This window comes from Emydura macquarii, unplaced genomic scaffold (assembly GCF_026122565.2).
Source record: "Emydura macquarii macquarii isolate MOO-44397 ecotype Brisbane River unplaced genomic scaffold, CSIRO-AGI_Emac_v2 contig_1254, whole genome shotgun sequence".
Taxonomy (NCBI): Eukaryota; Metazoa; Chordata; order Testudines; family Chelidae; genus Emydura; species Emydura macquarii.
In genome coordinates, this window is record NW_027131391.1 from 10,171,458 (window position 1) to 10,312,043 (window position 140,586).

The 140,586-nt window shown below is 54.5% G+C and overlaps 3 protein-coding genes across 6 annotated transcripts; 1 reads left to right on the plus strand and 2 right to left on the minus strand.

Annotated features, from left to right (window-relative positions):
- Nucleotides 1-1,295: 1,295 nt before the first annotated feature.
- On the minus strand, nt 1,296-30,778 carry EWSR1 (EWS RNA binding protein 1). 3 transcript variants are annotated; one of them, XM_067550259.1, is made up of 17 exons: nt 30,620-30,716; nt 23,679-23,715; nt 23,349-23,400; nt 20,836-20,959; nt 13,908-14,094; nt 12,584-12,751; nt 11,360-11,571; nt 10,822-11,002; nt 7,973-8,007; nt 7,403-7,435; nt 6,265-6,383; nt 5,586-5,715; nt 4,975-5,097; nt 4,669-4,828; nt 3,775-3,872; nt 2,730-2,982; nt 1,296-2,059 (listed from the first exon to the last, which is right to left on the minus strand). In XM_067550259.1, exons 1-17 carry the CDS (start codon nt 30,630-30,632, stop codon nt 2,020-2,022), a joined length of 1,965 nt encoding a protein of 654 aa, XP_067406360.1. In that variant the 5' UTR covers nt 30,633-30,716; the 3' UTR covers nt 1,296-2,019. The 3 variants fall into 3 exon arrangements, with proteins under 3 accessions (XP_067406360.1, XP_067406359.1, XP_067406361.1); XM_067550258.1 differs by having other exon boundaries at nt 7,973-8,010; XM_067550260.1 differs by lacking the exons at nt 1,296-2,059; nt 2,730-2,982; nt 3,775-3,872; ... (2 more) ...; nt 5,586-5,715; nt 6,265-6,383 and having other exon boundaries at nt 7,430-9,201; nt 30,620-30,778.
- Nucleotides 30,779-33,095: 2,317 nt separating this feature from the next.
- RHBDD3 (rhomboid domain containing 3) lies at nt 33,096-40,174 on the plus strand. 2 transcript variants are annotated; one of them, XM_067550261.1, is made up of 6 exons: nt 33,096-33,288; nt 34,305-34,580; nt 35,007-35,396; nt 37,330-37,480; nt 38,009-38,353; nt 38,874-40,174. In XM_067550261.1, the coding sequence occupies exons 2-6, from the start codon at nt 34,427-34,429 to the stop codon at nt 39,079-39,081; spliced, it is 1,248 nt and encodes a 415-aa protein (XP_067406362.1). In that variant the 5' UTR covers nt 33,096-33,288; nt 34,305-34,426; the 3' UTR covers nt 39,082-40,174. The 2 variants fall into 2 exon arrangements, with proteins under 2 accessions (XP_067406362.1, XP_067406363.1); XM_067550262.1 differs by lacking the exon at nt 33,096-33,288 and having other exon boundaries at nt 34,202-34,580.
- A 998-nt stretch (nt 40,175-41,172) lies between these two features.
- EMID1 (EMI domain containing 1) lies at nt 41,173-105,013 on the minus strand. Its single transcript, XM_067550263.1, has 16 exons — nt 104,950-105,013; nt 104,366-104,777; nt 86,804-86,917; nt 85,627-85,730; nt 72,020-72,106; nt 70,506-70,567; nt 67,251-67,395; nt 61,633-61,740; nt 57,147-57,293; nt 54,366-54,446; nt 53,371-53,423; nt 53,027-53,089; nt 52,194-52,238; nt 51,528-51,572; nt 46,164-46,254; nt 41,173-41,988 (listed from the first exon to the last, which is right to left on the minus strand). The coding sequence occupies exons 2-16, from the start codon at nt 104,482-104,484 to the stop codon at nt 41,852-41,854; spliced, it is 1,401 nt and encodes a 466-aa protein (XP_067406364.1). The 5' UTR covers nt 104,485-104,777; nt 104,950-105,013; the 3' UTR covers nt 41,173-41,851.
- Between the last annotated feature and the right edge of the window lie 35,573 nt (nt 105,014-140,586).

Below are 140,586 nucleotides of genomic sequence, written 5' to 3' on the forward strand. Positions count from 1 at the left end.
TGCTGTGCAGTAAGTGCTCATGGAGACACCCTAGAAATTATTTATCCCAGTGGAGTTTTGAATGTCCCAGAACCAGTGCATGTTCCCTTCCCCAAAGAACACTGCTCACAATCTCAAGCAGGGAGATTACATGGGTACACTACTGCACTTTCACAGCCACATGCATTAGCTGACTTAGTCATGGTGTAACAGCAAGGCCATTTCTGCTACTTTATCAAAGTTACATGGTTTATGTAGCGATCACTTCACACACATGCAGTCACCTCTTCCACAAAGGAGAAGAGCCGCTACCATTAACAGCCTGATACAAGGAAATCTCTCAGTTGACAAGACAGTTGGTAAATCCTGAGTTGAATTAAATCACCTGAATTAAAACTCCCACTCTGTAAACGGAGATGGAATTTCTAATCACCATAAATGGTTGTAGTCATAGTTCTAGCTCTAATACAAATGGCTCTATCCAGCAACAAAGCACCCTACTATCCCCAGGCTGGGCACTGGAGGAGTTAGAAGAGAGTATGTCACTCACACCAACTTGTTATAGCATCTGTATTCTCCCTTGGATGCTTGCCAGGTATAGGAACACACAGGGCTGATGTAACTAACCTGGTGCTTATGGCTAGTGCTATGTGACATGCTCTCCGATTCTCCACCAGTGCTGACTCCTATTTCCTGCTAGGCACACACAGTCTTGCTTTTATATACGCCCCATCTCTGCAAGATCAGAAATAACTAAGTCTGAAGAACACTGCATTACACATCAGAAACTGCATTCTGGCAATGACTAGTGTGTACACTGAAAAATCCCTACAAGTACAATAAGCTGGTCTTTGTTTTGCTCCTAGCCTTTTTGTTACCTTTGAGTCTGCATGTTTTGTCTTATTGATATGTTACATGCACATGGTATGGAAGATGAGACACCAACACTTGAGCTTATTCTATTGGTTGTGTTATAAATTAGTTACAATGCAGACTGAACCGTGTTTCCTGTTCAGATCCTGTATACATAGGACAACTGCTGTTTCAGTGTGATAACATTGCTTGAACATTCAAACCACACTGCCTGTATTACTTTCAGATGAAGGTTTATTACTCAAGGTGATTTCATTTGCTCTTCAAGCTCATACAGTCCTGCATTTCTGCTCACTGAACTGCCTTGTCCTGAATGTTTTCAGCAGGGCACTAAGCCACACTCAGATACCAAGATGGTGGGCATGGCATACATCAAATAAAACCATCACCACAGAGAACTTAAGATGTTCATCTGCTATTTACAAAAAGTCTAGTCACTGAAATACCCAGCAATATGTCTTTATTTACAGTCAGGATGCAATTCTGAGGTCCAATGGATCATTTGAAATGGTGTGGTCAATTCCATCCCCTGAATGCAATAAGCCACACTTTACAGTATAAGGTTAAGGTGCTTGCTCTGCCTTGCCAAATACACTTCAGGATTAGTTCAATCTTTCCATGGTAGATTTCAATCCCTGCTCCCCCCCTACAATGCAACATTCAATATCAAAGGATTACAAGCCATATAGTACATACAACTCATTGGTGCAACCCACTGCCTCTTCTGCAGAGCCCACAGAGCTGGAGTTTGCGATGCTGACTCCAGGAGGAGATGTTCAGAGTGCTGTTGAATAGAGGCTGAGAAGTGTTAAGTTTATAAACATTTGGAATTTTATTTTAAAAAAACATCACAACCATTAACATTGTTACAGTTAGCTCTCCTCCTGGTTTTGCACACAATGATACTGAGCATGCTCACAACAATGGTTTCTCATTGGTTTAGTTTTAGTTAAACAACCATTTTGTTTAAAAGGAAAAAAAACTCAGCACACTACCATTTAACTTGGTTTTAATGTTTCCTCACAAATGGTGAAAAATACTAAAGTACAGACAAGGAATAATCATAATGTTGTGGTCAACATTATAAATATGGAATTATAAATTTAAAACATTTTCTGGTTTAAAAAATAAATCTGGTAGTAAATGCAACTCTGCAGGTTTCGGCTTCTAGTAGGGCCGGTCTCTCCGCTCCTGGCGATGTTCACCCCTGCAAAGAAAAAGCCTCATTTGGTTAGAGCTCATGGGACAATTGCTACCTCATCCACACCCTGCTGTTCCATTAGACAGAGGAGGAAAATGATAAATTTGACTTAAGAGGAAGGGTTAAAAACTGGGCATGTTTAGTCTTTGAAAAAGAAGGCTGAGGGGACAGTCTTCAAATATGTTAAGGGCTGTTATAAAGAGGACCGTGATCAACTGTTCTCCTTGTCCACTGAAGGCAGAAGACAATAATGGGCTTAATCTGCAGCATGGGAGATTTAGGTTAGATATTAAGAAAAACTTTCTAACTCAAGTACTAGAATAGGCTTCCAAGGGGGAGGGTGGTGTACAATCCCCACCACTGGAGGTTTTTAAGAACAGGTTAGGCAAACACCTGCCAGGGAAGGTCTAGATGACCTCTGGAGGTCCCTTCCAGTCCAACATTTCTATGTTTCTATGCACACTCCTAGTACAAGAAAAGTCAGTAAGAGGCTATCATAATTTTTATTATTCAGTGTTTATTTGTTCCTATCACCATTAACTTTCTGACCTTTATTCCTTCATTTGCCTTTGCTCACATCAGATCCTGTTTCATTCTCCGCCCCAACCCCAAACCCTATTTGAAGTTGTTAAATCATCCTAGCCTATTGCCAGGTTCCTCGGCTTGTTCTACATACTTGTCCATTTTTCCTGGTCCTCCACGCCTGCCACCTCTGCCTCCCATTTGCTCCATAAGAGGTCCAGGTGGGCCCCCAGGTCCTCCTCGTCTTCCTCCTCCAAATCCACCTCGATCCATACCCCGGCCTCCTCTGAATCCACCTCTATCTCCACCACGTCCACCTCTGAACATTCCACCAGGGCCACCTCGATCCATGAGGCCTCCTCTTCCTCCTCTCATGCCACCAGGGCCACCTCTGCCACGATCTCCACCTGGCACAGAAAAATGTCACCATACATATTTGAAACCAGGGCTCTATAGGGTGAAAACATGTCTGCTCTAGACAGACTTCCAGGACTGAAAACTTAATCTTTTCACATTAAAACACCAAACTCAGATGGAAGCGGTAAAAGATGTGTGCATGCAACTTTGAGGCAGTGGGTGGCTTAAGGCCTGGCATAGGAACCATGATGAGGGGAGCCACCCAATTACAGGGACCAAAACCTACTTTTCACTCTGCCCGAAACTGCTGGCCCTTGTCAAAAAACAAATGCTGGCAACATTGCACAGGCTGGGGAACAAAGCACGGGTGCCCTGGAAGCAAAATCAGGCCGCTCACTGGGCTGGAGGCAGCCACAGGTGGCTAATACCACACCGCATGAACTGCATGTTCCCAGAAGTCCCACTGAACATTTTGTGCTCCCCTGAGATCCATTGGGGAAGCTTGAGAGGCAGATGGCTTATTTAGAGGATATTTTGGTTGGGAACAATGTAAAGTGGCAGCGCCTTAAGAAACTGGATTGCTGCCGATAGATGCAAGGCAAGAAGAGTCACAGAAGCAGCAGGAAAATGAGGGCAAGTTATCTCAGGCAGAGCAGTACCACAAACTGCTGCCTCTACAGCTCCACGAGGGCATTATTTATCCAATAATTGTCTAGGAATAGCAAACAGACAGTCCTTGAGAACATTGCATAAGCAAAGTCAATCACATTTGCAAAGTACTAATTTTCCATGCTCTGGGAATAACCTTGAACTCATCTATAAAAGCTGTGCCACGTACATACCTGGAGGTGGGAAGGGGGGTGGAAGAAAGCCTTCTGGTTTAGGAGCCTTGCATTGATTACACTCTGTTCTCCAAGCAAAGTTCTGGTTTCCACATCCCCTAAACAGAACCTTCAGTTAGTGAAGACTTAAAAAAAAAAAAAAAAAAAGTTAATTTAATGTCCCTATGACTGATCTAGGAGAGGATGGTCCTAGCACAGAACAGGAGACAAATGTAAGTATTTTATTCTCAACTCTGATACTGAGCCTGTAAGTGAGCAAATCAACCAACGCATATTGCTCCATCTTCATGGTTTGTGAGGACTGACTAGTTAATATCTGCACCCCACTTCTGGATAACACAGTTCTTTTCACTGCCTGATCTGCCATGCCAGAACAAAAGAATGGCAACATATCAGTTATGCTGAATGATGTGGCTCCTCCAAGTAAGCTCTTCTTTGGGACAGGGACTGTCTTTTTGTTGTGTTCATACAGCACCTAGCACAACGGCACTACTGCAGTACAAATAAATAATGTTGCTATCTCTAATATGGGCAGAGGTGCAATATAGGCAAGAGAAGTATGGAATCACTGATGCAGCTGTGCTCAGTTCAGACTCTTTTGGAGACCCCCCAAGCAGCTCTTCATTACAGTCCATTCAACAGCTTATTTTTCAAAATCTGAACCATACTTTGTTACCAGAAGTTCTGGCCCCAAATGAGCCACTTCCTAACTGAACAGTACCCAGGCAGTTTGGATACATGATCGGGCTGTGACATTCTGCAGGAGATGAAAGCTGAGTGGACTGCAATGCCAGGTACGCGGTAGACCATGTAAAAAGAGACGGCATCGGGGTTTAAATGCAGGACTACAGGGGACCAAGATGCTAACAGATCAGCAAACTTGCAAACACTTACGGGTTGGGGCACTGCCAGTCTCCAGCTCGGTGCTGGACGTTTCCTCCAGAAGGGTTTCCTCTAGAACCCCGTGGTCCTCTTGGGGCAAAGCCTCCCCTGTCTCCACCTCTGCCTCCCATCCGGCCCATTGGACCGCCAGAACCACCAGGACCCCCCGGGCCTAAAAGTAAGAAGTCAATTAATTCCAGTACAGACCCTTGTCACCTCCACACCATAGGGTATTGCTCAGTGTACACTACTCTCTTGGGTCTGCACACTAAGGTTCCAGGGGAATTCAGCTCATTCATACAGACTGGCCAACATTACCTCCTCTCAGTGGGGGAGGCAATCCACGCGATTCACGTGGGGTCATCCCGCCCCTCATGCTATTCATTGGTGCCTTCTTCCGAGCGAGAGAAACTTTGAGTTTGTTCCCCTGGAAATCTTTTCCTGGAATAAACAGAAAAGCGTGGCTTGTTTACATGTTCACAAACTTCCACTATTAGAGGGGGAATAGGGTTTGGGTACCATATACAAGCATCCTACAGGATGTACCTCTCCTTAGTCACTGTTCAAAGGGAAAGGTGACCATATATCAAGTGTTGGGGGTGGGGGAATTCCACCTCTGACCTGTAGAACCAAAGAAACTCTACACAGAGGAGAGAGTGTTGCTATTTAGCAGTTACCCAGACTAGTTTGGAAGTTAGCACACTAGGGAGCTGGTTTATCTAATCTGGTTTGACTAAAACCAGAGAGTTTCCCAAGTAAAGTCTTTCCAAGTAAGATCTGCTTTACCAGGTATGTATCTATTACCTACTTGTGCTGAGGACAGACACACCCACTTTTCTAGCCTCCGAATTAGCCAAATACTTATCTATGAAATAAATCCCAGCAAAAACTATGCTAATCAGAAGCTTTAGTTAATTCCAGTCACTTACCATCAAACCACTCTACAGCTGCTTTGGCAGTTGATGGGTCGTCATAGAACACTGTGGCATCTCCTTTTGGCTTTCCAGTTTCTTTGTCAAGATAGAAGTTTATCATAGGTTGCCCAGTCCTCTTGTTCATCTAGCAGGAGAATAAAACCACACTTCAAACTGCAGTGGACTAAGTTGAATGAATTGTAAACAAAGATCCCAAATACATCATTCTCCACTACTCTTAAAATCATCCCCAGTTCCTGTGAGCTAGAGGGCTCATCCTCTGCTCCACTGACACAGAGTTAGATGGCTCAGGAAGGAGCACATCCACAGTGCCCCCATCCCACTCAGAGGATGTGACTAACCCACCATAAACACCCCTCATCCCAGCTAGCGGGCACAACTACAGAAGCATTCAGAAGCCTGATATGGACACTGAAGGACACTTCCTAAAAGGCTCTTTGGGAATGCAACGCTGCTGGTTATTTCAGGGGTTCTCAGCCTGCCTGGTTGGGACCATATTGCTAAGTGGGAGGGAGTCCTTCCTAGACCATGGATACACTGGGTGGGGTGAGTGGGTTGTCCTGCTATGGAAAAGGCTGGAAATCACAGTTTTATTTCCATCCCACTCTAATAGCTGGTGAGATAGTTGCTGCACCACACTCCAGTGGTCCTGCATACACACACTGTTACCCACCTTGACTACACCACATTGTTTGAAGAAGTCTGCCAGCTCCTCCAGGGTCACACTGTCATTCAGTCCCTGTACATAAACTGAACTGTTGTCTGAGTCATCATCTGGGTCTACAGGTGGGCCTAAGGAGATCAAATTCACAAAAGTGTCATTACACCAGGTAATCACAATAGATTATGAAGGACAGAGAGAAATTTTGTCTGGTCAGCTTCAGTGATAATCTCCCTAAACGGATTGCTCCCTCTCTTTCAATGAGAGCAAACATGTATATTTATGGAAGTGCCAGCTGAAAATCCAGCTATTCAATGGCACCTCCTCTAATACATAAGGAAGAACCATACTGCATGTTGATCACTGTATGATATGATACACTGTACAAATCAGCTGATTTATTTCCCACTGATCTTCACAAGAAGGGAATTTTGATCTGGTCTCTTGCCATAGCTGGGTGTATGCTATTCATATGCCATGAGAAACCGTAGCCAAAATTGAGTGGCTGATGTATGGAAGCCATTTTGGGGAACAACTTGAGAAGAACATCTGTGCAAAACCAGATACCCAATTGCAGGTGCACATTAGATTTTACATCTTGTATGCAATTATACAGGCATTAACCTACACAGCCCATCCTTATTGCGCCAGAGCCTTTGTGACCAGTCACAGCAATAAGCTGATCCCGGGAAACAGCTACAAAGAGATAAAATGCACATTTGTACAGGACTACAAATGAAAAAACGACAAATTCACAGGTGGTGGAGTGGTGGATGTGCCTGTGTGATAGTTATTTCAATACTGCTTGAAGTTAGATGCCTGGTATATCTGAATAGCCATGGACAATGCTGTTTAAACAACATCCTTCCCTTCAGGAAACTAGAAAAGCATCTAAATGAATGTTTGCGAATTTAAGTCAGCCAGCCCAACTTTATGATTAATCAAGAATGCAGAATGAATGAATGGCCATCAAGACACTGAAATACAGAGGGTGAATGCCCCTGCACATTTTACATAGGCAGGGAAGAAAAGGCAGAGAATCCTTTGCGGACAAGCAATGTGAATGACTGCCTTCCCTTGTGGAGGAAGAACAAATGGGAAATTCTTTACAGCATGCTCAAGTGATATTGTGAACAGTATTCAAAATTACCTAAATCAAGATCTGGTCCTTCTTCCATGGGGCCTGCCAGTCAGGGAAAAAAATCATATAAAGTTGTGTTAGTGCACGTCTTGCAGGCTGAAAACCGACACACACAAATCTATCTACTTACAATCACCATATGATGGCGTTGGTTAAACTCAAATTGACCTGCATTGCAAAAATGTTAGCAATGCACCTTTTTAACGTTTTTGTGTGTGATCATTTTGCTACTTTTAGCAGCCTTTTAAACCATTAACCATTATTACGCCTTTTTAGCTTTATTGGGCCAATCAGTGTATATTTATAAGAAAAGTTACTTTTTTATTTATTAAATCCAAACAAAATTAAATTTATTCTCCCCAAATTACAGAAGTAGTTTCTCAATACTTCAAGTTACCCTTTGTTCTGTAACCATAGGTTAACCGTATACCCCTAGGCATTGCCGGCAGTACCCATTAAAGTCTTGTTGTATATGTCATTTTTAACCACTTATGAAACTAATAAAAAATTATATTTTTTTTTTCTAAAAACTGACTGATTTTTTTTTAACACTATCCATTGTAATGCTCAAAAACTTACCACCAGGCTTATTGAAGCCACCTCGCTCTCCAGCGCTGCTGGGGGGATAAACGAAGAAATGAAGGCCTTTCCCTTTAAAAAGCCAGTACCGCTCTGAGCCTCTGGGGCTCACTGGGAAGAATGGCACTGGCTAAACATCTCCAAACAATGCATCTGTCTGTCTCTCTCTCATCTTGTCACTATGCCTTTCTTCAGGGCAGCTTGATCAAATTTCCTTTACACACAACCTTGCTTGTCTGGTTTCAGACACCACTTTTGCTGCTGTACCCTTTCATTACCTGTATTGGTATTAACAGTACAATACTTGGCGAAAACATTTAGAGCTTTTCAAATTGTATTTTATCTTTTTTTTTAAAAAAAAAATCAAGTCACCTTCAGGTCAACTCCCTCCCCTTCTGTGTACATAAAGGTGCACCCTCAGCCTCTTGCAGTAGGAGAGCAAACTGAGCCCTTGGGTCCCTAACATTAACAGTTAAAAAGGCAGGAGACAACCATATGCAATACCAAGAACACAGTTCAGATGACATTTCCACTAAAACCTCAGTATAAAGCGATACATTCAGGTCACTACTGGATTTAACAGTCTCTGTGGAAGGAGAACTTACAGAATATATCAGGGCTCAAAGGCCTGGGGGTGCAGCTTTGTGGACACAAACCCTGAAATGAAGATTTTAATGTGTGCCAATGCAAAAATCACAGCCTTTAGCTTTTAATACAAAAGTACAGGCTAGGCAATTAGTTTGCTATTGCTTCCAAGTGCTGGTTAATTAGGAAAATGCCACCTGAAAAGGGTTTTATAGGGTGGGAGGAGATGTTTTGAGGGAGGGAAGAGAGGAGGGAGAGAGCCATCTATTTGCAAGCAAGTATTGCACCTTTAATACCGAAAAAGGTTTTAAATACACAATTCCAAGCTGTTGCATGCAGCTTTGCTTCCTTTTTTTTTTTTAAAAAGTACACACCATATATGTAATGTCTCTCTTTTTAAACACATAAGTTTACACTTTTTAATGTTACACAATTCTAAAGTATTATACCAGTATGCAGTTACCAAAGTTACAGAAGGATTCCATTTATACAATGAATACATTTGGTTAAAAATATTCTATGTATATTTTTCCTCTCCATATGGACACCGTGTCTAGTCCCACTTTTCATTATGCTGCCGGCTGAGTACTGAGTACGGGTACTTTTTAAGTATTGAAGTGTATACAAGGCTCTCACTTTGTAACCTGTAGCATATAAATGCGACAAAGCATGTTAAAAAGTTTCCATGTTTAACAGCCAATGAAAATATAAAATAATTGAGTCAATGAAAAAGGGCATGTTAATAACATTGGGCTCCTTACCTGCAGGAGACACTGAAATCCATCACCACACCATGATAAAAGGGCCGAGTTCCCCTACACTGCCCCCTTGGTGTTCAACCTACTGCTTCATGGAAAGGCCACCTTTTCTATGGACAGTAGAAAAACTACATCCAAAAAGCAGGCGGCCCCTTTAATAGACTAGTCAGCTGGAAATCACTACAGAAGTAATTTATTCTTTGATTACAGGTGTGAAATTAGAGAAAAAAATTATGAATCTTTTGCAGTAAACAGCACCAAAATGACTAGAAGTTTTAAGACGTGATGATAGTAATTTCAAGTGTCTACATCTACTTTAAAAACATTAGAAATAAATACATTATGGGTGAAATCTTTATATAGAACAATGGAACCCTGTTCCATTCAAGCCAATTTAGAAAATCAGTAGTTTCCATATGAATAAGTGTTTAATTTGTATTTTAAAGTACTAGGTAGTTGTATTTCTCCAATAAAGATTTCAGGCCATTTGGATTCATTTTAGCTAAGCTATGCAGAATGACAGAGTAACTTCTCCAATGTCTAGGTGCAGTGGGGTTGTAAAACAAGTAGTTAACAAATGCTGCACATTTATTTAAGGCTGTTGACTCACTTGCCCAGCCACACAATAGGTAACATTTTACTGAAGTTGTCCTGATATTTTCCACTCCCATCTCCACATTTCTAAACTGTATCAATGAAACACTCTGCATAGCTTTAAACTAAATTTCATAGGGACGGAACACACACAAAGCTAAACCTTCCTTTTATTAGCCTTGATATTAGTCCATCATCCTCACCTTTATTAAACAGACACCAGATAGAGGGAACTATAAACTACTGATCTGAACAAATAGGTTTACTAAACCAGATTATGCCATCAGTTAAAATGACCAAACTGATTTAGACCACCTGAAAGCTCCAATGGGGAGCAGTCCTGGAAGTCAAGTCAGATCTTTGGGTGTTCTTGGGGCTTTTCTTCACACTCCAACCAAGCCACTCTAGAGTCGTGGCTTCAACAGCAATAAACTGACCCATATATTCACTTATGATAGTAGCTCCAAGTGCTACTTCTAGTGCAAACAGAGGCTGAGGGGAAACATTGTATAAAAGCATCTGACATTAGGCTACTGCCATGTACATACCTGAAGTGTCAAGACCCCCAACAGCGAGGCAAAGAAAGTGAAACCTGGATCTCCTGGAAGGTTTGTGTGTGTTCCATCCAAAGTTATTGTTAAATCCCACAGAGGATTTCACCTCTGGATAACCACGAAGGGAGCTGAAAGTTCTGTATTTCATAACACCCTTAATTCCCCCAGGCCCAACAAACTGCAGGAAAAAAAATAGATCCTGCCCCTACTTCCCCTAGGAGAATATTTCCATGGACTAGAAACAATCTTGCTATTAAATAAATATTCTCCATGGAATTTCATCTTTCAGCCCATCCTTCCATTTCAAATCCTATGGATAAAACAGAATTATGTAAAAGGAGAAAAGATTTACTCTTACCCCATTCCACCGCGTCCTCCTCCCCGCCCACCTCTGCTCATGCCTCCACGATCAAATCCTCCTCTTCCCCTGCCCCGGTTATCAGGGCCACTCATGCTCCGGCTTTCTCCTGGGCCAGAAAAGCCTCCAGATTCCTGTCCATATCCACCCATGCTGCTGGAATGGTCCTGACGAAATGAACCTGAGGAGAGTTTATATAGGAGACATTAATGCAGAAGCAGACAAAGTCAGAATCATTCTGAAGTGCCTGTTCCCATGATCACTCTACACCTGCCTTTAGTACCACAAACTTTACCAGTACTGTGAAGTAACTGTTTGATATGGGTGTTAATACAATGGCTTTATTCAAATCAGGGTGCACAGCACTGCACTTGCAGTCAAACATAAAACTATACCGAGCCAATAAAAAAGTCTACAGAACTATCAGCTGGGCAGAATGCCTGCTGCTTGGAAAATATTCAAATGCTAAACAAGTGCATAGCTTCCGTCAGAGATTTACTAGTATGTCTTATCTGACACACTATTGAGCTAAACTCACTCTGCTGGCCGTAACTGCTGCTCTGCTGGCTGTATTGGCTTGGGGCCTGGCTGTAGGATCCAGTCGGGGGAGGATAACTAGTAGGTGGCTGCTGGCCATAGCTGCTTTGCTGGCCATAGCTAGTCTGTTGTCCATAGGTGCTCGGCTGCCCATAGGTGCTTTGCTGAGAGTAACTGGTCTGATCGTAACTACTTGGCTGCGTAGAGGAATAGCTGAAAGACAAGAATTAAAAAGTGTTTCTAGATGGAAGATAAATCAAGCCATCTGGAAACGTGCATAAAGCTGCAGTGGTATCCAACAAGACAGTAATGTAAGTCAAACAACCTGTATTAACACAAGTCATTTAAAATGTGAGGTTATCCTATGGAGGCAGATTTGCAGGCATAGGAAAAAAAATAAGAAGCCAGATGGGTTGCTAAAAACAAAAACAGTGTGATCCAGTTCTTCATAGCTCTAAAAAGAGAGATAATTATGCCATGGAAATCATCGCTAGTTTCCAGTGGGAAATTTGCATCCCTTAGGACCTTGCACTGAAATACTTTAAAACTAACAGACTCACTGAATGATTGATATCCGTCAGTCTAGAATTTCAAAGCCATTGAAGACTATGAAATACCAGTTGGTAATATGGTTTGTATGTAACTTGTTTCCCTGGCTTCTTATAAATCAAGAGCAATCTAACTCACTTTATTTCCAACAAAATTAAGCATCTCTGCTTGGCATGTGTCAGCTTTTCAGACGTGCTTGAGAATTTCAAAAGTAACACCTGTCTGTTCTACATTTCAGGATCAACAACTCACCTGAGATTCATGACATGTGCGGAAGCAGCATTTTAAAAAGTAAACACTGAAGAGGAATACAGGGATGTGAGCCTCTCTTTAGAACCCAAAGTTTAAAGAAGCAATGACACTTGATTAAAGGGCAGCTTTCACATTTAAGATTTAAAAGAGAATATTTTTATATAAAACAGGAACTTATTTATGCACAACCCTTTATTCTTTCCTCTTTGACCCTGCAGTGAAGAGAAGACTGGTTAGAAGCAAGTAAGCTTGTTTATGAAAATATCTGTGATTACCTGCAAGCATGGCAAGAAAGAACAAAGTCTAATATATTTAAAGTTTTCACACAGTAGAAAAGTCCCTTTAAAAAAAAGTAACAGCACTTTCATCCAAGCAAACAAATTTTAATACTTCATCACCAAGCCTAATTTTCTGAAAGAATTACCTGGTGGGAGGATAGGATGGAGGAGCGGTGACAGGCTGCATAGGGTAACTTCCAGGCACCTGAGGATAACTGTAGTTACTTTGTCCATATCCTAAGCTGGGCTGGCTGTAGCCTGTGGTACTCGACTGAGGCTGGCTAGTCTCCGCTGGCTTGCTGCTATCCTGGGGTCTAAAAGCAAAGTTCACCAATGAGTTGTCATCTTCTATCAAATGCCCCTTTGCCCCAATTCTCCTTGCAACAGGCAATGATATTTCTCCAGTAGAAGATGAGGTTATATTTGTTTATGGAATTTATGACCTAAAGTTGCCATTAGGTAGTCCAATGTATTTTAATTTCAAATCAAATGATTTAGTTTCATCTATGAAAGTAGGTAGAATTAACTAGTTAAATGCAGGACTTTTTACTTTCTGATTGACAATTTCTACTTTCCCTCACTATTAGAGAAATCAAAGGCTACCTATTAACAGTAATTAAAAATACAATTCTTCTTCAGCTCCCCTTTACCTTATTAATCAGGTGCAATCTCAAATCTAAAGCACATAACTTAGAATTAAACCGACTCCAGCATGGCCCCAGACAGATAACATTCTAGAACCAATTAACTCAGCCATTTCACTCTAGGTTTTCTTGCATTATCTTGTAAATGCTAGTAAAAAACTGGTGATCAGCTTTTCCACTTGGTGGCAATGTGTTGCTTGGTGTGTTCCACTTGGTGGCTTGTGTTGCTTAAAATTCAATGTGATTTAGATACAACTGTTCTAAACCCTCTTTTTAGAAAATCTTATATTTGCTGAACATACAATTGAACTAAGAGGCCTGTTAACAGGGGCCAAACATGTTGAAGACATTTTGTATCTCAAGTCATACATGTACACCCATTCCCAAAAGACATACTAGGCAACACTATTGTTTTAAGTAACCCCATAACTGGAAGATCATACAAGTGTTAATTTTCCACTAGTTTTCCTTCTCACAGTTTGATAGCTAACACTGCATCAACACTGTTCTGTTAGTCATTAGAATTTCCTGTCTTAGGCAACAGCTTAGTAACACTGCTGGAGACCTGTCCTGGGGGTGGTTGGAGAGGGAGGGGGTAGAGAAAGGAAGTCATGTACACACTTTACCTCATAGCTTTTTGCAGTGCCTGGGAAGAACTGCAGCAAAGCTGAAACCAAATATGCAGAGGACAGGCACATGCACAGAGAAGAAAAGGAGTGGGCCCAAGAATGTTTGGTGTTGCTCTTGTACCTGTCAAGGGCCAACTGTTCTCATCAAAAGAGAAAGCCTTATTTAAAAAGAAAAAATAAATGAAAATATGTATTACCTTGCAGGTGCAGACGTTGCTGGCTGCTGCCCATAGGTTGGGTAGGCAGGCTGGGTGCCATACGCGGACTGTGCTGCATAAGAAGCCTGGGTGGTAGTAACTGTGGGTGTAGTAGTATCGTAGGCAGCTGTGCCATATCCCTGAACGGGCTGACTATAAGCTGGGGGGGCAGTTGGGGTGGTATAACCTAGAACAAATAAAAGCTTGGTCAGATTGACTTTCAACTCAGATTTAATATATTATAGTATATTTTATTCTTCTTCAGAGATTCTTACCCAGAGGTTACAAATGTTACTGATTTTACTTTTACTATGTAATACAGGTAACCTGAAAATGAAAATTGACTCATAGCATATGAAGGCCTGGGAATTTTTTCCCCACAAACAGCATTTTTGCTTTAACATTAGAAATTCCAGTCTAATTTTCCAGGTCCAGCTAATGACTAGGGAAATAATGACATCACTGGAGTTATGAGAACAAAAGCTAAGTGACCGAGGGGAATGTCTTCTCAGTCAGACTCTAAAGACTGTTTGTTTACAACTATTTAACTTCAATAACTAATTTTAAAAAAACATATATAATACAGGTGGAGACATACAGAAAGTACTCCAAAAAAAGGGAAGTCAGAGAACATTCTTGTTATTTTTAAAGTAAAAAAACCAATTACAGAAACTTTTAGCAAAGTCTCAGCCATTTTAGGCCTTAATACAGCAAAAAGAAAAGGCATAAGGCTAACTTTTAAGAATTCTTTACAGGTTACCTTCAAAGCAATATGTACTTGCAATCATTAGTAATTCTTGAAATGTAAAGAATGAACTTTAGTTTTGCACTTACATAAGAACGGCCATACTGGGTCAGACCAATGGTCCATCTAGCCCAGTATCCTGTCTTCCAACAGTGGCCAATGCCAGATGCTTCAGAGAGAATGAACAGAACAGGGCAATTATCGAGTGATCCATACCCTGTCATCCAGTCCCAGCATCTGACAGTCAGAGGCTCAGGGACACCCAGAGCATGAAGCTGCATCTCTGACCATCTTGGCTAATAGCCATTGATGATGGACCTATTCTACATGAACTTATCCAATTCTTTTTTTAATTCAGTTACATTTTTGACCTTCACAACATCCCCTGGCAATTAGTTCCACAGGTTGACTGTGCATTCTGTGAAGAAGTACTTCCTTTTGTATGTTTTAAACCTGCTGCCTGGTTCTTACGTTATGTGAAGGGGTAAATAACACTTCCTTATTCATGTTCTCTATGCCATTCATGATTTTATAAACCTTTATCATAGCCCCTCTTGGTCGTCTCTTTTCCAAATTGAACAATCCCAGTCTTTTTAATTTATCTTCATATGGAAGCTGTTCCATGCCCATAATAATTTGTTGCCCTTCTCTGTAACTTTTCCAATTTTAATGCATCTTTTTTTGAGATGGGGTGACGAGAATTGCATGCAGTATTCAAGGTGTAGGCATACTATGGATTTATATAATGTCATTATATTTACTGTCTTATCTCTCTCTTTTCTAATGGCTCCTAACGTTCATTCTGTTAGCTTTTTTGACTGCCGCTGCACACTGAGTGAATGTTTTCAAAGAACTATCCACAATGACTCCAAGATCTCTCTTGAGTGGTTACAGGTAATTCTGATGCCATCATTTTGTATGTATAGTTGAGTTGGGCTTACGTCTTCCAATGTGCATTATCTCATTTATTAACAATGAATTTCGTATCTGCCATTTTGTTGTCCAGTCACTCAGTCTTGTGAGATCCTTCTGTAACTCTTCGCAGTCTGCTTTGTACTTGGAACTATCTTGAGCAATTTAGTATCATCTGCAAACCTTGTCGTCTCACTGTTTACCTTTTCCAAATCATTTAGGAATATGCTGAACAGCATACTTTACTAATTCAAAAAGAGGTATTTCGATAAAGAAACATGCCAAGAAATCGAATGGTTTCTGCTGCTTTAACATGCTATTGTCTTTGGCTAAAGGAAGACCTCAGCAATTTAATATACCTCAAGTAAAAATATTCAGTAGTTAATACAAACAAATCTTTTAAATGTCTTTTTAGAAATATCTATCATTGTTTCTATTTCCATTTAGTGAGTGGGAGATGCTCTTTATTGATAATGTCCAGCAAATATTTTGCAAAATAGAACTGATACTTTGTTTCCCAAGGCTAGCTAACAGGAAAACATTATCTCACTCATACTTTACATCAATTAAGATAACATCTTTCTTTTTATTTGTTTAATTTTATTATACTTAAGACACTTGTAATTACAAATAAGAGTACTTCACATGTAGTGTTCAGACTAACTACACTGGAGTTTTCTTTTTGACTGCCTGATGTTCAGAGGGGAAATGATCTCCAGTACAGTAATGTTTACTAGTCAGCATCTTTTCCTTTCATCCTCAGTGTCTTCAAAATGCAAGAATTTGCTTTCACTACTCATTATGCTACACAGGTGACTTGTCACAAAATCCAGACCTTTCTTAACTAGCTTATGAAGTATTTAAACTGAGCAAAGGAAGCTACCTCACAGCACATGACAAAGCAGCTACACTGGTGAAGTATAAAACCAACATCGGTTCAACGTTTTGAATAGTCCCCGCCACAAGTATAATTAATAACTCTTCAAGCATTCCTTATGAATCCCAGCATTTTAAATTGCACTTGTTACAATTCAGCCACACTAGAAAAGCCCAAGTACAGGTATTTGTTCTCCCTCTATAGGGAAGCAAATAATATTTGATTTTCATAATATTCTAGCTACTCAATTTTCATCTAGAGTGCTTCTGAAAAGCAAATCCCTGCTCTGAAGCCTAAGTGTGCTCATGAGGAAAAAAAGGCGAATGGGATGGTGCTGAATGGTGTACAATGAACACAATTTTTTGTGTTGTGCAAACTCAGTTCAAACACTCTCAGTAAAATGAACATGAGCCACAAAAGCATTCCACAAAGACTGGCTGATATCTAAAGTTAGATGGACCCAATTCCAAACAACTAACCCCCTGACTGCTCATTGCCTACATCAAGTTTTTGCAGTAAGTCATTTTCCAGTGGTCAGAGGTAAACTTCACTGCAAACTAATGCACTTGGATCCCTGTCTTGCACCCAAAGAGAACTTGTTGCAGGATCAGGGATTTACCTAGATCTTTCCAACTGTGGTCCCTTTTCCCTGGCACATTTCACAGTATTATTAAAACCTAAACCCAAACCATGCAGCAGTTTGCACAGTGCCAGATGTCAGCAAGTCATTAACTGTCTTACGAAAAAGAACTTTGAATTTTAAACGTGTGAAATCTAGTCTTGGCATTTCACTTGTAAAAGTGTTTTTAATATTTAAGACTCCATATGTAAATAGTTAGTGATTTAGGAACCTATTACTGTAAATTCTAATTTCATATGAACATCATCTTAGTCTAGGATAACACAAAACAATTAGAGTTGTATCTTTCTGAAGCATTAGATTCCACTCAGGAGGAACATTTAGACCATGTAACACTCCTAAAATTTTTTGGAGTCTCCAGCACAGACAGACAGAAAAAAAGAAACTAACAACTTCATCTGCTTTAGTCAGCCCAGTAAAGATATATTCCTTAGCCGGCTCCAATTCCTCTCACGGGATCCAACCCTGCAAGCCTTCTGCATGCAAAATGCACACATCAATAGCAGTTCTTTCTGTGTTAGGAGGGAAGGATTCAGCCCTCAAAGAATACACTGCTAAAATACTGGATTTAAAAGGATTTATTATGAAATGGCTGACTTCTCGTCAGGTGGTAGCAGTTTTGAAAGTTCTCTCTAATTTAAACAGCCACTACACCATGCTACTACGGAGTTTAGGCTTGTGCAGAACCCTAATACACACTGGGTATGTAAATCTACCATAAGTGAGAACACAGACATACAAGTTATGTCCACAATCCATTCTATTTTTGTATAATGAGTCATTCTTCATTATGGTAGGCCATCAATATAAAGATATATAATGTAAGTACTGACATATATACTACTAAGATACAGTGGGCAAAAACAAAGAATGGGTTTGGTTATTCACAGGAGATAATTATCAATCTAAGGGTCACAAACAGGTCTCCAAGGGTTACAAACCCTCCTCCCAACCTTTATGCCTAGAGGGGAAAGGGAGTCCCAAAAACTTGTTTAAATGGGGTAACAGTACGGAAGACGTGGATAACCTTTGTATTAATTCACACCTCAGATATATACCAAGGTGCAAATAAGTGCCAGCCAGCCATACAGGACCAAATAGGCTGGGACAAAGGGGAGATTCATTGAGCCTTCCCTATTCAGAGGCTATAATACGACCCTATGCAGGCTAAGATAACCCCAGCCTGGGCCACCATCATGGTGCAGAACCAGCTTTGCTACTCCTACAGACACACCCTTGCATCAGAGGTATTTCAAGGGGACTGGAGAGGTATCTTCACAGGATTGAATTTCCCTGGCAATCATCCTAAAGCCTTTTAGTGAATTATGAAAATAGACAATTAAAAAAAAAAAAAAAGCACCATTTAAATAATTGTTAAATAGTATTATGCAATACAAAGTCAGCTCCTAGAGAAAATTAAGTTGCAATTTAACTGTAAATACCAGAAGTCTAAATGTGATCCTTTTTAGGGTGTTAATCTGTGTCCCCCTTACAGCACTACATGTTTTATTTAGTAGAAAAACTAGGATTTGCATACTGAACAATATCTTTGATGGATTTTGGAGTAGGCCCCTAACAGGTTTCTGGTTGTTTAAAACTGTACTATCGTTAGTTCACATTTGGATGGTTCTGAATCTTCTAGGGGAGGATGGTGTAGTAACTTTTTAAACTTGGCACTAGGTGCATTTAAGTAGCTATATAAGCAGTTCTGCCAAAGATAAAGACAGGAAAACATGCCACACAAACTAATGTAAATCATACTTTAAGGACCTATGTGGTCTTCCATCTGACCCTAACTTTTAAGTGGCGTTTTTGGTTGGATGTGTGAGGAAGCAGTATAGGAAAAATATCTATTATTATACACCCAGTAAATGTACACCTGAGCTAAACAAGGTGCAAGCAAAAAATTTGATCTGGTATAGATTATTGTTCCTATAGCCCCTGCACAATTAGTGCCAGCAGAATAAAGGGCCCAGACATTTACCAGAGATTTTTAAAGTTTAAGTCTACAAATATATTCTGTTAATGATTTCTGATCTAACGCTGAACCAAGAACAAATCACTTCCAGAGCTGCACAAGTTACAAAAGCTATCATTTCTCATTCTTCAAGGCACTGGATTACTGTCAGAAAGAAACCCTCCCCCCTCAAAAATGATGGTAAAGTATTACACAATTGATACATTACGGAGTAATTTTTTCCTCCACATTTTCCATCGTAACGCACCCACCACCATTACCTACAATCTATGCTCAGATACTAGTAGAAGCACCATCTGTATGTCCTGGACATTCTAGGGAACTTTTAGGAAGTTTCCATTCCACTACAGGTTAAGTTTACTTTTAAATAAAGAAAGAATGAGCCACATAAAACTGTAGCCATGATTTCCCTCGGCTGAAGATAGACTACATTTTTGCATGGACTCCTCCTGGTTCAAACCAAGTGCATCAGAATATAATCTTCAAATCATGGATCAAGTCTCTCTGGATCAGTTGGGTTTTTTTTAAAAACATTAAGGTATTTTTATGAGCAAGACTCCAGTTTAAAAAGCACAGGCTGAAATAATTTATGAAGATGTCAAGTATATGTCTGAACTGGAAACCCATAGACATAACATGGAACATGCAAAGGTGGTGGTCAGAACATCTGAACATGTCTATTCATGCTGTTTACCCTTTAGGAAATGGTAAAGACAGCTGGGTTATATTCACCTGGAACATCTTGGTACAGCTGTCACTAGACTGCTTGGAAAGTTTTATCCATCAAGCATGGCACTCAGGAGTTTGTGAATGGCACTCATATATACATGGAACTTATAAATGGCACTAAATACTAGCAAATTTTCAATAGTATTGTGTGTTTAATGTGATGTTATTAGGGCTAAAACAAATGAAACATCTAAAGGGTTAACATCACAAGTTTAGACAGGATGAAACAGCATTTCCCATGCAAGAGTGAGCAGGATATTCAAACCTGTACTGGTCCCTTCTACTGTGGAAAGCACAAGACAAAAAGTAGAGGGTACACTATCAGAACAGGCAAACAGTCACTTTAACCAATTTGATTTTCAAGCAACTGAAGAGATGCCCAGAGTACACATTCCCAACGTGCACTGTTACACAGCTTTCACGCTTTACTTTTTTTTTTTTTTTTTTTAAACGAAGTACATTCTGTAGTTATGCCTAATTCCACAGCATGAACCAGCACCCGAAACATTCCATGAAAGATTAAATGGGTATGTTTCCTCCTGGCATTCATCCCACCCACATCTCAGCATGATTTTAAGGCTATGTCTACACTGATTGCAGCAAATTCACTGCCGTCAGATCGATTTTTCCGGTTCGACTGAGTGGCAAGTGAAGACACGCTCAATCAATCTGGAAGTCAATTTAATAAAACCACCTCCCCGAAAAGTGCAGTGCTGCATTGATGGGTACGCATTTCCTGTCTGCGCAGCGGAGATGGCGTGCTAAATGGAAGTTATGAAGTCGAAGGGAGTTACGCAAGCTACTCGGTGTAGCTTGCGTAACTCCTGTCCACTGCCATTGAATTTTGTCGGCAGTGTAGACCAGACCTAAATCAGCATTATCTAAAAGAAAGGCTATAGGAAGACTAAAACCTTTTCCACACCCAAGCTGCCCTGATTGTTCAATATGGTTTAGGCCATGATGCCCCACTATAGATAAGTAGACTATTTTAACTAAGTTCTTTCCCCAATAAAAACCAAAGTCATGCAACAGTGTTGAGGCTCTTACCTGTTGGAGGCTGCCCATAAGAAGTTGCATATGCAGTCTGCCCATATGTTGCAGTTGTCTGAGCCTGCGTGTAATTGACATCAGTGGGTTGTCCATACGTTCCATAACTCTGTTGCCCATAGGCCTGCTCCAAAGAAGATATATATTTAATTCAAGCACTGATATCAGTTTATTTCATTATATAGATGCATATATATACATAGTCATTTTGGTTACATTGAGTAAATAGGCAGCAATGTGGAGCAATTTGAACCAATTTATTTTTGTTTTAAAAACACTGATTTAAATTAGGTTGAGGGCTTTGTAGAGCTAATTTCAGTTATTGCATCTTTAAATTAAAATTTATAATCAAGTAAACTATAAATGTTGTTTCTAAATGTAACTACTGGTAGGGTAACCCCTAGAGGCAAATCAAAATACTGAAAACTAAGCCCCCGATCCTGCAAACACTTACACTTTACCCACATGAATAATCCCACTGATTATGATAGGACTGCTCACATGTTTAAAGTTAACCATATGAATAAGTGTATGCAGCCTCAGGGGCTAAAAACTACACTTTAAATAATAAAAACTTTTCTTGTGGAATAAAATGTTGCCACTTCAAAACAAAATGCCTTCAGTGTTAACCCTGAAAATGTTACTTAAGACTGTCAAATCATTAACAAGGTTGTTGTGAACATTTTCAAAAGTAGATGCCCTAATAAACTCATATTTAGATACCTGAGGGCATGATTTTCAAGAGCACCTAAGGGGGCTTGTTACTCCCGCTGAGCTAGCTTAGCTCCAGTAACCAGACTGGGAAACATATGAGCTACAGAGTGACTAGCAGCACATGGTATGTCTACCCAGCCTGAGAGGCACAGTTCCAGCTGCAGTGTAGCCAGACTCGTGCTAGCGCCGCTTGAGCTAGTGTACTAACAATAGCAGCATGGACATTTCAACATGGGTGGCCGCTGGGGCTAGCCACCAAAGTCCAAACCTGCCTGACCCCCTGGGTCCGAGTGCAGGTGACTAGGCTGAGCCACCGCCCATGCTGCAACATCCACACTGCTATTTTTAGCATGCCAGCTCAAGCTGCAGTGTAGACATACCCACAGTGACTGTTCTAGCAGACTGATTAGATTAGCAGCAGAATCGTTGTAACCTGAGTTGCTGCATCCCCACTGCATTACTAGTTAGAGCTTCAAACAGCCCGCCACTTACCAAGTTTAAAGCACCACCTACCCATACTAGTGATCTGTGTGGGGATTAGGGGCAAAGTTCAAATTATACCTCAAGCTAAAGATGCAGTGAAGTCAAGCCTTACGTGACGTAGGACCACACGTCTCACTGACTTCAAAAACTGCAAACCCTAAAAGAACATACAGGCCTAGTAAAAGCATTTCAAGCTTTCCTGACTTGTGGAAGTTCAGCAGATCAGAAGTTGGGGAAGGCTGCAAAAGTAACATGATATATTTGCTTTTGAGTTGTGTTGCTTTCCCAGACAGGGTGTTAGTGAGGCCTTGGTCTTCTTTTTCAACATCAATGAGCATTTTAAGTTAAGAAACTTCTTAGAAGAAAAAAAAATTTATATAAAATCTGACATTCTAACCATTTAGAAAACTAAAGAAGAAACAAGTTCAGTATACAACATCCAGTGTAGCAGACTGGTGGCTTTACTAATGCTAATCTGTTGCTATTCTGTTATTTGGGGAAAGAAGTTATCAGTATGGATACTCTATGTAGTTCCAAAGTCATTTTTCATCAATGCAATTATGTAAACAAAAATTAAATTACTGTTTAGGTTACTGTTTAAGGAGGCTCAAATGCCAAGATTGCAGCTGTATTTCTCCTGCAAAAGTTGGTATCTTACTGCTGCAGAGTAAGGCATGCAGCTCCCTGGAAAGTGATGTTATCAAATGATGTCAGTAGTAAAACAACCCTAAACTACAGTTTTAGAAGGAAACTCAGTATTCCTTTAAAATGCATTTGGAGCTGTATCTATAGATGAATTGTTTTAAGAATCTGGATCCCCCAGATTTTTTTTTTTTAAACCCAAACATTTCAGTTTCCTTTTGAGGATTATCAACCTGAAATCTAGGCAATTTCAGTTAACTGTTTCTAGTATAATACCTGTACCTAAAGTATATTCTCTTCCCTCTCCTTCAACAACTGCTGCAATTTTGCAAATTGCATCTCTCTACTTTAATGGGTTTCTCTCTCCTGCACTGCTGAATGAAATATCCACAAACAGGGACACCATTAAATACACACCAAGAATTATTCTCTCTCAATTATAGCAGTAGGCTAAGGAATTCTTAAAAGTAAGTGAACAGTTCCAGATTTTAAGGTTGATGTCCCCTGAAGGAAGCCTTTTACACAATCTAACACCATCATAAAAACTTCCAATGACATATTTCACATTAAAGCTTAGTCTTTTTCTTTGGTTATTCAATGGATGGTCAAGTCTGGCTTAGTTAACTAGTACGTATGTGACTCAGTAACTGTTTTGAAAACGTCCCAAGTTTTACCTGGGTCGTCTGTGCATAACCTTGAGCTGGCTGAGCTGCATAAGCGCTGTATCTATAAAAGGAATGGAATGAAATTTTAAAATGCAGATATACACTATTGACTTGTATAATAAATGCTTTACCCAAGACACTTTCAATGTTACCAAACTATTTTTGTTGTAGTTCTTGGATAACATAATATAAAAGATCTAATTGAAAGGAAAGAGTAGAATCCATTTACACACACACACAATTATATAGATGAGTTAAGAAATATAACACCATATACCTACACTTCTTTAAAGAGGTGTATGTCCCTTTAAAACATAATGGTGACTATAAGTTACTTACCCCTGCTGGGCAGCAGCTTGGCTATAGGTACTATAGTCTGCAGGAAAGAAAAAAAGAATAAGAATGTTGACAAAGACCGCTAATACCATAATTAATGGCATAAGAGTGTATTTGCCAGAATTTCCTCCAGCTGCCTGGAAGAGGAGAAACCATTATAAACTACTGGAAATCAAAGTTTCAAAGGTGCTTAAGGTAAACGCACTTAAATATTTTAGTTTGGAAGCAAAAACCAATTCCCTTTGTTACCTGCTGTTTCCAGCAATCTCAGATTACCCTATTTTAATTTGTCACCTTCGATAGCACCTGGCTACTGAAGCAGCAGAATCTTTTTTAAAAAACAAAGGCAAAACAAACACTGTGCCTGTTAAGACAAAGTCAGTTTCAGGAGGCCTTTCTCCAAACTATTCAAAGTTGTAGAAGCTAAAATAGACTATGTACTCCTTGTATTTTGACTTTTAAGGCAGAAAATGAATCACTGGAAGATTGTTTAAAAGTCTGTGTCAAAATTCAAGATATTCAGTTGGCAATGAGTATTTAGATTCCCACCCACACCATACACCTGATCAAAGACAATGCTATATTTCAAATGATTATGGATCATAAATGCAAACCTTCACTCAAGGTTATGAAGTGTTTTTAGTTGCCTTTCAGACATCTAGAGTCTACAGAAAGCCTAAAATCTACAGCAAGCGGTAGTGATGACAGAAGTTCCTCAATCAGGTTCTCTTAGTTGCCAAACAAATTACTACCTTCAAATGCTTCCAGGGTAAGGAAAGTGTGATTAACAGAATATGGAAAGATCAGGAATTGTTCCAACTCTCTGTAACCATGCATTCTCTAAATCTACCATAGCCACCCAGGCTATGGCATCTAATTTAGTTGAATGCAGTTTGGGACCAGATATTGCTACAATTTTCCTTGCAAAAGTTCAAGTAGTCCCAAATGGGAACATATTTTTATTTTGACAATACCTCAGAGTTAGATAGTTTAAGCAAGAAAACCAAAAATAAAAAAATTTGAGAAATCTAGCTGAAAACTGCAAAATTCAGTTATGCCTGGATTATAGAAATCTGCTTTAATTCTTTCATTTATCTTTCTAGCTTTTCTAGTTTCTTGTAATTGAAGTGTGTGGGGCACTGAAAAAACAAAGGTTCAATATAAAAACTTAGTATTTGCATTGTATATCAGTGGTTCATGTTTCTTAAAGCCAGAGACCCCTCAGCGACACAATTTTCAGATCTCTACTTCCCACCCCTTTACCACATCCACATTTAATCCTGAATAAAATTAATCATATAGTTTCTTCCCCTCCCATTTTGATCTTGGTTTTGCTGTTGGGGGGTTCAGACATTAGTTGGGATTCTGAAGGGGAAGACATTAGAAAAGAAGTTGCAGTGGCCTGGGTGATAACTTCTGACCAGCCTACATCCTATCTTGCACTTTGCAGCTGGAAGAAATAAAGTTATTGCATTGGGAAGGGAGGGTCATGGGGTAGATAGTCTCACCAAATATTTATTTTTAGATTAAACACCTGCCATTTGATGCAATTCAGAGCCAAATATGTTAAATTGCTCTCTGAAGAATCTAAGATCCTGAGATCACACAAATTAGATTATATTCTAGCATTACCGGTTTTCTAAATATTTTGACATTCAACATTTTAAAATTTACAACTTGCTGAAGCCAATTCTTCAGCTCCACCTTATAGACATTTAAAATGTGTGCCTGTTCTCAGCTCAAGATGCATTAACATTTCAGTCTTTAAAACACCCATTTAACAAAATAGTTAAAGTTGATCTAATATCAGCAATACCAGTGTTTCTTTCACTCCACATTTTCATACCTTGCATTGCGTCCTTTACCTCAGTATTCACCATTTCCTTTCCTATTTCTTGCTATTTACTTAACTTCCTTCCCTCCTTCCACATTTGTTCCACCTTATCTTATGCCTAACCAACTCTCCTCTCTCCTCCTCCCCTTTTTTCTACCTATCAACCCCCCATCCCCAATTCCACTTGTCTATCTCCATCCATTCCTTTGACCAGCATAGACTCTCACAATCTGTTCACATGCCCCACATCACTCATAATCCCCATCTCCCTATTTTCAGTCTTCCTTTTGCTGCCCTCTTGTTCAAAGAACATACTCAACACTTCTGAGAGTACTTCTTGCAGCTGGGGAGCATATGTACATATGGCCACCATTTATGTGGTGAGATGAGGCTGGTTAGTCCCTAGCTCTCCTTCCTCTTGCTCCTAGGTGGAAGGACACTGACAGGCAACCTACTACCCCAACAACAGTGAGCTGAGCCTCAGAAGAAGCCCCAAATTTGAGAATCTTTACTACACTATCTTCGGTTAGAGCACTTATTTTCCACCTCATCTCCCCTTTTATTTTCTTTAAACAACCTAAGATGTTGTGTTTTTACTAATTAGGTCTCTATAATCAAGTAAGATATATATACACACAATGCAATAGATTATAAAATGTGTCTTTAACTTCCCTTTTCTACTGTGCTAGCATACGTGGACTAATGAACATTTTAAATAAGAAAAATATTTTGGTTAATTGTAATAACATCTCAGAATATCTTATTTCAATGGGACTTGAATCTTCAGTCCTCTTCTGTTTCATGAGGCTCAACAATACAATGGCGTAGCACTAAGCTAGCAGCTCCCAGAGAAAAAACAGCCTCCTTTACTGAATGGAACGATAGGTACAATTTTTTAAAACCATTTTGACAATTTCCTTCACACGATTCTTTAGTAACTATTTATTTCATTATTCATGGTGGTGTTAGTGACACTTTCCTTTAAATGCCTTTTCTTTTTGAGGAGCTCCAATCTTCTAGAGTTTCGCTTTAACTCTAGTTTAAAGCGACATTGTCAAGGTCGATAAGCCTAAAGTTTGATCTATTTATAATTTTTTGCAACATTTACGTAAAATTGTGTTTTCTTCCAAAGAAATGCTTCACTGGTTTTCTCCAAAGAAAAATGTTACCTGCCAGAAACCCACTGAAAAGCAGCCATAAGAGAATTTAGTACACATGGAAGAACATAAATCATTAAACACAGTTTTTTAAAAAACATTAATTGAACTTTCAGCACTGCATGTTCTGGGAGGGTGCACTGATTAAATCAGTGATCTAAATCAGCAAGCAGGAATCCTTGATTTGAATAATCAATGTAATAGTGTTTTGCATTTGCACTTTAGTTATTCTGCTAAAGATAGCTTTATTCCCATTGATTCATAACCATTAAAATATGGAGACTTGCAACTAATTATAGCCTTTAGCAAAAAAGCACCAAATTTAGTGTAACCAGGAGGAGCAACTGAAGCTATACGCATTTATTTAAGCAATTATATAGCTTAACTTTTTACCAGACAATTAATTTTTTGTTTATGATTTGTATCAAGTGGTATTTGGATTAAATTAAAATTAAATTAAGAATGCACAAACCCAGCATTTCATATTAAATAAAACTACCTAAATTGTGCTGGATAAATGAAAAAAAATTAAATTAAAAACTGATTAGTTAATGAACTGAACTGACTGACTACCATGTCCATCAAAATTTCAGAAATGGTAGACCTCAACCTATGTACACTTAGTTTTTATTCACCGATCGAAACACACTGCTTAATATATTTTTGGGGATTTTGTTTAAATTATTTTAATATATTCTAATAAATTTAGGCATCAACATAGGTTGTCAATTTCAAATTTAATTTTAAACATTTATTTTAAAAAGAAATTTGCATTAATTTAAATAAAGATCAGATTTAATAAAAATATCTGATTTTTTTAATGCATTATCCACCCTGTTTTCTGGTGTTAAAGCTCTAGAAATCTCCATTTAAAACATCTTTACTGTACTGATTTTTAAAGATGAACTGCAAGAATCAAGATGTTTAAATTAAAAGTGTACTGAAGCAGGTTTAGTCTTTTCAGATGAGTCATCATATAAGACAAAGAGGCAAGTAAAGAAATACTTTTTGTATACATATACTTAATTTTTGTATATAAATACTATATTATTTATTTATTTATTTACACTGTTAGCAGTTCCAAGAATGGTACTGTTCTGCCAAAAAGGATACCAAACCAATAACCATATCATGTAAAGGATCATTACCTACAATGCAATTCCAGTTTAGTGTAGATGGACTCAAACATATTCCCAAACATTGCTAAAGCCTTTGCCCGTACCAGGCTTTATTAAGGTCCCAGAAAAAGTTAATCTACCATCTGCCCTACACAACTGAACAATAGTGTAACCAGGTGTATTCTCCAGAAGGTCTCATGACATATCTGTTTGCTTATCTTTTCACTGCTATATAGACCACATCCACAATCAGGCTCAGTAAACGTTTACTGAAGACAATTTTTGCACTGTTTAGCCAGCCTATATGGACTAGGTGTAAATGTTTAATCCACATTAAAAATGCTCTAGCTTGAACCATATTAGGCCAAAACAGATTTTAAAATGAACTTCAAATATTTAGTCCTAATGTGGAGAGTGAATGTAATGGCCCTATCCATATTCCTTTCCCACTCTTCTATAGAAAACTTGAGCCTCAGCAGTTAAAGCTGTATTTCCTTAGGAAATCCTCAGCATTTTGCATTACACAATTACTGAATGCATTACATGACTAACAAGTAGAAACAGAACTACAGTTCTTCCATCATGATACACAAGTTTAAATCATCATTGCTTTTACTGTAATCAAATACTTAATCCTACTTGTTTTGTGATCCCAGCAACATAACTTGCTGATTAAAAGTTGTTGATGTGCTAACTTAATTTCCAAATGTGTACTTTGCACAAGATCTTTAGTCATATAATTATATTAACAAAACTGATATTCACCTCCTCTTTTTTCTTAAATGGGGCTGTAAATATACACCCTACAACTCAAGACAACTGTTCCTAGATCTTGGCATTTCAGCACTTTCGTGTAATCACTTACTCCTTGGTCTGAAAGATGGGTAAAGATCAGTATCCAGGGAAATTAATTTGATGGTAAGCCAGTAAAAGAAAGCACCTATATTAGCACTAACCATCAACCCTTAACTTTTTAAAAGATCATTTTTATTTTTTAGAGATAATTTTATATCTAATATAAACATTTCTGTTTTAAGAACATATATGCAGGTGACTCATTTGCCATAAAAAATGATAGCTGTACAGAATTATTAGGGACTTTAGAAGGGCAACACTGGAGAACTGTGCTCCCCACCCTTTCAGATCATCCCCTCTTAAGCAACGTCCTTAAAGACAACCCTCAGACTCAGTTCTAAACTACATCATGAGCAGCTCTGACTCTCACAGTTGGACATTCTGTATTTTGAGATTTGCAAAGCAGTCGCAATAACAATAGTTACTAAAGCTAAATCCTAGAGAGAGAAGTTGTCAAGCCAGGTGAGGAGCAGTAAATATTCAACATTACACAAGGGGATATTAATGTAAGAATTCACTTTGACTGTGACAATAATAATAAAAGATGGGACTTATAATGAATACTCTAATGCCTTGTACATTTTGTACCATCTAAATAGTACTGGTATTCAATCTAACCACAACAAAAAAATGCTATCATTTCTTCACTAATTGTGCTATACTGTAAAGACATCCTTCAAAAATTATTTGTTATAACCAATTAAAGCACTAGCAGTGGAATGGCTTTTGTGTTTTGTTTTGTTGCTGAAGAGGATCTACAGATTAGGTGACAGACACTGAAGTATACAGGTGTTCTCATTTTTGGCCAGAAGCATGCAGAGTACTTAAATCTGAAAGAGTTAAAAGAAAAAAACATCTCATGATGAGTAAAGATTTTCTAGGACATTCATTGTCTAGTGAGCCCCAACCTCCATTATCACAACACAGTCCAAGCCTGCACTGGTAGAGAACATCCATTTTACAACTCCAGCCTCAGAAGGAGAGAGGCGGCTTTGGCTGTAATTAGCACACGTCTACTGAACACTGGAGCTCGCAGCAGTTTTCAGGCGTATGGAAGTGAGCCACTTCACTGTCAGGACACTGCTAACGGTCCATTTCATTTTGCTTTGAGAACACCACACACCCCAGAAGGCTGGAGAGATAAGGACGTGAGGCCTCCTTGTGGCTAAAGGCCAGCTTTTAAAAGGCACTGAGTTGCCAGGGTCCTAAATATTTGTATAAATCTGGCCCTAGGATTGGCAGGACCCCAGCAGAACTCACGGCGGGCTAGTCCCCGCCGGGCGCCGGAGTCACGGGGCTTGAGGGTGCCGCGTCCTGGCAGGGGGGAGGCCCCAAGGCGGAGCTGGCAGGGGGCAGCCAGCGCAGATCCCAGCCGGGCCGGCCGGCCTCCCCTCTTCACTCCGCGCCGTCACTTCGCCGCGGGCGGCCCCATTGTCTGCGCGCGGGGCGGGCGAGGCGAGTCCCACGCGGCCCTCCCCGCCCGGGGACACGGAGCGAGCTGCCGGCGGATGAGCCCGGCCCGGCCCGGCGAGCAGAGCAGAGCGCAGGGCCCAGCCAGCGCGGGGCGCGGACCCTCCCGTAGCCGGGCCCGGGGCGGGGTGGGGGAGGGGAGGGCTGGGCAGGCCGCGTGGCCGGGCCCGGGGAGCCCGCGCGCCGCCCGTTTGAACGTTACACAATGGGAGCGGCGCCCGGCCCGGCCCAGCCCTCTGCCCCCCGGCCCGCCCGCCGGCTCCCCCCCGCCGCCCGCCCGCCCCGTCACACGCGGCCCCGCCGCCGCCCGGAGAAGCTTCCAGAACCCCCTCCCCCCGCCGGCCCGGCCTTGCCCCGGGAGGGTCTCTGGCGGGGCCTGCGGGGCCTGCCCTTGCCCCAGGCCCATCCACTCCGCCTCATCCCTGGGCGCAGAGACTTTCTCCCCCGAGGCTAGGCTTCGGCCCAGCCCAGCCCGTCTATCCCCCAGCCCGGCCCGGCCCCGCCACTCACCCGTCGACGCCATTTTCTCGCCTTCCTCCTCGTCGTAGTTCGTTCTCTCAACGTCCGTCTGGCCGCGCGCTCTTGCGCATGCGCAGCCTTTCCAACGTCGGCTCCTACCACTCCGAATGGGGGGGGACTAACTACATTTTCCCTTCCCGCAGTCCCACCTAATCCCACTCCCCTTGACGCTCCGAACGGTAGGAGACTCCTCCCCCAGTTAGGGAGCATATATCAGCCGGGAGCCTGGCAAAGGAGGTGAGAGGGGCCCCGGAGATTTATTTCTAGGCATGTCTCCCTTTTGGGGGTGGAGAATGGTTCAGTCCACCACAATTAGGGATCGTGGTACAAGAGACACTCTAGAGAGAAACGCAGAATAGGCTCAGTAGAGGTTGGGGCCGAGCTAGCAGCCCCAGACTCCCGGGTGCTGAGTCAGGCAGTGACCGTGCTGGGGCCGCCCATGGGGGGAGACGGAGAAGGGGAAGTTGCCCGCAAAGATTGTATTTATTGCACTGACCCATAGGTTACAGTCACTGCCATGCTGACCAGCCGGCTGGCACTGCAGGATTGACTGGCTGCTATTGCAGTGCAGCCACCCCTCAACCACTGCTCCCCTGGGCCGGGCCGGGCTGGGCCGGGCCGGGCCCTGCTGGATCTGAGCCGGGAAGGAGCAGCCAGGAGAATCCAGGGACAGAGAAGGGGGGGCTCAGTTCTCACCCCAGGCTCCTCCACCCACTGCCAGCCAGCCTGTCCCACAGGCCAGTCCAGCTCCACCATCTGTCCCACCTGCCCCCAGCACTGGGACGCAAACCCTCGGCGCTTACAAAAGCAGCGTCTTCGCCAGATGTCCCCTAAAGCCACCAGCTACCCTCCCCGAGCTGTCTCCAGCTTCTTCCCCAAGCTAGCCAGCTCCCCCACAGACACTCCACAACTCTAGTGCTGCCTGCTCCCTGCAGCCAGACCCCTGCTGCTTTGCTTGCACACCACCCAGCAATGCCCTCTTCCTACACCTGGACCCCCAACTTTCCCCACCACTGAGCTGGGCCCTCCCAGAGCCCAGTCACCCACCCAGACATCTCTGCAAATCCAGCTTCCTGCAGCCAGCCACTCTTGCCACTGGCACCTTCCACCCAGACACCCCGCCGGATTCTCACCGCTCATATAAACCCCAGCTACCTTTCAGCGGCCACATCACCCACATTTTGTGCAGCTCTGTGACCTACCCCGTGCAACTGCTCAGAGTGGGGTGTATTGACCTTCAGACGACGCTTTTATGGTCATGCACAAATTATATGAAAATCATGAGCTAAGTGATATAATTGCATAACATCTCACATGAGTACAGCCCTAGGAAGGAATACACTACCCACCACCTGGCCAGAATGGTGATGGTGATTGTGAAATGCTCTGGGAGATTAGAGACGCTACAAAACCAGAGAACTCAGTAACAATGGGGCTGTTTCAACTATCCCCATATTGACTGGGTACACGTCACCCCAGGATGGGATGCAGAAAAAAAGTTTCTAGACACCATAAATGACTGCTTCTTGGAGCAGCTAGTCCTGAAACCCACAAGAGAAGAGGCAATTCTTGATTTAGTCCTAAGTGGAACATAGGATCTGGTCTAAGAGGTGAATATAGCTGAACCACTTGGTAATAGCAACCATGATGTAATGAAATTTTACATCCTTGTGGGGAGAAAAATATCAAAGAAGCCCACCACAGTAGCATTTAAGCTCAGAAAAAGAAACTATACAAAAATGAGGACGCTAGTTAAACGGAAATTAAAAGGAACAAGAATGAAATGCCTGCAAACTGCATGGGAAATTTGTAAAAACACCATATTAGAGGCTCATATTAAACATTTAGCCTACATTAGAGGCAAAAAGGCATCATTTAAAAATTGGAACTCAAATCCTGCTGAGGAAAATAGACAGGAGCATAAACTCTGGCAAATCAAGTTTGAACATATAATTAGGCAGGCCAGAAAAGAATTTGAAGAGCAACTAGCAAAAGACGCAAAATCTAACAGCACAAAAATGGTAAGCGCATCAGAAGGAAGCTGCCAAACCACCAGCAGCACCCCGAGCACAGCAGGCCAGCCCAGTGCCACCCAGACAGCCGAAGTGACCTTTGCCTTGTCAAGTGCACGTGGGGGACAAGCAGCAAGACCAGTTCGATTCCTGGTAAAACCCAGTCGCGGGGGCAGAGGGAGGATCTGCCGTGGGGACTTTCTGAGGGTTTCAGTGGCCAGGCCAGAGCACACCTCTGGATGCACTGAGCCCGAGCCAGGGGGCCCATGGGGCTCCTGCAGACCGACCTGCGGCTGCAGCACAGGCCAGCGAGACCTGCCCCGCAATCGCGGCCAGAGCAGAGCTCGCTTAGATGCTGCTTTTCATCGCAAGGGTTCCACTTTCCCGACGCTCCCTGGCTGCCCGAGCATGCAGCCCAGAGAAAGGGCCTGGCTCGGGCAGGGGAGCCGAGCGGCATGGCTGCGTGGTGCAGTCCCGGCCCGGCCCCTCCGAGCAGCGCAGCAGGCCCCCTCCCCCCTGTGCCAGTGCGAGCTGAGCCGGGGCCCAGCCAGTCCTGAGCCGGGGAAGGAGTGCGAGGCCAGCTGGCAATAGGCGATCGGTCCTGGAGCCCAGGGCTCTCCGAGCAATGAGCAGAGCAGAGCGGCACAGGTAGGGCGTCCTAGGGCCAAGGGAACCTCCCTTTGCTTTGCTGCCCGGAGGAGACCGGGCTGCAGCTAACCTCCGTGCAGAGCAAAGAGCGCATGGAAACGACCCGCTCCCCTTCCCCCAGGCCCAGATACTGGGCTCCCCTTTATGTCCCCTTTGGGTATTGGTGCCTGCAGGGATGCCATCCTACAGGCCAAAATATTGGCACCCGCCTTGGGCACCTTCCTCAAGCCCCCTGCAGCAACAGGCCCCCGCAGCCAGGGGCTGGGGAAATGAGGCCAGGCTCCTGCCTGGGGACGGGGCGGCTGCTGGCAGTCTGGCCCTGACACTGGAGCAGGGGACTGGGCCAGCTCACGGGCTGCGGGATTTACTTGCAACACAAGCCTTCAGAGCAGCCACTTGCTGTCTTGTGTCTGAGCCAGCCGCGCCGGTGGGGCGGGCGGGAGGTGTGCTCGCCCGCTGGGCAGTGTGCACTGAGGGGTGGCTGCCGGGTGGTTTCTGTTGCCTAGCATGAGGCTTTTGTCTGCACAGCTCCGAGTGCCCTGCAGGCTGGGAACTGCTGTGCGCAATCACAGCCCACGCCTGGGAACCAGTAGCCCCGCTCCTGAGCCTCTGCTCTGTACAGAGTCCACAAAACCGCAGGGCTACTGGCACCCTCACGCTGCCCGCAGCTCCCAGGCTGACAAGGATCAAAGGGACAGGGCAGCCTGCTCCCCTCCTGTACCTGCGTGTCGGGTGCCAGGGTGCAGCCTGCCGAGCACAGGGCTGCAAGAGGGCCGTACCTCAGCACAGGGCGCCTGGTTCAGGTACCGGGGCCCGGGTGCAGTTTGGGCACGTTCGAGGCTCCTGTTTCCTTGTGAGGGGACATGCTGGGTGCCCTGGTCAGAGCTCCCTGTTCCCTGTAGAACGGATCCCGGTGGGCTGCCTGCCTCTGGGCACAGCCTGGGGTAAGCATCCTCATTGGCCTTGTTTGGTTTGCTCGTGTCGTTGGGAGACTCAATCCCCCCTTCTCCCCACAGACAGTCCCCGAGTGCGGAGAACTCCCAGGCCCCGGTCGCCTCTGCCAGCCTTGCCAACTCCCCCGAAATGCAGGGTCTGTCAAGGATGCCCCTGGTGTAGCCGTCTCTCCTCTCTCGAGGTGATGCTGATCAGGAGACGCCTAACGTGGATGTGGGGGCTGAAGGGCCCCCCATTTGCCTCCTTTGCCCTAATGCTGCTGCTTGGCTTCTTTTGGCTGATGGGGGTTTGCGAGAGTCTGGCCTTAGAGCCAGCCCTGCTGCTCAGACACTTCCAAGGTGGGTACCGGTCCTGCCCCTCACCCTCACCCTCACCCACCCCTCAGAGCGTAGCCTTGCTCCAGGCTCGCACGCATGATGCCTGGATGTTTAACAAGTCCCTGGTGGGGACAGGCCAGTGGGAGCTGGGAGAAGAGGTTAGCGTGCTAGCTCCACTGAGCTGGGAATTGTGCCTGCAGCTCCAGTGTAGACCTATCTGAAGAGGGGATCGGTGGGGCAGGGAGAAGCCGCGAAGGGCCGTAAATGTGCTGTGAAATGAAACCAATGGAGGGCAGTAGCTGTCGTGTGGACTGGAGGAGGAGAGGACTGGACCAGACCTGGTCAGGCCAAGCCCGTGCTGTGTCCTTCCCGGCACCGGGCTCCCCTAGAAGGCTGGTAGATACAAGGAGTCCCACGTTAACGGCCATCCTTTGCTCTTCTCCCCAGTGTATCGCCTGGCAACCTACTGCCTGTGCCACACGGACCCCTCCCTCCTGCTCCTCAACTTGCTGCTCTTCCCTTTGCTGGGCTGGCACCAGGAGCGGCACCAGGGCTCCCTGCGCTACCTCCACGCCTCCCTGCTCAGCGCGGTGATCTCGGCCCTGCTCTACCTCGCCCTGGCTGGGCTCTGGGCCCCTCCAGCAGGTGCTGCCAGCGGCTACACTCCGGTCCACCTGGCCATGCTGGGGTGCCATCCGGCACGGAGGAGCCGGTCCGGGGCCTGGGGGCGGGTTCCTGCGATGGCCGTGCCCTGGCTGCTCCTCGCGCTCTGCCAGCTTCTCTCCCCCGAGTGCCCCTTCCTCCTCCAGCTGAGCGGCGCACTCACAGGACTGGCCTGTATCCTCTGTCTGACGGGCAGGTGTTCCTGGGGCCCCGCCAGCCTGGCACGGTACCAACTGGGCCCTGAAGGGGAGCACGGGAGGCCCTGCAAGCTGGTGAGATTGGTTGGCCTGTGGAATGGACCCCAAGGAAGGGGAGGGACAGGGTGGGACTGCACGGGGCTTTGCCACCCCTCGATTGGCCCCAGTTCCTGGCCTCAGGTCCCTGGGAAGTGCACCAGCCCTTTAAGACTCTGCTCTCCTGACCCTCTAGTTCAACTCCAGCTATCCTCAGACCGTGTGTCACGTTCCTCCCGGGCCCTAAGCAAGTCCAGTTCTCCTCCAGCTCACCGCATGTAGGAGAAGGGATTCTGGCTAGGGACCTCCAGCCCGGGGCTTCAGAACCTGCTCGCTAGGCAGCTCTCGTCAATCTGTGTCCGATGTAGAGTCACTCCCGCCTCGCCGACAGCCACCCTCTGCCTGGCCTGCAGCCTCTTATCCCCACTGTTGCAGGTCAGCTAATTAGCCACAGCTGGGGAGGTAGCGACTATCCCTGGGTGACTGTGGCAGCGAAGGGCCAATGGAGCCAGCGGGTGCAGCCTGCTGCAGCTGTGCCCAAGTGAGCGGGGACATCAAGTGGGGTGTACGCGGCAAGCATCACTCACACGGCTCTGGCAGCCAGGAGGTTTGCAAAGCACGTGCATCTCGTGCCTGGGGCAGCAGCACCAGCAAGTCGCAGGGCAGTGTCCACTGGAGCAGCCCCCTTCTGCCCCCCACGCCTGGCTGCAGACTCGGAAGCACGACACTATTTTGCCTTCACAAACAGGCCAGAAACGTTGGGGAATATTCCACCCGGCCCCCACAGATGTGACTCCACGGAAGTCAGTGGTGGGGGGGGTTCTGTCTGTGGACATGGGGGGTCACAATTCAGCCAATAACTCTTTTAAATGAAAGCTCAGATTGCAAAGAAAGCAGTCCACTCAGTAAGCAGATAGCTAACGTCACAGCTTGCCCCTGCTTTGGGGTTGGGCTAAAAAATCTTCTGCATCCCGAAGGCATCTCTAGTTTGGAGGCTGCCCCGGCCGGGCGGCGCTGCAAGTCCTTCCCAACTGATAGCTTTTCAGTGTCCCATGGGGAAAACGTTTCCTGGGTCTCAGTCCAGCTGCTAGTGGATCGCTGCCCCCACATCACAGAGCTCCCATGCCAACAACTAACTGAGCCTCTTGGCTGGGCTGTAGAGGCTGAATCCTTCCTTCCCCTCCCTCCGGTCAGGGCGCAGGTGCACTGCCAGCATCTTGCTGTGGACACCGGGCTTGGCGTCCAAGGCTGTCATACCACCAGCACTAATCACACATTCATGTCTCGCTGAAAAGGAGTGAGAGGCCCCAGAAACCCGGGCGCTATCCCACTCTTCTCCCTTGGGGGCACGCTTCTGCACTGAGCACCTGCCATCCATTGCACGGCCTCAGACACTCGCCTTTCTGAAAGCTTTCTGCAGGTGCTGGCTCTGGCTCATGCTCGCAGATCTGGGCCCCGGGCATAGGTTGATGTACACACTGGTTGTCAGCTAACCATGCCTAGGGTTGGCTGTTATTCCAGGGGAGTTTTGCCCAGCTGAGGGCAGCATTATTAGGAACCTGCTGTCTGCATCTGATGAGGTTAAAATGGGAGCAGGTTGCGGCTGCCATCATCTTTATGGAGACTACAGATCCCAGCATGCATTGCAGCCAGCTCGGAGTGGAATGATGCATGCTGGGACCTGAATTAAGCATGGCAGGGTAGGGAGCCTGCCTTGAAGGCGAGCGCCCCATGGATGATACACTTCGTGGGCTGCATTTGGCCCAGAGTCCTGGGCTATTCGGCTCCTAGCTAGCCGGGCTGGGGGCCAGGAAGCTCGTCCCCAGCTGGGGCTGGCAGAGGATGTTTTCCTTGACCAGAGGAACTGGCGGCAGATTGGTCGGGGGTCTTCTCGTGGCTGGAGCTGTCGGAGAGGCGCCTGGAAGTGCTGCATGATGGGGCCATCTGCAGGGCGCTGGCAGGAAGCGGCTTCGTCCATTTTATCCTGCCCCCAGGAGAGGGGATCCTGCCCAGCAGCAGGGACTGGTATGGAGCAGCTCTGGGCTGGCGGGGTTCACTGCGTCCCTGGGGGAGACACCATCCGCTCACAGCCCCTGGCTCTCACCCACTCTCCCTGAGCGGGCCTGGGGACCCCCTAGTTACTGCCGTTCATCCCCCCCCGCCCCCGGCTCACCCAGCAGTGAGCGCTCTGGGGTGCCCGGCGGGAGAGCTTGGCTGGAGAGGGGAAGGAGGGAGGCGGTGGCTTGGGTCACTCTGGCCTAGGGTTGCATAACAAGGAGACCTAGGGGTGGGATCCCCAGGGGCAGGATGTGGGGAGACACTGGGCGTCCCCAGCCTGAGAACACGTCCCTGCTAGAGTTAGGGGGCATCTGCTCCAGTGCTTGTTCTGCAGAATCAGGGCACTTCCCCACCCCCAGCCCTCTGATGAAGGAAAGTTCCCACCCTGAGCCCCACTCAGTTGGGGGCCACCCTGATAGCCCCCTGTGATGGGCTGGGATGCTGCCCCCTCCCTGTCTGTTCAAAGTCCCCTCTAATTCCTTCCTTGACTCCCAGGTCTCCAGGACTCTCTGCCCAGCCGCCCTTCCCGCGGGGCCTTTCAGACCAGTCCTTAGCCGTGATGTCTGGCTCTCCCTGGGCTGCTGAGAGGCCGGGGCACTGGCAGGGCTCTGGGACGCCATACCTATCCGTCCCTCTGGCTCGCTTCCCAGACCACCCTGGGGGCCCTCCCCCACGGGGCAGCCCCAGCCTGCACCCTGGGGCATCGCTCTTGGGCCTGGGAGAGGCCCTGCTGGATGAGCAGCTGCTGCAGGCCGGGATCCAGGCCTCCCTGCAGGACGCCAGCCTCGAGGCTGCCATGGGTGAAGTGAAGCTTTCCAAATCCTCAGTCTCCTCTCTGCGGTAAGGGGCATGGCGGGACGGGCCACGGGGTGGAGGGGACACCCCTTAGTGACCAGTGTGGAACAGAAGCCAGACCCTTCAGCCCACATGGCTTCCAAGCCAGACCCCTGATTGGGGGCTCTTTGGGTGGGACCGGGACCCCCCTGGGCCTGAGAGCGCCATGTGGGCTGTCCATGCCCTCTGTCTCTCCTGTCTCTGCTGGGCTGCAGGTCCTGGCACAGCTTTTTCGTGTTCTGTGGCTCCCCCTGCCAAGGTCTTATGCCAACCTGGCCAGATCGGGCTGGCTCAGCCCTTGGTGCCTGATGGGTACAGGCAGAGCATTGCACACTAGGAACTGCGGCCTCACGGGCCACACGATGGATAGGAAGGCGGGTGTCCGCGCCATTGCATGCATGGTCATGTGGGAGTGTGGGCATCCCACCAGCATCCACACCAAACATGCACGAGTTCTCCCCACCTGGCCCCATGCCCCCACCCCCAGGCTGAAGGTTTCTGACCCTCTCTCCCCCTTGCTCCCCAGGCTGCAGCAGCTGGAGAGGATGGGCTTCCCCATGGAGCAGGCGGTGGTGGCGCTGGCAGCCACGGGCCGAGTGGAGGGGGCCGTCTCGCTGCTGATCGGAGGCCAGGTTGGGGACGAGGCTGTGGTGACGTCAGAGAGCAGGCCAGCCTGCCACAAGCCTCTGCTTCCCACAGAGCAAGCCACGCCACACGTTCCCACCACGGAATAAAGGGCCCAGTAATTAGCGGCACCAAGATGAACCAATGGGGTTAGAGATCACCAGGCCTGCAGGGAAGGAGGGGAGCCAAGCCTGTTACCGGAAGCACTAGCCTGCACCCTCTACCCCAAACGTGGGAGCACTGTAGGGATCGCCTTGGGGCCTGGGCTCTGTGGGGAATGGCTGTGAGAGGAGCATGCGTGGTGGGAGTGGGGTGCCAGACAGGAAGAGCAGTTGCCTGGCTTGGGCTGTGCAGAGGATTCACTTGTGGCAGGGTGTCTCCTACCTTCCCCACCCCTTCTCTCCTGCCGGCCCCCACATGCTCCAGTCTCTTGTTTTCTGCCTGACCCGTCCCTGCCTTGCTAAGGCTGTGCTAGATCTTCGCTCAGCCTTTATGATTTTGTCTGGGCTTAGCCCAGCTCCTGGAACTCACATGCAGGGAGTGGCCATGCTAGCATGGGCAACTGGGGACTGATTCACTGGAGTTAGAAAAGCTCCAGTATAGACAGATCCTGCAGCAATAGGGGAAGGTGAGGCCAGCGCCGGGGCAGCACGGACCAGTGCCACAGACCATGTGCTAGTGCTGTGTGCAGGGGATGCTGGGAAACAGGTGAGATCCATGCTTGTGTCCCGTGAAACCACAGCTCTGCCACACGTGACCCCGAGGCGGCTGTCGCATCATCCCAGGCAGTCCCAGGGCATTTGGGGTGGGGGTTAAGTCACCAGCAGGCTGGGAAGCCAGAACATCAGCCCCCACATGGCTGCGCTGCCCTGGCGAGCAGAGGGCAGGGCTAGCCAAGGAAAGGCACCTGCTAGCTCCCAGTCCATTGCCTGGAAGGTGTCACCTGCTTTCTCCACCTTCCCCTGTGAGCGGCTTTACCAAGGTGTTGGCTCCTGGACCCCCCAGCCGCAGACATGATGGCACCTGCCTACATGGGATTCACCCAGAGACCACCAACATCACCCCCGGCAGCTACTTCCCAGCCTCACCCACTCACTGCAGGCGCTGAGATGGGGTTGTGTGAGCCAAGGGCACCTCTTACAGCCGGCAGAAGTTCCTGCTGCCTGGCCCAAGCTGAGCCATGGAGCTGGCCTGTCGCTGGTCTTGGCTGGAGCAATAAAGTTTCACAAAGGCCGGGGAGGCTGCTGGCTGCTCTCATTGCCGGGCACGGCCGGCACCGCACACCAAACCGCTTCTTCCTTTGCTTCCCCTTGGCGCAGCCTGTGGGCGAGGGCGCAGCTGATGGGCTGCAGGGTGCTGCGATCCCAGCTGCAGCCGATGCCCGGCACTGGTGCCAGCTCAGCCAGCTCTGGAAGCACAAGCAGACCGCCAGGGATGCTGCGACTCAGGGAGACGTTTAATCCATGGCCGGGATCACAAGTGGGCACAATACAAAGGCAGGTTCCCCCCAGCTGCTTGTGCAGGGGGTGGCAGGATTTGGCTGGGCCCTGGCTCCAGATGGGGCTCCCCACTAATGACAGCCTTCCCCACTCCTGGCCCTTCCCCCCATTTTACACCAGCTCTCCCAGCTGTCAGCAGCTGCTCTCCAAGACAGGTGCTCAGGGGCCACAGGGAGGGGGGCGTAGACAGAACATCAGAGGGGGTCTCATGCCCCCATACAGCCGCGGCCACTGCCATTGATGACATTTGGGCCTCCAGGTGGAAGATCCCCCTTGGTGGGGGAAGGAGCCCAGGGTGGGGCTGGAGACGCTGGAAGGGGACCGGCTCACTCAAGGGCACAGCTGGAAAGGGGAACGTGGGGTGCAGCTGAGCTGAGCCAGTGAGCAGATTCTGGGGTGCAGGGTCCCCCCGCCGCAGGACACAGCAGGTTCTCCGTAGCTGGACCGTGCCATCACCTTCGCAGCAGATGAGGGGGCCCAGCAAGGAGCCGGGTGTTGGGTCAAGGCGGTGAGGGAGAAGAATGGGGATGGATGATGGAGAGCCGCACAGCTGGACCTGAGACAGGCCTGGACGCTCAGAGATGAGAGGGCTGCCCATGGGGTAATGAACCCCCAGCCGGTGCCATTGCGGACCCAGGCCAAGGGCAGGATGACCACCCTGCCCCAGCTGCAGAGCCAGGGGCTAGGGCAGCCCAGCCGGGTTTGACCAGGTTATCTCCACCCTGGCTCAGCTGCTAAGCGTGGTTTTCACTGGCGCTCGTCAGCGCCGGCGTCCCAGCAGCGTGGCCGGAGCTGCCCTGTAAGGCCAGCCCAGCACTGCTCACGGGCTGCCAGGTCCCAAACATCCCAGGACGGGGGGAGCCTCGTCCCAGCTGCCCCTGCCTGGGGATGAATTCACGGGTGAAAGGGAAGGAACCTCAGGAGCTAGGCCAATCCTTGGGGACTGGGGAGGGCCAAGGCCCCATCCCCTGGACCCCCCGGGTGGGGAAACAGGCTGAACTCCTGGGCAGTGCCCGGCAGAGGGAGAGCGATGCTCTTTCTCCCATCCCTGCCAGCCAGGGGAGCTACAGGCCAAAGCCTCTGGGTTACCGTGGAGACGTCCCACCCCACAGCACCAAGGGGTGAGGCGCTCCCTCTGCAGGACAAGGGGGGGAGTGCAGGGGCGGGGTCCTGGAGACATGAGGAGGCGGCCGGCGGGGCTCACCGGTTACAGGCCGCTTTAGAACAAATAAATAGGAAGTCACGCCAGCCGGCTCCATGTCCTGGGAGGGCTCCTTCAGCCTTTCTTCATGTGACAGTCCCGAACGATGTGCGGGAGGGGAGGGGTGCACCCCCGGGAGATGGCTCCCCCTCGCACCCCGACGGGTGGGATGCTGCCGCTTCACTTGCTCCCATCCTCGGCCTGCTGGGACAGCCGGCGTGGGATGATTCTGTAGGCTGCCAGCCCGCCACGCTTGCTCCGGTAGACGCTAGGGGCGCGAGTGGTGAAGGGTCCGGCCCCTGATCCTGGCTCTGGTTCTAGCAAGGGGAGGGAAGAAAAGCAGAGTCAAACCCAAACATTCCTCCACAGAGACCCAACCAGGGAGCCTGGACGATGGCAGGGCGTTGGCTCGGCAAGGCAGAGCGGCTCTGTTGACCAGCTAGTCACTGTCCAGCTACCCCCTAGCCCTACTGCGGTGCCAGCATGCTCGTGGCCGAAGCAGAGCACCCGGCAGCCATGTGTCCACGCTGGTCTTGCAGGACAAAGCTCTGGGTGTTGGCTAGTTTCAGGGGTTTGCCACGTTGTGGGTTTCCCTGGTCTCTGCCTTTCGTGGACAGCAGCAGCGCTACATCTCCCCAGATCCAGGGTTTGAGTTGTGCCATCCCCAAGGAGAGTCGCACTGTCCAGGCACCTGCCTGGCCCAGCGGAGGTGGGCGTTTCAGGAGAGCTGCCAGGAGAGAACACTAGGCTGCTGCCCGCATCTGAATCTGTCTGATGGATCCAGGGTTTTCCCTACGTGGTTGTTACATTAGGAAATCATGTCTTGTCACCCCTGGTTGTGAAATCACAGGGACTAAGGAAGGAAAATAGGAAACATTAGTGGGCATGGGATTTTAATCAGAATATTACAGTGGTTTAAGTCAGACATCTGGGCTAAAGCACTGCTAGTTAAGAATTCAACCCCTCTGCCCCCTTTCAACAAGGGCTCAGAAAGCTCCCAGTGTATAAATATAGGCGTCACCCATGATGTCCTCCACCAAACAAAAGGGAACCTGGGGATGTGAAGCGGCAAGGGGTGCAGTCACGCCTGTCCTGTCCTGCCCTGCCCTGCCCCATTGCTAAAAGGGATCAGGGATGGGTCTCCGGGCAGGTCTGCTCTAGAAAGGTAAGTCGAGCTATTTTAGGTCAATGTACAGCTACTGCAGTAATTACTGCAGTGGTGCATGTCCACACTACTCTCCTTGGGGGCGGTGGAGCGTGTCCTCACCAGGAGAGTTCCCACTGCCTTGTGGGGCCGTGTGGGGAACTGAGAGCTTGGCCTCTCAGCTCTGCTGGCAGCTCCTTCCTGGGAGCCCAGCTGTCCCACAGGCTCCCAGCTGGCTGCTTCCCCCTCTCCCCCACCTGGCTTTCTTGCTGTGAAATTGACTAGACAGCCAACAGCCGTGTCAATAAGGCAGTGTCTACAGACACTGTGTCACCCTACCTACACCGACATGAGCCCATGGCCTCTCGTGGCGGTGGAGTTACGACACTTACATCAGCGGGAGGAAGGCTGTAGTGTAGACACTGACATAATTAGGTCGATGTAAGTTGCCTTATGTCAACCTAACTGTGTAGTGTAGACTGGCCCTCTGTATGGGAAAGGGTGAGAGCCACTGCTCCGCTTCAGCCATAAGTTACTGGGCTCCATCGAGTTTTCACTTAAAACATTTACGGAAGAATAGTGCCCGCCCCACTGCCAAAATCACTGAGTGACCTTCTCTGACCTGTGTTATGCAGCGGTCAGACCAGCTGATCACAGTGATCTCCTCTGGCCTTAACTCTAGGGATTCCTCACACTTCTAAGGGCGCAATAAGCAGGAAAACGAAAAACCCTTTAGTTCTTTTTTATCCACCACAAAGCAGCAGAATAGACCATTTTCCCCTTTACAGGTAGGTCCCTTTTGAACGCCAAGTCCCATAAAAACTAGAGTGAAGGACTCTAGGGTTAAGTGGCAACAGGTTTAAAACCCCTGCCCTTTGTTTCTACCACTCCCTGAAACTATTACGACTGATTTTTTAAACTCAAATTCACTTCACTCATTTAGGCACTGCCACTAGAGGAATCAGGTTCATGTTGGTGGCTAGTCAGGAACATTCCTGGTTCTTTATATGCCAGCCCCATAAACACTAGTGTCTCCCCTTGCTCTTGCCCTGCGTTCTGCATCATCATTTACACCAGTGCAGACGGGTGCGAGAACAACAAACATGATAAAAGGTTTAGAAAACCTGACCTATGAGGAAAGATTTAAAACAATTGGCACGTTTAGTCATGAGAAATGACGACTGAGGAGACCTGAGAACAATCTTCAAATATGCTAAGGGCTGTTAGCAAGAGGAAGGGGTCAGTTGTTCTGCGTGTCCGCTGATGGCCGGACAAGAAGTAAGGGCTTAATCTGCAGCCAGGGATCGTTAGGTTAGAGATCAGGACCATCTTTCGAACCCTAAGGAGAGCTGAGCTCTGGAGCAGGCGTCCAAGGGAGGCTGTGGCATCCCCGTCACTGGAGGGTCACGAACACGTTGGACAAACACCTGCCAGGGACGGTCTGGTTGAGTTGGTTCTGCCTCTGCATAAGGGGCTGGCATTGATGAGCTCTTGAGGTCCCTTCCGGCCCGACACTGCTACAGGGCCGGTGTGTTTCCTCCCTTCCACCTCGCCCAAACCAGAGGGAGGGAAAAAATGTTTTTTTTTAAATTCAATGAAACTTCTTTTCCAGTCCTAGTATTAGGTCGTGTCAGACCTTTTTAAAAAGTAAACCAGCCAAACCAGTGTTCTCTGACTCTGGCTGTGCGGCGCCCAGCACACTGAGGCTCTGAGCAGTACAAATAACAGACCCAGGAAATAAAACTTGGGTCAAACAAAAATGAATTTAAAAAATGATTCTGTGTTTTGTTTTTGATTGTGGATTCTTCCAACCGGCCTATGGGCATGTGTACATCGACACACAGGGCAGGTCTACACTTAAAATGCTGCATCCGGTGCAGTGTTACTGATGCAGCTGCTTCACTATAGTGCTTAAGTGAAGCCGCTCCTATTCCACGGGCGTAATTAATCCACTGCTGTGAGAGGTGGCAGCTATGATGACAGAAGCTCTCCTGCCAACATAGCGCTGTCTACATGGGGGGCTAGATCGCTATAACTATGTTGCTCAGGGGTGTGGCTTTTTCCCCTGGGACGCTTCGGAGCCTGCCCTCCCCAGGAGGGTGTATGTGTTCAGCAGCAGTGCATCCACACAAGGCAACACAGGGCAGCAACGTGGGGGATCAGAGCCCAGAGCGAAGCCTGGTTTCCTCCCGCCAGGTCTGGGAGAGGCCGGTTATCATTTCATATCTCCCCCTCTCCAGCCAGGTGATCTATGAGGCACTTAGACCAAGGAGTCAAGGCCCAGATTCTCAAAGGGATTTAGGTGCTTAACTCCTATTAGGGGCACCTAAATCCCTTTGAGGATCTGGGCCCAAGTGCTCATTCTCCACTGCAGTTGCTACAGAGGGTGAAACTGGGGGGACGCACCCAGCGTAAACCTCTGGATCACTTGATGATGACCTGGTCTGTTCACTCCCTCTGTAGCACCTGGCATTGGCCACTGTTGGCAGACAGGATACTGGACTAGACGGACCATTGCTCTGAGCCAGTGTGGCCGTTCGTATGTTCTCAATCTCCACACCGCCTAAGCAGTCTGATGGGGATGCCTTGCTCTGGATGGCAGGGAACACAGAGCCCAGACTAACACAGCATGTTAATGCAGCGCCTGGGGGGGGCTGAACCAGGCTCCAGGGTCCGTGAGCGAAGGGGTCAGCGGGCTCGGAGCTCTGTGGCTGCTTGTTTAGATGGCATTCATTCCACAGCCTGTGCAATGGAAACAGAGGCGCTTACAGGGGAGGCTGGGTTCTGCGCCCATTGAAGCCAATGCAAGCTTGGTTTTGGACTGCAGGAAATGACCATGATCATAACAGCATCTATCCCCCCACAGCTCCATCTGCAGTGCCTGTGGGGGCAGGAGAAAGGACACGCTTCCCTCCACGCTAAACCAGGGACGGTCAGTGCGACTGAGTGACGCCAGCTCCCGCTGCCCCTCTCCAAGGGCGCCGTGAGAGGACGAGCCCCACAGAGCTGGAGGGCAGACCCGTCGCAGACTTGCCCTGAAGTCTGAGCTAGGGACGCTCGCAGTACTAGCTCCTCTTCCACCTCCCTGCAGCCCCCGCCACAGCTGGCAGTTACGAGCCAGGAAGGGTTGTATCAGCACCTAACTGGAATCCCAGCCATCTGGCTCCAAACACACAGAGGAATTGCCATCCACAGAGTCGGCATGCAAAGGGGAACCCGCGGATACAACGGGGGTCCCCGACCAAGGGCTGGCTCCGAGCAGCCCAGCCATTCAAGGAGTCCAGCTCGTACGTTCACAAATCATGCTGAAGAAGAACAGAGAGTAGGAAAAGTTGAGCCTCTTGTTACCTGGCCAGATGATGGCTTCCAGCAAGGTGACCCTTCTAGCCAGGAGCTCCAGCTGGGCCTGCTGCTGTAGGAAGGATTGTAAGCTAATGGCCTAGTGGAGATTGAGAAGAGCACAGAGTGCGAATTCATTCACCCTCGACGGGGGAAGGGAGGGAGATCGGCACTGAGGGCTGACGGAACCAGGACAGCAGCTTGGAGGGGTGGGGGAGGCACTTCCCTTGCGAGAAGAAGGGATCCCCAAGGGCTCTGAGATGGAGCCAGGCGGGCGATTACTCCTGTGCTCCCTTTGGAGGATGGGTGCTTTCCGTTTCCTGAGCGGGATTAGAACGCTCTCCCTCTCGGCCGGGTGTCAGGCCATGGGGCTGTTCCTGAGGAACAGGAGGAGGCAGGGGCTGTGCTGTTGTGTTGTGCGCACCTCTGCGGGAGGCAGGGGCTGTGCTGTTGTGTTGTGTGCACCTCTGCGGGAGGCAGGGGCTGTGCTGTTGTGTGTGTGCATCTCTGCGGGAGGCAGGGGCTGTGCTGTTGTGTGTGTGTGCACCTCTGCGGGAGGCAGGGGCTGTGCTGTTGTGTGTGTGCACCTCTGCGGGAGGCAGGGGCTGTGCTGTTGTGTTGTGTGCACCTCTGCGGGAGGCAGGGGCTGTGCTGTTGTGTTGTGTGCACCTCTGCGGGAGGCAGGGGCTGTGCTGTTGTGTTGTGTGCACATCAGGGGCTCAGCCAGCACACGTCTCCCCTGTCAGGCTCTCCCAGAACGTCTGCGTGTGCGGGCGGAACGGCCCCGGGCCCAGGCACTTGTTCCTCCTCCGCGCCCGCTGCCCAGTCATTACGCCAAGCACGCGGGACGCAGTGGCTATGAAAGGCGCAACCCAGAATCAAGGGGTTCAGTCGGGGCAGCCCCAATCCAACGAGCCCAGCCCTTCACCAGCGATGGGAGCTGGGGACCGAGGAGGCGTTTTTAATTCATCCTTAAAAATATTCCAATGTCGTTTTAAAAGTGCTTCTCCTCGTCTCTGCCCATGAGAGCCTCTGAGCTGTGCTGGGGTGCAGGCTCCCTGGCGCAGGGCTGGCTTTCCCCAGGGACATGTACAGCACGGGGGCCCTGAGCCGAGTGGAACCCAATCCAGGTATTAATCGCCATAGCGGAAGGGAAATCTGTAATTAACACCCCTCCCCCCGCTGCTCCCAGAGCGCTCTCCAGCTGCTGGCAGATCTCTGCCTGGGCCCTTGTCCAGCCGTCTGCAGGAGCCCTCCCGCGTCCTGCCCTGCCCTCCCCGAGAGCTCAGCCCGCCCCACACCTGCATCCTGGAATTCTGTCCTTCTGTCTGTCTCTACCATTGTTTCCAAGATTAAAACCCTCTCAGCTAAATTCTTCAAAGCCTCTGGGCGCTGGTGTAACCGCTCCCCCGCGGATGAACGGCCGCGCCACTATTCAGTGCACAGCGGGTGTGCAGCATGCCCCGCGGCTCCATCACCGCAACGGGAGCTGCACCCATTGTCCGCAGGGCTGAAGCTGCCCTTCCCCTCCAAGTTCAGATGAACCCAAGTGGCCGTTCCCTCCCCCCACACCGCTAGGCGCCGGTTTAACTGCCCCTCCCCCCCGCAGCCTCGGTGCCTTAGTGTGTGTGTCGGGGCCCGGACGGGTTTGGGGGTGCGCCGTTGTCCTGGTTCCCGTGACCCTCCCCCAGTGCGGAGCGGGGTGGGGAGGTTTGGGGGTTTCCTCCTTTGGCGGCTCCATGACATCACTGTGATGTCAGCAGAGCATGGTTTCCACAGCGGCCCTATGCCCGGGCGAAGCGGGATGAGGTCATCACAGGCAGCACTGACCACATGGGAGGCAGGTGCAGCAGGGCGTGAAATCCCCCCGGCTGCCATAAACAAAGAGGCAAAGCTTCCCAGGGCGGGCAGGGGCACCTGAGAAACCAGCGACGTGCTGGGCAGGCTCAGAGTGGGGCCAGCAAGTCCCAGCCCAGCCCACGGCCCGACCCACTGATCCTCCTCGCCCCAGGGGCTTGGAAGCTGGGAGCACTGGTTTGTTTGTGGCAGTCTGGGCCCGCATCCAGCCCTCTGCACAAGCCCTCCCGTATCCTGCCCCGCCCTCCCTGAGAGCTCAGCCCCGCCCCACACCTGCGGCTGGAATTCTGTCCTTCTGTCTGTCTCTACTCACCATAAAGCCCAATCATTGTTTCCAAGATTAAAACCCTCTCAGCTAAAATCTTCAAAGCCTCTCGGAGCTGGTGTAACCCCTCCCCCTGCGGACGAAAGAGACAGATACAGCCGTGAAGGGGATGCCCGGGGTGCCCTCCGACCCCCACGACCTCAAGCAAAGGGGTGGAAAAAGAAGAGGGATGAACCTGCCCAGCCGCCCTCTCTCGAGTGGGCATGGGCATCCGGTTAAAAAGCCCCTCCTGCCCCAGCTGGTCACTGCACTGCCAAGCATGCACGGGAGAGCCTCAGGGAGCAGGCTGGGTTGTCCCATGCATGAGGAGGCAGCTGGCGCAGGGGAGGGGCGAGCTAGGCCAGCCCACGCAGGGGACATGGAGCGAGCATGCAGCCCAGAGTCAGCAGCAGCACCGTGGCCGAATCCCACGGCTGGCCACCGTCCCCCACCCCTTCCCACTCCTCCTGCAGGTGCGAGTCTATCCAGTCCATCTAGCCCCAGCTCATCAATGTGGCATCTAAGCCCCACGATCCCTCTGCCCTAAACCACTGTGCAACATGGCTGCCATGCCCCACCCCAGAGCTGGCTGCATTTCACAGCTTGGGGAAGTGACTGTGAGTGTGCAGCCTGCCCAGGGCTCTGGGGCGCTCAGGAAAGGCAGTCGCTTTTGGAGCAGTCTGAACTGGTGCCTGTTCGGGCTCCAGAGCACTGGCCTCCATTGTCTGTGCTCCCTCCCACAAGGGCCCTGGCAAAGCCCGGCCTGCCCTACGCCACCCATTGCACCCTCATCAAACCCTTGGGGGTAGTCCCCTGGTGGGAATAACTGGGGCGCAGAGCTCACTTCGGCCTGCAGGAGCTGCTCTTGGGCCAGACCAGGCTTCTCACCCTGGGGCTCCCCCCTGGGGCCCTCTTTCTGTCTCCTGGCTGTCAGTGAACGGACGGGACCTGCGGTCCTCTCCAGTCTCCTCCCACCCCTTCATGTGCTACCCTCCCTAGGGCTCAGGCCCTGGCTCCAGCTGGGAGTGCAGGCCCCAGACAGGAGCCTGCTACAGAAAGGGGGGGCTGCATAGAGAGACCCTGGGGCTCTCTGGCTCCCCAGCCCAGCCCAGCCCAGCCCAGTGAGGCAATGGGCGCTGTGGGGTGGCCTGGCCTGGAACATGCTGCTGGCCCTGCTCTGCCCCCAGGCGTTGGGGCTGCCACGGCACCAGTATAGCACCCCCCAAGCCAGACGCTCCCACAGCCCGGTGCCTTCGGCTCCCCCTAGGGCCAATGGGCTGTGGAAAGCTGGATGCTGCTGCAGCCCTGCCATCCCTCCCAGCATCACTAGCATCCAAGCCCCAGGGCATGGCCCGGCCGGGTCCGGGGAGCCCCCAGAGCAAATCTCCTTTCCTGCTCCCCAGACCACCTGCTGCTTCCCTCTCCACCCACAGAAATTGGCTGCAAGCGCAGAGAGGGGCCGGCGGGCACAGGCCATGAGAGACAGGAGGATGGAGGACATGCAGCCGACGCTGGGGGTCGTTAATGAGACGCGGAGGGGCTCAGCTGGTACCTGGGGGCCTGCCAGGCAGGGCTGCGGGATTTAAGCTGTCCCGTTTACCCCGTGCCAGTCTCGCGGGAGGACAGCTGCTAGCCGGTGCCGAGCCGAGCGGAGCGGGGACATGCGGGGGCGACGGGTGGGTGGAAGGCACGTGCGGAGGGGCAGAGCAGGCAGTGGGGCTCCGCAGATGGAGAGACATGGAAAGAGGGTCCCACAGCTGTATCGATCGCTAACCCCACAAACAGGACGAGGGGGGCTGGAAGCCAGGGCACCACCCACGGCTCTGGGCCAGCCCTGCCCTGCGGCTCTGGGGGCAAGACCCAGCTTCACTGTAGGTGCAAATGCTGGCTTTGGCCTGGTGAAGTTAGCCTCAGGGATGTCCTGCTCTGCCAGCCGGGCCCGGGCCCCTCCCAGAGAGGCCTTCCCAAACCTTCGCAGATACACAAGTGGGAGGTGCCCGTGCCCTCACCCAGACACCGCCCCTCAGAGCGGAAGGGCTGAGGAGGGGTCCCGGTGCGGGGAGCTGGGGGAATGGGGCATGGGGAAGAAATGGAGCGAGAGAGACAGAAAGAGAGAAAGATGGATGGGACGTGGGCTGAACTCCAGAGGGGTCAGGGGGCTCAGTCCAGGCTCCCTCCCCAGCCAGCATGGCATGTCCAGTGCCCCCCTCTCCCCCGATCCTACCTGGGTTGGGGCAAACAAGCCATGGCCTTTGGCTCCCCGCCACACACCACCACTTGCCAGTGTCATAAATTCCCACACCGCCCCCACCATCAGCCTCAGACACCGCCCCGGCAGCGCCCCTCCTCCTTGGACCCGTGCCGCACACACCCTGCCTGGCCGCTCGGCATGGCACGCCAGCTCTCACCCCACCACGGCGGCCCTCCCGCGCCAGCCGGGGCTGAAGGCTTGGCCAGCTGCGGCTACTGCTCTGCCCCAGCACTGCTCGCACAGGGTCTAGGGGCGGCCCAGGGAGCCCGGGCGGAGCACCCTGACTACAGCCTGGCTCAGGATGGAGGGGGCCAGACTGAAATGGGCCCAAAGCTTCCCTGCCACGCCCCGTGCAGCAGCGATGGCCGTGGAACGGCCCCAGGATTAGCTGGTGCCAGCCTAGCTCGCGCTGGTTGCTGCGCGGAAGGATCCAGGCCTGTTCTCCAGCGTCCTCGCAGAGACAAGGAGCCAGCCGGGCCTCCAGCGGGAGCAGGGAGGAGACCCCCTGGCCACGGCCCCACTGGGGGGCATTTCCTTTGTGAGGTGATGAAATGCCCAGCGCGGCATGGCACGGCCCGGCACAGGACAGGACAGGACAGGCCGGCGCCTTCGCAGGGCCGTGGGGCCCGTGCCCTGCACTCTCGGGAGCCCAACAAGGCGCGGGCTGGGCAGGAGCTGGCGCTCACGGGCAGGGCGTGGGGGGGACAAGGGCTCTGGCAGGGTCTGTGGACCCAGGAGGGCTGGGCAGGGATGTCCAGGGGAGACCCCAGCAGGGCACCAGCCCCAGCACTGCCTCTCTGACTTAGTGCCCCGCTCTTGGGTGCTGCCCCACGGGCAGGCCTGGCCCCAGGAGCCTGGCAGAGCAGGCTCTGTCTATGGGGCGGAGGGGAGGCTGGGGCCGGGGCCGGGGCTGTGTGCAGAACAGCAGCGGGTGAGTGAGCGGCTGGTGGCCAGTGCTTACCCAGGTGCCCTTCTCCCCCTGCTCGCCTTTCGGACCTGGCGGCCCCTGAAACAGAGACAGGAGAGGTGCCAGCGTGAGACGGAGCCTGGCCAGGGCAGCTGCACGGGGGGGCCCAAGGATGAGAAGCCTGAGGGGAGGGGATCCCTGGGCAGGGCAGAAGGGCAACAGAAGAGGCATGCTGGGGTGGGGAATGGGGTGGGGAATGGGGTGGGGTAGGTGCTGAGATGGGTGATGGGGTGGGTGCTGGGGTGGGGGTACACCGACATGGGGCACCGGGAAGGATCTGCCGTTCCCCGAATGGAGGGCCCAGGAGACCTGCCCAGATGAGGAAGGACATTGGCCCATGGAGGGGAGACACTGGCCGGCCCCGTCCCACAGAACAGGAGCACCCTGGGATGAGCCCCCAGGTGGCATCAAGCCTTGCCCAGGCTGGGATTCTGCCCCAGGCCCCAGCCCCCCTCCAATGTGTAACAGACCCACAGAGGCTTCCCCAGCATGGGGCCATCAAACCCTTCCCAGGGTGGGGTGGGGGCTGTGGCTCTGCCCAGCCCATGTGGGGCAGGGGGCTCTGGGGGTGAGGGTCCGGGGCTCCCTCCCCATAGAACACAGCACTGGAATGGGGCAGGCAAGTCCTGCAGAGTTAGGGGAGCGCGCCCCACAACTTACACGTTCCCCGTCCAGGCCTCTGCTCCCAGGAGAGCCAGGAAGGCCCTAGAGAGAGGAGAAGGCGAGTGAGCGGCTGTGGCCTGGCGTGCTGCCCCAGCCCCTGGCATGGCAGAGACAGGCAGGCCCCAGAGAAGGGAGCTGTGGGTCGGCTATGGGTGCTGGGCAGAGCCACAGCCTCTTGTCTGGCACAGCGCCCCCGACATGGGGCACAGCCACAGGCCACGCAGCCCCCAGGACTCTGCCATCCCCAGGTGGCCCTGCCGCCGGCAGACCGATGGGCGGGTGGGGAGTCGGAGCCGTGTCTCCTGCTGCGGTGTGTGAAGGTGGCACTGCCAGCCCCGGAGGGGTCCCCTTGGGAGTTCCAGCACCAGGGTCAACAGCCCCCCAACACTGCCCCGCCTCTGTGCCCCAAGCCTGCCCCGCAGGGATCCCCTGGGGCTGGGAGGAGAACGCCGTCTCCAGGGTTGAAGAGGCTGGGCCGGGTGGCAGAGACAGAGGCGTGGATGGGACGCCAGGCGGGAAGCGAAGGGCACTGGGCTCTGCCCCACTGACAGCCATGAAGCCAGGGGGCTGCCTCAGGGAGCGGTAACCCCTCCACCCACCCGGGCTGAGCTCCAGCCCCTGCCAACAGCCAGGGAGCGGGTGGGGGGACCTGGCCTCACGCCCTGCACAGCAGAGGCAGTACCTGCTGCCCAGCCCTGAGCAATGCCCCTGCTCCACCCCTCCATCATCACCCCTGCCCTCAGCCTCGTCCCGTGCGCCCCTCTGCAGCCCCGGCCTCTCCCGCACAGCCCTGGCTACTAGCCGCGTGGCGGGGGCTGGGGGTCACTCACTCTGTCTCCTTTCTCCCCGGAGGGGCCGGCGGCGCCGTCAGCACCTGGCGTTCCGGGTATACCCTGCACAGCAACAAGGGCAGCGTCAGCACCTGGCGTCCGGAGACCCCCGCCCCAGCCTGGCCACGAGCTGTGGGGCCCAACCGGCTGGCACAGCCCAAGCTGCGCCATTGGAGGGGGCAGGTCCCCGTTACCCAGGCCAGGAGGGGTTCTTGTGTGCTCAGAGAAGGCATCAGCCTGGGGCAGTAGGTCACGTACCCACCCCAACAGGAGGGATGAGATACTCAGGCCATGCCCCCCGTCCCATGGGCAGCTCCCCGTGCCCCCCCAGGTGCAGCACTTACATCGCGCCCCGGAGGGCCTGGCAGCCCAACTGGCCCTGGGGGACCCAGAGGACCTGCAACAAGAGGGGCAGGACACACACGTTAGCTCTTGCCTGGCCCCTGGGCGTGAAGGGGCAGGACCAGCCCAGTGCCCCTCACCGCAGCCCCTGGGCTGGCAGCAGCAGGCTCGCGTCCCTGCTGGCGGGCGAGGGGGGGTGACGCAGTAGGTGGCTGTGGCGAGAGGGTGGGGGGGACTGTGGGAATTCTGGGCACAGCCCCCGTGTCAGGCAGGTGAGCCATGCCACCCAAAGCTGAGCTCCTGAGAGGCCCAGTGTCCCTGCCCCGGCATGCCTGGCCTCCCGCCTCCAGCGGGGGCTGGTTCCCCACCCCTCGACCAGCCGAGCAAGGCTGCCTGTGGGGGAGATTCGGCTCTGCCCCCCCCCCCGCCCAACGGGTGCCCTGCAGGGACAGCCTGGGCCCGTGTGATGCTTACTAAGGAAGACGAGGAGGTGTTTAAGGCCCGGCTGGACAAAGCCCTGGCGGGGATGGTTTAGTTGGGGTTGGTCCTGCTTTGAGCAGGGGTTGGACAAGATATCTCCTGGGGTCCCTCCCAGCCCTACTCTGCTAGGAGTCTATGACCAAGCAGTTTGCTGCTCCAGCCCACCCGGCTCCTTCCCTCGGCCCGTAAGCCAGGCCCCGCTGCCCTGGGTAAGGACTCGGGCAGGCCCCTCAGAGGAACCAGCCATGGGAAGGGGTGCGATAGCTGGAACAGCCGCTCGTGAGTTCTAATCCTCCCTCCCCCCCCCCGCATCCCCCAGCCAAGTCACCTGTCACTAGTCCGGTTATATGCCAGCGGTCGCATGTTACAGCCGTGGGTCTGCGGCACATTCCCAGGGGATGTGTCCCCCCCAGCCTGGAATCCCCTGTGCCTGACTTGCACTGGGAGACTGCCACGGGACGGGCAGCCACCTTGACATCAGGGCTCCAGCAGGGAACGGGGGGGGGGCGTAACTTACCCATCGGCCCTGGTGGTCCAGCAGGCCCCATGGTGCCAACGCCACCCGATTCGGTGAAGGTGTTCGACAGGAGCGGGTCCCCTGGGACATGGGAGGAGAGATTAGAGGAGACAGCCAGGGGGTGCTGGCTTGTAAGACTGGGGAACTCCCTCCTCCCGCTGCAGCCACAGTGAAATGGGCCCAAGATCCCTGAGCCTGGGCCGGCTGCACAGCCAGACTCACTCAGCTGGGCACAGCCCAGCAGGGAAACAGCGCCGCCAGCCAGCCACACGGAGACGCAGCCGATCAGAGGCCAGCCCGGTTACCAGCAGTGAGTCAGGCCTTCAGCACAAGCCTCTCCCGGCTGCCCGTGTATCCAGGGGCACTGAGCGCCACGCATGGGATGGCAGTCCTTGCCTGGGCACTCAGACGCATGGGCCCAGATGATCAGCGCCATACAAACATCCGGGCCAATGCGACCTAGTGGAGAGAGCACTGGACTGGGACTCAGAAGAACTGGGCAGGGCCGGATTTAGGGTGCCGGACTTGGGGGGTGCCAGGCTCAGGGGCTGATTTTGATGTTAGCAACAACAGGGAAAATAGAAGGGCTGAAGTAAAACGCTTCAGTCTCAGGCTCTCTCTGCAGCTGTGCCTCAGTTCGCAAGGGCAAAGGCGAGAAAAGTGACCCTGTGAACTGAAGGACTCGGGTGACGATTCTAAGGCTGTCGCTATTTAACACCCAGTGTCGGGCACGGTCAGGCCCATTTCTTGCTGTTACCACATCTCAATTATTCCTTGACATTTAAAAGGTTCTAGAAGCGTAGAGGCAACACATTTTCATTTATTTATATATATGGCATGACTAGCTATAGATTTACAGATCCTAGCGTGCAAATGTCTTGTCTTATCCGACGGGGATAAATCAGGCCTGCAAAATCGTGCACCCACGTCGTGAAATGGGATACAAATGCGATAAAAAAATAAGCTATGCAAAAGTTTAACAAGTGGGAGTGGACCTGGGTTCCGTTCCCTGATCTGCCACTTTCCTTCTGGGCGACCTTGGACAAGTCACTCACTCTGTGCCTCAGTTTCCACATCTGGAAAATGGGGATGCTACCGACTTCCCTTGTAACACACTCTAGAGACCGACCACTGAAAAGAGCTAGCAAGAGTTACAGTGGGTGCTGCTGTCTGCAGAGGGACATGTCCAGGCCATAGCACGGACCCACGGTTAGACAGGCGTCTAGAAGCCTTGCCCAGAAATGGTTTGATCCACTCCCGAGCAGGGTGGTTTTAGTTTAGCGTGTGTCTGGCAGCTGCTCTTTAGCCCGTGAAGCTGGGTTGCTAAATCTGGCCACTAGAGGGGAGAGCAGGCCAAGCCAGCTGAGGACAAGGGCCTCTATTAAATGTATCCCCGGGAACTCCCAGCCAGGAAAGGCTGGAGAGGTGCTGGACCCAGCTCACCCTGCAGGGAGACAGCCTGGCTCCCCTGCCCTCCCTCCCGGCCAGACAAGGCAGCGCAGGAGAGCCGCCCAGGAGCAGGGAAGATTGCCTGGCCCTGCCTTTGTCACAGAGGGCCCCAGCTGGAGCCTCCTCCTGCGGACACTCCCTGGGGACAGCCCAGGCAGGCCCTGCCCCCCAGCCTTGGTGGCCGTGTGGCAGCGAAGGGGTTAATACCTCCAGCAGGGGCGCAGCTAAAGCTCCCACAAAGCGGCTGCGACGCTGAGTCTCAGGCCCTGCTGCTGCAGCGTGACTGAGGCCATGGCCGGGCCACCTCGCTGTCAGGGGCCCCGTGGCCCTGGCTCCCTGGGCGCGGGCATGCCCCCAGGCTGTGCTGTGCATTGTGGGATGGGCGGCACTCGACCCGGCAGGGCACAGTCTCAAGAGGGGGCGTTGGCACTGGGGGGGCCAGAACCGCCCACTTTTTAACATGACCATAGTCTGGGGGCCAGGGGGTGGCGTTGCCCCCCAAACTGCAAGCCTCTGGCAGGCCCAGAGCGGCGTGGGCACGCCTGTGCTTTGCGGGGGAGCTGACAAGGTGATCAGGGCATCAGCTTCCCTGCCCACGGTGCCAGCCTCTTCCCAGTGGGGGGCTGAGTTGCGCCTTAGCCCCCCCTACCCATGGGGCCCTGCCCCTGGGCCAGGCTGGAAGGCAGAGCTGGGCCGTGGTAAGAGTTGCCCCGGGAGCCCTGGCCGCTGTGGGGAGCCCTGGACCCTCCACCTGCCCTGGGTGAGGGACCAGGGGGCCCAAGAGCAGCCCCTGGCCTGTGTCCCCATCCCCGGGCATTGGCACCGACTGGCGTGCATGCAAACGGAGGCTGGCATGTGGGGCTGGGTCCTTACACGGAGCTCTCTGACAGTGTGCTGGAGAGGGGCCGGCAGAGTGACGCCCAGCACCCGGCAGCTGGGCTTGTCCCAGCACCACCTCCAGGTGGTGTTTATGAAAGCGCCTGGCCAAGTATCTGGGGGGCGTGAGGGGGCAGGGACAGGGCAGAGCTGCTGCCAGGCTCTGCTGCCTGGCACCGAACTGCTGCGTCTCCAGCCCCATCGGGGGTCCTCTTGGCTGAGGCCCAGCGGTGCCAGGAAGCTCGCCCAGCTCCCAGCCCCGGATGCTCTGCCCTTTGCAGTCAGCAGGCCACGTTCACACTGACTCGCTGGCCTTTAATGAGCGCCCTCCCTGGAAACCAGCCCCTCCAGGGCACGTCACCCGGCGCCCACTGCTCGGAGGGGAAAGCACCCCCCACGCAGCACCGCCCCTTAGCACGTGGTCTGTCTCCAACCCCCTCCCTCCCAGCTACTCACTTGGGTCAGCGATCCGGGAGATTGTCGGCCCCACTGGGGCAGGGGAGCCTGGGGGGCCCGGGGGCCCTGGAAGGCCTGGAAATCCCTTCTCTCCAGGGATGCCCCGTGCACCATCCCGCCCTGGCAGACCCGGGGGACCCGGAGGGCCTGGAAAGGAAGAATAAAGGCAGGAAAGATGGTGAGGGCTGAGCGAAAGCAACTCTTGTTTTCCAGCTGTGGGCACCACCTGGGCAGGGCTGCCAGGTGGGGGACCCTTCCTGCACAGCACAGCTGCCCTGCTCATGGGCACGGCCGCCCTATAGCACGCCCCATGCCGGAGCGAAAGGCACTGTGGATATTTCCTTAGTCTGGTGTGGGGGGGGACGCAAACCTGCTAGGAGGGTGCTCACCACCCCAGGCTGCGGTGCTGTGAGAGGCAGAAGCTGACGGAGCTCTGTGGGGCAGGCGGGGCTGCCTGGGATTGGGGCTGGAGGATGCTGCACAAATGCCGACCCCTGAACTGTCTGCAACCCACCAGATCTGGACACGTGACTTATCCCGCCCCACTCCCGTGGGACAGACCTGCTGCCCTGCAGCTGGCCCAGCACAGGGCTCTGAGGCTGGGAGGGGGATGAGGCAGTTCTCTGAAGGCCGGTCGGTCCTGCAGCCAGGGGCCCAACAGCCCCAGCTGTGCATCAGTTCAGCCTGATAGACGGCTGCAAAGCGGGGCAAGAAGAGGGGTTGGGAATGGCCCTTCCCCTCTGCCAGCCTCATGGCCCTCCTGCAGCCTGTACAGGACCGGATCTTCCAGCAGCAGCCAGCGCTTGATGTGCCTAGCTAGCCCTGGCTCCCTCCTAACCCCAGCTGATGCTCAGCTGATTTCCTGGCCTGGGAAGGAAATGCCCCCTGGGCTGCATGGAGGGGTGGGAGCAAAGCCCGGCTCTGCACGAGGTGCCCACTGCCCTCTCCCACTAGGGGGAGTGGGCTGGAGCCAGTGGGGCACCGCGCCGTGGGCGCTAGCCCTGCCAGTGCCGGGCTTGGCTGTCCCAAAGGTCCTGCAGCGGCTGGGCACTCAGGCCCGCAGGTGGTGCCCGGCTAAGTGGCCCCTGGTCTGAAAGCTGTTGCACATGTTTAATGGTGTCCTCTTCTCCCTCCCTTGGCCTTGGCCCTGCTCCATGGCCCTGGCAGGGGGCGTCATCCTCCCATGGAGCTCCTGGGTGACGCCAGGGTCTGCCCTAGCCAGGGGTCAGCTGGGACCCACCGCCCACAGATGGGAGGAGGGAGACACAGCTACACTCCCAGCCCCCAAACAGGGCTCTGGGCTCCGGCTCTGCTGTCCTGGCTGAACGGGTGCGCCCAGCTCTGGTGCACCACCCCAGCCCTCGCGCCAGGCTCTGAGCAAAGCGGAGGAGTCGGGAGGAAAATGGGCACAGGGAGCGAGGCGAGGGCCAGTTGCAAGGCGGTGGTGAAAAAGGCTGCCTCTGCTGCGGTGAGATCCCCCAGCGGCTCCGCCCGCAGGCGGGTAAGAAGCCCAGCTGGGCTATGGCTCAGTCCCCTGCCTGGCTGCCAGGAGCCAACAGGCCTGCGCTGCGCGCCTGGCTCCTGTCCGGTTCCAGCCTGGCTCCTGGGTTACGCTGCCTACGTGCTGGTCCCTGCCACGTCTGGGATTAGTCCTACGCCCCGCTGCGAACGAAGGAATCACTGAGAGCAGCGAGCGAAAGACAAACAAGGGCTCAGACCACGCCGGTCCCCTTCCTTCCCGCGCAGGCTCAGCAACCCCCGGCCCATTCCTGCCCCGCTCCCCATCCTGCTCTCCCTGCTCAGTGCCAGGGGCTTCCAGCCACAGTCCTGGAGTGGCCCCGCCATCTGCAAGGCGCAGGGTCCCACGGCTCCTGTGCTCCCTGGATGCTGCCAGCTCCTCCACCCCAAGCCTTTGGCAGGACCCATTGGCAGCAGGGGCTCAGCAAGAGGGGCTGGCTCGCAGCTGAAGACAGGGAGCACGCAGCGAGCGAGGAGGTTGGGAGCAAAGGATGGGGGATGTGAGAGGGATGCCACGGCTGGAAGGGAGCGGGAGCGAGCGCTGTGTGGGGCGCTCGCGGGGGTCGTGTGGAGGTTGGCTGTGCAGTTTAACTCCAAATGGCCAGAGGCGACACAGCGCTGGACGCCTTCCAAGCCTAGTAAACATAACACAGACCCGCTGGGACCGCAGGCCAGGCAGCCAAGAGCAACTGCAGCTCCCAGCATTAACTCCTTCCCGTCTGGCTCCCGGCTCAGCCTCTCTCAGCTGATCTGCCCCCACACTACACCCATCTTTGCTCAGGGGATCCCAGTCTCCATGGCAATGCAAACTCGCCCCACTCCCAACAGCGCGAACTTGGCAGGGTCCATCTCCGTGTCCATGCAGTCCTGCGCGTCCCGCAGATCCCCCGGGGAGCAGCGGGTTCCCTGGCGCTGCTCCCACGGCCTGCCAGGAAAGCATCTTTTGCAGCACTAAGAAGGAGCGTCATGCCCTGGGCCAGGCTCGGGTCACTCATTTGCACCTTCAAAGCCCTTCGGCAGAATGCCCCCAAGCGGCTGTTAAGGAACTGACGCAGCCACAGGGAAGAGGCAAAGCGTCATCATGGGTCAGAAAGTGGCAGAGTCAGAGCAAAAAGAAATGGCCTAGTTCCCACATGGGTAAGGGGGAACCACAGGGCGCCGTGGGGTTGTGGGCTGGGGCCAGAGCAGTCTGATACGATAATGATAACCAGTGCTTTTTATCAAGAGTCACTGTTGTCAGCCCCATTTCACAGGCAGGGAAACTGAGACACAGAGCAGGGAAGGGACTTGTCCAGTCACCCAGCAGGCCAGTGGCAGAGCTGGGAACTGAACACACATCTCCCAAGCCCCACTCCAGGACACTATTCACTAGGCCACACTGCCAAGGCTGTTTAACCGCTGACCAGCAGGGACCGCCTTTCTGCTCTGTGGTGTACAGCACCTAGCGCCATGGGCTCCTGGTCCGTGATGGGGGTGCGCCGACGCTACCGGAATATAAATAAATAATACATCATCTGGAAAAGGAGTCGAGCAGTGAGCTAGCAACATTTTGCAGGTGACTCAAAAGAGACAAGACGAGAGAGGTCCGGGAGAAAAGTCAGAGGAACCAAATGGAGCCAAATGGAGCTAGGGTAACGGGCAGCAGATGTCGACAACTGCGAAGCAATGCAGAGTGGAAGAGATGATTTGACCTGCACACGTCTCACTGAGCTCCAAATGCACCGTGGCGTCTCAGGACAAAGGCCTGGAATCATAGCAGGCAGCCCCAGAGACACCTCCGCTCAATGCACGGCTGTGGTCCAAAGAGCAGCCAAGGGTCAGGGTGCAAACGGAGTGGGATGGAGAAAACCAGGGGAACTGTTATCATCTAAATCAAAGTTACGGCCTCAGCTAGGTCACTGCGGACTGGCTGCCCTGGCTCCAAAAGTGACCAGCAGAAACAGGGAAGGAGGGTGCTGGAGACGGGCGATGTGATGGGTCGAACACTCGCACTGAGGGGAGCCGAGGAGGCCGTTGACGGGAGACAGGAGTGAGGCTAGGACAGCGGTGCACAAAGCAGTGAATGGGCTGCGGAAGGCCAGTCGGGCGCTCCTAGCCGCACTGCCTTGGCGCACAAGGACAAGCAGGCGCTCAGTGGAACCGAAGCTGACTATGGAAACACTGGTCTGGAAATGGAGGAACGCACTGCTGAGATATCCAGGGTAGCGACGAGGCTCAGAGCTGAGCAGGGAACTCACTGCTGTGAGGTATCAGGGGTAGCGATGAGGCTCAGAGCTGAGCAGCGGTAAAAAGGGGTTAGGCGAGGCCCTGGATGAGGAGAACGTCCAGTTACACTAGAGGGGCATTTATTTTAAGGGGACAAAACCCTCCTGGCTCCTGCTTCAAGGCACGAGCCAACCTCTAACTGACGGGCCACGGGAGGGGTATTCCACTGGGTGGCTCCAGTATCTTCTCTGAAGCAACTGGAGAGAGGAAGCTGGACTGGGCGGCTCCCCGCCCCGATTCCTGCCTCTCAGCTCTAACAAAACTGCCCCGCTCCGAACCCTTGCCAACGAAAGGAACATCCCCACGGACCCGCCAGCCAGCAGTGCAGAATCCTTGGCTGGGCTAAGCTTGACCCAGAGCCCCTGATGCCAGCAGGATCCTTCCTGCCAAGTTCAGTGGGCTTTGGATCAGGGCCAAAGCAAGGAGCACATAGGTTCAGATCCCCTCCATCTCCAGCGCCCCATGCACACTGCTCTGCGGGAACCAGCTGGCACCGAACTCTGGGACAGCAGCACCAACACCAGGGTCTGGGCTCTGCAGGGCCTGGGCGTGGCAGTCGCGCTGCCCCTACACCCTCCTGCTTGTCCAAAGCTGGCATCGAGGTGCAGGGATCCCTGCTGACCTGCAGCTCCTGGAGTCTCTGCCTCTGGTGCAGAGGCAGTAACTGCAGTGCCCTGTGCAATGCTCGGTGTCCAGGACTCACCTGGCGGTCCAGCGGGACCCTTGACTCCAGGGATCCCGAACGGCCCCTGGCTCCCAACATCTCCCTTGGGACCCGACGGGCCTGGGGGTCCTTGGGGCCCTGGTTTTCCTGCAATGGAAGGAGCAGAAGGAAACACCCGGTCAGGTGCCGGCGCAGGGAAGGGCAGAGAACAAGACGCCTCGTCGGGCACCCTAGGGATACCGAGCCTGGATCCAAACCCCCGGGGAGGCACATGTGGCCGCGGCCCGAGCTCCCTCTTGCACCAGGCAGTGGATGGCCAATGGGAGCGGGGACCCCTCGGCACCTTGGCTGGAGGTGCTGAAAGGGGCTTGGCAGAGAGACGGAGCGGGGCAGAGCAGCTCCAGAGCAGCCCCGGCCTCCCTCACGCTGCCCCCCTCCGCCCATGCAGTCCGCAGCCTCTGTGACGTGCCGAGGCAGCTTGCGGGGGGCCCAGGCTCCCCTCGCCCTGGAGCCGCCCAGCTCAGTCCATGCCAGCGTGGCACTCTGCGGACACACCTGCCCACCGGGGAGGGACGGGGCTGATCAGCTGAGAACTCAGTGCCCACGGGCGCCTCATGGCGACAGCTTTCAGCTGGCACCAGCCGGGCTCGGAGTCCGTGAGCTGGAAGTGAAGGGCTTGGTGTCCTTTGCCCCCAGCCACCCGGTGCCCTGCCCCGCCCGTGCTGCCATGTCTGACGTGGGGACCCGGTGCCCTGCCCCGCCCGTGCTGCCATGTCTGACGTGGGGACCCGGTGCCCTGCCCTGCCCGTGCTGCCATGTCTGACGTGGGGACCCGGTGCCCTGCCCTGCCCGTGCTGCCCATGTCTGACGTGGGGACCCGGTGCCCTGCCCGTGCTGCCCATGTCTGACGTGGGGACCCGGTGCCCTGCCCTGCCCGTGCTGCCCATGTCTGACGTGGGGACCCGGTGCCCTGCCCCGCCCGTGCTGCCCATGTCTGACGTGGGGACCCGGTGCCCTGCCCGTGCTGCCATGTCTGACGTGGGCACCCGGTCAGCGAAGTGTTCTAGGCAGGTCCGGAGAGCTCAGTGCCAGGGGAGAGGCTTCACGTGCCACGACACCTCACAGACCCCACTCGCAGGAGCGGGGCGATCCTCGCCCTGCCCGTCGGGGCCACTGGCCCGGGAACACTCCTCTCCACTGCTGGCTGCACTCCAGCTCCCCGGCCCCTGAGCCTGCCCTCAGCTCCCCTCAGCCAAGGGCTGAGCCCGGCGCACGCACCGGCTGGCTGGGAGCACGGGCAGCGACGCCAGCTCACCCGACAGCAGCAGCCACAGGGCTTCAGCAGGCCTGGCATCGCAGCCCTGTGGTCGTGACGGCTGCGCTGGGCCGGCCCCTGCCTGAGCCGGCATGTGCTGGGCCGGCCTGCACCCACAGCGCCATGCGCTGGGCCGGCCTGCACCCACAGCGCCATGCGCTGGGCCGGCCTGCACCCACAGCGCCATGCGCTGGGCCGGCCTGCACCCACAGCGCCATGCGCTGGGCCGAGCCTGCACCCACAGCGCCATGCGCTGGGCCGGCCTGCACCCACAGCGCCACGCGCTGGGCCGGCCTGCACCCACAGCGCCACGCGATGGGCCGGCCTGCACCCACAGCGCCACGCGATGGGGCCGGCCTGCACCCGCAGCGCCACGCGATGGGCCGGCCTGCACCCGCAGCGCCATGCGATGGGGCCGGCCTGCACCCACAGCACCACGCGATGGGACCGGCCTGCACCCACAGCGCCATGTGCTGGGCCGGCCTGCACCCACAGCGCCATGTGCTGGGCCGGCCTGCACCCACAGCGCCATGTGCTGGGCCGGCCTGCACCCACAGCGCCATGCGATGGGCCGGCCTGCACCCACAGCGCCATGTGCTGGGCCGGCCTGCACCCACAGCGCCATGTGCTGGGCCGGCCTGCACCCACAGCGCCATGCGATGGGCCGGCCTGCACTCACAGCGCCATGTGCTGGGCCGGCCTGCACCCACAGCGCCATGCGATGGGGCCGGCCTGCACCCACAGCGCCATGCGATGGGCCGGCCTGCACCCACAGCGCCATGTGCCGGGGCTGGGCACCCTGCTCCCGAGGGAGCTGGGATTTAAGCGATGCTTCACCCTTGGCTTCTGTGTCCTTCTGCTGAGGGATCAGGGGAAAGGGATGAGAAGCAGAGGGGAGCCGCTGGGGCGGGGGCAGCGGAGACTCTGCTTCCTTCCCTTCCATTGCGGCCATTCCTCCTCTCCCCCCATCTCTTTCCCTCCCTAGCACCCCCAGAGCTCCCCAGGAGTCTCTCCCCTTCGCTCTGCCCTGGGGCTCGCCCAGGACTCTGAGGCGGGGGCTCTCTTGTGCCACACACCATCCCCACGCCGGCTGGGCCCGGCTCTCCACAGCATCTCTCCCACACCTAGGGTCCCTGGGAAAGGAGAGGATGGGGCATCAACATGCTCCCTGGAGCCAACGGCCTCTCCTGCCTTCAGCCTGGCAGAGGCACGCTCGCCCTGCCATCCCCTTCTCCCAGTGCCCAGGAGTGGTACCCACCACTGGGTAACAGCCTGGCACATGGGAGCCACTTGACTTCTGAGCCAGGCTGGGGACAGGCCAGGCCAGGCCAGCCCTGGAGAGCAACGCCCTCTGGCTATCCAGCAGCTACAGGTCTCAGCCCCGGCCTGCTCCGCCACCAGGGGCGCCCTGCTTGGATTTTTGGGACAGGGGCCATGTTTTAGCTTTGTGTTTGTGCAGCACCTGGCACATGGGGGCCTGACCAACCCGTGGAGCGCCAACCGAGGCACTGCCACAGCACAAACAATGAAAATAGGGGTGGAGGGAACAGCTCGGAGCAAAGGGGAATTGGGTCTTGCCTTTGTTTTCTTTGCTTTGGTAATGGCGAGAACACCTCTTGGGCAGAGCGACCCAGCACTGTCTGCCCAGTGCTGAACTGCAGCCATCTCTGGGGCAGAGCGTAGCAGCTGTTCAGCCCATGGTGACCCCCTTACCCAGCTGAGTTGAGGGAGAACTGCATTTCCAGAGGATCCTTAGCTTTAAAAATAGCAGATGATTTATCCAGTTCCAATTGCAATGGGAGACCCCGTTCAGTTCCCTGCCCACCAGGGCCCTGTGAACGTTCCCTCTCCTTCCCAAGGGGGTCCTGCTCCCCGGCCAGGGAACAAACCATCCTCTCATCCCCACAAACAGAGCTTTGCTGAACCATCTGCTGCACGCTTTGGCTTCATTCGTCCTTGTGTCTCTCCAGCTTTCTGGCTGCCCTCCCTGTGCTAGGCCTGTCCTTCTTTGTAGGAGACAAGACGGTTTCACGGGCGCGGGCAGTAGGCCCTGGTGGCTTGTTTAGGAGGGAGCTGCTCTGTTTGAACCCCAGCCAGACTGTGATGACGGCACCCCAGGGGAAATTCCTCTAGACAGTCAGCAGGTCTCTGAAGGTGGCTGCTGGGGAACCAGTAGCCACGGGTGACAGGAGCCCAAGAGACTTGCTGCCTTGTTCTGAAACCCAGTTGGCAGCGGATTTCAGGGAGAATCAATGGACAACATCCAGCTGGGGCATCAAGGCCTGTTTCCTGCACTAGCCGGGTGGCGTTGGGGGCTCTCTGCCGCTGGCTTTCCACTGCATTCCTGGGGTGAGATGGAGCTGCCTCGGGCTCTGGAGGTGCTAGACCACCAGTCGACTCCGGTCCGGCTAGTCTAACTCAGAGCGACGCAGCCGGGCCACGGCCTCTCCACACCAGCCCCCTGCTTGGAGCCTGGGCCCTCCTCACCGCAATGGCCGGGCAGCTCTCATCCACGTGGGCGAGACCGGACAGTGCGACTCAGGGCCTGGCTCCAGCCAAGGACTCAGTAACGGCAGAGCCCCGCCCAGTGCCCCAGCAAAGCCCTTCCATGGCCTGTCCTGGGCACCGCCGGCAGTGCCCCTCTCCCTCACTCACACAGCAACCCAGAGCCGGCCCTTGGCTAGCTGCAGTTTATTTCCCTTGCGGGAGAGGGAATCGTGCCACAGCTACACATTTATCCCCCCATCAGCTGCAGCTGCTCTGCCCCCTAAGCAGAAACACATGGCCTCTCAGCGCAGGGGAAGCCCCATAAATCTTCCCTCCCTTCTCCGGGAAGCTGGAGCCATCAGCCTGCCCCTCAGCTGCTCTCAATTTAACTCCAGGGCCTGGTGCAGGCCTGGTTGGGTGGAGGATGGGACGTGGCAGAGGCTCCTCTCACAGCCCCTTCCTTTGGGCTGGGCTGGCTGGGAGTGGGGCAGCAAGCCCTATGCCTGTCCCCTAAAGACCCATGTCTCCACGCTAATGAGAAAGGGAGGCTGTCCTCCTCTGGGACTGACGGACAGACTGCTGGAGACAGCCCTGATCATGGGAAGTGGAGCCGAGTCATCCTTGTTGCTACGTCTGACTCTTTCTTTAAAGCTGCATGTTCATATGATTGAGACGGAGCAGGGCTGTCTCTTCATTCCACGTGCTGCACCTAGCGCAGTGGGTTCCCTGATCTCTGACTGGGCCTCGAGGTGCTATGGTCAATGCAAAGAACAAGGATTTCCTTGACTAGTTACTTTGCTTTTGAACCACAGAATACCTCTGTAAATGCAGCGCTGCTGATGGCAGCCAGCTCTGGGGGGGGGCACAGCAGCTGTTTCACAGCACACTGCAATGGCAGGAGAACAGGAAGCCAAGAAGAATTCAACTGAACCCCCGAGGGAGTGTTTGGGAGGCGAATGTGTCCACGTGGGCTGGGATCTGGGCAGCGCTTTGGGTGCCAAGCCCCGCTGCCAGGGATTCACAGCGGAACGAGGAGTCCGGAGCTCAGGAGAGCTTTTAAGCCTTAGGAAAGCTACAAGTGAAAGGCCAGCGGGGCGGAGGTGGAGGAGCTCTGGAGAAGTGTGCAGCCCGCCCGGATTCACCCACCACTGGGCCCTAGGCGAACGCACACGTCTCCCCGCCTGGGGCAGCCAGCCCCGCACTCACCCTGCAGCAGTGGCTCCTGTCGCTTTGGGCGGCCGGGCCAAACCTGAGTGGTGCTACGACCCCGGGCGCCAGGGTGCAATGCCTGGAACTGGGAGCCCAGGCCCTGCCCTGTGGGACAGGAGCTGCCACTGGGGGGGAGTGCGGGGCGGGTGCAGTGCATTCTCCTGCCCCCTCGCCCTCTGGCTCTCCCCTCTGCACCAGGCCGAGGTTAGGGTGGCAACTGCCATGACGGAGGGTGCTGCTGCCCCCTCGGTGGAGCGAGGAGGAAGAGCAGAGGACGATGATGCTGGCTGAGGATTTTGGGCCTCCCCCATGTGTGAATGTGGCCCTGGACATCAGTGCTGAGACTTGGGGAACGGCGGCCCCCTGCCACCCCACTAGAGCCAGGCCCACCCTGCTCTCCTCACGCAGAGGAACTGGGAGCCTTGCCTGAGCACACCAGACAGGACTGGGCCCTGCCCTGATGCTTCCTCCGGCGGGGTCCTCAATCCATCTCCAGGGCTAGGCCCAGGGGCCGGGGATGTGCATCCAATGGCTGGTGTGTGGATTTCCACGGGGGCAGGAGGGATCTGGGTCTAGGCAGGAAACACAGCTCCAGCTCTCAGGATGGCTTCCTGCCTTCGCTCCTCCCCGGCAGCCGCTCACTTACCTTCCACACCTTCATCCCCAGGGCTCCTGTGGGTGTTTGGAGACCCCCAGAGCTGGTGGGACTCTGAGGGGGCAGCCCCCTTGGTTACGAGGTGTCTGTTGTGTTCCTGCGAGGCTGCAGGCTCAGCCGCTGACAGCAACGCCACCTGCGAGCAAGAGGGAGAGTTCCCAGCAGTGCACCCCGCCATGCGGCGCTAGCCCCCACTACGGTCCCGCACTGCCCTCCGGCACCCCCAGCCACGCAGCATGGCGGTCTGGCCCCACTGCTGGTGGCTAGGGGATGAGCCTGCTGCAACCTGGGCTATCAGCAGAGGCCTGAGGTTTACGACCCAGAGCTCACAGGTTCAGCCTCAGCCAGGGCTTTGTGTCGGCCTAGCGTGACTATGAGGCGCACCAGCACTCTGGTGCAGAGGGGAGGAACGTGCAGCGTTGCTGAGTGCACGGAGCAGGGCTCGAGGGCCATGGGGTTCAGCCTCGGTGGCCCTTGTCTCTGCGCAAATTTGCACCAGCTGAATTCAACTGGTTTAGCTAAGCCCTCGTATGGACCCCCCATTTGAGTTTCAAAGTGGCTTATGCTGAGGTAGCTTCAACTGCTTCCGAAGGCCTTGTCTGCACTGCAATGTGAAGCGGTGCCAGTCCTGTGGGCTCAGAGCGGGCTCGGCTCACCCTCCCCTGCCGGGGGTGCTCTGACATCACGGTGACTTGGCAGAAGCATGTTGCTTGCGTTATGGATTGGCATCCTGGCATCCTCCAAGCCACCGTCAGGCCTGCTGCTTGCAGGAAATGGTCACGGAGTATTGTGAGATGCCCACGTGCCTCTCAGGGACCCATGGCACTAAGGGCCAAAGCCCCATCACACCTGCTCTTCTATCCCATGACTGACTGCTCTGGTGCCATTTCTGAGCTTGCCCAGTCCACGTAGGCAGGGCCCGGGGGAACACAGCACCCGCCTGCATCGTAAGGACAGGCATGTGCTCCTGGTGTGTCTGCAAGGACACAGCGCTCTGCCATGCCAGCCAACGCAGGGCTGCGCTGCTGCCGTTACTCATGGAACAACCGCACTCGAGGAGCGGGGCTTATCCACACAGCCTCCTGCAGTCACATCACACCGGTGCCACTCTGCATGGAGACCAGCCACTGGTGTGCACAGGGGCACATGCAAAACCTGGGCTGGGGGCTTGGGAACTGTCTCTATTTCCTGGCACCGAAGTCCTGGTCAGCGACATGGGACTCTTTCTAGGGCCTGGTCTGCACTGCCGGCAAAATTCGGCAGCAGTCGACGGGAGTTGTGCAAGCTGCAGAGCGTAACTTCCCTTTAGCGCGCTGTCTCCGCTGCGCTACGGGAGATGCGAACCCAGTGATGCAGCGCTACGCTTTCTGGGGAGGTGGTTTTATTAGATCAACCTCCGGATTGACTGAGCGGGTCTTCACTGCCACTCAGTCGAACTGGAAAAATCGATCTGATGGCGGCGAATTTGCCGCTGTCAGTGTGGACAGAGCCTAGGACACGGTGACTGGAATTTTCAAAGGGGCCTGTAGATGGGAGGTGCCCAACGCCCATGGGCTGGCGCACCTGCTAAGATCAAGCACTAATCTCTGAGGTGGGCTGGAGGGGCAGACCCTCTGAGCCTGCGAGGCCCTGGGCGTCTCTATTTCTGATGCCAGGGCTAAAGCAGAGCAAAGGTTACAGCACACAGAGGATTAATCTGGTAGCCCAAATCCCTGACACACCGGCCCCCTATGACATTGAGTGATCTGATCACAGCAGAATCTCACCAGCACCTTCCTCAGGGCCCCAGGCCAACTGGCTCTTAGTGACACTTCTCCCTGAGCCCGCAGCCAGCCACCCTGTCGGCTGGCGACATCCCATCTGGAGCCCACGCATGTCATGCAGGGATGGAAACCTTCCCCTCCACTGTCAGGCCAGCCTCCTACATCTTGTCTGCAGGCCCAGGCCTGTCGATCTGAACGTGTCTCAGGCGCTCTGGAGGCCAGCCCCTGACTAACAGAGCTCGCTGCTAGGGAAGGGCTCCCGCTATCCCATTTTCCTCTCTGCGTTCTTTCTTTCCCACCCCATATTCGCATCATTTAGTCTGAAATGTGCAGCCACCTGTTCAGCTGCTTCCCCAGCACATCACAGACATCCAGGCAATTCGCTCCCCTGCACTGGCACAGGGACTCGCCCACATGCTGCGTGAGTGGCGGAGCTGTGAACCGAACCCAGGAGTCCAGGATCCCACGGCTTAATAACCACTAGACCATCCATCCTCCCCTCATGCTCAGAGCAATCTGAAACATCAGCCGTTCACACCCCACCTGCTCCATAAAGCACTCAGCCTCTGAACAGCCATGCCACTCCGGCTTTGTTCTGTCCTGGCCTAGGCGACATTTGTTAGTGCTTTGGAATTGTAATTCCTGTGGGACAGAGACGGGTTATGTCTTGGGGACTGACCTCCTGCTACACACAGTGCGTGTCTATGGAGAAAGGACAGATGGTTCAGTTGCTTAGTCTAGGACTCAGGTGACCCAGGTTCAATTGCCCACTCTGCCACAGACTTCCTATGTGACCTTGAGCAAGTCACTTAGCCTCTCTGTGCTCTATCTGTAAAAAATGGGGATAAGAGCACTGCCCTGCCTCCTGGGGGGTCACCAGAATAAATCCACTGAAGATTACGAGGTGCTCACTCGAATGGCAGTACCATAGACAGAGGGCTGTCTGGTCCTGGTGCTGTCAGAGCCGGTTGAAAACCAAACCAAACCAATGTTGTCCCAACGCTTTGAAGCACTGAAGCTGTTTTCATGTCAAAGGGTAAAACAGTGACGTGCAGGACAAGGGAACGTGCCTCAGGAATTGCTGTTCTGGGCACAAGGAGAAAGAAGAATCTCTCCAAAAGGAGCAAGGCAAAAAGAAAAGGAGGCGGCAAATGAAGAATATGAAACAAAAAATAGTTTCAAAATAGCACAAAATGTTGCTGAAAATAAAGGCAATTTTACGCAGGGAACAGACTGGCCGCCCAGCGCCAGGTGTGATAGCGAGGACCGGGCCTGACCTCGCCCAGCTCTTGGTGCCCTGTTCTGCGGCTCGCTGAGGTTTCACTGCGAGCTGGGAGTAAAACATTGCCCCGGGCGAACGTCAGACACGCCGCTAGCCAAGCTCTGCGGTGAGAGTCCCGCTGGGTCCCCGCACCATACCCTGGGCTCCCTGCTCCTGTCTCGGGGTCTCAAGCCTCCAGCCCCCTGGGAGATAGACACTGACCTTGGCTTCCAGGCTGTTGAGACGTGCCGTCAGTTCCACCACTCTGCTGCAATTCAGACACCCTGGGAAACCAACCGACAGAACAGAGAGTAAAGGGCCGGGAGAGAAACCTCAGGGGGAGAGATGGGGCGTGGGGAGGAAGTGAAGCGGAGGGGCAGAGTGAGGGGCAGGGCGTGCGGGAGGGGTATGGATGGGGGCTCATAACCTTGTGAGCTGAACGTTCCCTGGCGGCCCAGCTGTAAGCTGCACGCTCGGTGCTGCCGTAACCCCCTGCTGCTGTGTGCTAGGCGCCATGTCTGCAGAGGACAGGCGTCTGTTACAGCCCCCACAGCGCTAGCCACTCGCCCGGTTCAATCCCCGCTGTGTCAGCCAAGAGAGCGGGACACGCACCCTGGCTCAGGACAGAGGAAGCACCAGTCAAGTCAGGCCCAGTCACTGTGTGTCATCCCCCCGGAGGTGCTGACCCTGATCCCAGGAGACCCCACGTGCTGGGGGAGAGCAGAACTGGCTTCCAGGCAGGACTCATTCCCTGGGGCTGCGGCTGACGGGCAAGCACCCTGCTGTGGTGTGAGGCGTGCCGGCACAGTCTCCCGCAGCAGACACGCTGCACACTCTCGCAGCATGGGGACACGCAGCTCAGCCTCCAGCCGCACTTGCACAGCCGCGCCAGGGGCTCTGACTGAAGCAAATGGCCAAGGTGGCCAAGGCCTCGGTCTCTTGGTCCTGGCGACCTGATCGCAGGCTGGAAGGACTCACACGGGGGGCGGGTCGCATGCCGGGGCCCTTTACCCCTTCCACGGAAACAGCATGAGAAACATTCTGGGCCAGGGCTGGGCAAAGAGATGGGGTCAAAGAACACCTGACCCCTGAACCTTCACAGCCTTTCTCAGGGCTCGGACAGGGTCAGCTCATTTCCCCTTTCCTTTCCCTTCTCAGCACCCCTGGTGCCGGCAGCTCTGCAGGGGCGCAGATACCGTGAGGGAGGCTGTTGGTGCTGGGTTCCGATCCAAGCAAGTGCAGGCAGCACTGGAACAACGCCAGACACTGCGAGGGCAGGTGCCGTATAAATGCGCTAGCTAGAGGGTATTGGTGACCGTGGATGGACCAGCCGATGTATGTGGGCGCACCCCGACGCTCGCTCAATTTCACAATATTCCAAACACCGGGGACTTGGCAGCATCAGTTCTTGGGCGCTCGGCTGACCTGCCGACTTTCTTCCACGGCTGTTAAGGGTCAGTCAAAGTGTGAAATCCACGGAGATCTGGGCCTGGTGCTGTGACCGCTGTCTCGCCTGGCTTCTCTCATGCTCTCTCCCTCGTTCACCATCTCTCGTCGTTCCCTTTCTCCCACTGCCCCCGCCCCCCCGGTTCTCTCTGTCCCCTCCCTTTCCCCTGAATTAGCTCAGACCGCGGGAAGGGGAGCACAGGTGCAGGGGAGGAGGGGGAGAGATGCAGGGTTGCTAGATTGGCACAGTCTCCAACCAAAGAGAGGTGACACCTTCCCTCCAGACCCACCTGAGTAGGCTGCTGGTCGGAGGGGGAGCCTGCGCAGTGGGGCACTAGGACGTCCGATTTCCTGAGGGGCAACGTAACGGCCGATCTCTACAAAGGAAATAGATGGGGTTAGTCACTCATGGACTGGCTCAGAGGCTCTGTGGTTTCCATGCTGCCCCCCGGGCCAGAAGCCCAACCCCCAGGGGCACTGGCCAGGGGATTCTGCCTCCTGGAAATTGACCCCCCATTTCCTGTCTTGGGGGCTCTCTGGGGCTTTCAGCTCTGGTGTTGCCTTGTGAAGGGAGCTGAGCTCAGGGTGCAGATGCTGTATCCCCACCCCCTCTGCTCCGGGGCAGACAAACCCCTCGGTGCTGGCTCCTGGGAAGGAGTCAGTGACGTTCAGTAACCTGGGAACAGACACCCAGCCAGGCCATGCATGTCTACTGCAGCGTTGCAGACGGCGAGGGGCCCGGCCCAGAGATCAGTTAATGGGAACGCAGGGCCCACGCCAATGGAGGCATGCCTGGCAGCGTCTCTGGGATGTGGGGACGCCGAGCAGAGGGATGGGGGCGGCAGAGAGTGGGGGCAGAGGAGTTTCCATGGGTCTGGATCACACCCTACAAGCCTGGACAGTTCATCGGGTGCCACTGGGCCAGTGTGGGGTGCAGGGATCCAGCTGGCCTGGGTGTGTCTCCGGCAGGCCAGCACAGAGCACTAGCTGCCAGCCCCGAGCTGGCCGGCTGCTTGCCAGGAGCCCCGGCACCGCAGAGCCCCAGCCCCCCTGCGGCAAGGGGTGACGAACACAGCTTCCCATTGCTGAGCCAGGGCAGTGGGGAGACCTGCTGCGGCCGGGCTGGGGGAGCAAAGGGGGATGGGCCAGCCTGGGCACGTCCATGGAGGCAAACGACCTGCCCCAAAGGTGCCAGGGCTGGTTCCGGTGCAGCTCTCCGTGCTCCCAGGGCCCCCAGAGCCAGCCTGGCCCTGACACGTTGTCAAGGTTCTTCCCAGGCCCTGCGACTGGCTAAGCGGAGTGCGAGGGGTTAACAACCCCCCCTCCTCCCCCCAGGTCTCCCTGTCTGTCCATGACCACTCGGCTGTTCCACTCCACCTCCCCGTCTAATGAGAAAGTGCCTGTCCCTGACGCAGGCCTGGGGCCCCTCGCCTACAGCAGCCAGCCAAGGAGAACCAGGCAAATCCAGGCACGGGCAGGGCAAGCTGGTGCCCTTTGATCTCTCCCCCTAAACCCCTTGATCTGCAACTAACGAACCTGATCTAACATTCCCCTCCCGCCCGGCCTGCACCCGGCTCCAGGCAGAGCTCCCCACGCTCAGGTACCCAGCCCTGCCCCATGGGGCTGGGCTATAAGGGAGGGGCTCCCCCTACTCAAACTACAGGCCTTGGGGGGGGGGAGAAGGACAACGCACGCTTCCCCTGGGCAGTGGGGACAGAATTCCAGCCACGTAGGTCAGACACTGGGACGGCCCCTGGCTGTCGGGAACAGCCAGAGAACCGCAGCAGGCAGTGGGGGGCAGGCGATGGCTGTCCTGATGGCTGGAACTCAGGATCAAGCACCGACCATCCACGCTGGCCTCACTCACGGGTCCTTTGGGTGCCACCCATCACCCAGCCACGGCATGGAAAATGGGAGCCAACGACATCTGTCAGGGCCCCCTATCTGCTGCTGCCCCAGCTTGGCTCCTCGGGACCATCCCAGTCCCTTCCCAAACAGAGAGAAGGAGGGGGTGGGCTGGACCGATGGCTTCCCACAGGGGCGGAGAACTAGATCCTCCGTGCTGGGCAGAGTGTCTCTGGGGCCCCAAGGGAACAGCAGTAACTTCCCATTCCCAGAACAGCCTTTCTTGGAAGGACGGCATTGAACTGCAGCGCAAGCTCCCAGCTAGACAACCCCTTTGGAATGAAACGGAAGATGGTATAAACAAACGCTGGGGGATGTGAGGGGCAATGGCCAGAGCTGGCTACAGAGCTGAACTAGCACCAGAAACAGTGAATAGGGGACAGACCTCTGTGCCACACTGCAATTCTGCACTGCTTTCCACCGCGCCATACACTGCGTGACACCTCCGCACTGCACTGCACCTCCACATACATTGCACCTCTGTGCCACACTGCAATTCTGCACTGCTTTCCACTGCGCCATACACTGCGTGACACCTCCGCACTGCACTGCACCTCCACATGCACTGCACCTCTGTGCCACACTGCAATTCTGCACTGCTTTCCACCTCGCCATACACTGCATGACACCTCCGCACTGCACTGCACCTCCACATACATTGCACCTCTGTGCCACACTGCAATTCTGCACTGCTTTCCACTGCGCCATACACTGCGTGACACCTCCGCACTGCACTGCACCTCCACATGCACTGCACCTCTGTGCCACACTGCAATTCTGCACTGCTTTCCACTGCGCCATACACTGCATGACACCTCCGCACTGCACTGCACCTCCACATGCATTGCACTTCTGTGCCACACTGCAACTCTGCACTGCTTTCCACCTCGCCATACACTGCACCTTAGCACTGCGTGACACCTCCGCACTGCACTGCACCTCCACATGCACTGCACCTCTGTGCCACACTGCAATTCTGCACTGCTTTCCACTGCGCCATACACTGCACCTTAGCACTGCGTGACACCTCCGCACTGCACTGCACCTCCACATACATTGCACTTCTGTGCCACACTGCAATTCTGCACTGCTTTTCACCTCACCATGCATTGCGCCCCTACACTGCACTGCATTTGTCCATGTACTGCACCTGCAAGCTACACTGCGACGCTGCAGAAAACTAACACTCTGCCTGCAGCGCTGTACTACACCTGGGAATGCACTGTGCCTCCAAACTACACCGTGCAGTCCACCGCCAAGCTGCACTGCATCTCCTCATTTCTGCACAGTGCATTAGCACCCTGCACTGTGCACATGCCTCAGCCTTGCACCTTAGTGCCAGGTGCTGCATGTCCTGCTCCTAGCCCTGGCCAGAGACAGGGCTGGGAATTAACACTGGTTGCTCCCAACCAAGAGAGCATCCCTCTGGGGACTCAGATGGGGTACATCAGCGTCGGGAGGGGACACAGAGGCTCCAGGGCAGGAGGGGAACACTCAGGGGCTAGTACAGCGGGGCAATGCACTAAGCACTCCTCTGTGGGTCTTAGTTCAAGTCCTGATCCGATTCCAGGTGGAGGAGAGTTTGGGGGTCTCGGTCTCCTTCCCAGACGCACAGGTCAGCTTCATAGCGAGACTGCAAGAAAAGCCTAGGACTGCACGTTAGGGCTGGAATGCAAGAGCAGAGAGCTCTGTGCCGGCCAGAGAAGCCCAGGAGTGGAAGGGAGGGTGCTGTGGGCTGGGATTGAGGGGAGCAGCAGAACGGGGCATGGGCAGCAGCCCGTGACCGGAACAGCAGGGGGCTCTGCAGAGCAGGCAGAGGTGCAGCGGCAGTATTACAGGGGGCAGGAGTGGAAGGGCAACCCATAAATGGCATGGCAACCGTTAGACCAAGCCAGCAACATGTGCCCTGGATTTGCCTGCTAGTCCCCTGGGTCCTCTGTGCAGTGCAAGGCAATGCAGTGTGGGCTAGTGGACAGAGCAGTGGACTGGAACTCAGGACACCTGGCTTTTATTCCTAGCTCTGCCACAGACCCACTGGGTGTCACTTGACAAGTCCCTTCCCCACTCTGTGCCTCTGTTTCCCCATCTAACTCCTCTGTAGGATGCTTTGAGACAGGTATAAAAGCCAGGTGTCCTGAAAGCTGAGCTGGGCTCCTTCTGCTCCACCTGCTGTCCCCAGTGGGTGTGGGAAGTCAGTCGGCAGGGTCCCCGGGGCGTATGAGACGACAGTGTATGGCTTTGCTCTCTCAGTTCCCAGCCTGAGGGGAGGATGCCCTGCTGCAGTTAGTAAACTACCTGGCTGGGTTGCAGAAGGCAACTGATGGTAGTAGAAATAACAACATGCCCAGTGGGGGGCTGCCGCATGCCCGGCACTCACTAATTAACCCACCCTTCCAGGAGCCACATCATCCCACTTTGCAGATGGAGAAACTGAGGCCCAGAGCAATTAAAGCCAACTCGTTGGAATACGCCCACGGATTGTGACTGCCGCCATTTTTGGGTGCCCGACATGAAGACACCTTGAAGCCAATTTTCAGAAGTGCTGAGCTCCCACTGCTCCTGCTGATTTGACTGGAGCTGCAGGGCTCAGCACCCCTGAAAATCAGAGTCAAGGTCTTTCATATTGGGCAACCCAATCAATTGGCCACTTCTGGCATCAGGCCGGGCCCCAGCTCAGACACCAGTTCAGTGGCAGAGCTGGCATGGAAGCCAGGAGTCCCCACCACTAACCACTCATCCCTGTCTGCCCTAAAGGGTTAATATTAACCAGTACCATCCTGGGGCCCGACCCTCAGGGAGCAGCAGGGCACCTTCAGCCCCACCTACATCAGCAGCTGGGCACCCTAAAAACAATAACCCTGCAGTAAAATGACAGGATGTTTCAGGCCAAAAAGCAGCCAGGCTTCCTGCTATTGTGCAACCTCGCTTCTCCTCTCCGCCCTGAGCCAGGGTGTCCAGCCGCAGCAGCCGCCTCTCTGCGGGGCTTCCACGGGCCATGCAGAGAACTCACATCCCAGCCCCCAGCCTGTGGAAGCTGCTGCTCCGCTGAGACGAGATCTGGGTTCAGATCCCGCAGTGGCGAGGGGGAATCGAAGCCAGCGTGGCTGTCTGTGGAGCTATTTCCAAGCAGGGGGAAGGGGGCGTTCTTGCATCCAGACAAGGCTACGAACAATTGCACCGCACACCCCTGATGTGAAAGGCGGGTCAGATAAGGAGAGGCCGGTCATCCACAGGGGTCCCTGCCCAGCCCGCCCCCCCTCTGGAGCAACTGACCCACACTCAGCATAACAGTCTCCTTTCAAACCTGAAGTGGCCAGCTGCCAGCAGCCCCTAGCCTGGCCCCGAGCTGCCTGCCCCATGCCAGGCCGGGGCAGGGGCAGAGGCACAGGTTAGGAAAGCTGGCCCAGTGCCTGCTGTCAGACGTGTGCTTTGAAGGGGGAGGCAGGTGGGGGGAAGGGGCTCTGATAACTATAGGGCAGCGTGTCAGGCTTCCCAGAGCTCCAGGAGCATGAGAGCGAGGGCACAGGGGGGAGACGGCGAGATGGACACTGGCGGGGAAGAGGGGGAGCGCGAGGGCAGACAGAGAGAGAGAGGGCTCCTATAGAATCATAGATAGAATATTGCTGAGGTGCTCTGCTGTCCATCCCAGCCCCACACTCAGTCTCTGGAGATTCCACCACCTTAGGAGAGCTCACCACCCTCCTGTCCATCCCACACTCGTCCTGGCTGGCTCCCCCGGGAGAGGGGCTGTAGCTGGGTCTGATCAACCTGCTTCTATGGGGTCCCAGGCTGCCCTGTCTCGGAGGCACTGGGGAGGCCCTGCCGGCCCTCACTGGCCCTGGCCTGCTGTCACCCAGCTGTGGGGCTTGTGTCCCAGGCACGCATCCCGTGCCCCCCCTGAGCCCCGGGCACGGCCCGCTGGGGGCTCTTTGTGCCAGAGGATGCGGCTCCTCCGAAAGGCCACTGTAGCTGGGACAAAGGGTGCTGGGGGCTAAGAGGTGCCCTGCTCCCCTCCCCCAATTCCTGCTGCTTTCAGCCCCCCGTGCCCCCAATGGCTCTGCACTCCAGCCGCCAAGCGGATAAAAGTCCCCCAGCCCCTGTAGCTGGGGGCCAGTCCTGGCCAGAGGCAGGAAGAGCTGTGCCATGTGGTGCCCCACGACTCGCCCTCTCGGCTGGGGTGGGGGGGAGATGAGCAGGGAGGCAATGATACCACCTTGCCCCCCACCTCCCTAACACCCCCCCAACTCTGGGGTCATTCCCTCAGGGCATCTCCTCCCCTCCCCCCAGCCAGCAAGGAAGAACTGGCTTCCCAGGGCTGGACCCGGCAGCGGCCCCCCAGGGTGCTCTGCCCCCCTGCCCTGGGAGGCAGCTGACAAGCCCAGGGTCACTATTTGCTAACAGGGAAGGGAAGGGGGTGGCCCTGGGCGGGGTTGTTTTGTCCAGAGCCAGTGTTGGAGAGACAATAGCGTGGAGCCGGGTGTTTCCTGAGCCCTGGCCCACTGGGGGCCCCTGGCCGGGCCCGTCGCACAGCTCCGCAGGGGGGAGGGGGTCACCGTTACCTTTGCAATGTGCTGAAGCTGAATTTTGCATCCTCTCTAAAATCCACACGCATCAGCAGATCAGCTTCGAAACTGGGCTGCTGGGCCCCGGGCCAGGGCAGTGTGTGCAGCGCACGTCTGGGTCACTGAGTCACAGGGGTCCTGAGACAGCCGCCTGCCCCCACGGGGCCTGTTTCATTTCTTTTTTCCCGCGGTGCAGCAGGCTGCCTCCTCCCAGAGCCTCCCTGGACACCTCCCTCCCCATGGCTCACTGCAGACCACACCTGTGCTCCACCTGGCCACTGCCCAGCCCCCGCCCTCAGACGCTCCCATTGGCACAGGGGCCCTGTGGCTGCCCTAGGGTACCCACTGCCGCGCTGACCCGGGCCTGGGCCTCGCTGTCCTTTGGCTCCCAGCTGGGGTGCAGGACACGCCAGCCCTCGTGGGCAGACGGAGTCGAACTCGGAGCACGCTCCTTCCGCTGCACCAGCCGCCACGCTGGGCATGTCTCTGGAGCAGGGCCTGCCCGCTGAATCCGGGTTACGCTCCCCCGGGGCTCGCAGGGGCTGCACAGAGGGGCTCTGGACTGCAAACACAAGCTGGGCCCCATCAGAGAGGTGCAGGGGGCGGGGGCTCATGTCTCCTACCTCGGGAGAAGGGGGATGGAGCGAGGAAGGATGGTCCCCCCTCTCCTCTCCCGGCCAAATTAAGAGCAGCTGAATAAATAAATCTTGCTCTGAAAAGTTCCAAGGCTAGGGTCTGAACGACAGGGGTCGCTCCCTTCCCAGCCACGTGTCAGCGGGGACCTCTTTGGCTGCGGATGGGCCGAGGCTGGCAGAGCGAATGGGAGACCCCCGAGGTGACAGCCCTTCCCACTGCCTTTGAAAGCCGCGTGCTGACCCAGTGAGGAAGGATTCAATAAACAGGAAGAATTGATGGCTTCTCTTTGTCAACACCTTCACGGGTCACCGGGAAGGGAGGGCAGGGGGAATACCGACCGTACAGCTAGTATGGGAAGGCAGGCCAGAAGGGGACAGCGCTTCAGACAGACGGCCCACTCCCAGAGCCCGCTACCACCCCGGGACCGGAGATAGAGGGTGACTGGACCAACCCTCCTCTCCAAATCTCCCTGTCGCTCTAGCACTGCCTTCCTTTCTTCGCTCCAGCTCTCTCTCTCTCTAGCCATCACTTCTCCCATTCCTCCTACTCTTCCTTCCTCCCCTCAGATCCCAACAGCTATTACCATGTCAAACCAGCGGCGTGTTGCCACGCTGAATACATCCAGTACCTGCATGCAGGATAGAATGTCACAGTAACGGGATTTCGTACCAGGTGTCCCACTTTCTCTTGGGGTTCATTTCTGACTCGCTGCCATGGATGATGAGTCCGTCTCTTTCCTTCCTCACACAGCTGTGCATAGTTTGCTTCTTCGCTGTGTAGCCTTTTGCTAAGGCTGGTGGGGGAAGCATGAAGGGACGACCCTGGCGTGTACCGTCCCCGCTTCCTTGCACGGTGCACAGCACTGTACACAGCATGTCAGTTTCATCTTCTCTGGTGATCACTGGAGCTGCTAGCCGTTTTTCAAGCAAAGTATCTTCCAATGGGGAAAAAATGGTTGGAAAATGTCTGCTCTACCCTCCCTAACCCCTGTTTTCTAACCAGCTCCATTGATCTGATTGCCCAGCCAGTCCTCCTCAGGTTTCCACTGGGCCTTGTGAGTCCTACTTCCAGTCGGGGATCGCTGATTCGAGACTTGGCAAGCATCCACGTGCACGTGGTGCATGGCATGCAGCGAGCGATCGGCTAGTGAGCTGCTCCTGAGAAGGGCCTGGTAGCCAGCTAGCTTGTACGCTTGGGTCTGCTCAGCCAGGCATGGGCTGTCCTTTTCTGAAAGGTTTCACGTGGGGCAGATACTTAGGCTATGTCTACACTACAGCCTGTGCTGGCAAACCTGTGTCGCCCCGGGGTGTGAATATTCCATATTCACATAAGTTGAACTGACATAAGCACTCGTGTGCACAGCGCTGTGTTAGACTCACAGAAGATTAGGGTTGGCAGGGACCTCAGGAGATATCTAGCCTCACCCCCTGCTCAAAGCAGGACTAACTCCAGCTAAATCATCCCAGCCAGGGCTTTGTCAAGCTGGGCCTTAAAAACCTCTGTGGATGGAGATTCCAGCACCTCCCTAGGTAACCCATTCCAGTGCTTCACCACCCGCCTAGTGAAAAACCTTTTCCTAATGTCCAACCTAGACCTCTCCCACTGCAACTTGAGACCATTGCTCCTTGTTCTGTCATCTGCCACCACCGAGAACAGCCTAGCTCCATCCTCCCTGGAACCCCCTTTCAGGTAGTTCAAGCTGCTATCAAATCCCCCCTCATTCTTCTCTTCTGCAGACTAAATAAGCCCAGTCCCCTCAGCCTCTACCCATAAGTCATGTGCTCCAGCCCCCTCATCATTTTTGTTGTTCTCTGCTAGACTCTCTCCAATTTGTCCACATCCTTTTTATAGTGGGGGGCCCAAAACTGGACACAATACTTCAAATGTGGCCTCACCAGTTCAGAATAGAAGGGAATAATCACTTCCCATGACCTGCTGGCAATGCTCCTACTAATGCAGCCCAATATGCTATTAGCCTTCTTGACAACCAGGGCACACTGCTGACTCATCCACTTCTTATCCACTGTTACCCCCAGGTCCTTTTCTGCAGAACTGCTGCCTAGCTCGTCAGTCCCCAGTCTGTAGCAGTTCATGGGATTCTTCTGTCCTAAGTGCTGGACTCTGCACTTGTCCTTGCTGAACCTTATCAGATTTCTTTGGCCCAATCCTCCAGTTTGTCTAGGTCACTCTGTATCCTATCCCTGCCCTCCAGCGTATCTACCACTCCCCCCAGCTTAGTGTCATCTGCAAACTGGCAGAGCGTCTCCCACTGACATAGCTTCTGCCACTCGCAGGGTGGTTTTTTATGCTGCTGGGAGGGGAGAGCTCTCTCCTGTCGGCACAGAGCGTCTTCGCCAGACGCGCTGCAGTGCTTGGTCTGCAGGCTTTTGGGGGTCAGGCCCATCTCTGTGTTCAATGTTCATACAGTGCCTCTGCCCTGGGCTCCTGCACTACGACCAGGACTCCTCAGTGCTACTGTGAACAAACAAAGAGCTTTCAAAGGACCCAAGAGCCACATCTCAGGTGCTGAACACTCAGAAACAGGGCCAGGTTTCCAGCAGAACTCAGCACCCACTGCACGGAGCTCACCCGAACGTCCATCCCCTGGTGTCCGGAGAACCTGCTTCATTTTGTCTCCACTGTGGGCTGGACCTGGAGGCTGATGTTGCACAGACTGGGACTGAGGCTCCTGGTTCCTGGCTTATGTCCCTAAAACCTTATGCTTCAGAGCTGTCCCTGGTCACCTGCAGGGGTCAGGAAGGGAACATCCCCCCCAGTGTATTCCAAGGGTTTTCTTCTCTTCTTCCTCTGAAGCAGCAGAGATGGCCACGGCAGGAGATGAGACACTAAACAGGTGGGCCGGTCCTCTGAGGTGGTACAGAGAATTTTCTCTCTCAGATGCTTGGCTGGTGAGTCTCTCTCATATGCTCCGGTCACTGATGGCCAGGTTTGGGGTTGGGAAGGGATTTTCCACCAGCTCAGATTGGCAGAGAGCCGGGCGGTTTTCATCTTCTTCTGCAGCATTTGGTTATGGGTCGACACCCAGGTCATTTGGGTGCATCTCACTTAATCAATTCCCTGCCACTGCGGGGGCCACGGGCACTGGTGGCCCTCAGTCCCTCCTGTTCCCTGCCTACCCTGGGGCACATAATAGCTTAGTCTTCTGGGGCTGGTATACTTGGATCTAATTCAGGGTGTTGCTTGCAGGGGGTGGGGTTTAACGGCCTGTGAGATGCAGGATGTCAAGCTGGCTGGTCCAGTCTACCCTTAAACCCTCTGGGTCTGTCTGCACTGCAATAAGACACCAGCAACTGGCCTGGCTCGGCTGGCTTGGGCTACAGCAGTGCAGGATAGACATTCTGGCTGCAGCCCGGGCCCTGGGACCCCGCGAAGGAGGAGGGCTCAGCCTGAGACTGAATGTCTGCCCTGCATTGTCACAGCCCTGCAGCCCGAGCCCCCACTGCTTGAGGCAGCTGAGCCGAGCCAGCCATGGTGTTTTCCGGCAGTGCAGATGTACCCGGAGCCATGACAGGCCCTTCCCAGCTTCGGACTGGAGGGAGCCTTGGCTGCTCTGTGCGAGGCGACACAAACGCTGCCTGCTGCCTACGATTAGCAGAGGGGTCAGCCCTCCTCGGTTCTGCAGCTGCCCCACTCTCTGCCCTCTTTTCTCTCTTTCTCCCTGCCCTGGTTCCTTCCTTCCTTCAGGGCTGTCACGTGGGGAGAGCCGGTCCCAGGGCGCTAGACCAACCCCGTGTCTGAGGGTTCCAGCAGGGCAGGGAGAACAGCACCATGCCCGTCACCACGAGTCGCTCAACCCCTTTCTGCCAGCTCGACAGTGCCCGAGCTGCGCACAGCCGCAGCCGCACGGCAAAGGCCAGGGACTCCTGCGTGAAGGGCGACGCCAAGGACGCGGCTGGAGCTGCCATCAGCAGGAGCCGTGGAAGAAAGGGGAAGCTGCAGCTTGGCCCAGCTCCAGACCCATGGTCGGGGAGAACAAGCTGCGAAGGGCCGCCCCAGAGACAGCGCAGTGAGCTGGCGCTCCAGTCGCAGCACTGCATTCCCTGCGTCCCGCCCGGGCGCAGCGGCCTAGCCGCCGCATGGCTGGCTGCGCACCCGCGACGGGGCACCTGGCTGTCCGAGGTTACCAGTGACTGGTTCCTGCTGACGGGACCCGCCAGCCAGCGAGAACTTGTGCTCGTGAGGCAATGGCCCCGCTGGCTCCCAGACAGATCAATGGACAGAGCAGAGATCCACAGACGGGTCGATCGTGCTCTGCCTGGCAGCTATTGGGGAAACGGGGGTTTCTCTGCTGAGTTCCCCCTTCAGCAGCCCCCAGGACACAGCGAAGGGAGGGAAGGGGACGTGGCGGGGAGCTGGTGGCAGGCCCAGCTGGGTCGTAGGGTTGTCCAGGATTGTCCTGGCGTGTCCAGGAATAGAAGATGATGCCATGTGCTGGCTACGTCCAGCCCCTCCGGCGCCCAGCTGGGGCAGCTCTCTGAGATCTCAGGCCCCACAGCCCGGCTCTCGAAACCGCCTGCCAGGCCTGAGGGCAGGGGGACAGGCAGAGCGCTGGCAGGCTCCGGATTCCAGCCGCAGCTGGCCAAGAAGCAACAAAACAAGCAGGGCTCAGCTTCCCCGGCAGCTTCTCTAACCCCAGCCCCGAGTCAGCATTGCTGAGGCCAGTGCAGTAGCAATCAGGCAGTGAGCAGGCCTGGGGTGGGGAGGCAGGTCTGGGGGGAAGATTACGGGGAGCTGGCCCAGCTGGGCTCTCTGCGGGTCGGGGGAAAGGCACACGCAGGAGAATCACCTTCACCCAAGGAGGCAGGCACCTCCTCCGTCCAAGGCTGCCCAGATCCTTTGCCTTTCTGATCCCCCGCCCTGGCCAGCGAGAACACAGCCTGCCGGGAGCCACGTGTCCCCTCCCGGCCTGTTCCAGCTTTGGCCCCGTTCAGCTCACCTGCCCAACCCCTCTGCTCCCTATATTGCTCCGCTTCTCCCCCTCTTCATCCAGCCACCGTCTCCCCACTCGCCATCCTGGAGCACAGCTCAGGGCGGCCCGCCGGTCAGCCGGGAACCGTTCAGGGAAGCCCTATGGTCTGTGGGATGGACGGGAGGTGGGACTAGACAGTCACCGCTCCCTTCTGCCTTCCAGGAGCCTGTTCCCGCCCAGGCTGCTGCGGCACCGAGCGCTCCGGGTCCCAGCCCGGCTCTCCAGGTTGGACGTTGAGCCTGCCAGGCTGCTCTGCCCGTGCACGGCGGATCCCTGGCGAATGGCACTGGCTTGTGCTGCTACCCTGGGCCAGGGCAGCCAGGCGGCCTGCTGGGTCTGGATCGTAAACTCAGCCTAGCCTGGCCTGGCCAGGGAACCGCAGTCACACGCCCTCTTCCCTCTGGGCCACAGCTCCTGTGCACCCACTGCCCTGCCTCCTGCTGGGAGACGCTGCTCCCAGAGCAATAGCAGCTCCCCGGCAGGCGGGGCCCCCAGCGCTCTGCCACCCTGCGGGGGCCGGGTCGTGCGGGAGGAGCAGTGCAGAAGGAATGAGAGAGCCTGTGCCGCTGTGCCTGGCAACCCCCCCGAGCCCCTCCCCCACACCTGGCCCTGCCACAGCGAACCCCCCCCCGAACCCCTCCCCCACGCCTGGCCCTGCCACAGCAAACCCCCCCCGAACCCCTCCCCCACGCCTGGCCCTGCCACAGCGCACCCCTGGCCCCACTGTTTACATGCAGCCCCACAGTAACTGACTAGACGAGGCAGCCCCAGGTAATGAGCTACAACAAAGGGAAATCACTGATTTCAGGGAAGAACCTGCCCCCAGCCGGGCTCCCCCCTCACCCCAGGATCCCCTCGGGGATGATCAATGATGAGAACCCCCCACTGAGGGGGGCTGCCCCAGACATCTACCCCCAGAGACCCCTCTCCCCACACTGGCCAGGGGCTGATTCCACCCCTTCCCCTCAGATCCCTGCAGGGTGCACTGGATCGCTTGACCCCGGGCTGTTGGCATGAGGAGCCATGAAGCCTTCTGGGTGATGCCCTGTGGCTGGTCTCTGCCGTCCAGTACCTGCACTGGTGTCCCTGGGACGATGCTGATGTCAGCAGCATTCACACGGCCCTCGCCGTGGCACCTCCTCCCTCATTACAACTAACGACCCACATCGAAGGTCTGTCTCCACGGCACATCCCTGCGCCCGGCCTGGGCACCAGGATGGCAGCAGTTTGCAGCAGCCCCTCCCGCATCAGCTGCTGCTGAACGTGGCTTAGCTGCTAGTGGAGACGGGGCAGGCCCGTGATGTGACTAGTGCCCCAGGGCTGGCTCCCCTCTAGGTCCATGCCAGTGGTGATCCAGCCGGCCAGGGGGAATCCATAAGCAAGCACAATGCCAGGGCAGACGGTGTCCTGAGCTCCCTACCCTGCCAAGAGGCGGCTGTCCCTTTATGCTCTCCTCTGTCCCACACAAACTGCCTTGTATATCTACCCCCCCCCCCCCCCCCCCGAGTCCCCCGTGCCCTGTGCTGACAAGGAGCTGCCCCATATATCTACTCCCCAGAGCCCCCTCTGCCCCATACAAATAACCCCATATCTACCCCCCAAGTCCCCTCTGCCCCACACAAAAAGAGATCTGCCCCCAGAACCGCCTCTGCCCCACCCTGGAAGGGGTCTGACTGCAGGGGGACAGTTCTGAGCGACACCCGCTCTTTGGGGCTGCAGTGCCCCGCTGCCCCCAGCAGCTGTCCTGCTGCTCACACAGCTCCGTAACCCCAGGCAGGCACCCCGTTCACCCGGCTTTCCCTACCTTCTTCGCAGTTGACGCCCGCGTGGCCTGGGCAGCATTTCCACTCCAGCGCCGTGACCGTCTTGTAGGCCACCTTGTAAACCGGCCTCACGATTGCTCTGTAGCTGCGAAACAGAAAGGGCCCCCGCCCCCGGCGTCAGGAACTTGATCCGTTCTCAGGGGCTCCGGCTCAGCGCCAGCATCCCGGACATTTGACACCCCAGGAGCCTGTCGCTACAGATCAGCCCAGGTGGATATCCCACCTCCGGCAGGACCCAGCCTGATGCTTCAGACGGGTGGAAGTTTACCCCCTGCCGCCCCCCTCCTGCATTGCACGTGAAGGGAGGGGGTTCTTTCCTGGCCCTGCTAAAATCATGGTGTAGGAGCAACGTGGGGCAGGAATAACTGGGGAAGCCACACTACCCACACCCGATGAGATGGTCCCAGCTGGGGGCTGGTGTGGAAAGATCCAGGATCGATGGTGAAGGGGTGCCACGGCCGGCTGTAGGCTGGATCCCATCCGCGTGTGTGGATGGATCCCAAGTCTTAGTGAAAACGGAAGCTGAGTGACCTAGCAGCCCCAGGAGCACTGGTCCCTCTGGTCCCTCTGGGCTGGGGCAGTGGGAGGAACCCAGCACTGGATGGGCACAACAGCTTAATCCCTGGACCCTACTGGTAACATGAGGGCCTGGGACAGAGTGCAGGCTCAGCTGTTACAGCCTGCACCCTGATCACTCTAGCTTCCCCAGAGAGGCCTGGATGGGGCATAAAATGTAATTAGCGCATCAGGATCACATGTGGCTGAGCTAAAAAATAATTAGCCCATCAGCTGAGGCCTGATCGAAAGGCACAGGGAGGAGGTGCCGGGGGAGCAGAGCTAGCTGATCTCCAGCCATCTCCAGGATCTCCCTCTTGGCCCTGGGGCTAGCAGGGATGTTGGCCGTAGTCCTGCCGCACGACCCGGGAAAGGAGAAGGTGGAGGGACCGTTACAAAGCAGCAGGGTGTGGCTGCCCCGCCAGCAGCGTCTTGGTGCCAGAAGCAGCCTGCGTGCTGCTACAGGGCCCAGCAATTCGAGTGTGTGAGGAGCTTGGGGGAAGCAAAGCCTCTCCCCTTGCAGCGTGAGCTCTGGACCCTTGAGCCATGGCCCTGCACAGGCAGGGGAGGGGAAGTTTAAAGACACAGCAGAGTCCCTCTCACCTGCCTCCGTTGCAGCCCCCAGGCCAGCGGCAGCCCTGGAGCACCCTCTGTAGGAAGGTACCATTGTGGACATGGCATGACACCGTCCTGGTGACCATGTACGAGCACCAGTTCCTGAAAGAGACCAACACGGGCTGCATCATCACACCCTGCTCCTGCCCTACGCTAGCCCTACCGGCACTGGATGCTGGGCCAATGTGTTGGTGTCCAGTGAGCACCGAGACCCCTGCAGGGCCTGGCCAGTCACAGAGATCCCAGGCTGGGCCCAGCTGCTTAAACCAGCTCCCCTTTGGATGCACCGCCCTGTCGGCTCAGAGCAAATGCCACATCCCCCAAGGACTGGGCTGGGTCTCCAGGCCCAAGCCCTGTTTGTGATTGGTTGCCCCACCTAGAGGCCACGGGCTACAGACTGTTTGTTTGCTCTGCCCTGCTGAGAGCGGGAGTCCCTGCCTGTGTTTGGCTGGCTCAGCTGAGAGTCATGACAACTGTGGGACGGGGTACATCAACCCCACACTGGGCAAGCAGGGGCTCCCGACCCCTCACGGACACGCAGAGCCCCCGTGACGAGGCACAAACCGGTTCCTCAGAGACAAAAGGCTCCCGCACTTCAGCCAGGAGTCAGTGTAAACCGATGGACCGGCACCTGGTTACTTGGGCGACAGTGAGAAATGTACACGGTGGCAAAGAAACAGCTGGAAGTTCCCATCACGCAGACCGGCCGTTTCCTGAGCCCCAGCTGGAAATGAGCCTCCCAGAGGAGGAAAAGATACAAAAGGTCACCTCTCTCCCCTGATCTCTGCTCATGGCATCAACAGCGTTTGAAAGACGGAAATCCAGCCGGACTGCCATAAGCGCATGGTGAGAGAAATCTTTTTGCTTTAAATTCACTTCGCTTGTTAAGTTAGGCATTAGTTTGTGTTTTACCTTTTATTTCTTTGTAACCATTTCTGACTTTTATGCCTCATTACTCACCGTCACTTAAAACCTCTCTGTCTGTAGTTAATAAACTTGTTTTATCTAAACCAGGCCGTCTTTGGATTGAAAACTTCATTTGGGAAAACAAGATTTTTGCCTCTCATTTTCTATTAATGAAACGAGGGACTTTCCATGAGCTTGCATTGTCCAGAAGGAAAGAGCTGGGCAGTACAAGACCCACAGTTCTGGGGACAAGGCTGGGACTGGGAATTGCTGGAGTCGCTCAGCAATGTAATTCAGGAGTGGCTGGCTAGAAGCGCTCCTAGTGATTTTACAAGCTGGTGGCTGTGTGTGAACAGGCCAGGAACGGTTGTTCTCAGTGAAGCAGTGTAAAAGGCACCCAACTGGACAGCTGGGGGCACACAGCTATTCGACCGTCCAGATTGTCCCTGCCTGGGTAATGTCACATGTGGATATCACAGTGCTGGGTGTGGACGAAGAACTGAGAGATCAGAACAGTGCTGGGGTTTCTGTGATGGAGGCTGCTGCCTTGCTGGGAACAGGACTGAGAACTCTGCAACTCATTGCACAGGAGGCACCATAGCAATGACCACCCTCTCCAGAAGTAAAACACTCCGTCTGCTGCTTCCAATCCAGCCAATCCCACAGCAGCATCCTGATCCCCATCAGGTCCCGGAACCAGTTCCCAAGCTCCTGAGCCCCCCATCTGCCCGGTATCCCTAAGCACATGGTGCTTTGTCTGCTTGCTTTTTAAAGCACCTGCCAATGATCACTGGATTAGATGGCCCACTGCTCTTCGCAGGCCCGCTGATCCTTACAGCAGCATGAGGGCCACTGCGGGGATAGTTTCCAGGGACTGATCCCAGACGGAACTCTGCCTTTAAAAGCATGAGCCTCTCTGGCTCGAGCTAAAGGGGAAGCTGCCTGAGCTGGGATGCTCTCAGGGAGTCAGTAACCCATCAGGCCATGCCAGGGTCACAGAAGGTACCTATGTGAGCATTGCTGCTGCTGGAGTCGTGTGTGCCCCGGTGCTGGCAGCTGGTTACCAGGCCCCCACGTGACATCAGCTCACTGGGCTGCAACGTTCTCCACTCGCCAGAAAGCAGCCTGCAGCCTGCCACTGACACCACCCACGCCAGGAGAGCTCACGCCGTCAGGGCTGGCCAGGCCCCCGCACACAAACATCCACAGTCCCTCCCTGCCCCGGTTTTAAGGGGGTGTCCAAACTCCAGGAAAGGAAAGATCCTGGAAAAGCTCTAAAAGGGACCCCGGAGAGTCAATGAAACGTTCTGGAGAAGGCACAAGACGGGAAAGTCCCCCCACGCTGAGATCTGCCACGGTGCAGCCCTCCAGGGTTACACACCCCTGAACAGGGGTTAGAGACCCCCTGGGTGATGTGACTAGCACTTCTCCTGCCAAGCACTCAGCAGCGCACTGCCACCGGCAGCCAGGGAACAGGAGCCACAGGCACAGTTTGGGGGGCTGGTTTTAGACCTTCCTCCCTCCCATGGGGCCTCTTAGGGCAGAGAGAGCCTCGCCCGGAGCTCGAGCTGGGGGGCCAGATTCTGACCTCACAGCCATTGGTGCAAAGTTGGAGTCATCCCTTGTAGTCCATGGAGCTACATCAGTGGGACTGTAGAGTGACACCGCTCAGGATCTGGCCCCGGCATTCCTGCAGTGCTCACCCACGGCACCAGCCCCGCTCTGCCCTTTGCAGTGACCGCCCCCAAGAGAGACTCTGCCCCGCCTGCCTGCCACTCCGGCCCCAAGCAGGCCAGCAAGCAATTGCTCACCAGGCCCCGGGGCCGGAGACGGAGGAATTGGGTAGTTTGCAGGAAAGGAGAGGTAGGAACAACTTCCTCACGCAAGGAGTTCAGCTCTGGGCCAGGCCCCCAGGGAGCTGGGGACACCCGTCACTGGAGGAGGGTTAAGGACAGGCTGGACAAACCTGCCAGGGCTGGTCTAGGCTTACCTGGTCCTGACTCAGCGCAGGGCGCTGGACCTGGCAACCTCCCAAGGTCCCTTCCAGCCCCACATTTCTCGGTTTGCCTCCCATTGGCCCCTATGGGGACTGTGTGTACCCAGTGGCTGGCCCTTTCGACGGAGGGACTACTTGGGGGCCCTGGAGAGGCAGGGGCGGTGGGTAGCCAACCTCCCTTCACAAGACCATGCTGGGGCTACCTCCTGAGAGCTGCTGTGCAGCTGTCGGGCGCCTCTTGGCTTCAGTGAGGCAGGGGAGGCAGTGCTGCCTACTGGATAGGGCACCAGCCTACACAAAATTCTCAGCTCTGCTACTGCTTTGCTGGCTGCCCTCAGGGAAAGGCACTGCCCTCCTGAGCCTCAGTTTCTCTCTCTGTGAGATGGGGGTAAGGACACCGACCTCCGCTGTGAAGTGCTCCATGAGGACTAGGTGTTGCTATCCGTGCAGGATGAAGCACCCTGGGAGCAGAGCAGGCTGGCAGGGGCCCTGCTAGGAAGACAGGAGAGCTGGGCTCTCAGTGAGCTGCGCTGGCCTGGAGCACACGCCCCAGGGAGGTGGTGCTGTGAGCTCCAGTGCACATGAGGAATTTCCCCAGGCTAACGCCATTACGGAGACACCTGGCCTAGGAACCAGGGGCAGAGGCACTGCGGGAACTCAGGACTCTGGCACCAGAGGCAGCTCCTCCTCTCCCCCCATAGCAGGAGGGAGGAGGGGTGGTCAGAGTGCTGGTTCCTTCTGCACACTGCTGCCTACTGACTCCGCACGGCAGAGCCTTGCTCTGAGCAGACTGAAATCAGAGGGAGCAGAGCAGGCAGTAAAGGCAGCACAAGCGCCCTGCAGCAGGACCGGGATCCTGCGGGTCCCACCGGACCCACTGCTCTAATAGCAGGCGGGATTTCCAAGAGTCCCATGCAGGGCTCTAGACAGCACCCCTGCAAACAGGAGCCCTGTTTACAAAGAGACCCGGACAGACTGGAGTGATCGAAGGAGAGCAACAAATAATAACCCACCTTCCATCTGAGCATCTCCAAGGCCTTCGCGAGCATTATTGAGCCCTGGCCTGGCCAGCGAAGGGTGGGTCATTTCCTTGCATGCAGGCAGAATCCTGAGCATCGTTCAGCATTGCCAGCGCCACCCGTCCAAAAATCATGAGCTTGGCTTAAAATTCAGAACATTTCAAATAAACAAATGCTGGATCCTTATTCTTTGCCGCCTGCTTTCTGAGCCTGCAGGCTGTGCTCAGGCCACAGTCACAAGCTCCCCCCCACAACCATGAGGGCTAGAAATTGATTGGTTTAAAAAAAAAAAAAAGAAGCTGAGAGTCCCACCTGGTCACATGACTAGGTGCTGGCGTTTAAAGGGAAACACCAAATGTTACAAGGCAAAAGGATAACACTGTAAGAGGAGATAACCCTGCTTCCAAGCCCTGTACTGATCAACTCCATTTTAGGAAGGGGAAACTGAGGCGCAGTGGGGGGAAGTGGCTTGCGTTAGGAACAGAACTCACAGTGATTGCTAGGCCGGCCTTAACTACAAGATCTTCCTTATAAATGGACATTCACAACCTCAGCCCTGTGAGGAAAGGTTAAGCCAATGTCAAACGGCACCTGAAGGCTGGGCCAGCAGCTTGCTGGGAGCTCTTGGGACACAACTGCGTTGCACAGAATAGAGCAGACTGCACCCTTACCTTTGCGGCAACGCGTGGGCAAGTCCCATCAGCCATTGCTTTGTCTCAGCCTGCTCTGCTGATTGCATTTGGTCTATGGGCTGCACTTTCATCACTCCTTTTTTGAATCCTGCTCCGCTCTTGCCTTCAACGTTTTCCTGTGGCAGTGAGTTCCACAGGCTAACCGTGCACTGTGTACCTCCGTGTGGCAGGTTTAAATTGCTGTCTTTCAATCTCATTGAATGTCCCTTTGCTCTTGTATTTCATGAGTCGGGGCGACAGAAGACATTGATTTACCTTCTCTGTCCTACGGCAGAATGACCAGCCCTGCACCCGATATCCCAGCTGGGGACAGTCCCCTGATGTGCAGAGTGGCACTCGTATACTTTCCTTGCTATTCCCCAAGCCCTGCCCACACGCATCCAAGCCTTTCTTTGCTTTTTTTGACGGCTGCGGCACATAGATTCATGGGTTCTACAGCCAGAAAAGACCATTAGACGCTGTGGTCCATGCGCATTCAGTTACTGCGGCACTGGGCCCCAGAACTTGTGTTGGCTGCAGCACATCACACAGCAAGTCAGCCGGCCTGGCTTCGAAGACAACAAGAGGTGATGAATCCAGCCTCTCGTTGAACAAAGGTTGTCACAATACTGGTCCCCCCCCCCGCACTTCTCCAGCTGCTGGGGCGGCAATGGCGCGCCGCTGATCTGCAGCAGCTGGCAGTCCGGCTCCATGGCAGTGGAACCAGAAGGCACCATTGTTACAGCGCTTCTCTCCTCGCCGCTACAACCACTTTCTAAATCGCCCTGGTCACCTGCCCCTCGGGCGCAGCCTGCCTATAGCCTCCTTGTCCACTCTACGTCTGTGTTCTGTCCCTTCCCTCCTCTGTCTGTCTGTCTGTCTGTCCGTCCGTCCACATCGGCAGCTCTTTGGGGCAGAGGCTGGCTAATCCTCTGTTTGTGCAGAGCATGGCACCGTGGGGCAGTGGCGTACCAAGGGGGGAGGCAGGGGGCCAGGACCCTGGGCACCATCCTGTGGGAGGGCACCGGGCCGGCCCTTCATAACGGGTGGGGGGGGGGGAGGGGGCTCAGGAGGCTGAGGCTAGGCTGCTCCCGCTCCTGCACCCCCCCACACACATCGTGAAGGGTCCCCCCCTCCCCGAGCCGGCACTGGGCTGGAGCGGAGGGTAGTATGGGGTGCCGGGGCCAGTCCTTTATGACGAGCGGGGGGCGCAGGAGGCTGGGGGCGTCTGAGCCAGTGCCGGGTTGGAGCAGGGGAGGCAGGCACCATGTGGTGGGTAAGTGCAGGCAGGCGGGAGGGGTGGGGAGGTGGTGAAGCCAAGCCTGCATTTACATCCCAGGCCTCATGCTCCCCCACAGATACAGACCCCCCCTTCCCAGGGCAGCTGGGGGACAGCACCAGGACCCCCTCCTGCCCTGAAAGGGGGGAAGAGGGCAAGAGGCAGGGGCCGCAAATGTGGTTTTGGTCCCTGGGTGCCAGAGACCCATGGTATGTGAATGCCGTGGGGCCCCCATCTTGGACAGCCCCTAGCACCACCGTGACAACCGGGATTATTGGTAGTAGAAGCCGGGGGGCCCGTGCCGTGCCCACGCCTTGCTGCTCTGTGCACACGGCAGCAGAACAGCTGCTTTCTGCATGCAGAGCGCCCGCTGTCCACAGCACCGGAGCAGTGCAGCTTCCTCCTTCAAAACGCATGCGCCGCCAGCCAGTGCGGACCTCCCGCTGCAGCTGGGGCGGGCAGGGCCAGAGGGGCAGCGCTGTGCTGACTCTTGCGTCTGCCTGGGTCACGCCACGCTAGGGTGGCCTGTGCCCGCAGGGCCCCGGCGAGATGGCAGAAGTGCTGGGCGCGCCGTGCAGCCTGCGTGCGGCTGCAGGAGCCTGGCTGGGGTGACTCAGCAGCGGAGGTGAAAGAAAAGCCCAGTTCAGACTGGCTCCAGATGCTGCTGGGGGGGCCAGTTCAGCCCTGCTGGAGCCTGCAGCAGCGAGAGGAATGGCCATCGCCACTGCAGAGCGGATCCCAGGCGCGGCCTGGTCCCCAGCCGGAGCCGGGAGCCCACGATGAGCAAAGTGCAGCACAGAGCCAGAATGGCGAGGGATCAAACCCACACGTTAGAAGGGAGGAAAACCCTGGGCGCTGAGCTCAGCACAGAGACGGAGCCACCCAGCCCAGAGTGCACGGGGACCAGGATCCCTCACACGCCCAGGGACTGGCCCTGGCCGCCCTCCCGCCCACAACGGGCCATGGAGAAAACGAGGGGGAAAGCCAGAGAGAACAGCTGTCCCTCACTCGACAGACAGAGCCTCATAGAGCTCACCCGCTCCAGGGCAAAACGCAGCCACACGGAGCCCAGGGAGCCAGGCCGGGCAGACCCAGCCACCCCTGCAGTGACTGTACCCTGCCCCGACAGCTCTCTGCACCCTCCCCAAGAGCGCCCCATGCTGGAGAAAAGCTGCGGGGGCAGTAACTAGCTAACTCCCACAACAGCGGCTACGCTGGCCGACACCGCTACACAGTGAGCTAGACAGCGAGGCCTCTGCGCTCGGGCTGTAAGTCCCATGTCCTCTGTGGGTCGGAAACAGAGGGCGACCGCTGGGTTACGCAGGAGGGCAAGTCCTTCTGGAAGAGTCCTGGAGCACCGCAGAGCTAAAGCTCCTGCACCATTTGCAACAGCAGCTCCTGCTGGGCGAGGCAGGGTCTGGGATATCGCAGAGCAACCCCTGCACAAGGCTTCACAGCATCTCCTGCTGGCTGAGGCAAGCACTGCGGCGCACAGGCCCCCTGCACTGGTGCGGATGGTGCTGTGCAGACCCAGACCATGCCTCTCAGCAGGGTTTCTCACATTTCGTTTTGAAAGCAGCCAAGGAAGCTCCTGCGCCTTCAAGGAAGCTGAGGAGGTGGGAGGCACGGCCACCCTCCCTCAAACCTCTTCCCAGCTTGCGTCTCCCCAAGGGATGCTGGGGGCTAGCCACGCGGGAGCCTGGAAAGGGGCTGGCTCCTCCGCTCCTCAGTACTGAAGCCTTTCCCTAAGGCGGCACCAGACTGTCCCCCACTCGCCTCTCCTGCCAGTGGGCTCAGCGGGTGGGAGACAGGACATGGGGAGACAGAGCCCTTCGCCTGTACACATGGGCTCAAATCTGCCTCCCAGCCATGCCCACTGAACAGCCAGCTCCAGCGGCAGAGAGACGGTAGGAGCTCAGAGCGCCCAGCCCCTTGCTTGGGGATTGAGGGGGGGTCAGAGCACAGATCCCCTTGTTCTGGGGCTGTGGGGGGAGAGAATCAGAGCACCAAGCTGGGAGCCATGGCGGGGGTCAAAGCACCCAGCCCCTTGCTCCAGAGCCATGGGGGATGAGGTCAGAGCATTGAGACCCTTGCTCCGGGGTTCCTGTCACTCTCCCAGGGCGCTGGCCCCAATCCGGCCTGGGGGCTAGTCTCTGGGAGTCAGCGCCAGCTGGGCCCAGTGGTCCCGTCTGGGTGGGCTGAGCGGAGGTGCCGCTAAATGGACACTTTGGCGCTGGGCTCCCTTCCTCCCCCCAGCTGGGGCCGAGGGGCTGTGGCATGGGAGGGGCGCCAGGGCTCTGTGTGGGGCCCAGGTACCTGGGGCAGGTGCCCAGCCCAGCCCCGATGCTGGGCTTGGCCATGGAGTGGGGTGGCTGTGGCAAAGGCCATGAGGTCTTTCCCTCCCACTCCCGGCTCTCACATTCCTCACGCATTCCCGGCCAGAGCTGCTGTCAGTTTGGCCTCTTGTCCCTCCTGGAGTGGGGCCAGGGCCCCCTCGCCCCCCTCCTCCCGTCCCTCCACAAAGACTCCTTTATGTGACGCCTCCCTTCGCTCTCCAAGTGGGAGACTGGGCGCTCACAGCAGCAGAGCCCCTGCACCCGGATGGCAGGCCCCACCCCAGCCACCAGCCGTGCCTCTCTCTGCCCAGCAAAGCCCCGGAGGCAAGGTAGGGCCTGGGTGTGTCTGGCTTTAGGAGCCGTCTCTGTGGCCAGGGAGGGCAGGTTCCCAGCTGGGCGCTGGAATGTCAGAAGTCAGCACGTGGGCAGCCGCAGGGCCCTGGCAGGGATTCCTCCCATCACGGCTTCCCACAAAGGGAGGGAGCAGACGCCAGGCCCATGGGCCAAGTGGAACAAAGACGCTGGCACACTGGCTCCCGCGCCCACGCTGGGGGCATGGTGCCACTTGTCCCACTCATGCTCTCGCTGGGGTTCAATCTATTGCAAACCACGGCTCCGGCACAAATCCGCTAAGTGGCTGCAGCTGGCAGCGCCCCCTCCCCCTCCTGGCAGCACCCCCCAGCCTGGCAGCACTCCCACCAGCTGGCGCTCCCACGCTCTTCCTAACAGTCGCCACTGCTGTGCTGGGAGAGGTCTTGGGAGCCAGCGCCCACAGCGACTCCTGCTGGCTGACAGTGATATCAGCGTAGCTCCTCCAGCACTTGCAACAGCTCCTGCAGGAGAGCCAAGCACAGGGACAACTGGGAGCTCCCATCCCCTCCCAGCAGTGCCCCCTGGGGCTGAACTAGGAGGCTTGGAGGGCAGACTGAGTGCTGAGGCTGCCTCTGGTTCAGTGAGCCTGCGTCTGCCCACAGGGCCAGGGTTTCAGGGGCTCACATCACAGTTGGGTCCAGATTTGTCACAGCTCAGCACCCAAAGTGCTGTGCACAGCCAGCAACCCCCGGGAGTGACGGGCTGCCCACCAAAGCTCCGGCACCCCAGGGCTCTGGCCAGTGCAGGGCAGGTTCCGGGTTCGCTGAGCCAGGCTAGGGTGTGCCCAGGGCTGTAGCCAGCCTCCTTCCCCCGGCTGGTGAATGAGCCAGTGTGGGGCCCGGCGCTGGGGAGCCCAGGCTATGCAGACAGGGAAGGAGCACACGCGACTGCAGCACAGAGAGGGGCCACGACTCCACTAGGGAGAAGCCCAGGGTGCCTGCGGCCAGCCCGGCACAGCCTGAACTCCTGGTCATTCTCCCAGTGCCCCGATCGGCCCAGCCTCTGGTGCCTAGTGTGCTGGCCTGGACTCCTACTTCTGCCCTGCCCCTGCCCCCATGTGGCGTGTACTGTCTGCTGGCCTCCCCGGCCCTGCCACGCCCCGCACCTCTCTTCAGCCTGCCATGGCCGCCACTGCACAGCTCTGCTGAGAGCGGAGCACCCCCATCATGCCCACCCCCACCTCAGGCTGCCTGTGCTCATGCCCACCTACATCCATGGCCCAGGCTGCCCTGCATCCTGCCTGCTTGCACTCTTCTCTCATGCCCATTAGATCCAAGTCCCATGGCCACCTGCACCCATGCCCCATGCCCGACTACACCCAGGCCTATCTCCAGCCATGCCCACCTGCACCCACCCCCCCATGCCCAGCTATCAATCATGGAAGCCACACAAGACTCTTCAGGGAATATGCATATTGATGCATATTTGCAGAGCACCCAGCACGAAGCCCCGCACCTGACAGACCCGGAGAGCTATCACCATGTAGATATTGGAGCTGGCCCAGAAACACCCATCAGGAGAGGTTTCCTTTGACAAAAGCAGTTTTGTGCAAATCAAAGTTTGACAGGAACGTGTCAGTTCTGACGACATTTTTGAGACGCGAAAGTTGAAACAAATTGTTCAACTGTCTCGTTTTGATGATGCCCGTTTTATTTTCATAAGGTAGAAACATTTGGCTTCAGTTGTCTCATTGCAATGCAATTCCTTTTGACTGCTCTTATATTTAAATACTTCTTGTCATTACACGTTTCCATCGATTGTATTTATCAGCGGTAAGATATTGCATCGTTTGTATTGCATACCAAAGTCAAAGTGACATGAATCGACATTATTGGAAGGCACCTTTGTATCAAAAGGAAACTCTTCAAAGGTCCCAGAGAGGCTTTGGGATCACCTGCCTGGGAAATTTCATTCCAACCAGGAACAAAAAAAATCAGTCCAGAGTTTCCCAGGGATGGAAATGCCAATTTCCAACCAGCTGGAGCCAATAGTAAGTAAGGCCAAGCAGAGCTGATCGGGGACCGGCAGGAGGATGGGGCGCACTGGGGCGGATGATTAATCATGCTGCTTTGTGACCTGGGAGATGCCCGTCTGCTCTCTGAGGACAAGGCCTTTTGAAGACGATAAAGAATTGGTGCTGGGGGGAGTGGCATCGCATACTTTTAAATTAGGGGAATTGCCAAGGGAAAAAGTGGGGGAAGGGAGATCGTTGTCTGGGAAGCGGTGGGCAGTTTGTGGAGGACTGAAAGGATCAGAGAGGGGTGATATTCCAGAGGGTAGGGGCCAAATCCATCCTGGATGTAACAGCAGTGAAGTCTCAGACTGTAAGGTCAGAAGGGACCAATATGATGATCTAGTCTGACCTCCTGCACAACGCAGGCCACAGAACCTCCCCCATCCACTCCTGTGACAGACCCTGACCTCTGTTTGAGTTACTGCAGTCCTCAAATCATGGTTTAAAGACTTTAAAGTACAGAGAATCCACCAGCAAGTGAGCCGTGCCCATGCTGCAGAGGAAGGCGCAAAACCCCCCAGAGGGCCTTTGCCAATCTGCCCTGGGGGAAAATTCCTTCTCGACCCCAAATATGGCAATCATCTAAACCCTGAGTATGTGGGCAAGACTCACCAGCCAGACACCCAGAAAGAATTCTGGGTAGTAACTAGAAGTAACCATCTAACATCCCTGCACAGGCCGCTGGGCATATTTACTGCTATTAGTCAAAGATCAGCCAATTGCCAAACTAGGCTGCCCCATCAGACCATCCCCTCCATAAACTTGTCAAGCTCAGTCTTGAAGCCAGCTAGGTTTTTTGCCCCCACTGCTCCCCTTGGGAGGCTGTTCCAGAACTTCACTTCCCCGATGGTTAGAAACCTGCATCTACTTTCAAGTGTAAACTTCCTGATGGCCAGTTTATATCCATTAGTTCTTGTGTCCACATTGGTGCTGTACTTAAATAACTCCTCTTCCGTCCTGGTATTTATCCCTCTGATGTATTTATAGAGAGCAACAGATCTCCCCTCAGCCTTCTTTTGGTTAGGCTAAACAAGCCAAGCTCTTTGAGTCTCCTCTCATAACGCAGGTTTTCCATTCCGCGGATCATCCTAGTAGCCCTTCTCTGCACCTGTTCCAGTTTGAATTCATCTTTCTTAAACATGGGGGACCAGAACTGCAGACAGTGTTCCAGATGAGATCTCACCAGCGCCTTGTATAACGGTACTAACACCTCCCTAGCTCTACTGGAAATACCTCATCTGATGCATTCTAGGACCGTATTAGCTTTTTTCATGGCCACATCACATTGGCGGCTCATAGTCATCCTGTGATCAACCGATACACCCAGGTCCTTCTCCTCCTCTGTCACTTCCAACTGCTGCATCCCCAGCTTATAGCAGAAATTCTTGTTATTAGACCCTAAATGCAGGACCTTGCCCTTTCCACTGTTACATTTCATCCTATTTCTATTACTCCAGTTTTCAGGGGTCATCCAGATCCATCCTTCTCGGTACTGGCAACACCTCCCAACTCTGTGTCATCCGCAAACATTATTAGCACATTCCCACGTTTTGTGCCAAGGTCAGTAATGAAAAGGAAGGGTTAAATAAGATTGGTCCCAAGGCCGATCCTGAGGAACTCCACTTGCATACTACTGAGGTCAAACTAACAGGCCTGTAGTTACCTGGATCACTTTTTTTCCCCTTTCTAAAAATAGGAACTATGTTAGCCATTCTCCAGTGACATGGTACAGCCCTGAGTTTACAGCCCCTGAGTTTACAGATTCATTAAAAATCCTTGCTAATGGGCTTGCAATTTCATCTGCTAGCTCCTTTAATATTTTTGGATGGAGATTATCCGATTTAGTCCTATGAAGCTGTTCGATTTTGGCTTCTTCCTCGGATGCGGTAATTCTACTTCCATATCCTCATTCCCATTAGCCACTCTACCACTATCCCCAAGATCATCATTAGTCTCATTAATAACAGAGGCAAAGTATTTGTTTAGATATTCGGCCATGCCTAGATTATACTCAACCTCCACCCCATCCTCAGTGCTTAGCGGCCCCACTTCTTCTTTCTTGGATTTCTTCCTATTTATATGGTGTGGTGCGGGCAGCTAGTTTAGCCCTCTCATGGGTACTGTGCCCTCTTCGGCTATGACTACGGCGTGCCTGGGTGGGAGGGGGGGGGGGGGGGGAGGGGGCGGTCCCGCCCTCTGCCCCGGGCCCTGACCCAGGGACCCTGTGTGGAGTAGTCTTCAAAAGTCCGTGACTTACTCCCTTCCCTGGGTCGCCTCTCTTTGGCCCCACTGCTCGCCGTCCGCTTCCTGGAACTGGGTGGGGAGGGGTTCTCCCTCAGGCCTGTGCCTTAGAATCATAGAATCATAGAATATTAGAGTTGGAAGGGACCTCAGGAGGTCATCTAGTCCAACCCCCTGCTCAAAGCAGGACTAACCTCAGCTATATCATCCCAACCAGGGCTTTGTCAAGTCCTTGGGCCTTGGGTCCCTGGCCGTAGCCAGACAGGTACCCCCCCTCGTCTCTGGTACCTTTGGGGTTGTATAAGGTGGCAGTGGTTGCTCCAAGTCCTGTAGCCGCTCCGCTCCTTCTCTTAACTCCCTTCCAGCTACCCCTGTCTGCCTGACAGGACGGCTTTTAACTGCTGGGGCAAGCTCCTTGATTAGCCTCAGCTGGCTTAATTGGCCTAATTGCCCCAGAGTGGCCCCAGCTGGATCACCCAGGGAACAGGGATTTGTTCATTCTGGGGCTAATATAGACCCCCCTCTACTACTCTCCTGTAGCCATCAGGTCTAACCCTGTCACACAGGCTACAGAACCTTTCACTATTGGTTTGCAAGGTCCCATTCTACTTGGCTTTTGGCCTTTCTCACTTTCTCTCTACATGTTCTGACCTCCAAGAGGTGCTTTCTTTGCTGCTCCCTCCCATCTTCCACTCCTTGTAGCCTTTCTGCTTTCTCTTAATCACCTGTCCGAGATGCTTACTCATCCAGCTTGGTCTACAACTCTTGCCTATGAATTTTTTCCCCTTCCTTGGGATGCAGTTTCAGATATTTCCTGCAACTTTGACTTGAAGTAATTCCAGGCCTCCTCCACCTTTAGATCCACGAGTTCTTCAGTCCAGTCCACTTCCCCAACTAATTTCCCAACTAAGTCAGGGCAAAAGGCCTGAAAGAGACATACAAGAGGTGGCCTACGGCGAGTCACTGCCCCTCTGTATGTCTGATTCCCCACCCACCCTTCATCTGCCCCCTCCTCTGGTTAGACTGACTGGCCACTTCAGGGCAGGGCGTACATCTCGCCAGCGGTTTGTACAGGGGCTAGCACGGCCCCTAGGCGTGCCGGCCATAGTAGAACGACAGCGGGCCCTGGGGCAGAAGGCAGACCACCCAGGGAGAGTGCAGTTTGACAGGAAGATCACCTTGGGTCCTGGCCAAGCGGGGTCAGTGCAGGGAAGAGAAGAGAGAGGATGGAAAGTCTATCCCCAGCCAGCATTTACAAAGTCCGGGTGACCAGGGAACAATGGGGTAGAAGATACAGAAGGGCAGGGCCAGTCTATGCCAGGGGAGCCAGCAGCACAGCTGGCACCGGTACCTCACCAGAGGGCACAGTGCTAAAGGGAGAGGGCCAAAGTCATCCACATCCCGCCTGCTGCAGCAGTGGGCAGAGGGTCCCTGGCAATAAGGGCAGCCTCGCAGCCCCTCCCGCTTCAGGGGACACAAGAGCGCCAGTCCCTTCTGAGGAGCAGGCAGCTCTGAGCCGTTCCCGAGAGAGGCCCAGGCCTCGGGGAAGGGTCTGAAGATCAGTGAGAGGGCCCCAGGGCTGGGAGTCTGGCAGAATCAGATTCCCGCCCCGCCAGCCATTCCCCACGCACAGCCACTCCAGCTGGAGCCTCTCGGAGCACCGCAGAAAGCCTGACACAGCCTGTCCTGCTCGTAACGCAGCCCTGGCACCGGGGAATGCGCGCTGTCTTCCGGGGTCTCCCCTGACCCGGCCCATCTCGGAGTTTCTGCTGAGGAGGGGGGGTTTGGGCGGGTTGGTAACACCTGTGTCTACCATCCATCAGGACAGCTCAGCTGCCTCAGCATGAGCCTTGCACAACACCTCCAAACGCCAGCCTGGGAACCTACACTCGTAATTCTGCTGCCGCCAGGCCTCGTCTACACTAGCACTTATGTCGCCGAGGGATGTGAAAAAAAACACCCCGAGCGGCATAAGTTTTGCCAGCACAAGCACTTGTGCAGCCCATGATGTCGATGGAAGAGAGCTCCAGCACCGACACAATAACCCCGGTAGCTGTGTCAGCGGGAGAGCGGCTCCTGCCAGCGTAGCACTGTCCACACAAGTGCACTGGCTCGGGAAGCCCCGGGCAGTGGGGTGGTGGGCTGGGCTGGGGTCGCTCGAGGGCTGGGGCGAGTCGGCATTGCGCTGTTGGGGCAGGACAGCCCGGCCTGGCCTGCGGCAGTGGGGGCAGTGGCCAGCCGGGGGGCGGGACAGGCCAGCGCTTGGGTGGGCCTGCACTGGCGTGCGGCGCGGGACGGCGGCGCTTCGGGGCTGGGACAGACTGGCCAGCCTGGGGAGGGGCTCAGCCAGCACTGGCGCTGGGCACTCTGGCAGTAGGGACGGGGGGATGGGCTGGTGTCTGGGTGGGGGCACCAGGGTGGGCTAGGGCAGTGCTGGGGCAAGTGCCAGGGGTGCTCCGGCAGGGCTGTGAGTGACAAGAGAGTGGGTGGAAGGGGCGGGGCTTCAAGCAGAAGGGGCGGGGCCAGAGCTGGTGGTGCATGAGCTGCCCGTGGCCGTCAGCCTGAGCCCTGCAGAGCTGGGTGGCCAGAGAGCAGTGGCTGCGGGCCCGGTGCCCAGCTCTGAAGGCAGCGGCGCCCCCAGCAGCAGCACAGCAGTAAGGGTGCCATGGCACGGGGGGCGCGTCTCTCTTTTTGGGGGGTTGTCACAGCCTGAAATACTTTCAAAGGGGTCCCAGCCAAACAAGTGTGAGACCCCCTGCACTAGCCAGGCAGTGCTGCCCCCTCTGCACACTGGCTCCTTGGCCCAGCTGTTAGGCGTAAGGGGTTAATCACTACACAGGAAACCTGCAAGCGAGCCAGGCTTGTGGGTCCCACGGGGAGAGTGAGGCAGCGTTTGGGAGGGCTCTCGCTCGGATCCTGTTAACAGCTTCGAAGCCCAGCAGGGAGGGGGCAGGGAGGCCCTGCCATGGCAAACTCATGGACCAGAAAAATAAACATCCACTGTGGAAAAGCTAAACAGGGCAGCCCTAAATAGATCCGTGAGAGGCAGCTGTGGGGAGAACTTCCCAGGGTGCAGGGGCTGCACTGCTGGAGTGGGAGGGGGCCAGAGGGCAGGCCCCGCTCCGTGGGACGTGGCAAAGGCAGCCAGCAAAGAGGCGGGCGGGGAGGCAGCGTAGATCTAAGTCTGGAGACCCCACAGTAGGCCTGGGGGCAGGTGTTTCCCTACAGATACTGGGAGGCTTTCGCGCGGATCTGCATTCTGGGGTGTATCTCCGGGGGGTTGCTACGGCACAGCTCACTGTGACAGCGATGCCCCGCGGCGAGCGCGGCCGAATTTCCAACCCGGCCATTTCCCAAACCAAGCAGCCAGAGCACAGCCCATCACTAGCGAGGGACGTCACTCATTGCTGGTCCCACACACGCGGGAAACCCACTGCATTTCCTTCCCCCACACGTCAGTGGCAGACAGCACCTGTAGCCTATTTGGTCACTCCCCACTGCTTCCTGGCCTCTGGCCGGGCTGGGAAAACATCTGCAGACTGGGGCAGGTGGGAGCTGCTTACCCCCAGCCCAATTTTCTCTGCAGATGTTCGCAGCAGAGACCCGGAGTCCTGCTTCACTCCCGCATCAGCATTGTTCAGTCAAGGCAGCAACAGGACTCCGCCAGGTCCCAGTGGGCCGGGGGGGTCCCAGGGCCAGCTCTCTGCTGGGGCTAAGGGCAGGGTGGAGTAAGGTTCCCTACCACCCTGCTGCTGAACAGTCAGCGGAATCACAGACTCCCGGTGAAGGGCCAAGCCAAAGCCCAGATCTGAACCCTCCGATTGCACAGAAGTTTGGAATTGGAGTTGAGGGTTGCTTCTCTGACCCGGGTGCTGTGCAATCCTCACTCCTGCGTGGAATAAGCCGAAGCTGCCCTGCACCCGGCCCACCGTGTGCCGAGCTGATCAGCGGGTCTGGGAAAAGCTGCCTCGAACTTGGGATCTTTCCCAAGGTTTGCACTGCTCTGTGCTTCGGGGTCTGCCTGGGACGGGAGGGGAAGTGAGAATATTTCTGCTCAAGGTGCCCCCGACCCAGCTGGAATGGGAAGACCCCATGGATCTGGTGCTGGAGAGATTTTCAGAGCAAAACGCTTCCCCTAAACACTACAAAAGCTGGATGTGTCTCAGAACCAGCTGCTCCTTCAGCATTCCCCTGGCCCCAGTGACAGCTCCCCACTGACTGGAGTTCGGGGTTACAGCCCTGCCCTGTCCACAGCACAAAGACATCAGACAGCAGCCTCAGCCCCCAGACACCTGCAGCCTCCTGGGCCTCTCTGCAGAGACCAGCTGGGATGAGCGGAGCTGCACCGGAGCCAGTAAGCCCAGCTCCCGCTCCCCTGCTGCTCTCAAGAGACACTCACAAATCAGGTTGCTTCCCGTTACTGTTCCTCTCTGTGGCATTTTCACAGGCACCCTTGGGCCATGCCCCCCGCTGGTTCGCTGCAGAACGGTGAGGACCAGCAGCATTTACACGGCACCTTGCCTCGGCAGCTCTCCGGACATTGTACAAAGGAGTTGTCCTGCAGAGGGGCTCAGGCACCCGGCAGCAGAGCCACGAACAGAAGCCGGGTCTCCCGAGACCCAGCCCAGTACCCTACCCACTAGAGCAGCCCGGATGTGCACAGGCTCAGGAAGCCCCGGGCCTTGCTCCGCCAAGACATGCATGTCTGCGCTTTACCTTCGGTTGGCGTACTGCAGTCCTGCCAGGCTCCAGGTGCAGCTTCCCTCTGGTAGCAGGCAGCACAACCACAGCGCAGCTGGCAGGCAGCTCATCCAGCTGGGCCGCTGCGTGCTCATCACGTCCGTGGGCCAGAGCTTTCCACAGAGCCCTTGATTCCTCTGTAACTTGTCCGCTCCCCCAACGGGCTCCCTCGCTCCCCCTCCTCCTGTGAAGGACCCACGCTCAAGGATCTCTCATTGACAAAAGAGAGAAGCCCCCTTTGCAAAAGGGACTCGCGAGAAGCTTAGTGGTCTGGTGCCTGGTACGGTCAGAAGAAAGCCCAGGGTTAGCCAAGATCACAGAGGAGGAGGCTGGGTTTTCAGGGTGAGAGGAGAACTCAGAGCAGCGCTGACAATCCTCCGGGCCCGGCCTGCAAAACACAAATAATAACTGGAGTTAAGTTGCTCTCTGCATTAACTTGGCTGGGAGCTCCAGGGAAGGGAGACGTCAGGATGAGCAGAGAGGAACTAGATTGCCCCCCTGCTCTGTAAACTGGCAGGGGAAGAGATGGGCCACAGAAAGGGAGCACCAGCGTCTCTCACCTTCCAGCCCTCTGCAGCTTCCTCCGGCACAGCCAGCGGCGGGATGTTGCAAGGCAGCGTTTCCTCCTCTCGCTCTCTGCCCAGCGTTGCTCTTACTCAGCGCGGGGATGTTTGGCAAAGGGAAAAGCTCAAAGTCCTGCCCCTTCTTTCGACTGGATTAAGGAACCCAAACAATCCCAGAGGCTTTTCAAAAGAGGAGCGTCGCTCTCTCCTCCTTCCACCCCCTTCTCTCCTTCATGTTCAAGACGTGGACTGATTTCATATTCAGTGAGGGGCGGGGAAGCCACTTAGCTCATACACAGCTCACTTCTTTCTGCTTCCCAGAGCCAGCCCCCCATGGAGAGCCACTTCCTGGGATTGCTCGAAAGGGTCCACGTCTCCTCTGACATAGCTGGCTGCCGTAGGGTTATTCCTGATTTACATCGGTGTAAAGGAGACAGGCCCAACAGGAACCAGCTGCTGACCTTTGAAAGGGGAAGGGCTAAATCCCCAGCCCGGGTCGCTCCCTGTTGCTGCACTGACTTTGATGGCCATCCTCGGACTGACGCCAGCTGGGGTCTGGCTGGTGTAAATCAGGAGGGACTCCACGGGAATGAATGAGCAGCTCCAGGCCTTTGGTTTTCAAACGCCTGTTTGGCCTGAGGCCTTTTTTCCTTTTCTTTCCCTTCCCCAGGAAACTCCTTGAATCTGGCAAGTTTGCTGCTGGGAATTTGGAGCCCAGGAAAAGCAGCTTCCTGAGGTGGCCCTTGTAAAACCAGCCAAAGGCAGAGGAGCAGAGGTTGGGCTGGAGGGGCTGTGTGAGCTCGAGGGCCGGGTCTTGGGGCGGTCACTGGTGGGAGAGCAGGTTATCTGGGTCCGCGGACGTTAGAAGGGGAGGGTGCATGTGTGCGGAGGGGCCTTTCTGGCCAGTCTGAGCCCCTTTGATTCTGCTCTCCATTCTCTGCTGTCAGCTCACGGGGAACAAGGAGATCTTTATCCTTCAAGAATAATCTCAAGCCAGCCATTTTCTGTGCTGCTCCCTTTGCTGTTACTGTAGGTGAGGAAGAACCTGGATCAAAACTCCCCTGATCCAAACTCTCTTCAACACTGGGGCTGGCTCCAGATCCACACATCCCCAAATCCAGACCCACATTCACATTTCAGCCTTCTGCCCCGCCCCCCACCTCCAGCATGCTCCAAACCACCCCTACCCCCACCCCATGCAAACAGCACTAGACTCCAGAGCACTGCAGACCCAGGCCATGGCCACACACAAGAGCTGCTGCTGCACCATTCTCTAGTGTAACCACTCTAAGGTGCAGGGAGAGAGCTGTCCCCTTGGCTTAACTATTCCAGGCCTTGTCCACACCGGCGCTTAAATCGGTGTCCGCTCTGTCTCTCCGGGCTGTGGCTAATTCACATCCCGGACGCTGAGTGACATAAATCATGTCGATTTCAGCTGTAGGGTAGCCCTAGCCCCAGATGTGACCTGAGCTTGGTGGCTTGGGTTTAACACAATCAGGCTCTTGCTTTCTCTCTTCCTGGCTTCTCCTACTGCAAAATCCTCAGCGCAGACCCACCCAGCTGCCATGGCAGGGAGGGGAGATGGGCCACGCAGGGTCAGCGGCACCGGCTTCGGATGGGTTACATTGCCCTTAGTGCCAGTTCACACACAAACATGGTCAGCAATCAGCGAAAGCGAAGACGATCTACTTCTATTGCACCATCCACAACAGACTCAAAGACTGAAGGATGGACTGAAAGAAACGTGGCAGCAAACAGGTGCCGCCGGGTAAACGGACCCAGGGGTAAGTCTGAGCAGCTTTAACTGGGTTTGCAGTTGACTCGTGCTTGCTTTCCATATTTGCTCAGCCCCCCAGTTTTGTGCTTTCATGGCAAATCCACCGTGCATGCTGCAAAGGGGAAACTGCCTTGTTTCCATTCGGAGACTTGGCCAGCTCCAATTCTGTGAGCAGCGGAATCAAAGGGAGAGAAACAAGCGAGGGGCCTTCCCGGACAGTGGGGACACGGCTAGCGCTCATGGAGTCAACCTCCACCCGAGATCATCTCTCTGCCATAGGTGCTGGAACGAGGAGTGCGGGGGGCGTGAAGTGGTTTCCATCATATGCTGGGTTTGCAGTTTGGTTCAGTGGCTCTCAGCACCCCTGCTGTACGCACTGTTCCAGCCCCTGCTCTCTGCCCCAGTCTCAGCCTGTGTACAGGGCTACCAGCCTCTAGACCGGAACCCTGCCCTCCAGGGAGCGGTATCTCTGCAATGGTTCTGCTGCTGCTGCTCCCTGGCTCACAGCTCCTCCAAATGCTCACTCCAAGGAGTGCTGGCAAAATCTTTCATGCGTGGGCATAATTGGGGAGGAGTGGGGGGGGGGCGAGTTACCTCCCAAACTGCAAGCATCAGGCATGCACGGAATTGGCCCCTGCACACACAGCCCCGTTGGCCTGACTAGAGCTGCCCCCCAAATATAGAAGTCAAATGATGCCTGTGCTTTTTCCTAGGGTCTGTCTACACAGCAAACAAACTGGAGGATTGGGCCAAAAGAAATCTAATGAAGTTCAACAAGGACAAGTGCAGAGTCCTCCACTTAGGAAGGAAGAATCCCATGCACAGCTACAGACTGGGGTCTGACGGGCTAGGCAGCAGCTCTGCAGAAAAGGACCTGGGGGTAACGGTGGATAAAAAGCTGGAGATGAGTCAGCAGTGTGCCCTGGTTGTCAAGAAGGCTAATGGCATATTGGGCTGCATTAGGAGGGGCATTGCCAGCAGGTCACGGGAAGTGATTATTCCCCTCTATTCTGCACTGGTGAGGCCACATTTAGAATATTGTGTCCAGTTTTGGGCCCCCCACTACAAAAAGGATGTGGACAAGTTGGAGAGAGTCCAGCGGAGGGCAACCAAAATGATTAGGGGGCTGGAGCACAGGACTTATGAGGAGAGGCTGAGGGAACTGGACTTGTTTAGTCTGCAAAAGAGAAGAGTGAGGGGGGATTTGATAGCAGCCTTTAACTACCTGAAAGGGGGTTCCAGGGAGGATGGGGCTAGGCTGTTCTCGGTGGTGGCAGATGACCGAACAAGGAGCAACGGTCTCAAGTTGCAGGGCGGGAGGTCTAAGTTGGACATTAGGAAAAAGTTTTTTACTAGGAGGGTGGTGAAGCACTGGAATGGGTTACCTAGGGAGGTGGTGGAATCTCCATCCTTAGAGGTTTTTAAGGTGAGGCTTGTCAAAGCCCTGGTTGGGATGATATAGCTGAGGTTAGTCCTGCTTTGAGCAGGGGGTTGGACTAGATGACCTCCTGAGGTCCCTTCCAACTCTAATATTCTATGATTCTATGATTCAAAGAAAAGCCCGTGGCAGGCCTGTGGGGCTGTCTCACTGCTATGTAGATGTCCAAGCTGGGCTGGAGCCCAGACTCTAGGACCCTGCCCGAGCCTGGAAATCTACCCAGCAGTGAGACAGCTCTGCAGCCTGAGCCGGCTGGCATGGGCCAGCCAGGGGTTCTTCTTTGCCCTGTAGATGTATCCCTAAAGAGCAGCAGTACCCCAGAATCAGGAACCAGCCTAAGGCATGTGGGGAGAATGGGGCATTTCTACTTCGGCCAGGCAGAGCACAACGATTCCCACAGGCCTGGGAGTTGTTGGCCAGTGTCTGCAGAAACGGGTCGTATAGATTGCCAGCTTTCTGGAGCAGGGGCTGTCTCTGGGTGCCAGCTGGACCACTCTGTACAGTCCCCAGTCTGGTGGGAGTGGACACAGTCGCTGGGTCCCATGCGCTTCCAAGCCATTAGGTCAGGAGTCACTGTTCCTAGCACACTCCCAGGCTCCGTCTTCTGGTCCGACACTCATCCCACTACTGCCCAGCTGCCCTAGACCCTGAAATCAGTGTCAGAGACCCCCCAATCCCTCAGAACTCCACCTCGGCTGGGGGCACTACCTCCCCGTTGCTAGTTAAATCCCTTCAGAGACAACGCGGCAGGAAAGCAAGGCCCACACGCTTAGCGAAGGGCCACAGCAACATTACTCTGAAAGCACTTGGAATGCAGAGCTTTGGAAAGAGACGTCCGGAGACGCCCCTAACCACGTCTGATCTCAGCCCTCCGAGGAATGTCAGCATCCCAGGCTGGGCAGCATCCCGCCTGCTCTCACCTTCCTCAAGTCTTCCTTACGTGGGGTGATGGGGATCTTGTGCTCTCCGCACTGCGGGCACCATGGTTGGAAACCCATTGGTCCATGGGCTGGGCCAGCAGTTGACATTCATACTACAGCAAAGGCTCCAGTCTCCTGGCTTGATGGCTTCCCTGGGATGGGCCTTTTGCAAGGTACCGAGCCCTTCCCAGGCAGGACAGTTGTCTGTGAGGCAGGCCAGGCCAGGCCAATTGAGATGCATGCAGCACATGATACAATGCGACATTCATAACTGGATCCAAATGCATCCTGCTCTGTCACGCCGCCACAACAGAAATAAAGTGTAATGACAATCAGAAAAGCATCCATTTCAAGTGGCATTAAAAATCCAAAGAGGATCTGACCCCTGGCAGGTGAAAATAGAATCATAGCAGGGTAAGGAAGGGACCTTACAAGGCATCGAGTCCAGTCCCCTGCACTCAAGACAGGACTAAGCATTATCTAGACCCTTCCTGACAGGTGTCTGTCTAACCTGCTTTTAAAAACCTCCAATGACAGAGACCCACAACCTCCCTAGGCAATTTATTTCAGTGCGTAACCACCCTGACAGTTAGGAAGTTTTTCCTAATGTCCAACCTAAATCCCCCTTGCTGCAATGTAAGCTCATTGCTTCTTGTCCTCTCCTCAGAGGTTAACGAGAACAATTTTTCTCCCTCCTCCTTGTAGCAAACTTTTATGTACTTGAAAACTGTCATGTCCCCGCTCAGTCTTGTCTTCTCTTCTCCAGACTAAACAAACCCTGGTTTTCAATCTTCCCTGATAGATCATCTTTTCTAGACCTTTCATTATTTTTGTTGCTCTTCTCTGGACTTTCTCCAGTTTGTCCACAGCTTTCCTGAAGTGGCGCCCAGCGCTGGACACAACACTCCAGTGAGGCCTGATCAGCACAGAGCAGAGCGGACGAATTACTTCCTGGGTCTTGCTTACAACACCCGTTATACAGCCCACAATGATGTCTGCAGCAGTGTTGCACTGTTGACTCATATTTAGCTTGTGACCCACTATGACCTGCACATCTCTTTTCACAGAGCTCCTTCCTAGGCAGTCTTCTCCTGTTTTGTGTGTGCGCAACTGGGTGCTCCTTCTTCAGTGCAGCATTTATAAAACAACGTAAGAATGGCCATACTGGGTGAGGCCATGGTCTGTCTTGCCCAGTATCTTGTCGTCTGCTAGCTGCGTCAGAAGGGGTGAACAGACCAGGGCAATTATCTAGTGATCCAGCCCCAGCATGGCGCAGTCAGAGGCTTTGGGATACCCAGAGCATAGGGCTGTGTCCATGACCAGATGGGCTGATAAGTTCATAGAGGATGGGTCCATCACTGTGTCTCCTTCTTTACGGAGCTCCGTTATACTTTTGGCTGTCATGTCTCCTTGCACTGAGCGCCACAGGTTGAGTATGTGTTGGGTGAAGAAGTTCTTCCTTTTGTTTTATAGCTGCTGCCTCTTAATGTAACTGGGTGATCCCTGGCTCTTGTGTTATGTGAAGGAGTAAATAACATGGCCCTATTGACTTTCACTGCACTAGCCATGATTTTGTGAACTTCTGTCATACCCCCTTCAGCCACCTCCTTTCTAAGCCAGCCAGTCCCAGTGCTCCTAGGATTGGCTGCTGTGTGCCAGACAGGCAGTGAACCCCATCTCTGAACCCCAAGGACCTGGACTCCTTTGCACACCTGGAATGCCGTCTGCTTCTGCTCGATCTAGGCAAGTGGGGCTTAGCGGACCAAACACTGGCCTAGGAGGGGTGGGGTCCATTCCCCACACTGACCTGCTGGGTCACTTTACCACTCTGTGCCCCTGTTTCCCCATCTGTACAGTGGGAATAATGATATTTCCCCCCTTTGGAAAGTGCTTTGAGATCTACTGATAAGAGCTAGGTGTTATTTTCTATCTATTCCCTTCCCACTGTGGTGGTATAATAGCCCCTGGCAGAGTTATCATCTTCCCTCCCATGGGTGATAGACCAGCGTCCAAGGTCACACACAACTTTATTTTGTCCATCCAAGTTCCCTCATGGCAAAAGTCCACTCCCCTGAGACATGGCTCTCTCCAGACACCGCGATCAACCATACGCCTTCAAGCTGAATGATACTTAGCTTCAGTTACAGTAAACATAGGATGTGGATGAACAAAAGTAGCCTGTCCACGAGAGAGCACAGCATGCATGTCTCCCCAGTAACCTTCTGCAGCAACTCTGGAAACAACATGGCTGCTTTCTTGGCCGAGGGCAAGAGTCCTTATCCATTTAAATGTGCTGCATGTGGAAAACAAAGACCCCACAAGTTCAGAGCTACCTATGCCACATTGGCAAAGCAGCTCGTGTGTCAGATGCCATGTCTATACTGACGGCGCCAGATCGGTCAGTGTAGACCCGCTCAATTGATCAGGCAGTCGACTGAGTAAAACCACCCCATCAAGTAGCGCAGTGCAGTGTAGACAGCGCGCAGAACGGAAGCAGAGTAGTCGACGGGAGTTATGCAGGCTATTCTGTGTAGTTTGCAGAACTCCCGTCGACTGCCGCCGAATCGCCAGGTGAGTGTGGACCAGGGCAGAGTCTGTTCCAGAGAGGCTAAAATCAAATTCCTCTACTGCTTGCCCAGAATCTACTGCAGGTGAGACCAGGAATCCAGGTCACGTTCTGCCACTCCAAGCTCTGTACTAGGCCAATTTATTTTAAAAATTGGTGCATGCAAATACTTAAATAGCCATTAGCCAAAATGGTCAGGGACGCAACTTCCACACTCGGTGTGACTGTGAACCTCTGACTGCAGACATGGTAGACAAGGGTGGCTCACTCCACAATTGCCCCGTTCTGTTCACTCCCCCTGAAGCTCTGGGACAGGCCTCTGCTAGACAGAGGATACTAGGCAAGATGGACTATGGTCCGGGGTGGTAGCTCTTATGTTCTTACAGATCAAATCAGCAACATTTAATCACTTACAAACACCACGCACTCTCCCCGCAGATCCCCGTGCTATGCACTACCTGCCTTGCCAGAAGGTGTATGTAGAAATTCAAAGGTTCATTCCTACATCTAAAGGAACCTTCCCACTTAGTCTAGGCCTCAGACTTGACCTCTACCAAAAACAGCCCTTATTTCTGTGGAACCTATGAAAAGACGAGGTCTTGTGCTCCTCAAGGATCCGCAGCAGCAGTCAAACACGCTCTGAGCCTGCCGTGGGGCTGGTGCACAGAGAAGAGTTTCCAGGCATAACAAGGGCCCACAGAGGCTGGATTCTAGTCCTAGATTTTAAGGCTAGAAGGGACCAGGGGCAGGACGAAGACTCTTGAGGTCCCTTCCAGCCCTCCATTCCTATGATTCTGATCAGCTCATCTGACCTCCTGCAGAGCACAGCCCATGAAATTCAACCCCCCCCCCCCCAAATCATCTCCTCATCCAGCCCATAACTCCTGGTTGGGCTACAGCATAAGTTGTAGAAAGAGACGTCTAACATGGATGGACAGATTCCAAGTCATGGAGAATCCACCAGCCCCGCAGTGGTCAATCACCCTCTGTTAAACATGTGAGCCTTACTTCCATGTGAAACCGTTTACACCTTCGTCTTCCAGTGCTGCATCTTGTTCTGCCTTTGCCTGTGAAACTAAAGATTGCTCTGCTGTCATCTGCGCCCCGCTAGGCACTCACAGACCGCTGTTGTTGCTAAACTAAAGGACCTGTGTCAATTTCTGCTCCACTGAAGACTGGGGCTGGAGAGGAGGGGCTGTGCGTGTACTGGGGAGGCCAGGGCCAATTGAGAAGTTGATCAGTGTAGGGGAGAGCGACGCCAAAAGAGGAATCTGGAAAGCTGGGATGCAGTATTATTTCAGAGGTTCCCTTTCCCCAGCATGGTCTGTGCCCCAGCAGTGGAAGCGGGAGCCCAAGCCTGCAGAGTTTCACAGGGCACCGAGCTCCCCTCCCGACACCTGTCCCTTGTTGAGACTGGATTTCATCTCCCCCCCATTGAGATCGCCCTGTTTGTTACTGGAAATAATTGATATGAGGGAGGCTGACTCCTGAGGCTGGGTAAGAGACAGCACGCTTTATGCTGGAGAAACTCACTACACGTTGCTCTAAGCTAATGGCTTGTGTGTGCGCCTCCTGGCTGAGGGCCTGTCTCCTATGCCTGAGCCTTGGCAGGGTGAGTGGTGTGTGATCCCTGGGGAGAAAAGGGGTATTTCCCCATCCCTGACAGCCGGCAAATGAAACCACATGGAATTTAATTGAAAAAAACAACTTGCATTGTCTGCACGATTGTCTGCCAGGGGAGGAAATTGATGCAGGGCTGGGGGAGGGGGTGTGTAGAGGGTTATTTCCCCTCCCCTGTCAGCTGCAGGAACTCCACTAGCTGATGTGGGGAAGCCCTGCATAATTAGAGCTGAAAGAGCAGCACCCTGGTCCCAGCTCTACCTGCAGGGGATGAGCCTGTGCACGTGTTATACGTTCGCCGCCTCTTGGGCGGGAGTTTGAGAGATCCTGGGGCAGGGCAAAGAGCCATGCAGTGCTAGAGCAAGAGCTTCCCGTCACACACAGAGCAGCAGGCTCCATGGAGGGTCACCTCTAGACTCCTTAGGAAAACAGTGGCTGTGCCACCAGGGGTCACTGGGATCCCACTTCTCCCAGTCCCCACCAGCAAGTCTCTGAGCTGGCCTAGTCCTCTCCCCAGCAGTGAGTCATCCTCAGACACGCTGGGCAGAGTTCCCTGCTCACTTCTGCTCTCCAGCTACCTCATCCCTTTCCCTGCCCCGCCCCGCGGTCCCACAGCAAACACTGAGCCTGGCCCCATCGCTGCCCAGAGTGCATGACTTATTGTATTGCAGTAGGGCCTACGCATTCCAGCACGGAACACTGGTAGGTGCTGTACAGACAGAAGGACAGTCCTTCTTGCAAACAGCTTGTTCCTCATCACAGGATGATTCCCCCTGAACCAAAGGCTGCAGTTGGGTACGATGGGGGCGGGGTCTGGGGAGGGGGAATGAAAACAGCCCCTTTCCTCTGGCAGAGTGGGCTCCATACATCTTTCATACATATGCTCCCCTGGGCTGGGTCCAGTTGCAGTGAGTGCCGCAGGCCCCAAGGTGACATGCCATGGGGTCCTGGGGGATCTGGGCTGTCAGCACCTTCACAGGCAACACGCCTGGGACATTGGCTTCTAGGAGAGCCACGCTGAGATTGCAGTTTACCTTAAATTGAGCAAAGATCAGGGCAGGCAAATCCCCAGATACTGGTGGCTATTTCTAAAAATTAGATTCACCCAGCCAGCAACAAACAGCTTCTAATCACCTCACTGGTTATCCAGGAGCCAAAACTACAGTTCCCTTACAGCCATCCAGCCCTCTAGCATCTCCCCTGACAGCCAAGTCAAATGTGATGGGGATTACTGAAAATCTTTGTCCATCATATGTCAGAAAGTTCTACCGATCGCAAAGGGCCAAGCACATTACCAACCAGGGTAACTATTAGTGCAGATTTTACCCAAATACATGCTTCTAGCCAGTACTTATTAACAAAACTAATTATTTTAAAAAGAGAATATTAATTAAATGATATAAACAGATGAGAAGACAGTCCATAGGTCAGTTTCAAAGCAGAGATGATAACTTCTGCAACACAGTTTTTCAGGATCAGTTTCATGGGTCCATAGACAGTTTGTTCAAATTCTCCCATGAGAATTAGCGAGGTAAATCCAGACTTGGTGCTGGGACCTTAGATTTGTGACCCAAACCTCCCCTGTCAAAGGTTTAATCAGTCCTAAAATAAACAGGATTGGGTCTGAAGCTTCTTTTATAGTCTTTTAGCAGGCTCTGACAGTCCTTGGCAGCAGACATCCCAGCAGGTAATCCTTGAATGAACAAGAGGTCTTTGAAGCAACCTCTCTGTTTCCCTAGGCACACATTGGAAATTATCCATTAATAGTCAATGTATTTAAACCCTCCAAGAGAAATAGACAATGAGGTTATTACACCCAGCGTTCATCTAAATGTTAATAATCCATGTTGATCTGAATCAACAGCACAATAGTACTGGACAGGAAAACCAGTGCAGCTAACAAGATCTAGGAAACCGCAGACCAAGAGAGACCCTTGCAGGTCAAAGCTCCAGCCCACAGAACTTGGCTGTTGGCTATTGACAAGGAATGGCCCCTAATTACCTGGTTGAGGTGGTGTCATTCCAGCCTGTTTAGGTTTAACCCTTTCTGGCCCAGTATCCCAGCACCACTTACTCATCTCCTGCCGCGTGAGGGGTGCAGTTCCCACGTGCAGCAGTCAGGTAAACTACAGTAACCCACATACTAACTTGCTTAGTGGTTTTCAGATTTTCATTTAGGGCCCATTTTAAGGCTGGACACGGCTTCAAAGCGATATCAGCCATTCTCACTAGCATCTTATAAGCAGGGTTCGGATGTTCTTCCATTACCAATCTCTGACTCCACATAGCATCAGATGTACCTGAGTCCACTGAAACATTACTAGATCTATCCAAAGCATTTGGAGGTGAGCGTTTGTCTGCCCCCCCCTCCTCGTTTCCAAGAGATCAGTGGCACAGCTCTTCTGCTCTGTAGATTCAGCTGCCCAATCTTCCCTCTGAGCCTGCTGAGACTCTCTGTTCACTTACAGAGTTAGCAGCATGGAGACAGTCATGTTCCAACATCATCCTCTCCCCAATATACTAACCAAGCACAGCCACTTGGCTACAGGGCTCTTTAAACGCCAAGTATTTCCATTCCATCTGGAACCTTTTCCAAGATATCCACACTGATCTCTCTCAAACCAAGTCAGTGAATCCATTCACATGTGAAAACTCCAGCAGTTAGAAACCGAACCAAGTCTCTCAACATATAAACCGGACTGTCACTGCGCAAAAGAAGAAATGGACACAAATCAGACAAAAACGGTAACATCCATAAACCAGTCGGAGAGCACTTCAGTCTCCCAGGACACTCTGTAGCGGACTTGAAAGTTGCCATACTTCTACACAAAAAACTTCAGCGAGAAACTGCAGAGCTGGAACTGATCTGCAAACTTGACACAATCCGACTGGGTCTGAATAGGGACTTGGAATGGTTCTCTCATTACAAGTAGTAGTTGTCACTGTTCACACATTCTCACCTTCTAATCAATGGTTGTGAATAGGCCTGCTAACACCTCCCTCCCCATTGTTGTTCCTTACCCTTGGATATGTATATATACACCCCCGTATCTGATTTCTATTTCTTGCATCTGACGAACTGGGTTGCAGCCCACGAAAGCTTATGACTGCAGAAATTAAATTTGTTAGTCTTTAAAGTGCTACAAGACTCTTGTTGTTTTAACATATAAACAGTTGCTTCTTGCTACAGTCAGGGATTCATCCTGAGCTAACTGAATTCACTTTCACACCTTTCAGATACAGAAAGGTAGTTGCAAAAGTTACCAGGAGGTTTTATTCCTTCAGGAGCATTTTTAGACAACAATCCATTTTCCACAGCAATTTTGTCTTTTCCCTCCTCAGCTACAGGTTGCTCTAAAGAAACATTTTCCTGAGCCCTAACAAACCCTCTCTGGGTTTCAGTTAAGTCCAGCACCAACGGAGACAACTGGCACATCCTCAGTCAGCATAAGCCAAGAGACACATTCTGTCTGCTCCTCAGACAGAAGTTTGGAGACAAACTCTCCCTCAGCAGATAAACTGCTATTCTTACCAGACAAATACTTTGACATTTCCTCCCCCTTAAGGAAGTGGGATGGCTTCCTTAACAGGCCACTCCCAACAGGCAAGCATTGGAAACAGTTTCTCCCTCATCAGATAAACTTATTTTCTGAACAGACAAGCAGCTATTTTCCACAATTATTTTCCAAGGCTAAAGACACCCTCTCCCTTGTCACAGTACACCTGGCTAAACACAGACCACTTGAAGTCATGCACACACCCCTTCACAAATTTCCTTGTTGATTACAGGTATCACAGAAGATTTACATTTATACTCTCTGGGACTGGGTTATGACATCAATCTGGTTACACATTTGCCATATTATTTTCAAACATATCAAAATGGTTCTAAGCTGGAAAGAGTCTTTCCCAATCACTGTTAAGAGGAGCTGGGCTTTCAGAAAGACACGTTTCTGCTGTTTTCATTGCTTGGATTTCACGTTTACATTTGGAAACTCTAGTTTCAGCCTTCTGTGTTCCTGGACTTTCTCCTCAGCTCTTCTTTCTGTCTCAGCCATCTTTTGTTGTTCCCACAAAGTTCTGCCATTTCTTTCTCATGCTGAAAACGCAGACTGAGGGCTTGCAGCTGGATTGATTTATCAGATCGTGAATCACTCATCCTGACTAACTTTAACCTTTAACCCTCAGTATCAAATTTTAAAATTTGGAATAGTGTGAGGTTCTGATCCAAACCCAAATAATCTGGTTTGTGGATCCTGCCACGATTATGCCACTGTGACCCGTCCGTGCCTAGCGTAGCCACCTGAAAATGCCAAGGTCAGGGCAGGCTGCCAAAGGAGAGCAGATTCTCCCAGCACTGGTGGGTGGCACTGAAGTCAGACTCCCAACCAGCCACAAACAGTGCTTCTGATTCCCCACACTGGTTATCTAGAAGCCAAAATAAAAATACATACAGCCCCTTTACTGCATTTCAGTCTCTGGCTGCCAGTCAGCCACTAAGTCCAGTAAAGAGATTTTTAAATGACCTATGCTCTTTACCAAAAAGGTTCTCCTGACCCCAAAGGGTCAGCCACAGCACCAGATCAATATAAATGTGGATCTTACCTAAAATACCACACTGCCAACCAATCCTTTAGTAACTGAAACTGAAGGTTTATTGTAAAAGGAAATAAACAACCTGTAAGAGAAATGTTAAATGATTAAAGCAATCGCATACATATATATGGACTTTCCAATCATTTGGATCAGGTTTCTAGTAGAATTGTGGAGTTTGCAGGCTTGTATAGTCCCTCTGGTGTACATCCAGAACCTGGATGGGTCTCAGTCCTTTGATTCACAGCTTCAGTTACAGATGAGTTGACCCAGCGGTAGGTGAAGACTGACTACAAAATGGATGTTGTCACTTTCACACTTTTGTGGTGTGTGGTGCAGCTGCCTTTTACGTCCCTTGGCCTTTGCCAAGCTGCTTGTGGAAATGTACAGAAATAAGATGGAGTCCAGGGTCACATGAATAAGTCCTGGTGACTGATCAGGTGTAGCCCCAGCTTCTCTCCTCGGACCCATTGTATCTGTGAATTTCCTTAACAGGCCATTAAGCAGCTTATTGCTGCTGCCATCCTGTCTGGGGAGTCGCCCAGAAATACAGCACAAGTTGAAATACAGACACATCAAACACATCCATAACTTCCAGTACAAATAGGACACATGCACACACAATATCGTAATTAGCAAATGATAACCTTTCCAACGGTAGCTGACACGGCCTATCCATGTGAATTATTGGAATTGTCACATAGTGATGTTAAATAGTATCATCAATGGTCCCCCTAATCCAGCCAGCATCACTGGGGTTCCAGATCTGCAGTGGGGCTCATTGCCGGACTGAGCTGGGACAGCCTGGGAGTTAATCAGACAGGGAGGTGCTGTGCAAAGCTCTGTCACATCCCCGCTAAGGCTCGCTTCTCCTCTGCAATTCGAGAGGAACCCCACTGAGGCCTGTGGGGATAGCGTAGTCTGGTTACAGCTACGCGCTGCATGGACTGGCAATGCTCGCAGCAGCCATGCCAACAGTCACTGCGGGGAATTGACTCCCAGCCCCTGGCGGTGCCTGGGCTTTGCTGCGGGCACAATGACCTCAGCACGTCAGCTCCTGGCCCTGCAGGGAGCTGAGCCACAGAGCAGCCTGCCCCACTCAGCACTTGTGGAGAAGGCGTTCCAAGGGAGGAGGCTGTGCCGGGCGCTCGTGCACAGGCCCCGGGTCACTGGTCGGCTTTTTAGAGACCGTGTGAACCGAGGGGGCCCCAAGTGGCAGCAGCTTTCCCTGGCTTGCAGCCGCCGCTGTGTGCGGCCTTGTCCCATTCCCACGGGCGTGTTGCTCCGTGATGAATTCACGGAGGGAGTTTAGCCTGGACGGGAGGATGAGGAGATGATTTGCACAAGCCTTGATCCAAAGGCATTGGCAGCGGGTGGCTGTGGGTTCCCTGCCAGCCTGTAGGTGGCACTGGTGCTTTGGGGCCCAGCTGGGACCTGCAGCTCAGGCACCTGGCCTAGTCCAGCAGGCCCGGGGCAGCTGGAGGAATGCACGAAGGAGTCGTCTGAAAAGAGAATCCCTCTGTCAGGCAGCACTCGAGGGAAACCTCCCGGATTTACCCACAGAGGCAGGCAAAGACTGGCCTAGGATTGACAGGGATGGCAGAGCGGTGTGTGTTGGATGTCGTGGGAAGAACTCAAACATGCTCAGTTTGTGGAGGTTGCCCTTTCACACCCAAAATTGACTTCCAGGGGCTGGTGAAATGCCAGGGAGGGGAAGGGGCTGCTTGGTGCAGGCACTGCAGAGGCTGCTGGCACCAACTAACTTCAGGTGTATGCAGTGTTTGGAGGAAATCTGAGCCGAAGGCAACTCAGTGCACGCATGGGGCAAGGAGATTGAACAAAGGCAATGAGATGGCAGAGGGGCTAGCACTGAAGAGCCAGGAGGATGCCCCAGGAAATGCTGCAGTGGGAAGTGTTGGTAGGATGAGGATGAAATGAGCTGGACAGGGTATTGGACCAAACTCGAGCACATAGGAAGTGCAGCTGTCACTACGCTGCACACCAGGGCCAGCAAGAACCTCACAGCGAGATCAGGGATGGAACTTGGCTCCCCCTGCTCCTAAAGCTCAGGCCCTGCCACTGGAGCTAAAGGAGAATCTCTGTTAGCACTATAGGGCTTATGACTCCCAGCGCAGCTGTTCTGAGCCCATACAGTAGAGGGCAGTGTTGATCCATACGCACTAGCCAGTACGCTACAAGGCTTTTCCCTTCCCTAGGAGCACTAGCTTATTGTGGGGCTTTCAGCTCGTGACACACGTTGTAGACCAGAGCAGTAGTTACTGCACCTACAGCCTGCTCAAGGCATACAGGGCAAGCGCACCACCTACCAGTGCTCCCAAACATAAATAACCCACACTCACATCAGGGACACTCTGCCTTCCCACAGATCTGCAGAGACCTAGCACAGCGGGGCCAAAGCAGAGGTCACAGCCCCACTGATGCACAGACAACGTAGTGGTGATGCGTGGAGCTGGCAGATCACATGGTGTTGGCATCTCGCATGGCATGGTGCAGGTGAAGGAAGCACCGTGCAGCTGAGTTGTGTAGTCACACAAGGACGTCTGCAGCTATCATAGCTCCGACCCTGCTTGAACCCAGGACAGTCGGTTCTAAAACAGCGCCAGTGCTAGCCCGCTGTGGGCCTAACCAGGAAACAGCATCTGTGTCACCTCGGAGCCCCGTGCAAAGGCCAAGAAGGACACAAACAGCAGCCAGCCGGAGATGAGCAACCAGTGCCCCATGGGCAGCGTGGGGGGACTTCTCACTCCTGGGGTGCGAGGCTCTGGGCCCCACTGCAAACCGCTGGTGAAAGCTCCTGCAGTCAGCTGAATGCACATGTGCAAACGCACAACCCTCCCTGACACGCAGGGGGAGCCTGGGCCTTGCTCTGAAGCGGGGCAGGGAGCTCATGCTAAGGCCCAGAACCAGGCAGGGTGAGGAGAGGTCTGAAAAACCAGTAGATGGCCAGCAAACGACTGCCCAGTCCCCCAAAGCACCACGTATAGAATAGAACCCAGGAGTCCTGACTCCCAGCCCCCCTGCGCTACACACTAGACCACATTCCCCTCCCAGAGGTAGGGCCTAAACCCAGGAGTCCTGCCTGATTCCCAGCCCCCCCCACGCCAAGCTCTAGACTACACTTCCCTCCCAATATCAGGGGAAAGGAGAAATGGTGGCCTGGCAGGTGTCACCTGGGTAACATCCTGCTAACCCAGTGTAGCTAAACAGTGGCACTGCCTCCTAGGCCCCAGGGACAACTGGTAGCCCCAGCCATTTGCACAGAACAGGAGCCCAGTCCCCAAGCAGGTCAGGGCTGGGTACACCCGCCCTGGGCTGCATGAATGGTCACATCCTGCCCTCCTCTGCTGGGGGAGTGGTCTCAGCCCCACGGGCTTTGGGGGTGGTGACTGCTGGGGAGCAAAATACTGGGGTGAGGTGGAAAATCCCAGCGACTGGATCTTGCCTGGATTTTGTAACCAACACGGAAAATGGGCCAGTGTTCCCATCCCCCGCCCCCAAAATGCCTGCCCACGGTTTTGAAGGAAAAACGTCCACAAACATTGCAGCTTCGTATTTCCTGGCTGCAAAGGGAAACCAAGGCACAGAGCAGGCACGTGGCTGATCCAGGGCTGGGCAGCAACACGTGGCTAGGTTCAAAGCCACGCTTTAGCACCCTTGTTACTGGGGAATGCAGCCCTTTCACCGGTGTCAGCTGGCCCATGTCTGAGGGGCACTCTGCTTCCTGCTGCTGGAGAACCCCGCTTCCACATTCCCCACCCCACCTTGCCCCTGTTCTTGAGAGCCAGAGGATAGGCGTCTACGCAGCTGCCCGCTGGGGTGTTTGCCCAGTCCCCCCCCCCAGGTATTTAGGTGCCCAGTGATGTCAGTGGGTGGTAGGAGGAGCTGAAATACCTTGGAGGTCCAGGTTTTGTCCTTTAACTCAAGCTGCACCGGTCCCTGTTCTTAGTTCTGCAGGCCTCTGATGATGATGAAGGTGGCTGCTGTTCTTGTCCTTCACCATGTGGACATAGGTGCCTGAGACACTCGGTCGTGTGGGGATGTCTCCTGGCTAATCTAAAGCCTGCTAATGGCAGAGCTACAGGGCTTATACTCTAGCAGCTAGAGTCTAGCTCCACGGCTGCAGGGGCTGGTGCTGAATGTCCTGGGTTTGATGCCTGCTAATGACCATGGGGTCTCTGCATGCAGCCAGCAGAAAGGGAGTTTTGCTACTGATTTCAATGGGAACAGGGTTGGGCCCTTAGCGAGGACCCAGCTGCTGTCTCGGAGTCCCATGGTTCACTCGGAAGCTCTCTACGCCCGGATCCCATTGCTCTGGACTGTGCAACACAGTTTTGGGAAAGAAACCCTCTAATTCCTCAAAAGCCCATGCATGGGGGCTGCGGTCTGACTGGCCAGAAAGTCCATGGCGTGGGCCCATTTGATTCCCAGGGATAACGCTGCTTCCTCCTTGACAGGGGTGTTCTGTTCCAACACCCCCACAGCACCCGCTGGAGCAGCCACCTTCCCTCCCAGAGCCCAGGGCTCCCAGCAGCTCCAGGGAAGCTGCTGCTGTTCTCAGCTCTCGCTTTACACCCTGTTTAGTACCATGTGTGGGTGTGTTTCAGGGGTTTGTGGGGCTCAGCCTGCAGGGCAATACAATTACAGTGTAGACAGGTGGGCAGGGGCCAGAGCCTGGGTGTTTTACTGCCATGTAGACATACCCACAGGCACCAGCCAGCCAAAGGGTTGGGCCACCCCGGCTGCTCTGGCACCAAGCAGCATTGAGCAGTCATCAGGGAGCCCGAGGCAGCAGCCTGTGTTAGCCGAGATGCAGGCGATCCCACCCCTTGGAGCCCGGGGCTTCCCCCCTGTGCCTGGCCTGGCCTGGCCGGTCTAACAGAGGGAATGGGTTCACATGAGTGGATCACAGACACGTGGTAGCCTGCAAAGGACCCGGAGGGAGCCAGGAAGAAGGGCGCTCCTGGCCCCCAGGCTGGCAGCTCTGGGGCTAGAAGCAGGAGTCCGGTCTCCCACCCCCGGAGCTGGGCACCAGGCCAGTGGCTCTCTCCAGACTAACAGCCCTTCCAGGGGTCGGGTTTATCCTGCGGACCCCCAAGCTTCACCTCACTTAAAACGACGTGCTTACACAATCTGACAAACACACAAGTGTCACAGCGCACCGGGACTGAACAATCGCTGACTCTCTCATTGTGACCATAGAATATCAGTATAAATACTGTACTTGCGTTTCAGCGCACAGCATGGACAGCAGTGCAAACACAGCATTGTCTGCAGGGCATGTTAGGCCGTACGGACGTCGCTAGTGATTTCATGCAGCCTGTCTGTAGGCTGCTGGCACGGTCCATCCAGGGCATCGCGACCCTTCCACAGGCCCAGGCTCCGAGGAAGGCCACAGCGCCTAAGCTGTGTCGACCGGAGGGCATTTCCCCTCGGCGGGGCAGTGGGGACGCTGCAGTAAGTAGAAGACAGGACGTCGACGGGAGATGCAAGCTACGCTATACAGCGGGCGTATCTCCCATCGACTACCGCCGCCAGCAGTGCAGACCAGGCCCTAGGCTTCCTCCCCAGGCTCCTCAGCCACGCTCAGGGTCACGTCACTTGACTCCTTGCCCCAGTCTTTTTGCCCAACCAGTCCCAGTTCTCTCCCAGCACGCTGGCTCTTCGCGGACCTGTCTTCCCGCCGCACGCCATGTTCCCCCACCCACGTGGCTTCCAGATCAAGTGAGCACTACTGAGAGATCACAAAGAGTGCAAAACATCCCATCATTTTCTAGGGGAAGAAGTGCTGCCGATTACAAGTCTGAGCCCCAGCCCCCAGCAGGGCAGGCTTCCCTCACAGTCTGTAGCCCTCTGGCCCTCACGTAGGGCAGGGCTGATAATGAATCTATAGCCCCTGGCCTTCCAACAGGCGGGGCTGTTAAGCAGTCTATTGCCCCCGGCCCTTGGGCAGGGCGGGGCAGGCAAAGCCATTTACAGCCCCCAGCCAGGCAGGGCAGGTGATAGTCTAGAGCCCCCACCCTTGCAGGCCAGAGGGGCTAGTCAAGCTCAGTATTCCCAGGCAGGCAAGTTCAGAGGAAGCCAAGCGCTCCCGGGGTGGTTAGGGCAGGGGGGACTCAGGCCCACCCGATCATGCGTCCCAGCCCAGGCCCTAGCCAGCAGGGATCCAGCCGCAACACGCTGACAGGCTTCACCCCAGACTCAGCTGCTCTCGAGTCAGCTGTCCCTGGCTACTTCCTCCCACCCTGTCCCCAGCTACCTGCAGCCAGGGGTCTCCCTCCGGGTCCCTGGGGTAGACGGCAAGTGGGAGCCCCACGAGTCCCTCACCATTGACTGGTGGCAGGTCCAGAAACTCCTCAGGGTCGGCAGCAACTCCAGGTCACAGGGGTTCCTCTGCTCCACCAGGCTCAGGCAGCTCCAGCAGGTGCCCGGCATCAGGCAGCTCCTCCAGGTCAAGGCCAGCCTCAGGGGGTTTCTCCCACCCAGTGGGCTCGGGAAGCTCATCTCAATCACTCAGGCCCAGCAATCCAGGCAGGCTTTGGAGGCACTGGTCAGTGGTGCAGTTGCACCACAGGGCCTGGGTCAGGCCCAGTCCTAGGCCACAGCCTCTATGAGAACACACCTGCCTCCTGCAGCAGCTTCCCCCTGACTGAGCGACTGGGCCAGCCTTTTATACTGCCCTCCCTGGCCCTGGCTCCGCCCCTTTTCTCCCTGGGTTTTCAGCCTGTAGGGCCCTGTTCCGTCCAGCAGGGGCGTCGCGACCCTTCCTCAGGCCCAGGCTCCAAGGAAGGCCACAGCGCCTAGCCCCACAAAGTCACAGGCCCTCCTCGTCAACTTCCTCCTAGCCCTGGCCAAAGTGGCCATCTACAAGAGCAGGGAGAGGAGGTTGGCTGCGGGGCTGCTCTGCGACTGTGGGGCCTGCTTCCGTTCCTCTGTCCACTCATGCATCTGGGCAGAGTTCCTCTGGGCAGCGTCCACTGGCTCCCTTGACACCTTCCAGGAGCAGTGGGCGCTGTCCAGGGTTCTCTGCTCCATGTCCCTTTCTGGTTCCCTCCGTTTGATCCTGTGACCCCCACGCCCGCTCCTTTTTTCATTTGTTGTCCCACGCCATCAGTTGTGTCCTGGGTCCAGTGACTCCTCCCCTTAAGGGGGAGGGGCCTTTAGCGGTGGGCAGGCTCGCACCCGCCCACTTCCCAGACCACAAATAGTACACTGTTGTAAAACTAGGCAAATATCCAGATGAATTGATGTACCCCCTGGAAGACCTCTGTATACCCCCAGGGCTACACGGACCCCTGCTTGAGAACCACTGCACTGGACTACCCTGCCCTCAGTACCGAGGGCTAATGGCCCCTATGCCATAGGTGGCTAGCATGCCACAGCCATGGCTGGGGGCAGTTCTGGGTTTGCATCTGCCCAGGCTTGGCCTCTTGTTTGCAGGCTCTGGAGGGCCAGGAATGCTCCTGAGGCCGTGTGTGTCTCCGGAGAGGGGACCCCTTGCACTGCTATGCAGCGATCCCACTGGAGCAGTATTGCTGGGCTCCAGAAGAATTCCCAACTCGTGCTGGCTGATCAGTGTGAGGCAGGGAGGGATGGGGATCTTCAAAGGAGAGGAGGGGGCCCCCCTGCCAAGAAACACTCTGGCTGCACAGCCCCGGTTGGGAGAGATTTATTCCTGTCTCCAAGACATTGTGTGTTTCTGTCCAAGACTCACCTGCCCTGTTCCTCAAGCCCTGTCCTTGGCACGCAGCCATGGGATGCTGTGCGACTCCCCAGGGAGCATGGCATGACAGAGCCCAGGACCCCTCCAAGGAGACAGGCTCCCGAGGACAATGCAGATTCCAGCTCGTCTGTGCAGGGCAAACCACAGCCCTCAGGCAGGCCTGGGAGAGACCCCAGGGAGCCCGGCCCTGTGCACAGTGGGCATGCCAGTGTCTCTGCTAGGGCTGTGCTGGGTGTCAGTGGATGGCCCCTAGAGCTGGGCAAACAGCTGTGAGAGGCAGGGGCGGGGCTCTACTGTGGGGTGTGGGGAAGGGGGGCTGAGATGTGAATGTGTGGGGCAGGGACTCAGCCAGAGGGGTTGGGGGCCCAGGCAGGTGGTGTGTGATGGGAGGGCTGTGGCACAGGGATGCGTAAGGGGTCCTGAGGCACTGAGAGTCTGGGGCTGAGAGGAGGTGGGGGGCTGAGGCATGGGGGGGTTACACCCACTGAGCTCCTGGGGGCAGGAGGGCACAAGCCCATCTGCATCTGGAGGCCCCTCCCCACTGAACCCAGGGCTCTGGTAATGTCGGGGGACAAGAACTGCTAAAACAGGGGCAGGAGTGAGGGTCACAGGGTCAAAGGCAGGGAGCCAAAGGGGGACAGCGAGCAGAGAGCCCCGACAGCGCCCACTGCCCGAAGGGAATCTGGAGCGAAGTAGGCCCCACAGTCGCAGGGCGTCTCCCGCCCAGCCTGCTCCCTGGGATGGTGGCGGCCACCTTGGCAGCGCCAGGAGGAGGTTGACAAGGAGGCCTTCGTCTTTGTGGGCCATGGATGGGGGCAGGAGGCTAAGGCAGAAGAGGGGTTGGGGGGCCTGAGGCGTGAGGCTGTGTTGAGAGAGTGCGGGGGCTGAGGTGCAGGGTGAGGGGCTGAAGCTCAAGGCAGGGGGCTGAGGCAGAAGGGTGGGGGGCTGAAACACAGGACAGGGGGCTAAGGAAGAGGGGGTGGGGGGCTGAGGCAGAGGGGCGGATGGCTGAGGCATGGGGCAGGGGGCTGAGGCAGGGGGTGGGGGGCTGAGGTGTGGGGCAGGGGGCTGAGGCAGAGGGGTGTGGGGCTGAGGCGTGGGGCAGGGGGCTAAGGAAAAGGGAGCGGGGGCTGAGACAGAGGGGTGGGGGGCTGAGGTGTGGGGCGGGGGGCTGAGGCAGAGAGGGTGGGGGGCTGAAGCACAGCACAGGGGGCTAAGGAAGAGGGGGTGAGGCAGAGGGGGGGCTGAGGTGTGGGGCAGGGGGCTGAGGCAGAGGGGTGGGGGGCTGAGGCAGAGGGGTGGGGGGCTGAGGTGTGGGGCAGGGGGCTGAGGCAGAGGGGTGGGGGGCTGAGGTGTGGGGCAGGGGGCTGAGGCAGAGGGGTGGGGGGCTGAGGCAGAGGGGCAGATGGCTGAGGTGTGGGGTTGAGGCAGAGGGGCGGGGGGCTGAGGTGTGGGGCAGGGGGCTGAGGCAGAGGGGCGGGGGCTGAGGTGTGGGGCAGACAACAGGCAACTAACTATCCAGCATGCGCCAGGGCCAGGCTGGGCTCAGCAGCCCCACACCCCATTGCACGCTATGCAGAGCCATGGGGTCCTGCCCCCGCCCTGCGCTCCTAGCGCTCGGTGATCTGAGAGCCTCGCTCCTCGTGGTCCCTCCCATGGCCCTGGGCAGGGCTGGCGTGTGCTGCAGGCAGTGACCCTGCTGCAGCTGCAGGGGTTTCGTGGCCGGGGCTGCGCCTTTCAGCCAGCTATGTGCTGGGACCAGCAATCAGCGTGGGTAGCGGGGCCCAGAGCTTCAACCCGGTGCCTCCAGGCAAGCCGGGATTGGCCCCGTGGCAAACGCCCCCAGCACACTGACAGCGCCTCCAGCTTGGGGCCTGACTCAGCGGGATCCTTTCCATCCGCCTCAATGGGCTTTGCTTCAGGCCCTTGTCATTCACCCCTGGCAACACGTGTGTGAATCATTGCCCCCCATTCACTCACGCCGACAGCCACTTTGCCCAGTGTCAAAGCCTAATTCCTCTGAGGCTCTGTTGTAGCACCCTGCCGGGCCATGGGGCCAGGAAGTGTACGGAAGTTACATCGTCGCCCCGATGAAAGTCCAAGTGGTATAAAGGAGCCTTTGTGCAGGTGAGAATCAGGCCCCAGTGTCTGGCAATGGAGAATCAGGCGCACATGAGTGGAAAGTCTCCTGGAAATGATGGGAGGCGTGTTTCAGGGATTGCTTCCTTCCGTTCGACTGGGATGCTCCGCTCATGAGCCGGGATACAGGCTACCAGGACTTTCACTGTAGGTCAAGGGATCACCAGCTCAGTAGAGAACAAGGCCTGATTCCCCATTGCCTGGCCTGTCATGAAGTCTTCGACAGCTGCATTATGAGGGTGAAAATGCTAACAGATCTTAACAGCTGAGGATGGTCCTGACCGAGCGCAGGCATCAGTGACCCTACAAGGGGTGGGAGAGCAGGACTCAAGCATTGTTCCCGTCTGGTGGCGGGTTATAGGAAATGAGCTGGCTGGCCTCTGTCCACTTCCTAATGGAGAGGCACGCCCAGTACAGAGAGGGCACTCCATCTTCACAGGCGGTCTTGGCCGAGAGCCCAAGGAAGGAATGGGCCATGGAGACTCTCCCCATCAGGGCTGAGCATCATTGGTGGGCTGTGGGGGAGAGGGAAGCTGGGCGTGTCACTCCTCAGGCGTCTCCTGGTGCAGAAAGGCAGGAGAGGCAAATCCACAGAACTCAATACGGATGTTTGCTTCAATCTTTGGGGGATAGAGAGCTCTTGAGAGGACATTTCCCATGAGGCTGGCCAACCTTTTCTGCTGCTTCTATTCATACACGAGGGGAAATCAGGAGTTTGTTGAGGCCACAGGAGCTGCCCTGGTGGAAAATGATCACTAAGTAAGAGCAAAATCAGAGCCCTTTTGAGCGGTCTGCTTCCAGCCAAGCAGCGTGGACCAGCAGAGGGGGGTTTCCATGGAAAAATTCCTCAGTGGCTGAGGGTTGATCTGAAGGAGTTAACCTCCCTGATACAAGTGTGCTCCACGCGGGAGAGCCAGAGCACATGCTTGGCTGAAGAGTCAAATGTGGGGAAACGAACAGCATGGGAATAACATGCATCCCTCAAACCACAAGCAGAGCGAGTATTCCCAGCACTCGGTCTCCCTGCAAAGAAAGGAAATGGTTTTATTTTAAGCCTGTTTACAGCATGATCAAAGGGGTGTGCTGGGGATTGGCCTTGCAATGGAACTGGGGCATCTCTGCTCTCTCTCTTCCCAGAGAGGTTTGCCTCTCCCTGGCAGCCAGGATGCTGGGTGACTGCTCTTGGATGGTTTTCATTTGCTTGGAATCGTCTCCACGGCTCTGGGAGGGAGATGGGAATGGGAAGGGAGATGAGAAGCAATGTGGCCTGCAGAGTATGGGCTGCAGACTGAAGCAAGGCTCAGCGTTACTTGAGCAAGCGCAGATGTGGGCCGGTTTTCAGGAAGCCCTGGGATTCGTCCCTATGCTCAGACAGAAGGCTCTGTAGTGAGGCACAGGAGCAGACCACAGGTTGGACAGGCTCTCAGGCCCCTGGGAAGGTGTGTGCTGTATCTAGGACAAAGCCCTTGGCCTTGCCAGTCCACAGCTTCCTGTGGCTCTTTGTCCATTGCCAAACTAGCATAAGCCCACTTGTGTCCACACTGAGCAGCAAAAACACCAACCGTCAGGAGCTCTGGATTCTGCCATGTCTGCAGTGAGGTTCAATATGTATGGCTTCCCCTCCTGGCTGCACCAGAGACTGCACCCGGAGCCCATTCCAGCTAGCAGAGGAATCCAGGCCAGGTTCTTCTCCACCCAGAGGATGCAGCCAGAGTCCATTCCAGGTGGGCACAGGAATCCACTTCAGTTACCTTCCTCCTCCTGCCAAGCCAGTGAGGAGCTGTAGGCAGCCGGGGGCTCGCTGGTGCTGTGTACCCCACCGTGGAGGCTGAGCTGCCCCTGCACACAGATCGGGTTTTCAGGCATTTACCAGGTTTCCTTCTGCTGCCATGGGCCTGAGGCCTTTAGCGCTGGGGATTTCCGAATTCTGCCATCCCGGTTCTACAGATTTGGAGCTGGGCTGGGGGTTGGCTAAGCACCCGTGAGCTGGATGCTGGTGTGATTGTAAGCTGCCTAGGAGCAGGGACAAGCACAGTGCAGTGGGGCCCTGATCCAGACCGGACAGCACTTAAATAGTCAGGACAATCTCAGCTCCCTGAAGCGCCTGTTAAAATTGTGCTGAGAACACTGCAAGGACTGTCTTTTGGGGGAGATTTCTGATGCCTTCCCTTCCCCCACCAGAGTCACCACAGGAGTAGCCTGTCTTATGGGGCCATTTTTGGTCCTTCCAAACTGGCAGCCTCATGCATCCAAATATTTTCAAGCCTTCGGGAAGGAAGAGGTGTCTAGTGGTGACAGCAGGGGACTGGAAGTCATTACTGCATCTGCCACTGACCTGCTGTGTGATCTGGGCGGGTCCCTTCCCTTCTCTGTGCCTGACTTTCCCATCTGTAACAGATGTGGTGTAATGATACCCATCAGCGTTAGAGGCTGATCTGACTCTGCTTCCCATGTGTCCTGGAGTCATAGATTCCTAGATCCCAAGGCTGGAAGGGAACATGGTGATCATCTAGTTTGACCCATTTCGCACAGGCCAGAAAAATTCCCCACCCTAATGCCTAGAGCAGATATTTTAGAAAAACATCTCGTCCTGATTTTAAAATTGCCAGGGATGGAGAATCCATCATGACCCTGGGTAAATTGCTCCAATGGTTAACTACTTGCACTGGTAAAAAACTATACGCCTTATTTCCAGTCTGAATTTGTCTAGCTTCAACGTCCGGCCATTGGCTCATGTTAGAGCTTTCTCTGTTAGATTGAAGAGCCCGCTGTTAGATATTTGTTCCCCAGGTAGGTACTTACAGACTGTGATCAAGTCACCCTTCACCTTCCCTTTGTTAAACTACATCGATTGAGCTCCTCGAGTCCATCACTCTAAGGCAGGTTTTCTCATCCTTTAGTCATTCTCATGGGTCTTCTCTGAATCCTCTCCAATTTATCAACTTCCTTCTTGCATTTTGGACCTAGTATTCCAGCAGTGGTCACACCAGTGCCAAATAACCTCTCTTCTCCTACCTGAAGCTCCTGTTTATACACCCCAGGATGGCATTAGCCCTTTTGGTCACAGCGTCACACTGGGAGCTCACGTTCAGCGGATTATCCCGCACATCTCTGAGTGCAATGTGCAGGCTGAAGCGTTGTTATCCCCACTGCCCTCTGCAGTGGAGAATCCACTCTGGCCAGCTGTGTGCCATAGGCCTTGTACTGCCAACAGCTAATGGCCAGATGGATGAGGGAAGATCTCCGTTCTAGCCTCGAGATCATTGTGACATTTCACCTGGACATGGTCAGCGGTGTTGTAGCAGCACATGGCAGCCCTAGGTTTCTTAGTGCATTTAAAAGCGCAGTTCTGGAAATGGGCAGGAGTTTGAGGAGGTTTTGGATTGTCCCTGAGCCAGTTTGGATACCTCGTGCTGAGGTGGTTCCTAGTTTAATCATAGTATTCCCCAGGTTACCAGGTTACTCATTTCCATTTGCTAAAGTCACCTCTGTCTTACCTTAGTACAGACTCTGTTAGCTCACACTGTTCCCCTGTGACAGATGTGCTATGGTGAGGCATACACCCAGTTCAGATGTGCAGTGAAGTAACCCCCTCTCCCCACATCCAGATGTGCTATGCTGAGATATCCCCCCAGTCCAGATTCCCCGTTACACTGAGCTATCCCTCCCTACCGCTCCCCAGTAGGGTCTGGGACCTGGAAAGCAGCAGAGGATGCTCCGCTGAGCTGCATGTTGCGCTGGGAGGATCAGGGAGCACAATCTTAGCCACATGCTTGTTATCATCATTCTAAAAATCCAAAGCTCATGGTAACTTACTCTTGACAAGGCAGTGGCAGCAAATAAATCAGTGGAAGCATGGCCGTCCGACCGCCAGGTGGCTGGCACAAACCGGACAGTACAAGAGTGCCTTCATTTAAAGCTGCACTTTATTTTAGTCTCAAGCACGTACACACATCTGCAGCAGGCTAGTCAAACACTCCAGAATCAGTCATTACGAAAGTTTGGAGCAGTCTTCGACTGGTACAGTGACAACCGTCCGATTGGCCAGTCTTTTGGCTGCCGTTGGAGACCCTAAGCTGTGTCCACGAAGCTTCCCTGAAGAGTCCAACTATTTTACACTTCCTCTCCTTATTAATTAACGTGTCAGTAAAAAACTTGCCAAGGAAACAATGTCAAAGGGTTAGCAGGAGGTTTCCTTAGACCCTCAGTTTAAAGATGCGGCTTTGCACAGCCCACAGGTTTTGAGGGACCTGACAAACGCATCCCACAGGGCAGCTATAGATAACCTCCTGCTTTTCTAAAACACTGCAGCAATTTCCAAAGAGATCTTATCAGGAAGGACACAGGGTCGGCTTCCCCTCGGCCGTCTCCCTTCCTGACCTAGTTATGCTAAGGGTGCTGCACAGGCCCACTAAAGGCTTACTGACTTCGGCCAGAAGCATGATAATCAATAGTCCAGTTACTGAGAGTGGTCCTGGCATTTTGCTAGTTCACCAACATCTCCCTGTACCTGCTGGCCCATTACGGGATGGGCCATGAGGCGGCCGACCCAGCACACTCACTGCTTCCTCCCACTAAGGAGGAAAACAAGAAGAGAGGGGAGAGCAGCTTTTCAGATGTCTCTGATTTGGACAGCCCTATTCCAGTTTCATGGATGGAAGAAAGTAACCCTTTGCCCCGGCTCCATTCCCAGTGCCCCCAGCACACGCTTACGCACTCCAGGCTGGAGGAGGTGCTGAGGAGCCGGGCACAACCCGCCTATTCTGGGGTTGACTCTTCTGTGGGAGCAGAGATCTTTCCCTGGGGCAGAAAGTGACTGCAGCTGGGCTGGACACCCACAGCCACTGAGGGGCCTTACAGGATTAGGAACAACCTGCAGGTCCCTCTGGGCAAGGAGTGAAAACTGGGAGCAGTATGGAAACCACATGCTTAGTCCCGGACAACCATGTGTATCTCTCCAGGCAAACCACCGCCCGCCCCCTTCAGGACAGCTAAGGAAAGACGTACTGACAGGTTCTTCAGCCAAACGAGTCCAGATAAGGAGAGAGGAGATACTTTGAGTGGCTGGAGGGCCAAGTGAGGGAAGGGGGGAAGCCTGACGACCATGCTAGACTGGTCTGGTGCCATGTGGCAGTTATGGAGCTGCAGTCATGTTCTGGATCGTATTCAGCAATGCACAGGCTGGTATGGGGAGGCATACACACTGCGCTCTCTCATGGAGACTTCACTTCAGTTCTTTCTTGGTTTGTTGCTCTTGGACAGTAACTGGGAACACTTCCAGGCTGACAATCTCTGCCAACAGAAACTGCTACACAATCCCCATCTCGGGGTGCAGGTGGTGGAGTCCCTCCCAGTGCGCCAGAGGCTGGTCCTGGCAGGAGTCACCAAGATCTGAGGCCTCCTGGACTACGACGAAGGGCACTGGGTGGATCCCCAAGCACTGGGTTGGCACATGGGGCTCTCCACCCTTCAAACCCCCCAGGAGGTGAGGGCAGCCTTGTTGCATTCTCATCTGCAACTCATCTTGCTGCTCAGGTTTACCTCGAGCAGGTCCTGCGAGAAGGTGCTCCCTGCCTGCCCCTTACCCCAGACCCTACGGGTCGGGCCCCATGAGCTCCCCTGCTGCCTCCTCCACACAGCCTGAGCTATGCTGCAGCCGGCTCACTTCTGAAACATGCCACAGTCACATCTATACACACGCGTGCTCCACGCTGTCCATTTCCTCCCCTCGCATCCCGCTCTGACACCAAGTGGCGGCACTTTTAACACCTGTCAAGGGTGAGGTACCCCGCTGGGCCAGCCTATACTCCACCTTGGGTCCACGGTCCGCCGGAGACGTCAGCTGGCAGCTCCTTCATGGAGTCGGGAGCACAGGCGTGTACTGGCACGGTTCACCCCCTGTCCTGATACCTGTCCCTTTTCCGGCATGAGGGAGACCCTGGCACATGTCTATCTGGAGTGCACCAGGCTGCAGCCCCTGTTCCAGCTCCTTCTGAACCTCCTCCTGAGGTTCTGCTCCATGTCTCTCCATACCTGTTCCTGTCTGAACACCCCATCCGGGGCCCCACAAAGCCATGGGACCTCCTCCTCAGCTTCCTGCCAGCACTGGAGCAGCAGGGAGCGGATGTTGGCTGAGGAGGTGCTAGGCCTATTTCTGTTCCTCCGTCCAACCACGTCCCCAGGCAGAGTTCTTCTGGGCCATGTCCGCTGGCTCCTTAGCCACTCTTTAGGAGCAGTGGGTGCTTTCCGGGGTTCTCTGCTCGGTGTTCCCTTCAGGTTCCCTCCATTTGACCCTTTGACTTTCACGCCTGCTCCTGTTTTCTCATTTGTTATCCCCTGAAATTAGTTGAGTCCCGGACCCAGTGACTCCTCCCCTTCGGCTGGGGGAGGGGCTTTTAGCCGTGTCTGGGCTTGTGCCCACCCACATGCCAGAACCCAAACAGAACAGACCACGAATCAGAGTGAGAAGAGCCATCAGGCACAACACACAGTGAGCCCTGCAGCTGCCCCCAGCTGCCCAGACAGCCCCTCGAGGAGGGCTATTGAAACTGGGGGCACCTTAGAGAGGCCCTGGGCTCATGGCCAGACCCAGGATTGGGTGCAGTGGTGCACAAGTACGGCATAGAGCCCTTCTCACTGGCCCTCTGCCAGCTGGGGGCAGCCCTGGAGGCCAGCCAGCAGCAGCATTCCCAACTGCAAGCGCCTCTCGCAGATGGGCCAGCTGTTGTGCTCAGCCAGCTCTGCCTTACTCTCTTAATCCAAGTCTGCCTTTGGGAGCCCTTCTCCGGCAGGCGCTGACTGCCTGCTCCTGGGAGAAGCATCTCCTCAGAAGCAATGAAGGAGAAAGGATGGTCTCATGGCGAAGGCACTGGAGTGGAACTCAGGAGAACTGGGTTTAATTCCTGGTTCTGCCACTGATTCGCTGGGCAAGTCACTGATTCTCCCTGGGCCTCAGTTCCTTTGGCTGCCTAGTCCATTGACATCATAAGCTCACTGAGGCAGCCTAGCATAACAGGGCCCCCATCTCAGCTGGCACGGCTGGAAGAGCAACAATAAATCAGCATTGCCACCCCAAAGCATTATAAATTCATGACTCAAGGCCCCAAAAGTCATGACTGGTTTTAAAAAGAGGTTTTAAAACATAAATAATGTGAGGTTCCGTTCCTGTGCCGTCTGGCTTTTGGACCCCCAGGTCAAACTCAGGTCACATTTTCAAGTCTTTCTCTGCAACCACAAGGGCTAGAAATTTCCTTCATTTAAAAAGAGTGTGAGAGAGAGCGTGAGAATGAGAACTGAGAGTCTCATGTGATCACAGGATTCCAGGAGCTGGGGCTTCAAGTATAACCAAATACCACAGGAGGCTGGAGACATCGATAATCATCGTCGGTGTTTTCTGGGATGAGTAGGTGGAAGAGAGACAATCAGAACTCGGGAAACAGCAGTAGCAGCCTCTGAAGAAGTTGGGGCTAAGCTCCAGGCGGCTCAAATTTCTGGAGACCCATTTCCATTTCAGACCAGGGAGTCATTTATAGAATTCACGCTGTGAAATGCAAATGCATCTATTTAGGAATTTAGATAAACAAACCAACAATCTCTCTTTGTGCATGTGTGCACACTTTCTGAATACTTGTCTCTGTTTTCTCTGCTTCCCACTCCACAAAAAGAATGTCAAGTTCAAAAACGCCTCGAGAAATATCTCCATGAATGTCCTCAGTGATCGAGGAGGCCCCAGTGTTCTGCAAGTCTCAGGGCTCTCGTGTCTCTGGGGGGCATCCCTGCTGCAGACCATGCATTAGGGAAACTGAGACTGTTAGCCAACCCTACATAGGTGGATTCAGGAAGGATTTCAGTGTGCCTGGGATGGGGTGTTCACCCCACACTTGCCCTGAAAGGGTTAATGAAGGCAAAGAAGGGGGCTAATTAACCCAATAGGCCGCAGCTGAGAGGAATCAGGTGGTTGAGTGATCCCCTGACTGAGGGAGGGTGCCCAGCTGAGGAGGAAGGAGCTGCGTTGGGGCTATGAGGGCAGGAAATTGGCAGCAGAAAGGGGCTGCAGGGAGGTGATCTGCAGTCACTCCCTGGGAGAAAGGAGGTGTGTTTGGGCTGGCAAACCCAGAGGTGGGGAGGCCAGGAGACGGCTCAGGGAAAGGCAGTGAGGTCTGGGGGAAACAGCTGGCTAGAGGGTCCCTGAGTGGAACCCGGAGTGGAGGGTAGGCCAGGATCCCTCAGCCGCTGCGGGAGTAGCACTACCAGGCAGTGACTGGGAATGCTGCCTAGGATGGTGAAGGAAGACTTTGGTACCCCGGAAGGCGAAAACGTATGGAGTGACTTGGCCAGAGGGCTGAGTCCCAAAGAGGCAGCAGACTGGGGCAGAGAGAGACGGAGAGATGATGTGCAACCGAGGGAAGGGGTGTCGACCTGGGGAGCTGTTCCCCAGAATGGCCAGGAGAAGACACCAGACCTAGTGGTGCGTGGAGCCCCGGGTCACAGGGCTTCAGTTCCGAACAGACAGACCTGCTGCCTGGTGAGACAAGGACAGAGCCTCTAGCACAGGCACCAGCGTGCATGCAAGCCAGTCCGGTAGCGTCCCATGCCGGGGCGGCAGTATGCACGGGGAGGCTCCGGCCAGCTCCCCACAATCAGGGACTACCCAGAAGGTCTAAAAGAGCCCAGCAGGAAAGCTGGAGCTCCTGAAATCTTGCCCAGTGCCCTCAGCTCGGCAGCTCCTAGACGGTGCTCAGCTCAGAGCAGGATCAGGACTGAGCAGCGCCAGCTAGGTCAGGGCATAAGGGCACGTCTACACTGGAGCTGGACGTGTCATTTCCAACCTGAGTAAACACCCCCGCACTAGCTCTGATCACGTTAGCACACTGAAAACAGCAGGGGAGCCCTGGTGGACTGAGGGGTGCAATGGGCTAGCAGCCTGCGTGCGTTCCCATCCGAGACCCTCGGTGTGCGCAGGGCCGGCCCTAGACCGAACGGCGCTCAGGCGAGGCGCATCCTCGGAGCCCCCCTCCCTCTCTTAAATATTGAACACCGTATTTTTGTTGCATTTGTAGTCCATTTCATTACTTTGATGCATGATTCATCCCTGTCCGATGATACGTTTGCACGCTGGGGTCTGTAAATCTGTATTTATTCAGCCATATAGAAGCAAATAAAAAATGTGTTGCCTCTAAGCTTCTAGAAACTTGTCAATGTTGAGAATCACTGAAACTGGTAACAGCAGGAAATGGGACTGCCTGTGCCCGACACTGGGTGTTCAATAGCGTTACAGTCGGTGACAGCCTGAGAATCATCACCCGACTCCTTTGGTCACAAGGTCGCCTTTCTCACGCCACACGCCCGCTCTCTTCCTGGTGGTGTGGAGCCATGCTGGCGCAGGGGCTCCAGGCGGGCCCCGCTTCCCCGAGGCTCCCCCACTGGCCGATTGTGCCTCTTCACCCCATCCCTTGACAGGTGCGAGTGGGGCGGGGGAGGGCTGCGAGGCCTGGCTGGACCCCCGCACTGGCTGGGCTCCACGCCACCAGGCAGAGAGGGCGGGTGGGTGGCCTGTGCTTTCCAAGGCGCTGCCTGCGCCAGGCCCCACGCTGCGTTCCCTGCGGCGCTGGAGGGCAGTAGCTGCAGTGGCTAGGTCTGCCATGCGTAGAAGCAGCTGCCGGGGGCAGGCCGGGCTGACTCCTGCGGTGGCATGCAGAGGCTGGGAGTGGAGTGGGGTGGGGCTGAGAGGTGGAAGAGCTAGTTGGGGATGCTTAGCCTCCCCTAGTCTATTGTATCTGCTGCCTATGCTCAGCTCCTAAGTTTTCCACCATTTCTTTGGCAGCAGTGATGGCATCTGCAGACCCGTTGTCTCTGTGGGCCACCATGAAATCAAGGCAGCTTCTCATCAAAGCAGCAGTGGTCACGATATGCATGGACTGAGCTTGTGACGTCTTGCTTACAGTGCTTGCTTGGAACAGGGCATTGTGCCAATCCACACAGATGTTTGCAGTCAGCGACCTGGTTTGCCAGGCTTTGCGCCTGGGGTCGGATTCTGGCCCTGGCTCTACTCAACTGCGCCCGTCCCATCAAAGGGCGTCGGTCGTAAACCTCTGTCACTTGGGACCTCACTGGCCTTATGCTGTCAATGCAGCTCTCCCAGCAGGTGTCACACCGAATCAAAAGAGGAGGACGCTGCATCTGACACAAGCGGGCTGAGGGAATGGCAGCCACACGGCACGGAGAAAGCTCTGGGATTCAGCGCACAGATCCTTGCCTGGACACCACTGTCTTGTCCTTTCCTGTTTGCGCTGTTGCCATAGCCTTGGCCGCGGCAGTCCGGGAGCTTCATTTTATTCTCATTCAAAACATTCATAACAGCTCTGTTTGGCCTTTTCCAGTAAAGTCGTCCACAGACTGGAAACAGAACCAGTGTTCCTTTACTGGGATGCAGCCATCCTCGTTGTCAACAAATCTTACTGTACATGATGACATCTTTTCACTGTGACTAATGCCGGGAGTGCAGTCCATTATCACAGTGCAGTACTTTGCTTGGCCGAGCTGCACCAATATGTTATCAAGCACCTTCCTTGCCATAAAGTAAATCAATTTGTTTTGAATTGTTTTGCTGCAGTAATGGTCCGTAGCTTCTTTACGAACTACTCAGCGTAGGTGCTTACACATGACATCATTGTATTTCCCAAGGAGCTCTACCAAACCAAGGAAATTACCGTTATGTTCAGTGAACAACTTATCCAATGAGCCCTGGAAAGCCAAATTATTCTTTGCAAGGAAGAGGGTAATTGGGATCAGATGCTTGAGCACATTCCTCCAATGCTGGGTTAATAATGCACTGGGTTTCTGTATCTGTGCATCTATTCAGATTGAGATGGACTCGATCTCCGTCCATTTGGAGTAGGCTGTAAAATGGCTGGGTGATTTTCATGTTGCTTCACAGCATCAGCTAAATTATGGCAGTAAATGTACCTGGAAAGCACAAGCAATGAGTGGACATTCTTACCAAATATGCTGCAACAGAAAGAGAACACTTCGCCAGCTGATTTCGTGTAAACTAGCCAACGCCGATTCGGTTTCTCACCATTTTTAGCTCTCTTTTGCAGTGTCACTTTGAGAAGCGTTGCTTCTGCTCATTTACTGGAAGCGTCATATCCTTGATTTTTGCCCAACCCATTCACAGTTGTACAATCAGTATCAGCAGAGGTTAGGATTGCCAGCCGTAAACCAGGATTTGACGTGTCAATTTGTTGTGTGCACTTTTTCTCACTATTGTTTCTGTCATCATGCATGGCTGATTCTTCTTTATTGTTTCTCTCCTTTTCATCTGAGCCACTTTCTTCTTTAGCATCATTCTCCTTTTTGCCATCAGGAAAACTGGAGGATTCTCCATCACTTTTCTCACATTTCTGTTCCTTATCTTCAGGTAAATCTTCCAGTTCCTTAGTAATAGGACTTCCATCATTTGCGCTTCGCTCCTCAATTTCTTCTGCACTGGGACCATTACTACTGCCAAAAACCTGGTCTATGTTGTTCTGTTTGAGATATTTTCCCATCAAATTTGCCCCTTGCTGCAAACTAGATTGCAACTTAGCTTTTCGCTTCCCATACTGAGCTCCTGAAGGCTTCTGTGGGGGCATCTTTTGTTTTCTATGCGGGAAAATAGACAGTATTAGCGAGATCTAAAGTCTATGTTCCGCAGTCTTAGAAAGTCATCAAACATTATGTGTTAAGCATGGCACAAGAACGGTATTTCTTCTACATTGTTGCGTAGATAGGGGTTGGATAGACATCTCTGGTGGCTCATTAAATACGTCCTTTATTAGTCGCTACTTACACTCTTCAAGTCTTAAAACACAAGTAGACTCACAATTACACAATAAAACAACATTCATAATATCGCACCTGGGCTCTCACTTCATTTCAGTTCGTTTTATCTCTCACTGACTGACTGGCGACACCCTGCCCCTTGTATACTCCCGAGGGCCTGGCTGACAACATTCTAGGAGGTTCGAGAAAAAGGTACTTCTCAGAAGGTCTGGAAGTTTCCATGAGAATCTCCGAAGATCCAGAACATTCTAGGAAGTTAGTGAAAAATGAATCCACATACAGAATACCTGAAACATTTTACTTCAAACCTTCTTGCAGCAAGACGCTGGGGCCTTCCTCGGAGCCTGGGCCCAAGGAAGGGTCACAACGCCCCTGCTGGACAGAACCAGGCCATACAGGCCAAGCCACCCGGAAGCAGAGGGGCGGAGCCAGGGCCAGGGAGGGCAGTATAAAAGGCCGGCCCAGCAGCTCAGTCAGGGGGAAGCTGCTGCTGCTGGAGGCAGGTGTGTCTTTCCAGAGGCTGTGGTCTAGGCCTGACCCAGGCCCTGTGGCTGTTTGGAGCAACCACCCTGCTGACCAGCGCCTCCAAAGCTTGCCAGGATTGCTGGACCTGAGTGACTGGAGGGGGCCGCTGGGCCTGACTGACTGGGAGCAGATACCCGAGCTCACTGCGTGGGAGAGAGACCCCCTGAGGCTGGCCCTGACCTGGAGGAGCTGCCTGACATGGGGGATCCACAGGAGCGGACTGAACCTCATGGACCGGAGGAACCCCTGTGACCCGGAGGAGCTGCCCTCCGCTGACGACGCAGAGGAGTTCCCGGACCTGCTGCTGGTGGATGTGGAGGGACTTGTGGGTCTGCTGCTCACAGTGTGCCCCAGAGGGAGACTAACACCTGCAGGTACCTGGGGATTGGGTGGGAGGAAGTAGCCCAGGGACAGCCGGCTAGAGAGTGGCTGAGTCAGTCAGTGCACTGTGGCTGGATCCCCACTGCTAGGCCCTGGGGTGGGACGTGGTGG

Bases quoted from the DNA above. Each gene is read 5' to 3' on its own strand.
- RHBDD3 (XM_067550261.1), top strand. From the start codon at position 34,427: ATGCTGATCAGGAGACGCCTAACGTGGATGTGGGGGCTGAAGGGCCCC. The intron at 34,581-35,006 runs GTGGGTACCGGT...TCTTCTCCCCAG, and splicing joins GCTGCTCAGACACTTCCAAG to TGTATCGCCTGGCAACCTAC. The intron at 38,354-38,873 runs GTAAGGGGCATG...CTTGCTCCCCAG, and splicing joins TCCTCAGTCTCCTCTCTGCG to GCTGCAGCAGCTGGAGAGGA.
- EMID1 (XM_067550263.1), bottom strand. From the start codon at position 104,484: ATGAGCACGCAGCGGCCCAGCTGGATGAGCTGCCTGCCAGCTGCGCTG. The intron at 54,447-57,146 runs GTGAGTAGCTGG...CCCATGTCCCAG, and splicing joins CTCCCGGATCGCTGACCCAA to GGGACCCGCTCCTGTCGAAC. The intron at 46,255-51,527 runs GTAAGCACTGGC...AATCTCCACTAG, and splicing joins AGGGGGAGAAGGGCACCTGG to GCCATTAGCTTACAATCCTT.
- EWSR1 (XM_067550258.1), bottom strand. The intron at 11,003-11,359 runs GTGAGTTTAGCT...AACTCTCCTCAG, and splicing joins CAGCAGTTACGGCCAGCAGA to GTTCATTTCGTCAGGACCAT. The intron at 3,873-4,668 runs GTAAGTGTTTGC...GGTTCTGTTTAG, and splicing joins GACTGGCAGTGCCCCAACCC to GGGATGTGGAAACCAGAACT.